This window comes from Mugil cephalus, chromosome 2 (genome assembly GCF_022458985.1).
Source record: "Mugil cephalus isolate CIBA_MC_2020 chromosome 2, CIBA_Mcephalus_1.1, whole genome shotgun sequence".
In the NCBI taxonomy this organism is placed as follows: domain Eukaryota; kingdom Metazoa; phylum Chordata; class Actinopteri; order Mugiliformes; family Mugilidae; genus Mugil; species Mugil cephalus.
Genome location: NC_061771.1, coordinates 14435791 through 14567653, shown reverse-complemented (window position 1 = coordinate 14567653; position 131863 = coordinate 14435791). Strand labels below are relative to the sequence as shown.

Sequence of the window (131863 nt, the reverse complement as noted above, 5' to 3'; positions counted from 1 at the left end):
TTTGCATATTTCTGACGAGTTTTGCTTCGTTTAGTTACCAGTTGTCATAGAACAAACATGTCAGAGGAGTCCAGAGTCCATTCAGAGTCTTTTTAGTTGATGTTTTTGTAGCTTCTCGGGTTTCCACATATTCCATTATGGTGCGGCAACGTTTGAAAGCGGAGGTTTGGAGTCGGGCCATTTCGAACTGGAGACATAGCGTTTGCCAAGAAAGATTAAAAGCTGAATTCTAAAACTAATATTTCTTTTTACAGTCCACTAAACACAAAACATACCATAACATCACACCATTAGACCAAATTTTATGTTTATAAATGGTCGCCCAAAGTGAGTTAATGAAACGTTCGAAGGAGTTTCTTTGCCTGGACGCTTAAACCTTTCCAGCACATTATTAAGGTAAATTCTTTGTAGGGTTTTACAAATCACTTATCTCTATTGTTACTGAATACTTTATTCTGAATATCAGTATGAAGAGAGCGTGGCATCATGTTTTGTGAGATTACAATTTCTTAACAATAGAGAAAATTGCATCAAAGATTATAGCATATTCTTGAGGTGTGAAAAGCGTGGCCAGGGAATTCAGACTGTCTCGCCGCGGTTCTCCATAGAGACCCAGCTTGATGCTGATTGAACTACATTCAAAAAACGTGAGTACAAACTTTCTTCAACCACTGACTGCTGGACTCGCACCGTAGCTGAATGGTAGAAGTGAGTCCAAGTCTTCCCGCCTTTGTGTGGTGTCTCAGCACTCACCACATCTGGCCCAGTTCCATGCGATATCGCCTCAGCTAAATGACTGACTTTAAGGTTAGTAAATCAAAGACAATCAAGAGGAGACAGCACAAAATGAACAAACTATGGATCTGGCTCATACCTCTCATTGGTAAACGCTGCTGGAGCTATGTCTTATGTAAGGCTGAGTATAAAACTACATGCAGTACTAGGGATGAAAAACAATCCTTCACCTTTTCTGTCTGTTTTCTTTTGAATTCATGGTTCAGATGTGAAACTCAGAATCACAAAGGTAGATCTCAAACATACACCACCAATAAAAGGAAAGAAAAGATAGCAAATTTGCCCCTCGATATTAGTATTACATGAAAAATTGCTAATAGCTTAATAACAAGAAGACACACTCAGTCTACTCTGTTATTTCTGTGCTAGTTGTTGTGAAATCTTGTACGTGAACACAATGAATGGAAAAACAGTGAAAGTGGTAGACATTTCAAAAAATAAATTCATGTTTAAGGTTACTGATGTGCTGCGCTGCACACTTGGACCCTTGGACATATGTATAAGTTTTAAAAAAAATAAAACAAAGACACACACACACACCTGGATGGTGGTTGGTGCCTGTTGTTTTATAGGGACAATGTAGTCAAAGGGACGTATAGTCCTCTCTGTTAAATGTCAGTTGAGGCGTCAGTAGAGGCCTGCAGATCGGTTTTGCCCTAGAGCTGAGTATGACTGGTGAAACAGTGTAGAAAGATATGTTGTAAACTCTCTGTGAGAACACGGCACAGCTGGGATTTGTGACTTCTTTTGATGGTGGAAACTGATCATTTGTCTATGTGATAGGCTGGTGACCTGTCCAGGGTGTACCCCACCTCTCGCCCTTTGTCAGCTGGGATAGGCTCCAGGAAGCCCCGCGACTCAAGTGAGGACAAGCGGTAGTAGAAGATGCGATGAGATGAGATATCAATAATGTCTAGGTGATCTAATGTAGATGGTAAAGGTTGTTATTTAATTTATTTTATAAATTTTCTATATATTCAAACTAATTCTAACTATATATATATGCATATGTGTGTGTGTGTGTGTGTGTGTGTACTTGTACAGCTATCTTTCCGAGGACCAGTTTAAATTTTCCAACATCAGATTGAGGACATTATTGCAAAGTGAGGACATTTTGGCCGGTTCTCACTTCACTTCTTTATGAGGCTGTTTGAGGGTTAAAACTCAGTTTTAGGGTAAAGGTTACAATAAGGTTATGGTTAGGTATTTAGTTTAGATGGTTAAGGTTAGGGTAAGGGGCTAGGGAATGCATTATGCCAAGTGTCCTCACAAAGATAGCCATACAAACATTTGTGTGTGTGTGTGTGTGTAATGTTGTGTGCATGGTTGGAGCATACCTTCATGTCAGGGCGTTTAATGCCCCCTAGTGAAGCCACACGGACATTACAAGAGGCCATATAGAGTATAGACTTAAGTCTGACATTTACATTCACTTGTTGTAGAGAAGTAAGTCAGTATTTATTCCTTTGGGTCAAACAAGTGTGTCGTCTATCTATCTATCTATCTATCTATCTATCTATCTATCTATCTATCTATCTATCTATCTATCTATCTATCTATCTATCTATCTATCTATGCACCAGTACACTGGGGACTCTCTGAATCAAAGGTCAGGCCATTTCAGCGACATGCATGAAGCTCAAGAGGAAAGATATGCAGGAGTAACTAGTAGAAGAATATAATGCCAACAGGAGCTGAAGTAGTTGTGCCAGAGTGACAGTGAAATCCTGGAGTTTGACAAACAAGGAGTAGGAGAGACTCTCCAAAACCCTTCAGAAAGATGAGCCCTCAAAATGCAGTGCCGCTGGAGAAACTGAGAAATCAAGTGGAAAAGGAGAAAGGATTTGAGGAAGATAGCTAGAAGAAAGCACCTGACAAGGCCAAGGAAACAGTGAAAGAGGCTATGACAAGGCTGACGGAAGCAAAAGAAACCAAGAAGGCAAAATAAGTAGAAGGAGTGTGAGACAGTTGGGAAAAAAGGCCCTGGAAGAAAATAATAATAATAAAAAGAAAGAAATGGAGAAGACAATGAATCAACAAACAAATAAAGTAAGAAAAAAATGGAAGACAGGGGAAAAGATCTGTGGGAGGATAATGAATCATTAAAACCAAAATCATAATTCTGCATCTGTTAATTTACAGCACATTACAAAATACTAATGCACCACAGTACGACTAAAAGTCTGGTTTAGTATTCTTGTCTGTCTTATTATTTTCTGCATGTTCTGTGATGAGAAGGGAGACTGCTGGGCAAACACTATAACAAAGTATCTGTTTGTTTGTTTGTTTAAATCATATGTTTAATGTACATAAATCTAGCAGTTGTAGTAGAGTAAAAGTAAAGTAAAAGTAGTAAAATACTACAATATTTCTCTTGGAAGTGTAGTGGAGTGTAAAAGTATAAGAGTACAAGAAGTACTATAAGTACAAAAACAGCATCTTTCTTTGCACTTGAGTAAATGTTATATCACATTAATGGCCCTGACATTGACATATTGAACCCCAAAGCAGAGAAAAATTTATCATATATACACACATATTTCATTCAGAGTACATGAGGCTCGACTTTTAACTCAACAGCTAAATGTCATAGAACTGTATAATCCAAACAACCAGATATACCACTGAATGAAGCCCACAAACAGTGGCATCTAGTGGCCAACGCTGTGTATTACTTCGGTCCTAAAATAATGTCCCACCTTGGTTTACATTAGTTTCATTATACTATAAACACACAACACATAACACTTTTCAAAAGATAAAAGCCAAAATGGAAGTGCAATCTCTCACATGGGACTAAGATGTGCAAATAAGTTCAAACTTATTAAAACCATTCTCATCAATGTGTCTCGAGTTTTGTTTTTAATACAAACATTTATTTATTTTTTTGTGTTATCTCTTTGTCTGCTTCTTTCTGGATCTCTGTAGCACAAAGACCCTCCCAAAGTTAGCTCTGGCATCCTGGACCCCCCCAAAAATCTTTGTGTGCGTGTGTGCGAGTGAGCAGCGTGCCATTTTTGTGTGGACAGTGTGTGCGCTGTCTTGAATACAAAAGGACGTCTTCACAGGTTCAAAACAGGCACGGACTGGTGTTTGTGCGTGATTTCCACTTTTCTCGCTGCAGCCGGACTCAGGTAAAACTCTAATTACTGACACATATTATTTAACCGTACAGTTTATTAATCACCAAAAAGAGTGTGTGTGTGATATCTTGTTTACTGATTAGTTTGCAATTATACTTGTTCTGTGGTGTACGAAATGTCGCGCTGATTTGATTATACTGCAGATTATACTTAGAAACTTTACTTTGATGAACTTACGATGGGCATTATTTCATTGTTGTTGAACATATTAAGTGCATGTGACTATTAACATACTGTCTATACTGTCATTTACTAAAATACTTTACATAGTATTAACTTATTTTAATGTTGCTTATTCAAATCTGTGGATACTCAATATATGTAGGCTACACATTTTACAGACATGAAGTGTTTTCAAAAAAAATTTTTGTATTAAACAATAATAATAACAGAGCTACGTTCACAGCGATAATAATAACATCATTTATATAAAAATAAATTTCCACCCTTTCTATAAGTGCTCTGTCATTTGCAAAGATCAGATAATATTGAATGATTTATTGCTTTTGGTTAATTTTCACACACACACACTTCCCTCCCTCCTGCACTATTTTCAGGTTTACTGTGCTGAACGGTGAATCTATTATTCCACGGGACAGACCCGGTGGTGTCTGTTGTGTTTCCGTGCAGAGGGACAAAAAGTTTGTGGACTTAGTCAACTCTTTCCAGTCTGGTAGCTTCTGATGTTTACTTTAGCTCTGAATGTGACTTTTGAGAGTGAGGCGCATCTCTGAGGCCTGTATCCTTGACAACGGGAGGAGGCCAGCCCCCATAGCTCTGCTCGTCATGAATGTGTTGGCAGCGCACAGAGGCATTCATCTGCTTCAGCTCTGAGTGATGTGCCAAGTTCACATCTTTGTTGTGAGCACTGAGTAGTCAGATTATAATGTATTGAGTGACTTGCTGTGTTTTGGCTGTTGTTAAATTTAGTTTGCTCAGATGTGCAATGGTTCACAATAAGTTGCAATAAACCTTTTTTATTTTTACAGTTATGCCCAACGTTTAAAGTATTATTTCGATGTTACAGATATGAGGGCCTGCTTTGTACTCCTGTGCTTAGTGGCAGCAACATTTGCCCTTTCCGTGAGTAGCAACACAGTTTTCTTAATTTAACAGATAAGATTAAAAAAATCAGAAATAACACGTGTTTGTATGATTATTCCCATTTGGTTTAGGTAAAAAGTAAAGTTCGTGGAAAACATGGATTGCATAAGGCTTCACACACAGCCGAAGAAAAGGTAAAGTAGCATATTCAAGAGTTACCATTTAACCTCCTGTACCTCCTGACTGTAAAAGCGCTTTGAGTACCTTTGAGTAGGTAGAAAAGCGCTATATAAGAGCAAGACCATTTACCATTTACCATTTACCATTCCACAGTCGATCACGTGACAAAAGTGAACGAGGTACAAAACCTCATCAGTAGTTAGCAAGTACTCGACTGAGGACGTTGAGACTTTCATTGCTTGCAATTCTGCTTTTGCACAGCAATGTTCAGACATGAAAATATTTTTTTTTAATATTTTGTTACATGTGTTGATTTGGCTATAATATTGAGTGAAATAATTCCCATGTCCACACATAAGGACATAATTTTTATTTATTTTTTTGAAAAAACACTTCCGGTTCAAAAATGATGCTTATTTTTTATACTTGTTAATCAACTGGAGAAATTGAAAATGCATACGACACAAAAGCTCAGGTCTCAGGAGGTTAAAGCAACTGATGAATACAACTACAACAAAATGAATGTTTTTTTCCTCTCCTCTGGTTAAGGATGTTTACAAAGAGGAGGCCAACAAAGCGCTAGTCTTACCCACTTTGGCTACATTTGCTGCAAACAGCCCTGAACCAGAAGATGAGGAACTGAGCTCAGTAGACAACAAGGACGATGGAGAAGTGACCGAAAAGAGAGAGAAGAGCACTGCTGTGCTGTTAAGTGAGGATGAATTGGTGGATCTCCTGAAGAAAGAGGCAGAAGAGGAAGAAGAAGAAGAAGAAAGAGAGCTGGAGGAGGAAGAAGAAGATGTGGAGACTGACAAAGGCAATGTGGAGTCTAGAGAGGATGAGGAGATCTCTGAGGGCGAGGAAGCTCTGGGGGAGGAGAAGATGTTGGATGACATCTCAGAAACAAGGGAAGAGGACGAAGTGAAGAAAGAAAGTGGAGGAGAGACAGAAGAGGTGGAGAAGGCATCCCATATTGAAGAGTCTGTTGGCAAAACGGCAGACAGAGGAGAACAAGTGCCACTGTTAGAAGAATCAGAAGGCAGCACCGAGTCCGAGATTCTCGCCGGTCTTGACTATGCCGCTGATAGCAGCGTCATTCTTCCTCTACACACTGATGATGCCCAGTCTATTCCAAAAACAGATGTTCCAGACGCTGAAGAGAAGGAAGCAACTGAGAAAGAACTGACGAATACTGTTGATGACTATGATCACGACATGCAGAACACTGAGGCGGCAGACAGTGAAGAGGATAAAGATTCATTGGTCGTCTCTAAAGAAACGAGTTCTGGGAAGAGAGAACCTGAAGCAAATTTGGACCTTCACGATCCAAAGAGCAGCGAAGAACTTGAATTGACTCGACCATCTGGAAGGGAGCAAGAGAAGAATAGGAACGACCGCCACACCAAAGGAAAGACAAGGAGGCAAAAGAAAAACAAGAGGGCAAGAAAGCACTCTCCACAGAGGGATGAAACACAACCTGTACAAGAAGAGAGCCAACAGGATCCTCAAGAGTCTGAGGACGCTGACAATACAGTCCAGAAGGCAAAGAGGAGAAGGGGAGGAAAATGGGTAACGCTTACACAATCTACACGTTTTCTGTCAATAACAATGGCTCAGATCATGAAGAGAGTTAGCAATGAAATGCTGTTAACTTCAGTTCTATGTACTTGTGTTCTTGCCAAGCTTGAAACAGCAGAGATGAAGAACATTTAGTAAGAGATAGTGGGGACCAACAACTCTAAATTAATGCTGAGGTTGTCCTGTGTCTAAATAAGTTATCACATGAACAAATGATGATATATATGTCAAAGTTATGTTTATAAAAAATAAACCAGATATTGTGATTGGGATTTGCCATAAGTAATGGAGTCATTTATATTTGTTCCATGTGTCATGAACTTGTCTTCACTTTTTTCTTATGCGCTTTTTTCCAGGGTCCTTTGGTAGGTATGAACCCAGTCCAGATAAGAGCTACAGCGGATCTGTACCCGAGTACCAGGGCCTCTCTTGGTGAAAGATCACATCTCTCAGAGGAACATGCTGGTTGGTTTTTTAATTGTTGGGCAGATCATTAGCCTTGTGTGACGTGGTTGCTGGCATTTTGTAAGTCCAGTAACACCTAAATACTTTTGGGAAACAATCTGTACTGTATCTGAATGTAAAATATCCAGAAATAAATTCATTTCAACCTTTAGACTGAAATGTTCTAAAGAGGGAAGCTGGATGTTTACAAGATGTCACTTTAACTAACATAGTTAACATATTGTCTTGCTTTTGAGTCTTTGTTATGCTCTTGATGTCATTTCCTTCCAAAACATTGTGCATAGCAAGGTGCTGACAGAAGTAAACCAATAACTCCAACGATATAGTTTAAGTAAAATAACAAATAACAAATGAAAATACAAGTGCAAAGACCTGAGAGTCTCTGTGGATGTTCTGCCTGTATCTTTTAAACGCTAATTTTAAATAATTTGAGGAGTATAGTCCATACTTTTGGACAGCAGCTGCAGTGACCTCCACCATATAACTAAAGCACTGTCCCAACAGTCTCACTGGGAAATCTGCTGACTGGATTATTTTGCTCAAACTTCCGCATGAATAGTGCCTCAGTCACTACAAAAACACAGCTCTGAAGGCTTAAGAAGTGAATACGAGAGATCAGGTTGAATTTAATCGCTCTACCAACTCTAATGACAGAGGAATGTAGAGGATAATGTGGAGAGGTCATGGCCCATGGGTTTCCACTATGAGATAAAACCAAACAAGTTGGGAAAATTTAACAATTTTTTTAAAAAATAATGAATTGTGGGGCGAAGATGATTGCAGTGTTTCTCCTTTTTTCTAGATCCATGTGACAATTTCCGTTGCAAGCGTGGAAAAACATGTAAACTTGATGCCAACAGTAAGCCACAGTGTGTGTGTCAAGAGCCGTCAGAATGTCCTCCCAGCGTGAATGAATTTGAACACGTAAGTACGCACAATCTGTTGAGTTTAGACTGTTATCTACTCGACCACAAAGCCTTAGCACTCATCTCCATTCATGGTTTTTGTTTCCTTGAAGGTTTGTGGGACCGACAACAACACATATGACACATCATGTGAACTTTTTGCCACTAAATGCAACCTGGAGGGCACTAAGAAAGGACACAGGCTTCACCTGGATTACACTGGTGCTTGCAAATGTGAGAGTGGACCCTTTAATCACCAACTTCTTAGTATGAAAGTACAATGGAAAAATAACTAGTTGACCCTGCTCTTCCTTCTCATCTGTTTCCCTCTCTCAGTGATACCTCCATGCGTTGACACTGAACTGGTCCAGTTCCCTCTACGTATGCGCGATTGGCTGAAAAACGTGCTCCTGCAGCTTTATGAGCATGACTCTGTGTCCCATGGATTCCTCACACCTAAACAGCGTTTTAGAGTAAGCTACACCTTTCATAGTCAAGCTCCTCATGTAGTTGGAAGCCTTGCCAAGTGATCAATTTATTCTCAATTTAAGTGTAAAATCTGCAATTAATGGTTAAAATTTATCTTTACCTAGGGTTAAAGAAAATGTTTTATGCAAATACTTTTTACATATTAAATGAGATGGGCTGAAAATTGATGAGAAAGAGTTGAGGGGTTGGGATGAAAAGAGTTGAGGGGATGGGATGAAAAGGGGTGATGATAGTAGAGGAACCCGAGAGGTGAGACTCAGGGTGAGGGGAAAACTCAGGAAGTTTCAGGTCCTTGTCCCCTGGTTACTGTAAAAAAAAAAAAAAAAAGTGAAAGGTGTAAAAAAGAAAAGAAAGGTATGGGGAGGGTGGGGGTTGAGAACTGAGATGAACAGAGAGGAGTGGGGGTTAGGTCACACTTTTTTTTAGATAAGACTGAAAGGAATTGTTAAACTGTATGTTGCCAATGGTTTAGTGTTTAGAGATCAAAACCAATAAAATTGATGTCTTCTGTATTTTCTAGGTGAGGAAAATCTTTGAGAGTGAGCGTCGCCTCCGTGCTGGTGATCACCCAGTTGAGCTGCTTGCACAGGACTTTGAGAAGAACTACAACATGTACATCTACCCAGTACACTGGCAGTTCGCTCAACTGGACCAGCACCCCTCTGATAGGTAAACAGTATTGTTTAATATTTAATATTCAATTGGGCCAATTATTATATTAAATTCCTTTGATTTCAGTTTGCAGTCAAACTTTTATCAACCAGTCAAACTTGACAGATTTTGGTTGCAAGTGGGACAAAAGGTCCATGTGGAGAGCAAAACCCCTTGTCGGCAAGCATATCTTACATTATTAGTCATAATTTAAGCAATGACTGAAGACATGGATATAATGATAACACGTGTATGTGCTCTGGATGCGGCCTTCCTCGTACCTGAACTACACAACAAAAAGGTCTAATCATGTATGTAATAGCCAATACTGGGCCAAGTGTAACCTCAGTCATGATGTGTGGATTTTGTTTCACTTATAAACTTAGTTCAAAATGAAATCTTTGTTCTTTCGATACAGGTTCTTGTCCCACTCAGAGCTGGCCCCCCTCAGGGTCCCTCTAGTGCCGATGGAGCACTGCACCTCTCTCTTCTTCCAGGAGTGTGATGCTGACAAAGACAAACAGGTGTCATTTAAAGAGTGGACCTCCTGTTTTGGCATCAGGAATGGTGAGAGCAACATCACACCAACTAAAACACTAGCACACAAATAGAAGGGAAGTGTAATGAATACAAAAATTAATCCTCATATTTGTGACGCCTTCCTGTTGTGGGAAATATATGTGCTAAATGTAACATTTAAAAGTATCTATTAACAGAAATAGAATTTTTAATTTATAATTATGTTTTTATCAGTGTATAATTACCTATTGATAAAAAATAGCTGTGTTTTCATCGGCTTACAATGAGCCCTGGATATCTACATTGGGAACCGGTCTACTAACATGGGCTGCCATGTTTCAGCATTTCCAGAACACACAAATCAACCACTAGCGCTAGAGTGGGTTTTGTGCATTTGGTTGAAATCTGGGATAATGTTGACAACACCATGGTGGCAGTAGATACTGGCACCTGTTTGGCCCTCCTTAATGCTTGGAAGGGTGGGATGTAATCTGCAGCTCACCACTAGATGTCCCTAAACCCTGCACACTGGTGCTTTAAGTGCCACCCTTTCTATAAGTTGCTTTAAAATACTTTTGGCATGTGAACAGTTCAGTGCACATTGTAAATATTTGGTTAATCGTTACACACAAAGAGAAAAATTGGACACTTTTTACGTGCAGTCTCAATGTTCTTTTCCATGGCTGAAAATATACATTAAATGCTATTCAACATTTTTCTCCACAGAGGATATGGACGTCAACCTGCTTTTCTGAGCCTTTTTATGCACCTCATCTACTACACAAGCTTGAGGAAGATGCTCCAACATTTGAACCAGTTGCCTCCTGATATTTTATCTGCTCAAAATGTTACAACACAGATTTTTACCTCCTGCTTTAAAAGACCCTTGGTAATCACTGATGTTATTATGTGTTAGGCTATGCTTGGATGTTTAAATTGTTAATTTGTGATTTAGTTAAGCTGTTAGAATTGCTTGTTAAAAAATAAGAAAGTAATTTTTGCCAGAATATCTGTTTTCTAATGCATTCCAAACGGGGGTAAAGTTTACAAGAGCTTATTAATACGCAAACAATGTACAACAGGTCGGAGGTTTCAAATAAATTTGGTTTGTATGTAAGAGTGATTTAGTGAAGAATTACCCATTAAATTATAAAGGTTAGTAGATCATTTCAACACCTTGGAAGATGTTAGTATTGTGTCCCTTGATTTAGTAGTAAATATTGTAAATGTTTGTCTTCTGATTTTATGCTTCATTAAGTTTTATGGACACCAAAATAACTTCACACTATTTCAGTGCACCCTGCTGTTAATGATGACTTGTATTTCCTGTCCTCAAATAAAGTGAAGAAGAAGAAGACCAGCTTATGATCCGTGGTGAATTTCTGAGTGCCTTCATGACTCGTGAATATGTGTCCTCTGCAACAATGCAAGTCACTGATACCTAGTTTGGTTTGCCACTTAATCCTGAATAATAGCCCTGTGTAAGGCAACAAAGCAAAAAATAGCCGGCAGCTTGGTCATGCTGATTACAGTGACTTGTTGTTTTGAGATAAAGCGTTGGACTCTGATTGGACCTCTCTCGGCAATCCCTGAATCTGGAGCTTCTTATAAAAGAAAGAAGCTGTTCTTCACCTGCCAGTTGTCTGCTTCCACTGAGATAAAACATGTTCTGCCTACTCTGGGTTATCTTTCAGACTCTGGCTCTTGTGGTGAAGGGTGATGTGTCGTCAGGGAGCGCTGAGGCACTTGCCAATGGAAGAGTGAATAACAATGGAGGAGCAGCAGCAGCAGCAGCAGCTGGTAACAATGGAAACACTGTGGCTCAAAATGCAGTTCCACCCAATGGTGATCCCATTTTGGGACGCTTAGTCCAGCTTGGTGGGTCATTTTTCTTCCAGCCAATTGGGAACCCTATAGGTCAGGGTCCTCTGCAGCAGCTCATTCCCATTACAGCTATCCAGCAAGGTGGGGCCTTTCTCATGGGGCAACCAGGTGGAGGCAACGTGAATCCACAGGTTCAAGTGGCTCAGCAAGCCGGGGGTACGCTGTTTGCAGTGCTGCCACAGAGGAATCCTGTGGGAAACCCTCAGAGTGCTGTGTTGACTCCTGGCCAAGTGCAGCTGATTTCCGGGTTGCCTGGTGGTGGAAATCGTGCTGGCATAGTGAGGTTTCAGCGTTCAGTTGCAGCTCGCCACAGGAGGACACAGTCTCCAGTCATAAAGGTTCTCAAAGCCGAAGAAGAGGAGGAAGAATGCTCTGGGATGGAGCCGGAGGACATACAAGTGAAATGAGATCCCGCAGCTCTCAAAAATATGTCTTCATGAATTATTCCCACATTCTGATTTAACTTTATATTATAACTAGTTGATCAGTGTTACAAACCATTGTCACAACAACCGATGACTAATAAATGATCAATGTTAACAGCTGAGTTGTGGTTGTTTCATTTATTTCAGTACATACGCCTAATATATGTTTGTATAAAAAGAAAGAAAGAAATAAAATCAACCATTGTTGTTTTTTGTTTAAGACATCGGTAAAAATATACGCTTACTTTTATTTACAGTACACCATCTGTAGCTATTGTTATTGTCCTGCAACATCATTTGTCATAACATAAAACTGAAAACAGGAAGAAACTGTTTCTTAACTGGAGATGGATGACAGTGTATAATTAGTACAGAGCACCAGACCAGACTTCCACAGACGGTGTTTACCTGGTCTGCTGTCAGCTGCCCAGTCAGCAACAGAAGAAAAAAAAAAGAAAACATTCCCAGACAGCCTCAGTATGTGACAAAACAACCATCTGACCACACTTGGAACAAATGTAATGATTCCAAACAAAGAAAAAATGTGTGGAAAATATGTTGTTGGTACATGACATATATTTCTCAATGTCTATCAGAAGCATGTGAGCAATTTATAAATATGAAGATGTTCTGAGAAATGTTTGTGGTGATTAGAGCTGAGTTGGTACAAAGACAAGTATCTCCACACGAGTATTTTAATTGTCCACTGTAAAACAGAAACATTTATACTTTGAATGCTATGCTATACTATGAATTAAGGTGTAAGAGGTAATTTAGCTCTCCTGCAGTCATGACTATCAGTCCGAGCCCTGCTGTGGTGAAATAGGGTTAAGGTCTGTCTCCAAAAATAAATATACATTCAGTTTCTAAAATGTTAAGTACACAGGTGAAAATTAATCCAGTGTAATACAACAATCCTGTATGGAGTCCACCTTCATGACTGTTACAACATTAAGTTTATGTTAAAACTGTGTCACAAAGGTGCTAATTTAACTGTACGATCATTGTGGAGGATGTAGTGTGTGGTGCTGTTGTTCTGTTATTTAGCATAGCTCACTGACTACAATGTGTGTCAACACAATACAAGTAAATACAACTACAAACACCAGCCTCCAAAATGGACACAAATGAACCAACAACTGTAAGTTATTTTCAACAAACCCTGAATACCATATCCTTAAGATTCACAGCAGGACTGTCATATTTGAACACATTAGTTTTCACCACTGTACCTAATATTTGAGCAAGTTTATGTAATTCTGTGGAGACTTAACCATAATCATAACAACTGCTTGCCTAATCCAATGGTAATTTACTCTTCTTTCCTTACAACAAGGTGAGAAGCCTTGTCTGGACCTCACTCAAGTAGCAAGATCCAATAACCAAACTGCTTTCAGACCTGATTAATATTACACATTTGACATAAAGGATTTAAAATCCAGACGATTATGTTGGTATATCACAATGCAGATGAAAGAAACAAGTCTGTACATACGTTTTAGCTAGATTACTACTGTCAAAAAACTGAGAAATACTTCACCTCAAGTTCTCACTGAAGAACAGACAACTCCCAACCATTTTCTTATCCATGATTATTTATCCATATGTTCTCTTTCTTCATCTTATTTTCTTCTTTTTTGGGGGGTTTGTTTGGGGGTTAGCTAACTAGCTTTCAGGTGCATAACCCCTATGTGCTGGCCTGGAGTGTAGACCAATAGTTTTTCACCATTTAAGGGTACAATAGGTTCCATTTTGTGTACATCAGCTTCCCTGTGTGATCATGTGAGGAGATGCACTGAATGCTTCCTGATCTGGCCCCATAATCTAAGTAATGTCCTGTAGTGTGTGTAGCACTAATTTTTTTAAAACACTGTATTTGCAAGTTTGAGATTGAACAAAATAATATCTATGAGTTCTCCTGTTCTGCTGAAGAGTGTGATGCAACCTGATTTCAAAAATCATAATGACTCAACCCATCTTACACAATTTTGTCAAAGTTGCGCCAGCAGTCCCAGCAGTCCCAACTGTACCAGCTGTACAAGCCGCCAGTCTGGTGTGGGTCCCCAAAAGTAGCATAAGTCAGACTCATGTGCACACACACACTTGTATGGCTGTCTTTGTGAGGACATTCATTGACATAATGCATTACCTACCTTCACTCTAAAACCAAGTCTTACCCCTTAAACAGCTTTGTAAGAATATGACGCCAAAATTTCCTCACTTTCCACAAATGTCCTCACTCTGGTTGTATAAAACTGGTCCTCAGAAAGATACAAGAACGAACACGCACCCACATACACACACACTTTTTTTATGATCTAATCTACAAAAGTGCTGCGTGATGATGTCAGTTGTTTGCCTCCTGTGACCACAACCCGCAACCCGCAAAATGGTTCATACCGGGTTTAAGGCAGTAGCTTCCAGAAACCTCCAGAAACCCGTCCCAAGAGACTGAACCACTCTGTTATTTCTTGTGGTCACTCAGCTGCACTGAGGACAATGTCAGATGGTCAAATAAGGTAAAGAGTCTTTGAAAACAAGTAGATTACTGCGTTAAATTTTCTTAAATCTTGCAGAAAATGTGTCACATCATATGTTCTCATGACACACAGGTGACAAATACAGTCCTCCATCTAATTGGTCAGTGATAATCTCTGGCCCTGATAAAAGGTGTTGTATATACAAAGTTACTGTTATCTGCCTGAGCATTTGCACATCGGAAGCAAAACGAACTAAAATATAATATCTCTCCTTTTTTACAGGTTCGAAGTTGCAAAATGAAGTTTTTCCTCCTCACAGCGTTCTTTGTAGCAACCATCTCTTGCGTGAGTACAGTTATCTATCTATCTATCTATCTATCTATCTATCTATCTATCTATCTATCTATCTATCTATCTATCTATCTATCTATCTATCTATCTATCTATCTATCTATCTATCTGACTGACATCTTTTCTATTTCTTACAGGTCAATGCAGGCAAGGTGAGATACTATACCATGATTCAAGCGTACTAACCTATAGGTATTTAGTACAATAACCAAAGTTAGCTCATTGTGACTTATTTTCTTGCTCCATGTAGACACAGAGGCTGTTGGCTGCTATGGCAGCTATGAACGGACAAATGATGAATCCAGCAAACCCTGGAGTTCTGGCTGGAGGTCTGAATGTACCTCTTGTAGCTGGTGGTGGAGCAGGGTTTATTGGACAGCCCCAGTTTGCTCAGGTCAGTCCATCATTTCATTAAAAAACTGATTTTAATATCATTACATCCACCGTAGATCATATTAGCAGCAATATGGTACCTAGAGATATCTGAACAATAATACCTTTATTTTCCAGTTCGTTCCTAGAATTCCTGCTTTCGCCGTCACAGCCCCCGTCCCCAACGCGTACCCTTTCCCTGCAGTCAACGCGGTTAGTGTAATCTTTTAGTTTTTCTTTTACAGCCCCACAAACAAAAAGATTAATCTGTTTTTTTTGATCGTCTACTACTAGTTTCCTTACATGGGAGCTCCCCAAATGCCTCAAGTGAATCCTCCTCAGCAGCCCATGATGGTAATCACAACACAAAATGAGTTTATTTCTGATTTCATATGCACAAATGTAAGGAATCACTGCTGTAACTGTTTTCTTATTGTTTTTGTTTAGATGGTCCCAGGAGGTGTCATGCAGCAGCAGCAGCAGCAGCTTCCCCCTCAGGCTGAGATTCAGAGATTCAGAGTAGGGAACAGTGAGACTTCACCTTACGTTATTATATGAATGTAAACTGTATTGGCTAAACATTGCTCTATGAATTTCCAGCGTCAGCTTAGGAAGCCAGGAAACACCTTGGAGGCTTCTGTGGACACTCAGGTAAGACCTATGTGGATATCAACATAGCTTAACAAGTAATTATTTTCATTCATTCATTCAATGTGTCCTTTTTTATCTCCTCAGATTCCAGCTCCTTCTGAGTCAACAACAACAACAGCTCCCTGTGAACAAGACGATCATCAAGAGACTTACTAAGTCATCAATGTTACTGTAACATTATAAAATGTGCAAGCGATATATGATATGCAGCACCAGAATCAAATATGACTTGAGTGATTTTGCTTTTCTCTGTGACACAATGTGACAGTGGTTTGTTTCAGGCTGGGTTTTTGATCAATAAACTCAACTTAAAATTAAAATTTAATTAAAATTAAAGTGTTTTATGATTTCAGACTATCACATTTTCACCCAGGAACTGAAAGAGAAACAGAATTCATTGTGGATCTCTGCTGCCATCTAAAGGAAAATAAGCAGAAGGACCATTATTATTATGGAGCATCATGTTGGCATAACTCAAACGAGCTTGGCTGGAAGTTTGATGCAGAATAAAATGTGAACTAAGAAAATTTTAAGAACTCTAACGAGATACAGTATGAGATAACATTTTGCCGTGAAAGTGTTCCTCATATAGAAATAAGTTTAGATCTACTTTTTGTTGATTGCCTTTTTAGCTGTGTATATTTGGACAATATATTCAACGGTAGAGCAATGACATGTGACGTGCACTGAAAGCAGAAAAATCACATTTGATCTTTCATGTAAAGTTACACAGTTGATTGCCAGGGATCTCCCCAAGAGCAGCATCCATTCTTCTCACTGAGCATGTTTCTGTTAATCAAGCTGTTGCTTCATGTTCATAAATGTTAGTGACAACATAGATATGCTGCCAAATTAGATTGGTTGATTGTGACTCCTATTTCCTTACAATTACCTGTTAAGCAATTTATCCCTGATAGTTCATGTCACAGATCTATCTAAATACGTGTATCTAAGATTTATTTATTTATTTCATATCTGAATGGGTCATTTTACACAATGACACAAGAACAGAATTTAAAAAAATGGGTTTCACTGGGAATCCACTCGTCAGTTTTGATTAACAAGCCACAAGCAAGTGGTTATTATGCAAACTGTGATGAACGTCTTATTCTTTTGCACATGTGCCAAAACATCTGCAAAACATGCCCTAAAAAGAATACAAACATCTAAACATAATTTTTTATTGATTTTTTTTTTTTTTTTTTTGACGTGACAGGCTAAAGTGCATCAGAAAAGCTGTCAGTGTCATTTCCAGCTTACTACTAAAAAAAACAAAACAAACTAACCAAAACATTGAATGTGTTTGAATCAAAAACAGATTATAGTTAAACGTTGTTTGCACATTTTACTGAACCAATGCACGGGTAGTCCATCTTCTCTGTGCAGACTCAAAGTGAGAAAAACACACAGTTCCTCAGTGTGTGTGTGTGTGTGTGCGTATTGGTGTCTTTTTAATCCATAAATCTCAACACAGTCCACTGTTAGTACTGATGATTTGCCAATTAGATGCCAACATCAGTCTGAGCACGATGAACAACCTCTGACAAATGTCTGATTATAAGCTCCCAGCTTTTTTTCCTCATGACAAGCCAAAATTCCTGTTGAACTTAAACCCCATGATTACACACTCAAGATTTCCACTTTAAAATATGCACATACTGTGAACGTAAGAGAATCCATAGCGACTGCATTTTGTAAAACGGACGTCTAACTCGAAGAAGAGTTCTGACCTGTATAAGCAAAACAGTGATTGTCTTAAAATCTGAGTGTGGGAAAGTGCGTTCGGCTTTGAATGGAGATTCCTTAGAGACTTGTTAGCTTGCATGTGACCGTGTCATGGGGTTTTAGAGACGTGACTTACACCTAATGACATAGTTACCTGTTCAGTGTTGTAAGTGTCTGAGTCTGATGCCATGAGAAATGTCTGTCACGCCGACCGCATATTGTCTGGACGGGTTGGTGGTGGAGAATTTAAAAGGGATGTGGACGAGGCAAGGAGCCAGACTCAGGAGCAGAAAGCAGAACCAGAGAAACGGTAAGACCAGGTAGATACTGCACATTTTCTCTCTGGAAAGTTTTCTTTGTATCTTGGTGAAATGCACGGAAAGGTTAACAACACATATAGGCTTGTTTTTGTATCCTGCAGGACACCATGAAGCTGCAAACCGTCCTTCTCTTAATCTGCCTGTTCAGATCAAGCTTTGCTTTGCCGGTAAGTTACATCTTTAGCTGTTGTATTATATACGCATCCACATAATGAGCCACTTTAAATGGTAGATTAACTGATTTTTTTTAATGTTGTATCTTTAGGTACAGATTGGCATCATTGCAAGTAACAGCAATGAGGTAAATAAATGTTAAAGTGTTTGTAAGTGTTGCGCGCCACATTTTGTGCCCATGTAATTCAAGCCTTTTGTGTCTTCAGATCCTGAGACTGAACGGGTTAACTCTTGCAGCTCTCGGACAAACACAGGTACAGACTGTGCCCGGGTAAAATTTAAGTAACTTCAAATGTCTGCTTTGCAAATGCAAACTGCTAAAAAAAAATATATCACCTCCTCTCCAGGCCTCGTCAATATTACCACAGTATGTGTTCCAGCAGCAGCAGCCTGACGTGTTACTCACCCCACAGTTGGTGAACTTTAACCCTCAGCTGGGAGGTCCTTTTGGAGCCCAGGGACCCCAGCTGTTGTTCCCCAACCAGGGCAACCAGCTCACACCTGTAGTCATCCCGAACGGCCAGCAAGAGCAGCAAGGGCCTCCACTGGACCCCAACAATCCTAATGTGCCTCAGCAGGCCCAAAACCACATGCAGGTACAGCACAGCAGTCTGGGAGCACAGCAACAGTAACAATGTGGTAGAATCTCAGCTAATAATTGTTTTAAATCTCTTAGATGTTCCCACAGTTTCACTATCCATCTTACGGATTTCCTCAGATACACAGACAGCAGGTATGAAATCACATACCATGTCCTGTGTGTTAATGTTGTCAGTATCTTTGTCCAAATGCTCACTGTCGTCTGAAATTCACTCCTCCCTCCACAGGGTTACCCATACTTTGTGCCACCTTACGGTTACCCCCAGCAGAGGAATACAGTCGTGCTGCAGCCCAACAACGGTCAGCAGAACCTGGAGAGAGCCACGCAGAGACCACAGCTCCCTCTGCAGGTTAGACTGAAAATAAATAAAAATCTGAAGCGATCAAAAGAACAAGACCTCACTTGTCTTTGAATTTCAAAGATTCATTTTTTTAAAATTATTTGTGGAATAAAAATCATTCTCTACAGATTAGTACAGAAATGTTCAATGGCCATTTTAGGGAAACACAAATATTCATAAGGTAAAAAAAAAAAATGGCTAAAATATCAGAAATATCATGTGCTCTCTCTGTGTCACCTCAAATTAACTTGTAGAAGTCCCAGAGTGACTCACAGACAAGATGTAACGATAATAACATAGCTGCAGATGGTGAGTCACGACTGTGTGGATGTGTTGCCTGTGATGCAATGACATCTGCCTGCCATGCTGACCACAACGTCGACGTGTCTTAACAGCGGGCTGCAAGAAGTACTGAGTGATTTGGGGTCTCATTTATCAGCTGGTGATTTGTGATGTATTTTCAAACGTGCATTTCTGACATATTTTTCCCCCGATAGATTTGTTGCAGCTGCTATTTATTTACTATTTCTATGTATTTGATATGTATATCAACTTAGTTTTGAATCTGATTTTGATGCCTATCATCCACTTCCAGCAGGCTTCCAAACCAAAGCTGCAGACTGAAAAAGTGAGTGTCCTCTGTAGCTTTCGTTTATTCTTTTTTCTAGTTCTAGTTGCGTCCGTGTAGTTTAACTAGCCTTTGTCTCTCATTCTGTCAGACTTGGCCACAGGGAACGCATAAACAGTCCACTACAGTTCCACCTGATCCTCGTGGTGACGCATCTGGCCCTGGGGTTGATGAGGTAGGATTTCCAACAAGGACCTTTACATATTCATGAACATTTATACACAGGTTATGAATAACAAAGCTTGTTTATTTTTACAGGGTAACGGCAACTTCCCCTTCCTGTTCGAGCCTTAGAAGTCACCTGGGAACTAACAACAAGGCAAACAAAACATTATAGTGTCTTTGGTTAGTAGCAGTTGCTTTCACAACATGTTAAATAAAGAACATTGCCCAACTGAATTGTGTGAGAACTTTTGATTGTGTTACATATTGGCTTTACAGGAGAATTGTGGATTACATAATTTCTTTGAAGATGCCTCAGGGAAACTTGTTGTTGAAGAACAAACTTGGAACTTTTATCCTGAGGAGCGTGAGAGAATAAGAAAATTATTAATATCAGACACAAAAGTTGTGTTTGGTTACTTAGATTTAATCAGTGGTAGATCTATTCACCCTTTATTGTTACCAGACAGCTTCTTCTGGATCGCTCTCTCCTCTGGCAGCGTCACTGAGGTTCATCTTTAAAACAAAAAATTTGTTCAAAACCTAATCTCAAGTTACAGAAATGCTGCACATGTTTTGAAAATTATTTAACATTTATTCCAATTAAACTTTATATATATATATATAGTCTGAGTTGATGACAAAAAAAAGTATTGGGTCTATAATTTAACAATAAAGAGCATGAGAACAAGAATGGGCAGCATGACATTCACATTTTCTGAATTTTATGCACAAAATATGTTTAATTACAGGTTTCAAAACTCCATACTCATTAAAGACTTTGTCCTTCAAAATGTGAGAGACAAATTATGGTAATAACAGTATTAAAAAAAAAAGGGGGAAATAAATCATCAAGGCATGGACTCCGCTAGTCCCCTAAAACTGTGGTATCTGGCACTAAGGTGTTAGCAGCAGATCTTTTAAGTCCTGCAAATTGCAACGTTGGCCTCCATAGATTGGACTTTGTTGTCCAGCACATGCCACAGATACTCGACTGGATTGAGATCTGGGGAATTCGGGGGCCATGCAAAACCTATAAAACCCTTTCGGTGGCGGACAGGAGTCAGCATGGGCGCCCTGACTGGTCTGCAGCTATGCAGCCACACATGCAATAAATGCAATACACCAAGTATTATGACACCGTTCTATCAGAACCAGCATTATGTTCTTCACCAATCTGAGCTACAATAGTTCGTCTGTCGGATCTTACTACAGTGTGACAGCCTTCACCCCCTGAGTGTTTCAGTGTTTCTTTCATGGGCCACTGTTGATAGATACTGACCACTTTAAACTGGGAACACCCCACAAGAGCTGCACTTCTGGAGATGCTCTCTGACCCATTTATCTTCCCATCACAATTTGGCTCTTGTTAAACTCACTCAAATCATAACACTTGCCCGTTTTTCCTTCCTCTAATGCATCAACTCTGAGGACAAAATGTTCACTTACTACCTGTCTTATTCAGCCCCGGAATGAATTCATGATGAAGAGATAATAAGTGTTATTCAGTTCACTTGTCAGTGGTGACAGTTGCCCAGTTGCTGTAAATAAAGGCTTTATCTTCGTTATGTGGTGAGCAAGGAGTTTACAGGCTGTGTGCTGTTGTAAGTGAGCTTCACATATTGCTGGTGAAAAAAAAAAACAAAAAAAAAACACAACTAAAGCCTAAACATTTAATTGAATTATTATTTTAACAGTCTTTTTTTGTATATTTAACTAAAATTAATGACACAGTTTATCCCATTCTCTGGAGATCTGTGTTTTCCTCTCTGTAAAAAAAAATAGAAGTAACAATAAAAAACTAAACTTTTGCAGTGTCTGATTTAATACTAATCAATGAATGGTAAATAATTTTCATACTTAATGATCGTGATGTCCTCTTCCACCATGCTATGGATGAATTACCATGATTTGGCGATGATGTAACTCAAATTGTATTTTCACCTACCTTTGGCATCAGAAACATGTTGTCCCCCTGCAAGAATTTCACACTAAGCATCACTGAGGTGCAGGTTACAAAATAAATTAGATAGATCCTCAATAACATTTCAATCAAATAAATGATGTTGTTTACCTCCTTCAAAGGCACAACAGTGATATATAGGGAGTTAGTTAAAAAATGTAAATCTTCAGTGAAGCCACGTCTTTGCAACACAATGCAATTTATATGTAGATATATTTTTTTTATTTCACCTGAAATGTCACGTTGTCAGTCTGAAATGAAATTTTGAAGTAGAAAATATGAGTCTTCTTTATTGCAATAGTCAGTTTTAATATAACAAAACCACATTACAGACCTACCTTGAACACAGGTGAAAACTCCACCTTTTCCTAAAACAAGAAAAAGTTCCAGCGTATCATACAGTATATGAACACAATGCAGAACAGACAACATGAGCTAGATTTCTGTCTTTTTCTGAAATAATGCTTCATGAAAATTAAAATAGTTTGTGTGTGTTTAATTAATTGTGGCTTTTATTCGGTGACAGATAGAAATATAACAGTCATACACATTATCTGTCCACACTTTGACTTTGTTTACAACAAATAATAACTTTAAAGGATGAACCGTTTACAATGATTAAGGCATTCGTTAGAACGTCTTGATGTCACATGTCACATGTGTTGTTGCCATGGTTGTAGGACTATGTAACTGAGGAATTTGTTTGACACACGCCCCATAATGAAATGATCCCAGTGTTACCAGACCCATATTACACCAGGATAGATTAGTGGTGCATTCATCTTATAATATTATTTCAGAGCAGCTGTAGAGTTACAGTACTTCATTGTGAGCTATCCTTGCACCAGGCCACTTGCACCTTGAAGGTCTTCTGGGGTTCCAAAACTGCCCAAGCCGAAGCAGTCTGGCCTCATCAGTCTTCAAGCCAGGAGCTTGTGATTAGCAGAGATAAAGCATTGTCTAATAAGCTGTTTTTGCAAATTACAATGCAAATGAAGTAAATTCTCTTTCCCTTTTGTTGATTTTAAATCCAAATCAGTTTGCTCCTCTATTATTTCTACCATAGTTATTATCATCATCTGTAGATGTTGCTCTGTACTTGGTTGCATTTACACTAAATCCAAAAACTATTTTCACTTTGATTAATTTCATAATAATTATTTAATAAAACACACATAAAGTAATTCTGATAGCACAGATCCTTGCCAGCCACAGCCATTGACTGTGCAGTACTGTACGAAAGTGGTCACTGTGGCAGCTCCTCAAAATTGAAGCCAAAGCATGTGAAGCTAATCATAAATACAAAGCCTGTGGCTTGGAACTCACGAGATGGTGCTGGAAATATCTGTGAAAATCTAGTCTGAGCATTGCCTATTTTTTTCCTAGACTCTGCATGAGAGACAAGAGCACAAGCACTGTATTAGAACGTACTGTTTTGGCTGCTGTGTAGCAAGGTCAGGTGACAAAGAACCGTGTTACAGTGAGCTAGGACATTATGTGTAGTGCTAGACTGAAAAGAAAAATATTAAATCGGTAATTTACTTTCCTGCAGACTCAACAAACTAAAAACTAAAGATTATTTCCACATAGGATATCTTTGAACACTGAATGAAGTTCTTGTAGGAGTGGGTCACTTGGAGGTTTAAGCTTTTCTCTACGTATCTTTCGCATTGTGTGGCTGACAGAGTGGACACACAATATATATACTTGACATTGTGTCATTGGCTCATGTAGACACTGCTCTTCTTGTGGTTTGTCTTTTTTGTCTTTTTTTTGTAGACTGCTGTTTTTACAATAGGCAGAGAAGATGTACAGGAGCTAAACAGCTAAACACTGCTAGCTTAACAGTACTAACCTGTTTCCTGCTTTGTCATTTACTGTGTGGGTGGGTATTTTTTCTTCTTTATTCTATTTCTATTAGACATGTATTACAGTCTGATCTGACATGTTTCTATACTTACTAGTGTGGCTGTAAGGCTATTTTTCGAGCCAAACCGTCTGTCTTAGTAAATAGCAGTATGCTAGCTATTAAAACAGTGGTGAGCCTTTTTTAATGCCCAACTCAGAGTTGCCATTAACTAGAATGACATGTACATTTGCCTTTATTACATTTGTGTATCTTTTAGGTGGTGGAATTTATACATATTAATTTGTGAACAAACACAATTTAACCATGTTGTTTTATACTATACTTACTAAAAATATGTAAAATCAGTGCCTTGGCTTTTAACAGCACCTATGCTAATAGATGTGTCTAATATTGGCCGATATCTGCTTTTAATAATTTAATTTGCATTCAGGTTGGTCTGTGTATCAAAATATCCTCTCTGACTCAAAGACCATCTCCCAGTGTACAAAAAATAAAACTTGGAAGAGCTAGTGCATTGATTTCACTGCCTGCTCCTCCCATAAGACCTCCTATAAGACCTGAAACATCACCTACCCTTACTGGATGTCCAGAGCCCTCCTCTGAGGGAATTCCTGCACCGGATACTTGATCAAACTTGACAAAACTTAAAGGTTACCAGGAATACATAACATGTCCCTGGATCTGTGCATTCACACATGTTTATGTTACCTTTAAGTCTGCGTCCAGGTTGGGTCTACCAGAAGATGAAAATTCATCGTCTTGCCATGGCCTCCCAGACTGTGTCTGAAAAGAAAAAGGCCCGACAACATTTTGAATGGCTGTTTTAAAAACACAAAATTTATGTATGTATGTATGTATGTATGTAGGATACATTTTTATCTTCAAAAGTGAGACCTGAGCAGCTGCTGCTGACAGACTATGGCTGTGATACACTTACACACTTCTGAAAAATCTGCAAGGAAAAGTTCAAATCTGATTCTAAAGTTGAGTCCAAAAACAATCTCACTCCACCCGCACTGTGCAAGTTATGTGTGTGACCAGTCTTGCGGCAATACTTATATCACATCTGAGATTGAGACACTCCACATTTCTGAGGGCAACACACCTTAGTTACGCTTAACTGTGTGCAACGCAACTGTTACTTAATACACCGTTTGCTAATATGCTCGTATTTGATGTTGACCACTTCGTTATTTCTAGCAACAACACATAATGACACATAGGAAGTAACAAAATAAAGCTTGTAAATGGTTTCTGATCATTATGTGATCTTACTGTACATGTGCCTTTGAATACAGATTAGCAGCTAATTTCTGAAACAAGAGAAGGCAGAGACAAATGCAAGCTCCACTGGGTGTTGCCCGTTACCCTCCTAACCCACTAATTTGCTGTGTAATCATAAATCCATAAAACTTGTGTGTCAGTTTACAAATTGCCAAATACTAAAGAGTGGAGGCTAGACCCATTTACCAATACCTACTTAGCAGTAATACACTTACTTATGAAATAGAATAGAATAGAATAGAATAGAATAGAATAGAATAGAATAGAATAGAATAGAATAGAATAATACTTTATTCGTCCACTGGGGGACATTCGAGTGTCCAGTAGCTTGTACACAAACATACAGACGTCAACATAACACACAAACAAAACTGGTAATATGCATAAGACTGTATTAACATGTGTGATATAGCAATACAATTAATTTTGTTTGTGCCAGAATAAGTTTTTACAACAAATCCAGTGAGAGACATCAATCTCATGTTGCCCAGGTGCAGCTACTGTTTCTAATAATTAGTTAATTAGTAGTAGTGGTGGTGGTAGGGGAAGATTTCTTAGCAATTTTGCAATTATGTTGCTCCTGTAATGATATATATAAGAGCAACAACGTCCTGTTCCATCTGTGAGATAATCTGTAACAATACAAATCTTCTGTTTCTGTTATTTCTGAGAGAGGATGTTTGAAGTTATTGGTTTTCATTGTTGATTTGATCAGGTTTTCATAATTAGTTTTGTTTCAACAGGTCTGATCACTTGAACCATGATGAAGGTGGTATTTTTGCTTGGCTGCCTCTCAATCATCTCTCTGGCTCATCCTGTTAAGTGTATCATTCTCAGTATCGTTATCAGTGATCACACATACTGTATATGTGGAGATCATTATCGGGATTAAGTATGATGTCAGATAATGTCTTGTTTTTCTTTTCTTTGTTCAGCTGGAGAAGGAGCACAAACGACTTCCTCGCTCATACTCTGGCTCTGTCTCTGACTCCAACTAAGATGAGGTGATTATCAGATTATTTTTCTGTCCTTCTGATGTCTATGCAAGTTTCTCTGAAATTCCAATTTCCTCTGTTTTTTGTTTTTTTTTTGTCTTTTTTTTTTGTATTTTTGACAAAAAATATGTCTGATTTCTCTGAAGGGTTCCAACGAGCAGCTCATGACCCTAATAATTCGGAGAATAATTGCTTCCCTCTTGACACCCACCACAACTTATACAACCGCTGCCCCGGCCTCTACTACTGCTGCTGTCACAAATGGAACAAAAATCAACAAGTGAACGGGCGTCAGTACTGAACCGATGTTTGACACCAGCTATGTTTCGTCTCACAAAATGTTTTGTTTTTCTTTTCTTTTTTTTTTTGTATATTAAAATCAAGTTATAATTATTTGTTCAATTCACCCCGTGGATAGAAACTCACTGCAGTCTGTAGTATCTGTCAAATAAACAAATCGACTGAAAACATGTCGACTTTGAATGTTTCCTCTTAAAATCCAGCATCAGATATCTGTTAGAAAGGTGTGGTGGTTAATGACTGTCCTTGGGCCCAGCTATTTATCATGGTTTTCCACACATATTCCTCGTCTAAGACAGACAGAATTCTTGCTATGTATTAAATAATTTATTAAAATATATGGATGTATGCATGATGAAAAACACCTGTGTTTTGTTTGGTTAATTATGTCAGAAAAATTAAAGCATTAAAATACATTTTAATCATAAATACAAAATAAAATACACAGTAATTTAATTTAATTGAATTTAATTGAGTTCAATTTAATTCTTTATTTGAAAAGGGACAAAGCACAAAGTCTAAATCTAAATTACTGTCCGCCACCCACACATCATATTTTGAACCGTTAACAGAAAAAACGAAAACTGTAACTTACAAAAATATTCTCCAAAAGAAGACTAAAAGAAGTTGATCCTGAAGCCCATTTTGATTTTGCATGAACTCAGTAGCTTACTGTATGAAAACAGTAGTTAAACCACATATTTTGATTTTATGTGTGTTATTTCATCCTGATCTCAAACCTACGATAAAGAACTATCTTCGGATGCGTCCGTGAGTCACAGGTCCTTTATTTCCCGTGGTGGGACCGAGGTTTTGCTTTCAGCACTTAATCCACTTCATTACACATTTAACATCAGGTTGTGAAGTGTTTGAGTGTTTGATGATGCCTGAAAGTCTCTGAGGTTATCAGTGTGGAATTTAGTTTTTAAATGGCTGAAGTCTTAAATAAATCAATTCAATTTGTTTCAACTCTTTTTATGTAGCGCCAATAACAATACAAATTGTCTCAAGACATTTTATACAAACTGGCCTAGAACCTCCAGAGCAAGTCTGAAGGCAACGGTGGCAGGAAAAACTCCCTTTTAACAGGAAGAAACCTTGAGCAGAACCCAGCTCATATGGAAGTACAACTCTATGTGGTCTCACTACAGCAGTGTTTCTCAATTCCACCTCAGGACCCACTGCCTGCATGTTTTCACTGTTTCCCTCCTCCCTCCACACCTGATTCAAATGATCAGCTCATCATCAAGTTCTGCAGGGACCTGATAAAGAGCCATTCATCTGAATCAGGTGTGTTGGGGGAGGTTAACATTGAAAACATGGAGGACAGTGGGTCCCGAGGACCAGAATTGAGAAACACTGAAACACAAATCTCTGAACACAAATTTCATCAGTTAATTTGATCTGATAGTCCACATTCTCCTGGTCTCGCTGTATTTAATACTACATTTTATCATGTCTTTGCCACTCAGGGGGGCATGACCCCGGGCAGCAGTGACGTCAATGCATACCCTCTGTTAGGTATACTCGTGAAAACTAATGCATTCTAGTGTAATAGTCCTGCATTAAATCTTGGCTTCACCAAGATTATTGAATTCAACTGTGATTCAACAGTGTTTTCATTGTGGAGGTTTGAGCTCTTGTTTTGTGGACTAAAATATGCGACACTAAATCTTAATTAAATCAGCACCACAAACCACATCCTCAAAAATAGTCATCCTGTTGAATTATCACCTTTATAACTTTAGGATCATAAACCATTGATTGTATATACAGTACTGGCATAAACGTGCAGTGTTACTATTGTAACAGCCAGGAAATGACTTAGTTCGGGTTTGTTGTATCAAAATGTATTCATTTTCACCTGTGTACCCAATGAACTAGTGAGACCTTTAATTTAAATAGTGAGTTATGGGACTCCAGGGTTTTAATTCCCATTACCCTTGTCTTTGGAGGTCACATTTTCATTTGTGCGGACAGTCTTTTTTTGTATTAACTGCCACTAAAAGGAAATGTACATTATGTGTGTTCATAATGAGATGTCAGCTTATTTTATTCAATAGTAAAGGAACTGCCCTGACAATTAAATATGGCAGTGAAAATTATTTAGCAAAATGGCAAAAGTGGCAAAGCTGTATATGTACTACGTGCTACAGTTTGGTATTTCTGTATGTCAGAGGATTCAACAAGCACAGCAGCATCAAATGCTTCTGAAGAAGAAAAAATAACAAAGAAGGAGCATGTCTGTGTTTCATGGTTTATTAAGTCTTTTCAGTTTCACAAAGGTTTAAGATGAACTGAACATGAATTGAATGCTGCAAACATCAAGCATAAATTCATCTTTGGTTGTCTCTCTATCCTATTAATGGTAGATTAACGCCTGCAACACGCGCCAACAGATACTGCACCAACAGTAACAGAGACTGGTTGGATTGAAAGCTGAAGCGTTGGTTCTGGAAAAGATTTGCAGAAGAAAATATTTATCATATAACATTTTAGTAATATGACAGAAGAGTTTTAGAACCATTATGTGTGTAGGTGTATCTGTTGTGTAGATACTGACCTCATAACTCCCAGAGCGTTTGACCCTGTCATTCTCCTCAGAGACCTTTAAGAGGGAAGATTTCTTATCAACAACTGTACCACAAACTATTCAAAAACCCACAGTGCATTTTTTTTGTCTGTCTTTTTTCTTTCATTTGGTTCATAGAGAAACTTACAGAGAGGACACTGGCAGGCATATGAATACTTACAGGAAAGGCACAACTCAGGGTGACAAAGCACACGATGACAAGGAGTAGCAGTTTCATGATCATTGTTAAAATAATCACAATTAAATAATCTGTTCCTGTAACAGAAAACACAAAAACTAAATTAACATACCAGTGCACGAGTTAACTGGGAAATATACTGATAAAAGTGTTACCTTCAAAAGACCAGAGCGATGATGACAACTAAGGTCAAATGTTGAATTTGTTGTGAGTTTACTGTTTGTCCATGTGAAGAAACACTTCACCCCCGCAGTCATCCAATCAGCTGTCAGCGCTGTGTTGATTTTGTTTTTGTCCCAGAGACGTGAAACATGGTGAAATGATGGGTTTGTGGGGAGATAATCCTTAAAACTTGTTGTCCATTATCTGTCTAAAACAAAGGGCTAATCTCATTACTGTTGGGAAACAATGGAGTGGTGTTAGCTCGAGATGATTCATGGTGCATGTCTTCATAGTACCACCATAAACGGTTTAGGAACGATTAAAAAAAGACATAAAAAACAACAAGTGGTTGACCTGGCCTCAAAACTCACTAGATCCCAAATTGATCAAGAATCTGTGGGATGATCCACAGAGGGCCCTCCACTCAACCCATCGAAACCAGTGTTTCTTTGAGAACAAAGTGTATCAAGGACAATTGGACTCGACAATAATTCATACGAATTAATATGGATTTGGAAAAGTGGATTATCTTCCGTGTCAGTTAGTTTAAGTTAGTTTTAGGTCATTTCAGTTATGATAAATGTAGCTCAATAAAAGATGCTAAGAGCTTTACTGAGAAGTAACATTAGCCATACAATATTGTAGCGTTAAAAGGATGAAGAGGAGTGATCACAAATATTCAGTTCATTGTTTTATTGTTATTTGTTGCTGGAACTGAAATAGTTATTGTCAGCCGTAACTACACCAAAACAACAACGTCGACAAACTCATCTGACAGCCCTCGAGAACTTTAGGTCTGACTCCATCAAAAAAATACAGCACAAATTAATATTACCTGACACTAAATGTGAACCACAACACCAGGTTTCAGTGTCTGGATTCCAGTTGTTTCTTAGTTATGCTACTTCTCTTTTCTTTTGGCAGTCAAAGTTATCTGTAGACGCTATTAAAGCCTATGATTCAAACTAATGCTGCTCCATGCTGACCTGTCACTTTCTGCCACTCAGTGGCCGTAACAACGGAGACTTCAGCTTCCGGTGACTGAGTGGCATGAGAGTGTACATTGGAACCTTGCTTTTCTGTCTTTCAAAGAAAAATGATGATGAAAAAAAAAATGTAACTTTCCTGAGCCTGAGTGAAATCAGGTGTGTTCCTAATTAGCTCCCTCTCCGTGGAAAGTGCAGAGGCTGAAGCAGAGTACAACAGTAAAACAAGTACAAGCGTACATGAAACACTTTTAGGTTGCAGTGCCGTTTGAAAATACTTTTTTTTTTGGTTTCACTAAAATATCGTTCTGAATCACTATTTGCACCGATGGTAAATCAGTCAGTTGAGCACTTTTTCGTGTGTTTGGTCTCCCTTGTATATATTCAAATATGTAACATGGCCTCGTGAAGCCACAACATACGTGAACACTTACAATGTGTTTACAGTGTTTAAATAGATCACATCAGGGTCTATTTGATTCTCTGTAAGAAGGAAGCAGGTGACAGTGGTGTGCTTTGCTGTGGGGGAAGCAATCTATTTTGGAGAAGAAAGAACATGGTTGTTGAGATTGCACTCTTTTTGGGCTGTTTTTAGAAATTTGACAGGTTAAGGCCACAGTTTCTGGAAAGGTGTTAAAATATTTGGGGAAAACTGTCATACGAGTGTCTATGAGAAAGACCTGGGAAAACTGGGACCTCTGAAATTGCCTAAAAGTGGTGGGCACTGACCAGCAGCAGTGGCTGCTCTGTAGGTATGAGGGCAGAGGTGACAGTTGCTGACAGCTAGACTGTTTATACAACAATAATTATTTTATTCATCCACAGCTCCATGAATAAGATGTACATAGACACATGTTTCAATAAAATACACTGAACCAAGCAGGCACATCCAGAGCGATTAGCGGTATATTTCAAAAGCTCAGGTAATTGTTTTCAGGAATCATACACAAACAGCATTAAGCTGTGTACGTGAGTCACGTACCACTGACTTACCTAATAGCAATGAGATTATCTCCCAGTTTGACACAGGCAGTAGGTAATAAACTTCGAGGATTATCCATCTAAAGACACAATTTCTTCACATTGCACACATCCTGGACAAAGAGAAATTCCATACATCTTCAGCAGCAAACAGCAGACTTCTTTAAAACGTTCCCCAGATGGACAATTTAAGCAAGTTATTATAAACAAATGCATTTATCCATTTAGGAAAATATAAAAATATAAATATGAAATATAAATAGAAGAAAATATTAAAAACAGTTAGAACTGAGCTAATAATACCTAAATAATTCCACACATTATCTATTAGATAAATCGTTCAGGTGTGTCTTTGTGCCTGTTTCCTCACCCTTGAAATGTGGCACATTTCCCAATAAGTGCAATTACCCAACAAGGTGCAATATGCAAATGAGAGCAATTCCTCTCCTGTAACTGTATATAAGAAAAGCTCAACCTCCTGAGCAACATTCCCACAATCCTCTTGACTATCTGACAGTCGGCTGAATTTGTGAAGACTTGACGGTAACTATGAAAATGATTTTGTCGTGTCTACTTGTGTCATTGTGCGTTGTACATATATATATTTTAGACTCCTATTCATCTAAATTATTGTTGTTTGTTTGACTAGTGTGATCACTGAAACCATGCTGAAGGTAGCTTTTGTGCTGGGATGCCTCTTGAGCCTCACTCTGGCCAGTCCTGTGAGTTTAACAGAAATGTGAATCTTAAATGTATCTTGTACTGTAGGATCTGAACGCCACATTTACAGCCTCTGTTTTCTCACAGCTTGAGCAGGGGGCCAAACGAGTTGCACGCTCTGACTCTGGTTCTGATTCCAATGAGGTGAGTGCGTTGTTTGTCTTCCAGATTTCAGCGTCCGATGCACCTGGCTCCCTTTTACTGTCACATAGCTGGAGAATCTGTCTCTACGCTGTGTACGCTAAACATTTTGGATTCTCTTGCAGATTACCAACGCCTTCAGTGTTAATCTTCAGGATCAGCTGCTCCAGTTGCTTATTCTCCTCCTTCAGCGCCAAACTACTAACAACGCTGCCACCACTCCTACTACTACTCCTGAATGCCTCAATGGCATGAAAAAGTGCTGAATGACTCTGAGAACACAATTCTTTAAACATGTAAACATGTTGATGAAAATCTCATTGTTCTCTGCACGATGTTCTAAATAAAAGCTTCAAATGGAAAATATGTTTGTCTTTCTTAAAACTAATATATGAGAAACATAATGTACGAATGAGACCTACTGTACATTAGAAATGAAGAAGACTTATTTGTTGTTATATAACTACATTTATGAGCTGTCAGGACGAGACACAAAACAGAATGAGATACGGCTGAAGCCAACTTTAATGAAAAAGCAAACAAACAACAAACAACAACAAAAAAAAAACACTCCTGATGCAGGAAAACCAACAAGGCAAAAGGACAAACAAAAGTACTCAGTGAAAAAGTTCAACAATGAAAAACCACTCCAACGGAGGGAAAAAAAATCTCTTGAGACAAAGAAAACAAACAGGCAAGATTTCAAGGTGCTATGCTGTGACAAACTGTGTGCGTTAAAAGGGTAAGTCAGTGGTACACGCACACGGGAAATGGGAAACAGGTGGAAGCAATCAGCAATCAGGCAAGATCATCGCTGTGCATTGCAATGAATGTGGAGAAGGCATCACAGAGGACCTCTCCTGGGGCCCGTTGCATAAAACCAGGATAAGGGATTAAGCCGGGATATGTTGGTTATCCTGGATTAATTTATCCATGATCCAGCTGCATGAAAGCAAGGATAGGGGAAAGTGGGATGTATTTTGACATAAGTTACCATGGAGATTTATCCTGTGGAGCTAGCCTGCTCCAGACCAGGCCAAGTTCCAGGATGTATTTAATCTCATCCCTTATCTCAGTCAGCAGTCACACAAATGGAAACAATATTTATTCCACTGACCACTACACATTCAACTAGAGCCACTGTCATTATTTAAACATTTGTGATCGTTAATTGCAATCATTGTAGATGATTTTGCAGTCAGTAGATAGTTTATTTTCCCATGGACTATATATATAATACACATTCCATAGAAATATAAATACACATCAAAGAGTAACATGATGTGTTTCTTTATTAATTAAGGACTTTTTTTTTTTTTTTTTTTTTTTTTTTTTTACAGCTATAAGTACAGACAATATCAGCATACACCTTCTGGATTCTTGTGAATAGTATATGTTGGGGTATTTACCATTCTGCAGGATGTTCTTATATTTGATTTTGACTTGCTGCCAAATTCGTTTTGGCCCAGTCTTATTTAATCTACACACACAGACACACACACATTGTATGTATGTAGATACAGAGGAAGCATGATCAATCAGCATACATACAAACACACACACACACATGCAAACACTTGCATAATTGCATACATGTAATGTATGCACTTAATTTCATTTGTAGTTTCAGCCGTTTCGTAATCAGAGTACACTACGTTTTCGGAGATGTTTGGATTCGTTGCGCCCAGGCTTAGTCACTTATCCCGGATATCTGAATCCTACTTTTATGCAACAGGCCCATGGACTACCAGCACCGTATCAAGGGCAAAGACAGCACCTCTACCACAATTGCAAACTGAGGAAAGCCAGAGCCGCAGGACATTTACCATACCAGTCTCACCTGCAAAACCCATCTGATCTCAACATCTGTCACATCGCTTCTAGCTTCCTCAGTCTGCTGCTATTAGAGAGGAGGCTGTGTCTTCAGGCCACAGAAATAGATAATCAGCCAATCACATGGCTGCAATTCAGTGCATTTAGGCATGTAGAGGTGATCAAGACAACTTGAAGTTCAAACCGAGCATCAAAATGGGGAAGAAAGGGGATTTAAGTGACTGACTGGTCTGAGTATTTCAGAAACTGATGATCTACTGGGATCATCACGCACACCCATCTCTAGGTTTTACAGAGAATGGTCTGAAAAAGAGAAAATATTCAGTGAGCTGCAGTTGTGTAAATGAAAATGCCTTGTTGATGTGAGAGGTCAGAGGAGAATGGGCAGACTGGTTGGAGATGATAGAAAGGCAACAATAACTCAAATAATGACTTGTTACAACCAAGGAATGCGGAATATCGTCTCTGAACACACAACACATCCAGCCTTGAAGAAGATGGGCTACAGCAGCAGAAGACCACACTGGTTGCCACTCCTGTCAGCTAAGAACAGGAAACTCAGACTACAGTTCACACAGGCTCAGAATAGACAATAAAACTGTCTTTGACCTTTTGTCTTTCAAATATATACACTATGAAATCTTTGACAGGTAAACAAATTAATATTTATATCATATATAAAAGTGACACCTTTTTGTACTTTTTTTGTACATCTCATAATAACCCAAATAAAACACAGCAGAGCCCAAGATCTTTCTGTGATCAACTGTACATGTTTCATGTAGAGCTCATGTCTTTGTAGGGACTGTGATGACCACAGCCGTGGCACAACAGTCCACACCTTTTCATTCCTTACTGCCTGTTGTCCTCATTGCCGACTGACTTGGTCCCTCACAGGGACCTTTGCAGGATCTTATTTTAACATAATAAACTTCTATTTGTCATAAAACAGAGTACAAACATTGACGGAGGTGCCCTGACATCATGTCTGGTTGAGTGACCTCCCCAAAAACTGAAGCTATTGTCCAGGTTCACTTTGCTGCTCGCCGTCCCCTCTCCCACGCCATCAATTTCTGTCTCTCAACTTCAGGTTGCACTGCAATGTCGGCTAATTGAAAATACTTCACTGTTTTCTTCCCTTTCACAAACACAAAACGTTCTTACACTTTGTCCTCTGAGAGACGACGGCCTTCAAAGTGCAACACGATTAGTCTCGCTCACGTTGCACTGATGGGAAATCAGTCAGTAGGACACTTCAATCATGTGCCAAGTGTTTCTGATGTAGTGCTGCTCATTGTACACACATACATGGGTGGAATTACTGAGTTGGGTGTATTTTCATATACTTGTATGTATTTGTATAATGGCCTTGTGAAGCCAAGGCCATTATCAGTGTTTGATCCCCTGTAAGAAAGAAGCGAATGGTAGTGGTGTGCTTTATTGTGGATGAAGTAATTTGTTTAGAGAAGGGAGAATTGAGTTTTGATGAAGCAGTTTACTCTGTTCAGGCTAAAAGGAAGGTATACACATCAGGGTACAGTCTCTGTTTTCATTATAGAGTCTCAGAGTCCCAAAATGTATTATCCACCACCAGATGAAGGGATTGCGAGCTTCCTCTGACTGCAGTCGGATGATTAAAAGAAAACTTTAGTATTAACAGAACTTGTCATCTACAAGGTGTCTGAGGTAGATCAACAACTCTCGTACATTTTGTTTTATTCATCCACAGCTCGATCAATAAGATGCACATAGACACATATTTCAATAAAATACACTGAACCAAGAAGGGGCATCCAGACTAGCTGTATATTTCAAAAGTGCAGGTAATTGTTTTCAGGACTCATGCACTAACAGCATTAAGCTGTGTACGTGAGTCACGTACCACTGACTTACCCAATAGCAATGAGATTATCTCCCAGTATTACACGGGCAGTAGATAATAAACTTCGAGGATTATCGCGCCAAACACACAATTTCTCCACATTGCACACATCCTGGACAAACAGCTCACAGTAGGCTTAGCTTTTTTGTAAAAAGTTCTTCAGATGGACGATTTAAGCAAGTAATTTTAAACAAATGAAACCTGTTTATGAGAAAATATTAAAAGCTCTTAGAACTGAACTAATAATGTTTTTTTTTTTTTGTTTTGTCTTTTGTACTACATGTTTGAAATGAAGCTAAATAATTCCACACATTATCTATTAGATAAATCGTTCAGGTGTGTCTTTGTGCCTGTTTCCTCACCCTTGAAATGTGGATGTGGCACATTTCCCAATAAGTGCAATTACCCAACAAGGTGCGATATGCAAATGAGAGCAATTCCTCTCCTGTAACTGTATATAAGAAAAGCTCAACCTCCTGAGCAACATTCCCACAATCCTCTTGACTATCTGACAGTCGGCTGAATTTGTGAAGACTTGACGGTAACTATGAAAATGATTTTGTCGTGTCTACTTGTGTCATTGTGCGTTGTACATATAATATTTTAGACTCCTATTCATCTAAATTATTGTTGTTTGTTTGACTAGTGTGATCACTGAAACCATGCTGAAGGTAGCTTTTGTGCTGGGATGCCTCTTGAGCCTCACTCTGGCCAGTCCTGTGAGTTTAACAGAAATGTGAATCTTAAATGTATCTTGTACTGTAGGATCTGAACGCCACATTTACAGCCTCTGTTTTCTCACAGCTTGAGCAGGGGGCCAAACGAGTTGCATGCTCTGACTCTGGTTCTGATTCCAATGAGGTGAGTGCGTTGTTTGTCTTCCAGATTTCAGCGTCCGATGCACCTGGCTCCCTTTTACTGTCACATAGCTGGAGAATCTGTCTCTACGCTGTGTACGCTAAACATTTTGGATTCTCTTGCAGATTACCAACGCCTTCAGTGTTAATCTTCAGGATCAGCTGCTCCAGTTGCTTACTCTCCTCCTTCAGCGCCAAACTACTACCACAGCTGCCACCACTACTACTGCTACTCAATGAAACCAGGGCATGAAAAAGTGCTGAATGACTCTGAGAACACAATTCTTTAAACATGTAAACATGTTGATGAAAATCTCATTGTTCTCTGCACGATGTTCTAAATAAAAGCTTCAAATGGAAAATATGTTTGTCTTTCTTAAAACTAATATATGAGAAACATAATGTACGAATGAGACCTACTGTACATTAGAAATGAAGAAGACTTATTTGTTGTTATATAACAACAACATTCATGAGCTTATTGATAAATTTTCAGATTCATAAGATCCAACAGAAACAAAGGAGGGTTACATACAGTGTTCAGGTATTTATGGATCTTTGAAAACATCAAGATTTAATTTGAACCTAGTAACAAAAAAAAGAATGTGCTTTTTCTAAGGTATGGGTAAATCACAAACAGAAATAGGAGCAGTAAAAATACACTTACAAGGTACAAACTAAAAGCAACACTGACAAAACACGTTATCGATGTCAAACTGTACCTTGGGCAGATCTCCAACTCTCCAACAAGAATAAGTCTCTCACATTCACATATAAAACCAAACTCCTCCCCAAAGTATCCCCAGTAGTAATAATGTCCCTAAAAGCCTGGCTACATCAGTCCATACAGCTGACCCATAATAACTCAAGTCACAAGCACTGGAGCACTAAATACTAAAATGTGTTAAGAGAGATTCTCACACCAAGACATGGTAATGCTGTATCAGTTAGCACACAACAGGCTAAATAGGTTAGCATACTGTTCAATGGTAGCACACACGGCCAACAGAAAACTAAACTAAAATGTAAATGACAACGCCACTATAGTTAAACACTGGTTGATTACATTACATAGTAAAATACAGACACACTGAAAATGTATGTTAGTCAAATAAAGTGTTAAACATGCTAACTTATCCCTGTGTTATTATTCCATATATATCCACCATATAGTAACCACCACGTTAGCCCTCATAGTCTCGTTATTCTGGTCTGTATTTAAACTGGAGAAAAGAGCAAGTTCATACAACGCACAAATAACATCATGTGAGCACACGTTCATTGTAAATCATTAACTCATATTAATATTAACATTAACCGTTCTACTTATATGAAACCACCCCAGATGGCGAGTGAACCAAAAGCCAGAACCAGTGGGTAAAACAGTCCGGGAAAAAATATTTGGAACACAACTGGAACTTTTTGTTTGTTTTGGCGAAAGGTAAAAACACATAATACTCGTAGCACATGGCCTGTAATCAAAAGAGTGATATTTAATTTATTGCAATGTCCACCCAAACCTCACATTCGTTTATTTTTTGAAGACCAATACACGTTCTCTGCAGCTTTCAGGCCCAAATGCACAGCTTTATGTTTTCTACTGCTGGAAATAGTCTTGTGATATTTAGCTGATTAACATTTAGTGCTTCGTAGTCTTAACTCAAGTCTTTTATGTGTCGTCTTTGACTTCCATGTTATATGTTTTCCTCTATTGTTCTCTTTCAAACTTAAAATAAATTTGCATGTTTCTGTGGCACTTTCAGGTCTGATAAATGGCAATGTTGTGTTCAACATTTACAAGTGAATCAGAATATCTGAGACAAAGAAAGCCCTGATTATAGACGAATTAAAGTGAACATGACTGGGCGGTGCATATCAGACTGACCGCATGTCTCCGATAATTGCCTTGCAAAAATGTTTCCTCACCTTGAAAGGCGGAGGTGGAAGATTTCCTAATACTTGCAATTTCCCAACAGTGCTGTATGCTAATGAGATTAATCTGCTCCAGTTACTGTATAAAAGAAAAGCCCATCATCTGGAGCAACATCACCACAACCCACTTGACTATCTGCAAGACAGTCGACTTAAGTTGTGAAGATCTGACAGTAACTGTAACATTCTCTAATAGTGTCTATGTTTTCAGCATGATGTTGTTGTGATGGTTATTTTACTTTTGTTTTAGATTCATATTCATCTGTATTTCCGTGTTTTTGTGTGTTTACCAGATTCCTGAAACCATGCTGAAGGTCGTAGTTCTGCTTGCGTGCCTGCTGAGCCTGGCTCTGGCTAACAATGTAAGTTTAACAGTTTCGCTATCTGTGAGAGTGTCCATGTTTTGTAAGTTCAAATGAACCTATTTTTTTTTTCTTCTTACATGGTGACTTTGCACCTAAACGAGTTGCACACTCTCACGTCCGTGGGGTGAGGGTCTTGTTTGTCTAGATATGTGCTTAGATTTAGACATTTAACATATGTGACTGCCATACCTCTGTCCATATTACAAGGGAATCACTCGCGTCCTCTACTGTATATGTGATCTCAAATGTTTCTCCAGCAGGGCAACTGTCAGTCTCATCACCATCGCCATTGCCACCATCCTCCACCTCCTGCTCTGAATAGACAGTTGCTCCAGTTGATTCTTAAGCACCTTCAGCAACATGCTGCGGCTACAACCACTACTACAGCAGCAACCACCGCCACCCCCACTGCAGCAGCTACTAATTCTTCCACCGTGGGATTGACATAAATCTGAAATCTAGATGTCAAGGAACAACACTGCTTTGAAGTGATTTCTGTTTGCTCATTATTTTAGTAAACATGTTAATCTTGTTCTCTGCAGTATCTCCTAAATAAATCAGAAATGGAAAGCATGTGGGGTATCCGTCTTTGTTTTTCTTGATATTCATATTTATGAGAAACATTATACAATATGAAATCTTTGATAGATGAACAAATGAACCAGTGACACCTGGAACAAAAGTAATTTGTTTGGTGAAACACAATAATAAGGCTTTTGTACTTGAGAAATCTCCTAATAACCCAATTAGACACGGGAGAACACACCTTTCAATGCTCAACTGTAAATGCTCTACACAGGGCTCACAGCTTTGTAGAGACCTTGCAGGATTTTATTTTAATATTATATGTATCATAAAGTAAAATACAAGCATAGATGGAGGTGCCTTGAAACATCTGGTTGAGAGACTTATTTTTTACCTGTATGTCCTCACCTTTCTAATGTGGCACACTGAGCTGCCCTGTGTGTGAAATGTGCTATAAAAATAAAGCTGCCTTGCCTTTCTGTCTGAAAGCATGAAAGGTCTAAAATAAAATAAAAACTACCCTCTATGATTTTATTACATCCCAAATTATTACATCCCAAAACAGAAATCCCTCTGAATGCTGGACAATTCAAAGAAAAGTTACACCTTTGCTGTGACTGAATGGCATTAAAGGGAAAACGTATCCTAGGTTAATAAAAAAAAAGTAAAAAAAAAGTAAAAAATAAATAAAATACAGAATAGTAGATGGAAAAAAATAATAACCAACTGGGGTATTTTTCCTTACTGCCATTGCCAAATTTGTACCCAATGTATAAATTACATATAATATCCAGTCATTGCACTAATCATTACCAGGTGTGTTTTATGCATATATTTATTCCAATTTGTGTATTCTATGTTACTTAATTATTTAATTGAGTTCTTGAACCCAGTCTTATGCCGTTGTTGCCTGCTCTGTGTGCCCTTAATTTTGGAGGCCAGGTCAATACCTTGTGCTGATCTGAGTTGTTCCTGTACTGTTTGTGTGTGTTTGTATGTGTGTCTGTGTCAGACTGCATCCTGCTGGATGTGCAAATATTTCCTCACCTTGAAATGTGGTTGTAGAAGATTTCCTAATACTTGCAATTTCCCAACAGTGCAGTGCTGCCATCAAGGAGTGCCATTGCTCTGAAAACTTATGTGTCATCTTTAATATGAAAAATGTGGAGTAACACTGACATTTTCAAGTTTATTTAAACTGAAAAGATGACAGAAAACCAGAGGGAGGCAATCAAGAGGCCAGTAGTGATATTAAAGAAAATGTAACTACTTCTGGTGAGTTCTAGTTGCTCTCCAAATATGATAACTCTATTCATTATTAAACTGTCTGGGTTATGAAGTAGGGTGGTAGGATGCACTATTTGTTTTTCTGATTAAATACACATCCAAGTCTTTCTAAAAATACATACCCCGTCTTCCAAAACTATGTGGAAAATGGTGGTCTGATTAGACCAGGATTTAGGACTCATTAAACAGAATGCTTAGTGTAAACACAACATAGCACATCAGCAAAATATCGTACCCGCAGTGAAGGAAAGGTCTTGCTGCACTGTGACAAAACGCTATGAGAGGCCTCCAGGTCTGGTCATACAAGTGATGATAGCAAAAGGTAGCAAAACAAAAGGGCTAAAACTCTAGGGGGTAGGAGACAGCTTAGATACTACTAAGTTATCATTGTTAGTCACATGGGGATGTGACCCTCTGGACAACAGCAAGAGCAGTGGCGATTCTGGTTAGGACATTCTTGGGGCCAAGCAAGAAAATCTTATGATGCAGTCCCGAAATAAAGTAATCAATGCCCTCGTAACAAAAACACAGTACATGGAGAAAACCCACTCTAAGAGCAAAGGCCCAAGTCAGACTCAAACCCAAACCTTCTCGCTGGAAGGCATTAGTGCTTACCACCGCACAACCTTGCCAATGACCACATATCATATCATATCATATCATATCATATCATATCATATCATATCATATCATATCATATCAATAGCACCACCAAATGGCAGTGCCAGCGGACTTCCCATACACAGCAATCAATATACAAAGTCAACACATATATTATACCACAGTCAAACAGCCATTTCAGTTCCACAAACAGGTAAACAACACCGGCCCTCGCTGAGAGCTACCTTGTTGATCTTTATTGAGTGGAGTGACCTTGTGTGGCAGGGAGGGCAGTGCAACACCTTAGTGAATAGAGGGGGAGAAAAAAGGACAGATACATTTTTAACAGCTCTGTGTTAACCAAGTTGTCTGCTTAAACCACTTGAAACACCTAATGTTGTCTTTTCCCTCTTGAGAAATGTGGTCGATGTCCCAAACCTTTTATCTGCTCAAGTGGTGAACCCCTAAATCACAGACTAGCCTGGTAGTCAACTTGATTTATCACTCAATTAATAAATTAAACTATGAAACTGAATTAGCTCCTGTTACCCTCTACTATATACAGTCAATGACGTTAGACCTGTGCAGTCCCCGCCCCTTGCTTCAAATCAATCAACTTACACCAAAAACTTATATAATCCTTCCTTGCACAGCAGCGCCATCTGGTGGGGTCATGCCCCACCGGCCCCTATTGGAAAGACGCCACATGTAATAAAGAAATGCCTCTTAATCAGAGACTGACGCGGATGGAGAGTAATGAGGTTGCATTGGTATTAGTCAACAATTACTCATACCAGGACACGATGTTAAAGGTGAGTGTAAGGAACAGATACATCAAGGAGGATAAGAGGCCAGACGACTGTCAAACCAGATGAAAACATGGTCATCATGTTTAGAGTAGGAAAGGCTGGCGGTATCCCACAAGAGGCAACCTGGGACATGTCATCTGCGTACTTCATGAGTGGCTACACAGGGCTGTTGAAATACCTCATTAGTCTGCATGATGAAAGGCAGATGATTAAAACAACCCCTAATTATTGAGTTTTTTCTTCTGTTTAATTGTTTTCTGGTTAAGACCGTGTTGCAGGTGAGATGACCCAATTAATTCCTTCTGAATGAGGCTAAGCCGGGTGGAGTGAACACACCCTGGCCATAGTCAGTAGACTACAGCAGTTAACACAATCCTGCTCACACATTTACACAGTCAAACCATCTGAAGCCCTGTGTGTGTTTGTTCATATTTTAACACTTGAAAATGAACCTGAGAAAGATTAATGAAGTAGTTTAACATGTTGAGATACACTGTTTTTAGCATTTAACTACATTGCTAAAATCAAAATTTTAAATAAAAAAAATTACAGTTACTGTCTTTTTTAATCCAAATGATTTTCTCAACACAAGTTGCGTGTATATTTAAAGTCACAGCTCAAATCTGTATCCGCACCGTTATGCCAGGCTTTACATGTTGCAATCTGTCCACACATGACACAAGAAGGTTAATCTGACACTAAATCAGCCATGCATTTCAGAAAATAAGATCTGGTTCCTACAGACACAGGGGAATTACAGAGGATGTAAATGTCAGAACTAAGTAAATATATTTCATCTTTATTCTTTTCATATAATATCGTCGCTTTAGGACCAACAACCTATCCTTAAACCATTTATACCATAACTCAGTGAAGATCTTCACTATGATCATACTCTGAATAAATCATAAAATAATTTGCTACTCGAATCCAAATGTAAGCAATAAAGAACCTTGAAAATGTAAATGTGGCTTGGTCTTTAATTGATGAGTCTAAAAATTGTCTAAAATCTCAGTGAACAATACAAGCAGTGAATATCTCATTCAAGTATGATTATTGATGTGGAAATGAATAATAATATATATTACAAAAATCAACTGGAGCCTATAATTTCACAAAAAGACACGTTTTATGGCACCATGAGCAAAAACTGGTTCCTCTGAAATCACTGGAATAAGTGGCCTCGATGGACATACCCATAATCGGTGAACAGAAGACACATAATTCAGATTTTACCCACAACAAAGAGAAGCAGCGCAACCTCCAGAAATTATGGTGCAAAAATAGCACTGTGTAATTATGAGTCACGTAATATCTTTGGCATCTTTCATTAAAAAGTAAGCGCTGTGAATTTTGGAAAACTTGGCTGCATATAGAGATTGTAAAGAAAATGTTTTATTATCATATGTTAGACATTACCATGATGTGATCACACTCTTAATACATGTAGAAGTATCTCATTTCTTCATGGTCCTTAATTAATAATTAGAGATTATATTATTTCATAAATACACAAATATGAATTATACAAACTTTATATGACATTAAACATTAAAACAGTTAAAAGAATTCATTAAAAAAATGGTCAAAGGATTCTTGTATTCTATAACAACGCGACAGAGTAAAATGATCGGATATCACCACAAAACAGCCACCACACTGATGAAAACTGCTATAACAACACAACTACAGGTTAATTGATATCATTTTAAATATGTAGACATATGTATAAAGTCCCTGAAAAGAGACGAAGAGATATTCCTCAATGCCAGAAGCAAGACTGGTTCCTTTGAATAGACACGGTGTGGGCAGTGGCTTGAACAAACATACATATTATCAGTGAATAGAAAGAGGAAAATTACCATTCAGATTTTAGCCACAAAGCGAAAAGAGAGAGGGAAAGAGACAGAGGAAAGAATGACATGTAATTGCAAACAATTTGACTGGAACATGATGTCTAGAAAATCCAGAGGAAAAGCGACGCCCTCTAATTACGAGTGTCTTCGGAATCTTTCATATGAAATCAAGCTGTGTTGGTGTCTGCAAGGCTCGAGTGCATCATCACTGTGAATACAAGAGGATTCACAGTTTTATCAACACAATGCGGGTGACCTTTGGCAATCACATGCACACCTTCGGTCAGGTTAGACTCACAGACTGAGTGACGTTTGGGGGACTGAGGACACTTGTGTGTAAGGGACATGATGACATTGGTACATTGCAACTCAGATGTGGGTCTGACTCTGGAAAGCATCTGTAAATTAATTTTATGATTCTTTTTTTTTTTTTTTGCTTCTTGTAGGAATATACTCGTCACCAGACTGGATTTCCTCAAGTGAAGCAAATTCTTGTTGACGATTGGACGATGTCATTTCACGGGTCTGACAAGAAAAAAAAAAAAAAAAGTTGCCTAGTGGCATGAACGGACATGTACCCATTATCTGTGAACTGAAAACGAAACTGTACAATTCCAATATTATCAACACAAAAGAGAGAAATTGACGAATCCTGCCTAAAATGGGCTGAGCTATTCTTTTGTTCCATCATCACTATGTGTCCTATCTTTGACTCGACTCCTCTAGTGGGACACCTTTACCTACCTAGACTCCCATCTACACCGAGAGATCGTGTTTGTTTTTTCTTGTTGGTGTTTTTCTTTTGTTGTGCTGCCTTATGAGAGATGAAACTAATAATGTGCAAAAAACAAAAACAAATGCACAAACAAGTGCACAAATTCTACAGCCTCAAAGTGCCGTGGGGGAGGTGTGCACCTAAATGCAGGCCAGGGTTGTTCCAAATAAATGTTTTAATAAAAAACACAAAATGAACAAACAGATAACGCTGGATGAAAAAATTATGTTACACAGGAAAAGACTTGAACACAGAGAAGAAACAAGACTAACAACGCAACAGGGAACAAAGGGAAATGCAGGGCTATTTATACACACAAGAGGGCCAGGGAAGAGGAGACACAGGTGAAACAAATCAGGGCAATCACACAGAACCAATAAGCAAAACACAAGGAGCCAGAATGGACAGGAAACCAAGGAACTTAACAAAATAAAACAGGAAACTCAAAACATGTCCAAGTATAAAAGACACAGAGCCATGACACGTTGCTGCCAAAATTATAGCCGAATACCCGAATGATGTATAACTTTGTGTATTCTGCCTGAAATGTTTTGAAAATAAATAAATGTTTTGTCAGAGATCTATACAGAAACCCCCTGGACCTGAGTGAGGTGACAGGAAAAGCACAGGAACCTTCACTCCACCAGTTCCACCGGTTTCTATTGAGGGCCGGCGAAGGCCACACACACTGAACACACTGAACTAAAAAAACCTTTAGCTGCAAGAACATATAACTGCATCAATCTCATATAATGTTGACACCATGTGGTGTTTAACTATGAGGACAAATGCAGACAACAAAAAAAGAGAGAGAAAACACACCACTGCATGTTTGACTGGAACATGATCTATTGAAAACACAATGCAAAAAAAAGGAGCACCCTCTAATTAAACGTGGCACGCTGTATCTTTGGAGTCTTTAATTTAGGAACCCAAGCTATATGTGTGTGTACAAAGCTTCTCTGTCCACCATAATACACAACCAAGCTAGAAGTTGTGTAAGGAGACGACGCAGACACACAAAGAGGATGTTAAAGTTGGCTTCCACCACACATAAATAAAACGTTACATCTCCACCGCTGGACACAGATACGAATATATAGTTAGAGTGATATATGTCCACAGAATGTTTGTTATCTCAGTTGTTCACCAAAATATATTTATGTTTCAGCTACTATGTTCAAAGTTTAGTGCAGACACTTCATTTGAATGTATAGACATCCAAACTGGTTTAGGAATTTCAATTCTCTTGACTGAAATAGGTTGTTTAATGGAATGATGTGGCCTTTTCCTTTATTATTACATCATCAATTATTCAGATTAAAGATCTGGAGTTAATTCCAAGTGGGGCATTTTATGTGAAAGATGTTGCAGGAGCGCTGGATGCAAATGGAAAAGTCAATCCTGCACCTACAATAAAAACCCACCTAAGACACAAGAAAAATATTAAGGGACTGGTGATTGGACAAATTATCAGTTTATTACATTCTGGGGAAAAAGACGTGACATTAAAATATGTACACGGGAGACAACAGTGGTGGATGATCTCAGGATCCATGGAAAAGAAAAATCACTTAGGGAGGTAGGTGTCTCCCTGTCCAAGCCAACCACAAAGAGAAGAGTGAGTATACATTGTTCCTCTCAAAATGCAAACCATTCATGAACTTCAAGAAGAGACAAAACATACAAATAAAGATACAGCGAGAAGGAAGGAGGGAGAAAATGTATGGAGAAAGCTTGGTCTAGATCCACAAACACAACCTGTGTGTGTGTGTGTGTGTGTGTGTGTGTGTGTGTGTGTGTGTGTGTGTGTGTGTGTGTGTGTGTGTTTGTGTGTGTGATCAGGCATGCTGTGTATTAATGATGTGTCAGAAGACATGAAGTGTTAATGGACATTCAAGCAGATCTGACGGTGAGGTTGTTTCACCTACACGTATTGTTTAATTTGGATGTGGATACTCTCTGCTCTTTAAGCTCATATTAACACTGTGCATTGATCAGGCATAACATTATGACCACCTTCCTAATATTGTGTAGGTCTCCCTTGTGGCTCCAAAACAGCTGTGACTCATCAGAGAATGGACATGGGGTCTTCTGAGGGTGTTTGGAAACACAGTGTTATTAGTGGGGATCTTTGGGTCCTATGCTTGAAATAGTCAGGCTTTCTCTTTCTTTACCTTGCGTCCCTAAATTTACAAGAAGGACCCAATCTTAACTGTTTTTGATTTAGCAGTTATAGTTTTGTTCGCGTTTCTAAAGACTAGTCCCGTCCATGTGATTGAGAAGCGCTCCATTGAGGAGGTCAGTGTTTAGGTTCGAGGTCGTAATGTAAATCACACGTTTTGTGACTTTAAACTACCAGATTTTAACCACCTCTAGCCTTTGCAGTTGGATAATTAAAATATTTTGACTTATTGTCCGTACGGTGTCGTCGTCCTGTGTCCAACAACCTACTCATGGACCAGCGGCACCACATCACCCAGTGGCTGCAGCTCCTGAACTTGTTCAGGGCCTTAGCTGCAACTCGTTTTTCTTTTGTCTAAAATACTCTGGATGTCTCCTCATTTTCTTGTTTCTTGGATAAACCAATGGGAGCTGACATTTAACATTTCCAGGTAGTAGTAGAAGACATGTTTTGGTATCCTATAACTGTGATCACCATTTAGCACAAGGGAACAATATCCAGCATAACCGTCCCACTAAAAAAAAAGAAATATATATATATGTATATATCTGATGTTTGACCTTTGTGATTTTGTTGAGTCGATTAAATGAATGCGCTCCCAATCTGAAAGTCATGTATGAACTCTATATCTGTCAGGAGATGCTACTCCTTGTATCTTAATCCAGTGATTAAGAGTGGCCCATCATGTCTTTGGGAATCTGAAATTAAACCGTGTTGTATGAGTTCACACAAAGCCCAGCCGTGTCAGAACGGTAACAAATCTAGTTTTATGATCACACGTCAGACCTCTGTTAACCGAACATGTTGCGTGTCGGGGGAAACTGCACATCATAAAACCTGCGATCACACTGTGATCTGTTTATGAGCCGCTTGTGTTGAGCGCGAAACTATGTAATCAGAGCAACATGTTATTTTGGATGTGTGACCCGTTTTGTTTGAGCTGATCAAATGTCGCATATGTGCTTTCTGTTGGTTTCTACTGAGGAGCTGACAAGGACGGCCGTCATACATAGAATCTGAAAGGAAATGATAACCCTCCATTGCTTCACTCGCAATGAAACGTTAGAATTTTTCATCATCAGTCACAAAAAAAAAGAAACTGAAAACGCATAATAGCTCATTGTTTGACTTGAACTCTATAAAATGTAGTGGAAACAACACCCCTGTGACTGAATGTGTGATGACAAATATATATTCGCAATCTTTTTACAAATCAAGCTGTGCTGTTGAAATTCATACAAAACTTTGCCGTGTCAAGACAGTAAAGTCAATAAAAAGCTGAGTTTTACTATCATATGTCAGACTTTGTGAAATTCTGTTACTAAACATGTTGCGTGTCACAAAACCACACATTATACCCACCTGTTTGCCACTGAGCCCTCTTTATGAACTGCTTGTCAGCGTTGTGTTGATTTCTTTTTGTGCTCCAGGGCGTGCTCATTATATCGTGTATGTGCTGTCCTGGTGGAAAGTAAGAGCTGCTGTTACATTGTTGAGGGTGTAGCCTGCAGGTCTTTGGAAACGTGATGCCGCTCAAGATATTATAAAAGTTAAAAACAGTCAAGAAGCCAGAGAAAAATAAAAAAACAAGGCGCACAATGATAGAAGCAGTGTTGCGTTCCAGTTTAAATTTGGACCAGCTAACTGTGAAGAATGCAGCCTGGATGGTGTTGAGCTGTAAAAAAAAGTCTCCAACGCTGCAGCCATAGCTTTTCTGTTTCAGCACAAGATTTATGTTTACCTCTTCTTTGTGTTCACGCGAAACCTTTTCATTCTCTAAAGTGTGACATAGAAAATCTCTGGAAGTCGCTTGCAAATGGCTGTAAAACTTAATGAGTGCGCCGGAGGAAATAAAAAGAAGTCCACCTTTCGCAAACAAGATGATTACAGTATGTGGGATGGATTGAGCAAGTATTGTTGTTGCAGGTGGAAATACACCTCTGGGCAATACATAGCTACTGCTGTTTCACAAGCACAAAGCCTCCCAGCAACACATCAACCTTCCACACATTTCAAATGAATTTCTAAACACATCTGTAATGTGTCAGATAATACTCTGCAGAGTAAAATAAATTAGTCTTCAAATAAATGGATTAAGTGGGCAGTTGTTTGTGTGTGTCTCTGTGTGTGTGATCAGCTGTACAAATTGGGCTGTGAGGTAATACCTGAAGTCTGTCAGGATTATGGACGGGATGTGGACCTGGAGTGTTGCAGCAACACCCGTCTTGTCTGGTAATGAAATCGCGCTCACGCCTGTTTTGGTTTTGTCTCCAGAGGCTGCCATGACAGCGACCACATCTGAGATGAAGTAACACCTTTGAAGTGCCAGAGCAACGCGGATGCGGTGAGGCTGTTTAAAAGCTAATGGGTCTTCCAGGAGGGAACATCTTGACGGTAGGGTACATGAGTTTGATATTTCGTGCCTTATTAAGCCGTTTATATGCACCGCGGCGTTCAGCTGGCTCCAGCCATCCGGGGATTTGAATTCCAGTTGCGAGATGAAGGTTTTTCTTGTATTGGTTTTCGTCTTGGTCAATTTCTCTGTAGCAGTAAGTACAAAACAAAACAAAAATATATAGAAAAGAGTTTGTGAAGCACTTGCAAACACTTCTCTTGTGTTCATTTGTGTGTTTTTCAGCACCATCATCATCATCATGGCCGTCTCTCTGACAGCGATGAGGTAAGAACGAACTGTTATCACTTCAGCAGCGAGTCTGACAGTGATGAGGTAAGAATCCAATTATTCCCTAATTATTTGTGCGCGATAGATGATGCAACGTGTTCCTTAAGGTGTTTTAAAATATTTTCCTACAGAGACATCATCGACCCAAACCTCACGGGCCTTTATTCCCTATCTGGCCTCTGTTTCCTGGTCTTTGGCCGAGACCACCTCCTCCACCTCAAACGGCAGCAACCACAACTACAACCACGAAGACAACAACAACAATAGCTACCACCACTAGGCCACGAGGAGACAACGACTGATCTGAGATCAAGACGAGCAGCTCTGAGGAGCGCGCTCCAATGACGCGACGAAGAAATGTATGCTGCACTTTGATACACTTAGTCGATTGTGTGTTCATTTTTGTGCTGAAGCTGCAGGTCAATCAGATTTTATTGGCTTTTATAAAAAATATTTGTGTAGGACTTTGCATATTTTCACGTTCAGTATTGGTTTTTGGAGACGTTCCATTTTCCCATGTGTGTTTTATCGACTCCACTCCCTTTAATCAGGGCGACCGCAGCTATGTAAAACATATGTGTTATGATTCGGTGTGTGAAAAATTGTGCACTTAGTCAGCATTTTGTCAGAGGTCGATCTTGCAGACACCAGCGGGAGGGTGCTGATGACGCGCCTGTGTAATATCCACTCTGTGGGCTCATGCATCACCATCTGTGGATCAGCACAGCTTAGGAAAGGGATGAGACCTAAGCTGGTAATACCAGACAACGTGCTTTACCACTGAAATCTGCAGTGCTGTATTATTTTATCATTATTATTTTATCTTGACTCACTCATCTTGACCAGTAGTTTTAATTCGTTGCACTGCACTGCTGTCACTCTGATATATATACAGAGTTTTTTTTTATTCATGTAGCCTACAGTATCATTGATGGAGTTTGCTGAAACAGTGAATGTAATTGAATTTCCACATTCTTAATAATATACTGTAAGTAAATTTTCCTTTTAAAAAACTATTTAAATGCACTGAATGAGGACTTTTACATGTTTTAAAATTTGATTTTGGTTTTAAAAAAATAAAGTTTGATTCAACTGAAGCTCCGTAACATTGTGTGGTAAATTAAACACATAGACACAAACGTAGACACATTTTAAATCTATATTGAGGCAACTTCTATTATGAAATGACAGAGAGGTGACGGCGCACTGCTGCAAATAAAGGAAATAAATAAATAATCGCAATTATACACAGCAATAATAATATACAATAATGATTCTAATAATAAATTTTATTTGTGGACGCCACTATGAGCCCTCAAGAAAAGATGAAGAATTATCCCCTTATTGATCTGTCATGGGGAAATTCCATCTGTACAGTTGGAGCAGTAGGCTGCAGCCTCAGGGAGCAACTTGGGGCTTAGGTGCTTCATTCAGGACACCACAGCCATGGACGGGGTGGGACCCCAAGCTGCACCTCTAGCCACTACTCCACGGCTCCCCCACAGTTGTTGTTTGACAACAACACATAAGACATCATAAGAATAAAACATACAATATATATCATGTTATCGCTGTCATGATATTTTTTGTCTTGTCAAATCAGACATTTATCATTCACTGAGCTGCCTCAAATTTGGGGACACATACCCAATCATTACCGTCATCATTCATTTTGTATAATCCCACTCACTGCATTGTCAAAGACGACCAAACGTCTGGTTGCTTCTCGTTAAGAAGAAATGTATGTTTCATTTTACGCAATGTTAAACGTTTGGCCCACCCTCGACGACTGCATACAGATACAGCTGTATGAAACAAGTGATTGTATAATTATATTTCTGTTATAATTATAAATTGATTTATTCCCATCCTAATACTGGACATTGGTGATTATAACCAAAGTAAGAAAGTAAAGTATAGGTGTGTGTTAAGCAGTTGTGGAGGAGGACTGTATGCACTGTTGGTATTTTCCTGACAGGGGAGACGGGGGCTCGACGAGTGCATTTTTAATATTTAACCGAGTTATTGGTGATGAAATATTAAAATATAAAACAAAACTAGAAAACCTGCAAAAGACTCGACATCTGGGATGGGGATGTGTTATATTATTCAGATATATGTTTTATTCACCGTTTTCCTCCAGACTGAGTCCACCCCGTCTGATTGGGTAGACCTGGACACGTTTGGCTCCGCAGTGAATGGATCACAACATCTTCAATCAAATGTGACAAAGATGCATTTCATCCGCTGCTTTCTTGAATCAGTCCCTTTGACTGTAGCTCGTACGTGTGGATCTGTTGCAGTATTTTTTGCACATCACACATATTTGGTTGGACCACAATTACCCCAGAGAGGTGGGGTAATTACAGGTGCTCTGAGTGAAAGGAAAACGTCGAGCACGGAGCTCCTCTGTGTTTGTTTGTTCATTTCTATAGACATTACAGCATCGTAATTGGAGGAAACCGGGCATTTCAGTAGGTTTTTCTTTGGTTCCCACCTCGTTGCTTCATTCACAGAAGATGATTAGGTTGAATTTGTCTGGTTCTCCCTGCAACGCGATTGGTTGTTCCACTCGGTGGGAAATGCATAAGTCAATGCTGCCTGCCATGGGCTTTCAGTGAATTTGCTCTCAGTGATCTTCTGGCACAGTTTTCATTGATTCTTGTGGAAAGCAACTAAAACCACTGGATATGATTGTCATAATTCTCCTGTCGTGTTTCTCCATGATGGCGTCTGTAAGTAGATTCAAACCAATGATATTTCAAACACAAGTCCTCTCTACCTGTCTGCTGTGGCTCTGACATGTTCCTGAAGGTTTTTCTTCTTTTTGTAGGTCACCCCACGCGTCCTTCCTCTCTCGCGGTCGCAAGGAGGAGCCACTCAAGGGGATCAGCCTGCTGAGGCCGCAAATCAGGATCTGGAAACTCAGACGCCGGCCTCTCTTCTTCCCGGTGCAGAGCAGCCGCAGCAGGGGGTTCCCCAGCAGCTGGATCCTCAGACAGACACTCAGCTCAATCCTTCACGGCAACAATACACCCGGTTTCCAAAAGAGGGCAGTCCACCGGTTTTCCCCCCGCAGCCGAGCACCAATGGAGCCCAGCTGACACTTCCACAGCAGCCTCTGGTAGGAGAAAGAAAAGCATGAAGAAACAACAGATTAGACTTAACTTTTTTGTCATTGTATGTAATAGAGGTATATACACAGTGCATCTAACCAAATGTGCAAAAAGCAAAACGTACAAATAACTGCAAACTACAACTAATGTGCAGGCTATTACTAATGTTTTAAGTAAGTAGAGTCAAATAAAACAAAGCACAACTCTATTTTTTTTTTACTTTTATACATTCTAATAAAAACACAGAGATCCCAGTTAATTAATTGTGTTTTGTTGCTGATTTCAGGTTTTTCCACCTTACGGATACTTCCCTCTGTTCTCATCCCCCTATAGGGATCAGCTGGTAAGATATTATAAGGAAACATACCGTCTGTGTGCCTGGGGCAGATCATACACACACACACACACACACACACACACACACACACACGCTGCAGAGAATTGTATTTGTATGCACTTCACTATGTTGTGCTCTTGACTCAAAAATATTTCCATCTGTAACTTTAATGAACTTGAACGATTCCATCTTCGGAGGTCTCAAACACATTTTTGCTCAGACAGTTGTTCTGTTATCTTTTACATGAGCTGTCAACGCGTGCCGTTTAAAACTGCAACGACCCCAATTACTTTCATAAGAGAAAATGTTGTGGAAATAAATCAATATTTTGGCATCATAAAATGGTTGATTTATGACCCTGAGATGGAAATGCTTGTGTTGTTGTGTCTTGCACAGTGCTGCAAAGTGTTAGACTGACTGTAAGGCCTCACAAATCTGAACCATAGTGAAAATAAAAATGTAAAAAATTGTTTTCTCGACCAGATCTACCCTTATGGATTTCCATCGATTCTTCAATCGGCTCTGCCGCAAACGCCAGCGTATCAAACCCCAAATAGTCCTGTGTTACCTGCAGTAAATGCTGCAGGAGCAGCGGCTCCCTCTGGACATACACCTCCCCTTTTGCAGCCGCAACAGGTGATTCTGCTGTTTATATCAAATGAGATGAACTGCACTTTGAACCACAATAAGGGAGTAAAATTATAATCAGACTTATTCATTCTTAGCCGCAGAATCCCCAGATTGTGTACATGCTACAGCAGCCTATGGTGAGTACACAATACTCTGTACACATATACACCGTTTTCTTTTTATTTCACAATTCCCTTAACTAAGACTTTGACATGTGTTGTCATTCTTCCCTAGAACCCTGCACTTGGCGCCCTCAGCTCGGAGGAACTCGAGGTAATACAGCCAAGATTAATATCTGTGCTTGTCCAAACAATCTGTTTAGCGAACTCAGTGATCCCACGGATCATCCAATTGTTCCCCCTCCCTTACCTCCCAAGTGTCTTTCTTCTCTACTGTTTCAGATGGCTGCTAAGATGAGCCAGTTGGGTGTGTACATACCCAATCTGCTCCCAAACCTGCCTGTAGGAGCCGTTCAGCCTCAGAGCCAGGCCACTGGGCTCACAAACCCGCAACAGCAAGGCGTGGCGCCGACCGTGGGGACCTCAGCAGCTGGAATCAAACAGATACGGGGGCCGAAATGCTCTGGATCACATCTGAACGCTAACCATGTCCCCGCGGGGTTGGAGGGAGCCGAGCAGGAGGTGGTCACCTTCCAAAAACCTGCTCAACCCAAACTCCAACCTACACAGAGAAACCTTAGTTAGGATGGAAACTTATAGCAGAGATAATCCATAACACATTGAGAGGAAACTAAAACAGTTAGACCAGTTATTTGTCAGTCAAGCACATTACTAACCATGAATATTTATTTCACTGATCATCTTTTTTGCTTAAATAAACATTATCTAATAAAAAGGAAACCAAAACAGATTGAACCTCTTGTCGATATTCTTTCATTTTGTTCTTCTGTTTGTTTCATGACATTAATTTAAATTCAGAACCTTCATCTTGGTGCTTTTGGTCTCTTGGGACCACTGCAGTCAAGTTAGGATCTGCACATCTGCACCTTTCAAGTTGACATCAGGAACAGCTATCCGTCTACACCAAGGAGACATGGAATAAGATCATCTTTCATCACAGGCCAATTCAGCTGTGCACTGTGAATCTCATGAGGGACATATTGATTGATGTACGCTTTGTTTGAGGTTTGCTTAATTAAATCCAGGTGGTGGGTGACTTTACACACACACACATATATATTTATGTATACATATATATCAGCTTTAGTACAATCCCCATATAACAGCATGCTATGAACATGTTCTTTGCTAGCCTATATGGCCCTGTGTGAAAAAGTGTTTGACCCCCGTTAAAACATAACTGTAGTTTATCCGACCTGAGTTCAATTTCTCTAGCCACACCCAGACCTGATTGCTGTCACACCTGTTCTCAATCAACAAATCACATCAGTAGTACCTGCCTGACATAGTGAAAAAGACTAAAAGATCCTCTAAAGCTAGACATCATGCTGAGATCCAAAGAAATTCAGGAACAAATGAAGAAGGAAGTAATTGAGATGTATCAGTTGGAAAATGTTATAAAGTCATTTCTAAAGCTTTGGGATTACAGGGAACCACAGTGGGAGTCATTATCCACAAATGATGGAAGCATGGAAACAGTGGTGAACCCTCCCAGGAGTGACCGGCCAACCAAAACTAAAAAGACACAAAAGACAAAATGCACAAAAGACTCCACCATCAGAAAGAGAAAAATGGCCTCATGACAGAGGTCCAAGACCAAAAACCCTGCTGAAAAAGAACATAAAGGCTCGTCTCAGTTTGGCCAGAAAACATCTTGATGAGGACTGACGAGACAAAAGTTGAATTCTTTGTAAGGTGTGTGTGTGTGTGTGTCACGTTACACCCGGAGTAAAAGTAACACAACATTTCAGAAAAAGAACATCATAGAAACAATAAACTCTGTTGGTGGTAGTGTGGTGGTCTGCGGCTGTTTTGCTGCTTCAGGACCTGGAAGACTTACTGTGATAAATGAAACCATGAATTCTGCCAAAGTCTATCAAAAAGTCCTGAAGAAGAATGTCTGGTCATCTGTTCATGACCTCTCAGGCCATGTTGGATTGTATTTAGTTTTCCTTTAAAAATGAAAACCTCAATTTATAAACTGCATTTGTTTACTAGTGTTATCTTTGTCTTATATTTAAATATATTTAAATTTGTTTCAGTAATCTGAAACATTCAAGTGTGACAAACATGAGAAACGATTACAATAACAGTTTTTCACACCACTGTAAATGATGCAAGGTTCTCTGAAAGACTCTCTATTCATAAACAAGCTCTCTGCTCTTTCTCACACTTGTAAGGGGGCTCCCTCATCACTTAGGGATCAAATGTGATTTATGTGCCTTTCAAGCCAAAAATGTGTTAAGAGATTTCTTACAGCTGCCAATTTTGTAATCGTAAAAAAGGAAAACCTTTGGCTGATTACCAATTCCTGTCAAACGTTTGCGTGTCCTTTGTTTTGTAAGCGAATAAATAGGAGTAGATCTCACCCCTTTAATCCCACCCCTCTGCTACAGTCCTTCAGTCCTCGCATGCTGACGGGAAGCAAAGGTAATGTAGACCACTAACATCATGAGAAAGTCTTAATTTCTTGATTTTTATAGTGATGCAATGTGAAATGTGATGACTTTTTTTGACAGCTGAACTCAAGATGAAATTTGTTCTGCTTGCCGCTTGCATCCTTGGGATTGCCTTCTGTGCACCTGTAAGGAAAACCTCACTCACCTATTTTTCTTATTTCTGTCACATATGCATGCATACATGCTTGCATGCCTTGATGAATCAGTGTCATTTTAGAGTCTGCAGTTGCTGTTCTGAAGTTTTTGATCATGGCTGAGTTTCATCATCAGACCATCAGTTTCCTTGAATTTCATGATCTTGTGAACGTTAAATTGACTTTAACTATTTCTTGACTCTGTCAGCTGTAAAATGATACAATCAATTTTACACCCACTTGCATTCCACTGAATCTGCTCTATTTTCCTCTTCTTTACAGCCACAGAAGTACATGGAGTTTGACATCCATTACGCTCCAGCTCAGGTCCAGTTAGAAACCACTAAGTTCATCTACTGCACTTTATGTTATTATTATATTACATGACAGACTCTAAAAACAAAAAAAAAAAAAAAAAAAAAACACAGTAAAAGGGACAGTCCAAACTGTGAACTGTTAGTTGTTCACCACTGATGGTGATGACTTCGTAGCTGAGATGCCTAAAGGGCTCTTTTGCCTTGACTCTTTAAACTTGTGGATCTTTTCATTTTATGGTAAATATCGATAATGATGTCTTTTCAGGCAGCTCAGGCCATTCCTGCCGGAGCACCGCATGGGTCTCTGGACGTGGTAAGAGATAAATATTGTCTTTTAACACACATTAACACTGATTTTTGATCTTCCACATCATCATCTTGGCCATTTCTTTTTTTTTTTTAATTTCCAGCTGCTGCCGGTTGACGAACTGGGTCGGCCTGTTGGAGGAGCTGTGAGTGTATTCACACAACTGTCTAATGTGTAATCTGTGAATTTTTGATCCACAAAATATGCATCCGCTCTGAGTGTAATATGAGCACCAAACACCAATCAGGCATAACATTATGACCACTTTCCTAATATTGTGTGGGTCTCTCCTGTGCCTCAAAAACAGTTGTGACAATGGACATGGGCCTTCTGAGGGTGTCCTGTGGTGGTTTTTGTGTCATTTCTTTGGTGTGGGGTTGTCTGATCTGGTACATACATAGGTAGGTGGTACATGTAAGAGATAATGTATAGTGAAAAAATAACTCCTGACAGGAGGAATGGAACCCAGCAGAACATTGTCACAAGATGCTCAATGTTATTTACCTCTCCTGTACGTGTTCACAATGTTGTGGCTGATCGGTGCATAGAGTGCGCGTAAATGCAACGGTGTTAAAGGTGTAGATGTGTTATTTATTGGAAGGCCCGCGGCTTCATCAAGCAGGAGATCCCCCTGGCAAGTGGAAGAGAATCCAAAGACGTGGTAGGTGTCTGTACCTTTCAGTATCTCTTTCTGAAGTGGCTGTGTGATTTTATTGAACTAATGATCTCTTTCCTTTCTCCTCCAGTACTACCCCTTTGGCTTTGATGTACCAGCGCCTGCAGCCCCCGCCCCTGTCGTCCCTGTCGTTCCCGTGGCTCCTGCAGCTCCTGCAGCCCCTGTAGCTCCTGTAGCTCCTGCAGCTCCTCTTGTCCCTATCGTTGCCGTTGCTGCTCCTGTAAGAATAACTGTAGATTTGCTCTGTGAGCTATTTAAATGTACTAAACAAACAGTAACGAAAGATGATAAACACAGGAAGGCAGGCAAAAGGGGTGTTGAGTGTAACGGGTTCATTCCAGTAAATCAATATTGCATCAGAGTAAGAGTCTTCCAACTATTTCTGCTGAGGCGTTGAGAAACACAAGCAAACATGTGAGAGACTCTGCTCGTTCCCTATTGGCTCATCAGGAGCATTTGTCATTTCAGGCTGCCAAACCCAGCGGGGATGATGATGAGGAAGAAGACGACTAAACGAGTCAGCTCGATGTGCGCACATTTGTGCACAAAAAGGTACACATATACACAGCGTACACCACATTCCTGCAGAATTCAGGCTTCGCTGAGGTCAAACTCATTCATGAAAACATCTGAAGATCATTATTTCTTCGGTGACCGAGTCTCTTGAAGGTTTTTCATTTGCTTCTCTTTTGTTTGTAGGTGACCGGTGGTGTAAGACCAGCAGCCAAACCCCAGTGAAAAATGACCAGTCAAATAATGCTGTTTTCTAAGCTATGACAAATTTGGTGCTGTGCCTTTTCAGGATGATATGGCACTCTCTTTTTTTTTTTTTTGTTATTTTGATTACAAAATTAAAATAAATCAGATGATTCTATACAGCAAAATGTGATTGTTTTCTGTCTTTTTTTTATTTTTAAAAAAACCTCAGTGTTAAGCTGCTGCATGGTGTGTCCTCATCAACTGCATGCAATAATGTGTTTCCTCATCTGACTTGCTGTTTCTGTGCTTCATAATAAATGAAAAGAAGTCAATGATTCACTGTTCTCCTCTGGTTCTTTGCTTTTTAAAAATCCCTGAATCCCATTTAACATTTTGTAGTTAATCACACATCCATGCGAAGTATTTCACATCTTGACTAATTCTCTGCAAGTAGTTGTGACTACACTTTATAGACAGACCTGACATGACATCACATATAAATAATGTTAAAATAAAGTTAAATTAATATGAAGGATTGATTGTATAATTTATGCATACTTTAGATGCAGTTTAGTTTTATTTACAGTCAATTTTATTCGGCTGTTTTCATGATTTGGAAACAATGAATGGATGGCTGGAGAAGATTCTACATGTTAATATATATCCACGGACCAGCCACAACATTATGACCACTGACAGAAGTGAATAAAGTCGACCACATTGTGACAATACAATGTCCTGCTGAGGAACTTTTGGACCTGGCATTCATGCGGATGTTACTTTGACAGGGAGGTGGTCATAATGTTATGCCTAATCAGTTTATGTAGATATACTTCTGTAGTTTCAGATATTTGTGCTACATGCTGCTGTTGTAAACTGTTGATGGTGTGCTCTGCTCTAGACAGTGTAATCAAACACAGTCTGCTATTACACAGAAAGTGGATTTGACCAGTAGTCATTTAGTAAAGCTGAGGACTAGACACTTGGACTGTAACCACTCATTGGATTACATCACTCCCTCCTCAATCGACGTTGATTGGCTGTCAGGTGAGCGGGCATCCCATAAAAGTCAAAGGTACTCTGTGGAAGGTACGAAACAATCTGCTGGAATCATCTGGTACCCCGTTTTCATAACTTTTTTTAAATCACAGAAGGTGAGTTATATAAGTTTCATTAATGCTTTTCTAAAAGAAAATATTCATTCAAGGTGAGTTTGACTTGGGGTTTTCATTGAGTTTGGAATTTCTTTTTTTTTTTTTTTTTTATTGTCTGCAGGACAAAAATGAGACTGGCCATCCTGTGCCTCTGTTTGGCTAGCACAGCTTATGGTGCACCAGTGAGTGTTTAATAACAGACACATTTACACAGCAGGGACCTTTATTTTATTTAAATTTCTAATGTTTACTTTCATTTGCTCTAACCCTTTTCTTTTGCTTCTGAATTTAGTTTCAGTACTTGCCTCATTTCACAGGTTCCAGGCAACAGGCACCATCCTCACAGGTAAAACTCCATCCTGTGTCCCATTTAGCTGCTTCTATTATTCCTCTGATATTCTATGCAAAAATTATATCCGATTTCGCAGAAATATTGCTGCATTCAGTTCACCGTCTGATGATGCTTTCCATAATTTTACATTCATTCAGGCGCGAAATCCCTTCACAGCTGGGTTCACTCAACCTGGAGCTCCTGGTGCTTACAGTGTGGAACTAGTATGTTTTATTTTTAAACCCATGGTTTCTTCGAAGTGATTTTATTATTAAATGCTTCTCTCACTGTGGTTATAAACTACGCTTATAATACCCATATTTATTTTTGTTTTTCTAAAGATTTATCCCCATAGAATTATTGGTGGTGTAGGTGGATCCAACCCCTCACAGGTAGCACGCATTGCACAGATTTCTATGTGTAAAATAAAATAAATAAATAAAATAAAGCTGTTTATATCCCATTTCCTCCTCCTGTCTTTTTACAGCCCTTTCCGTCATCTTATGGTTTCATCAAGTACTCCATCCCTCAGCCACCAGGCAGACAGAGTGTGGAAGTCGTAAGTGTCTCTCAAATCACAAACAATAATGGGACTGGAAGCAGCTCATCGACTGCTTACAGGGGTGTGTTTCATATAATAAATATCCTTCTTGTGCTTTTACGTTTGCAGTACTATCCCTTTGACTTCTCCAGGCAAACGGTAAACACACTATAAACTATCATTTAGTTTATAGAAATGTGAAAATATAATGAGTGAGAAAACACTGTACATGACTAAATAAGGGTATTTACTTTTGTTTCAGATAGTGCCAAACATCCCCCCCATGACAAATGGCCCAGTGCCAGACGTAAGAGAATATTCATTGTGCATTTTCATCATGTATTTTTGTTTCTTTGTAAAAAAACTGTTTTTCTTTTTCACAGGTTCTCCCCTTTGATTATCCTCCTCAAAATATTCCCCAGCAAACCCTGAATGTGAGAGAAAGAAATAGAAACATACTCACCCCATAGTGTTCATTAATTCATTTAGTTGAGTGTTTATCCTCTGTTTTCCCATAAAGTCTGTGTAATTCTTCTTTTTTTTTCCTTTTTTTTCTTTATTGCAGATTCCATCATTTGGTGCCAACGCTCTACCGTCCCAGATTCCCGTGCTGCCAGTTCTGCAGGACCAACCCACACAAGCAAGCCAGGTAACAATATGCTCTAAATGAATGTGTTTTTTTTTTTTTTTGATTTTTTTTTTTTTAAATGGGCCCTGTCAGAACTGTGAGTTTAAACATTTTAAATTTTGGCTTTGCAGGTGCCAGCAAAGGAATGAAGATGATACCCACAATGGAAGAAATGTTTGTTTCCAGAAGTGCTTCCTTAAGTTGAAATAAGATCCAGATATTTTCATATAATAACCACTTTCTAATTATGAGATAAGAACTAGTTAACTACAGTATGACAGTGTCGTCTGCATAGAATGAAGAGATATTTCTGAAGAGGTGTTTGCTTCCCTTGATCATCTTCATAGATTAATAAACACTTGTTTATCACACTTGTCATAGTACTTGTGAATCTTAACAATTAATTAATTCTAACTTTTCCTTAAATGCTGTTTACTTTTAAATAAAATATATTGAAGCAATATATTGTTGTCCTTATTGTCAATTCAAGGAGTTGTGATATATATTATAACATGTTTATATGGTGGCCTTTAATATCTTCACTTCATTCGGTCTAATCTTCTCTTTATGCTCATATGGAGCTATAAAACATAGGGTTTGGACACAATATTTAATAAATCAAACAAACCATAAATCCCACAAAAAAATAAATGAATAAAAAGATTTGATAATAAAACTTGTAAAGCCCTGGATGTTTAATACAAAAAAAAACAGAAGAAGTTTGGTTTTCATCATGGTGGGTTTTTTAGTGGCTGAGTAAGATCAGCATAACAGTAAGAAATACTAACAACTTCAATTTATAAATAATTTTCTGTATAAACAGAAGAGGACCTCTGGTTGACCCTTGTGGAACACCGCAGGGCAGAAAGGGGAATGTGAGGAGCCAAAGAAGGAAAATAAGAGACACAAAGACAGAAACATTGTCATATCAGCCTACACTAATCTCTGAACCTATTATATACAGTGCAGGCACAAAATATGCGCTACAGTAAATCACCCAGTGAACATAAATTACCACAGTGGTTAAGTAAGTTTCCCTAGAGAGAAATGTAACTGTCTTAGAAAAATAATGGGAATGATCCTTGCTCCCCCGGGGACAAAAGCCTGTCACAACAGAACTTAACACTTATCTCTCTTCAAAAGACACTTCATGATACTCAGGCGCCATCCTCTCACGCTATGACTGTCTCTCCTTCACAAGTTTCCTTGAGATCATATACTTTCATATCCTCTATAAACAAGAGGAGAGGAGATGTTGAAAGCAACGTTAAAAGGCTTCTTTTGAAGTGTTACAATGGCCTTCGTATTGTATGGTGCTAATGTGATAGGGTCACACACCCAAAAAAATTAAAAAATAAAAATAAATAAATAATACATATAAAGTAATTGAGGACTAGAAGTAGCTTCTACATGTCTGGATGGTTAAAGCAAACAATCAAATAAAGTGGCTTTAACACAGATAGGAAGATGATGATTAATTATTAAGACAGAGGCACTAAATGGACACATGGAAAAAAACATGAAAAAGCAAAAAAAAGTAAAATAAAAAATAAAAAAGGCTGCAAAAGCAGTATATATAAAGGACAGGCAGACAGACAGACAGTCATCTGACTTTGATGAGCAGATCCTCATGTGTTAACGTGAATGAGTGGAGAAATCTGACTGGTTTACTAGTAAACTTGCTAACTTGAAAACAAAGCACATTTTAAACAGAATCATTAACCTTCTTACTGTCAACTGTTTACCAAAATATAGAATTGTGATAGCAACCGTATAGTTGTGAAGGACTAATTAAGAAAGAGATTATTATCTAGTTTGAGTGAAACTCACCATCTCAGCAGACACGGGGCGAGATCGTCCGAGACGCCTTTTTCCAGACGCGAGTCCTTCATTATCTGATTTGGAACCTGAAAAGACGAACACAAGAAACCTTCAATGCTCCAAATCACTGTGATAAACGACCACGGCGCCTAAAACAAACACATGACACACAGTGAAAGCTCAGACACCACATGAGAGAAACTTTACATTAGCGTGTGTGTCTGTGTTTCTCCCACACACCTACCTACTGCAAATTTCTGTAATTACTTCAGATGGGTCATTGGAAATTACCGCATTCTTATTTAATTAACAACATTAAAAATCATTAACATGTACCGGACGTTTTGTTGAAGCAAAGAAAAAACATAAGACATTAGATTGCTCTTAGACTCATAATACATGTCTTTAAATAACATTTTGTTGTTTTATGATCTGGTTAAAGTGGGACTAGTTTTAATTACAGTTTAGTTGTGTAGTATTTCTATGAACAGATATCTGTATGTGAATGTGCAGAATATGTAGATAAGAAACAGGAAGTTTTCTGCTTTCTATTTGTAGTCTGAGTAGTACTGCTCAATCACATTTGAGTGGTCTTCAGTTCAATGTCGACACTATGGTGGGGCATTTGAGGGCTGTGCCGCCACTAGCAGTCATCGATGCCCCCCCCCACCACAGGCCATGGTGATGGCATAGACAAAAAATATCCCTTTTTAGTCTTTTAATATTAAATTTGCAAACTGTAACTTAAATTAATAACTTAAAACAAAATTAATGGGGAAAACACATTATTCTGGTTGTGCATGCATGCAGGTTTAGGCTACTAGGCTTGGTAAAGCCTTGTAAGTGACATGATATGGACTTTAACAACAACATAAAAATCAAAGATTGGCTAATAATAATGAATAAAATAATAAAGAAAGACATATTTCGTTTTTGCTAACTGCTGTGTTGGACCTTGACATCCGCACTGCATGAAACTATTAGAAACCTGTCCTCATAAACATGTCTCTCTAGACATATTCTGGTCTTGTTCCCTGTACCTGGTGAAAATCTTGTGTTTGTACCGCTTAAACTAGCTCATGCTTGGCCATTGCCTAGTTCCTCCGTCAGTTTCTTCCATAAATTTAAGTATAACATAAACTGTTTCCTGAGTTTGAAATCTCCCAGTTGCAAACAATGACTCGCGAAGTCACACCAGGAGGCCCCAGTTTCCCTCCAGACGCATCATCTGACAATAGCTGATGGGCTCCCAGACCTGGTAGTGGTTTCCAACATTGGGGTCAGGCCACGAACAAAGAAACAAAACATGTTAGGGGTTCATGAGACCACAGACAAGAAAAGACAAAGTTTGCTACAGAAATCTGCTTTAATTAGCCTTGTCGTCTTGTGTAACATTAAAACGTACATGTAACAGAAAACGTACTTTCCACCAGTCTATGTGTGACTTTCATGTACTAAAGTGTAACACTGCAGTGTTTGCCTTGTGGTCTGATGACTTTCCCGCTGATCTAATAAGGCCCTGCAGTATTTTAAGATTCATAATCACTGAGTAGCATCTTTCGCTGCTTAGTATTCACTTTGCCCACAACCTTTTTAATATAAGTCAAACTCAGCAGAGCCTCTCTGTCATATCATTACATGCTTGTGGCGGCTGCAAGTCGCCTTGTTCTTTTCCGACTTTGGTTTTAGGGCAATAAAGATGGGCATGTGCGCTAAGCATTCTTGCACAGCATGTAATTAACTATAACAGGGGCCTCAACCCTACATACCTCCTTTTTTCAGTTTTGACATGTAAGGATTTCTTCAAACACATAGCTCTGCTCATTTTACTGGGTGTGATTGGCTATTTGAGGATATACCAGTACGTATAAATACCGTCCACGGGAGACATGAAGTAGACCGAATTTCATCTCCGAGGAGACTCACGTTCATGTTTTCTCTGCGCCAGGGAAAATTGGTGAGACGGATTTTTTTTTTTTTTTTTTTTAATAGGACGCAACTCTACACTGTTAAAGACATAGCATGGCATTTTACAATGTTCTTATAGTTTAAAAAAAAAAAAACTTTTTCATCAAAAAAAAAAAAGGAAAGAAACATCTTTGTTGTTTATTATCTCATTGTTTCTTGTAGAATCAGTTACGATGAAGACCTTTGTGTTCTTGATGTGCCTGCTGGCCGCTGCCTTCGCTGCCCCTGTAAGTTTTTGCCTCCCGTGTTTTGTCATTGTGCCCTCTGATCCCGTTTTAAACACTGTTGTTCTAAACCTGTTGCTCACTTCCCTTTCTTAAACTCTAGGCTCCAGACAGTGAAAGTAATGAGGTAAGGGAGTGTTTTTTTCCCCCCTTTTCTGTGAAGTTTATGACCTGTTTGCAGTGGCTTGTCCTTTTTTTTTTTTCCGTCTTGTCATCAGTTGCTCAGTATGATAGGTGTCTGACAGCGGGGATAATTGGCTTAATCGCAGCTCATGCCTGGGGATGTCTGGTATTTATTTAGCAGGTTGCAGCACATGCTAATGAGGCCCTGAGGTGGATGGAGTTATACAGGCTGTACCAGCAGCAGGTAGTAGGGGTTCACTGATGTTTCACCTAAGCACAGAGATAACACTCACCTCCCCATACGCTCAGATTAACAGGCATCAGTTGTAATCATGAGTCTGCATTTTTTCAGGGAGTAGTTGGAAACCCCTTCCTTCCTGCTGCTGATGCTCCTGTAAGTTTATTCTTCTTAGATTCTGGCATGAATTTAGTTTTAAATGTAAATGAAAACAACAAAGCTGGTTATTGTAGCTCATGTGTTATACATAGATATGTTCAGGCTGACCAGTTGCGGCTGCAGTCGTAAATATACACAACAGGTGAAGAAGAGACACACAGAACCATAACCTAATCGGTCACAACATGTTTGATATATTCTTTTCTCTTTCTTTTTTACAATGCAGGTGGTTGCTGCACCAGCCCATCAAGCAGATGTCGCGGCTCCTGCCCCTGTGGGAGACGGCTCAGAAGAAGAGGCAGAGGTAAACAAACATTTTCATTTGATTACCAAATCAAAGCTGGTTGAAGACATATTGGAGCAAAATATAAGTTAAAAATTACACTGATGTTGCGACATCTAAAGAGCAAACAGTATGTTGCTGTGATTTTTGCCACATTAACGGCACACACTCCCCTGTTGTATTTAAGCTGAGTTAGTTGGGAACACATGGGGCTCTGGGAAAGTTGCAGTGAAACAGTGGTCGTCTCCAGCACTGGATTTCAGCTGGGAGCTCTGACTTAAAAAAAAAAAAAAAAAAAGACCTGCTGCGTGTTTATCTCCCCAAAACAATTCAGTCAGGATGTGCGATAAAAACACAGCCAAGGCATCACTTGTTGTGTTGATCATTTTATTTTCAACCAACAGAAATTTTTCGCATGCAAACATTTTGCCTTCAGAGTGTTACTAATTATTCTAATAAGGTCTCTAACCCAGTTACCACATGACAGCAAGCCAACGTGCCCAACATCTGGACCCTCGTAGTGCTGCTGCCTAATTAGATTCAGACTCCATTAGCCTCATTATTTACATATCAGCTCAGCTATGATTTTATTGCGCTTCTCTGACGCAGGATGGGAACCCTGCTCCCAAAGCTGCAGCGTCCGCCGGTGCCGCCCCCCTGAACTCTGATGAGGTAGAGGAGGCCGAGGAGGCTGAGGCGGCCGTGGTCGAGGAAGCACCGGCGGACCCCGCAGCGGACCCCGCAGCGGAGCCTGCAGCTGCTGACCCGGCTGTGGTTGACGTCCCCGTAGAGGCTGCGCCGGTGGATGCCGCTGCGCCGGTCGACGCTGCCGTCTCCGTGGATGTGCCTCCTGTTGACGTAGCCCCCGTCGACGTTGACCCAGCAGCGCCCGTCGATGCGGTCGTCCCCGCTGCAGTCGACGTCCCCGCTGTTGCTGACGTCCCGGCTGCTGTCGACGCCGGTGCCGCTGCTGATCCCGGTGCAGTCCCAGCTGCTGCTGAGCTTGACCCAGCAATTCCCGCTGCACCGTAGTGATCTTCCTCCTACTGCCAGCCCGAGAGAGCCTCTATTAAGCAGTTAGACCAGGAGCTGGAGCTGGAAACGGCCACGAGTGATGTAGTTGTAGTCGAGTAATAGAGACTTAGGGGCAAAAATGAATAAAATAAAATAAAAAAATGTGATCAAAATTGCAATACTGTAACATGTAATATGAAACAGAATGTTTTCAATGCAGAACGTGTTATTTTGATTATTTTTTTTCCTGCCTTTCATTTTACAATTCTGGACTTGAGTTGTGATTAACTAGTCATCAACTGTCTACAAGTGGTTGAGGGATAAAGACTCTGCCTCTGTGTTTCCTCGTTTTGTTGCATTTTCTTGGTGTAGACTATTAAAATATCAAATGTCCTTATTGTACAGCTTGTGCACAAAATTCACATTTTCTTGTGTACAACATTAAAATGGTATGGTTTCTCACAGGAGACATTAAAACACGTGTCTCTAATAACGTTAACCGTGGCTCCATTCTATTCGAGTACATTTGTTCCCAAACTATTCAATGTTAAATTCAGTTGCCATTAGCTCCCAGTCGCTTCATCCAGTTCAAATACAAGAGGTGAAATTTGTAGCCGGAAAACTGGAGATACCACATCAGCCAACAGGGAGAGCCACTGAACCACAGGATGTCTACAGTGCGCTCAAGGGAGTGGGATCTGGACGCACCGCTCAACACTGATAGAGGTTCAGCTTTAATTCCACTCTCATTTAAAGGGAACCAGATCCACCAGATCTGAAATCTGCTCTACTGGGTATGGTCTAATAGGATCAGAGCAGGATATGGCTGAGAGTGCTGACTGTGCAGGAGAGTGTGACTAAATCCTCTGCTGTTCCGCAGCCGGTCAGGAAAATTATATTCTGTAGCAGACAAATAAAAGCATCAACACAAAAGTGGTTTTCGTAGATGAGGATGTGTACTAATAAGAGCTGTGAGAGTTGTCCAGACTTTACTTGATTGTGTCCCACTTGACCATACAAACAAGGAGGACAAGTGACTTTGCCTCTCCTCTTCTCAGCCGAATCTAATCCACAAATCCCTGTCAGGGTCACCGAGACTCTTTGACACAGTTAGTTAGACTCCATGTTCACAGGTGTCAGTTGCCTAGTTACACTTAGATTTTTTAATTTTTTTTCCATTCAGTGATTGATAGACATATCTGTGAGTGGAGGTCGGCAAAAAAAAAACATGTGGATTAAATGAAATGGACTTGCATTAGAGAGAAAAAGGAAAAGGTAAGGCTAGTCACGCAAAACTATCATTGATTCGTCATCACATCACTAGAGCATGTTGTGTTTGCGGCACTTTTTGCTTGTTTCATAATAATAATAATAATAATAATAATACCTCAGCTGATTTGTTTCACCTGCTAATATGCAGCAATGCAACAACTAGAATTTCAATCACATTTGCTTATTTCAATTACTTTCTATACAGCTGGACGTGCCACGCGAACGATTCCAATTATTTAAAATGTGAGCGTTAGGAGAGTGTTACATGTTCAGGTAATATGTGTGCAGATGACAGGGCAGCTGGAATAATGAACGTACAAACTCTGTTGTTATTTTGTGCTTGTTGCCATGCAACATTGGTAATAATTTAGTATCTACGAATTCACCCGAGCACTAAAGAATGACTTTAAATGCTTTATTAGAGTAAAATCAATATAGTCATATCAAGTAGTGAACTGCTTTGTTTTCTGCTAATGAAGCACCATCGGGGAAGTGCATGTTTCTGTTTTGAGCTACTTAACAGTCTTATATGCTGGGACGGCGAATACATCTAAAGGGGTTTTGTATTTTGTATTTCATGTGCTTGATATTTTATCCGCTGTGCAAAATGTTCGTCTTAAACGTCTAAACACCCACATGACTGAAGGACAAAAGGCAGTGATTATATTTGGCCTATGAAGACTGACACTAAGACGATGGTTTCATCAGCAGTTAATTTAAAACAGAAAATATATATAAAGAAAATACAGTTTTGTGATATAATTTGATTCAAAACTGACTCAAACCTGCAAACATTTATTTAAACAGTGTCCCTTTCAGCTCTAGTTGTATATTTGAGGGTTCATTTTACCCATCTATTGTGCAGCATTATCCCACAAATTCACAATAGGACCCTTTAGTGGAACCTCAAATCTATTCTAAATCTCCACCCTTGATTTATTTTTGCAGATCCGCTGCCATGGCCACTTCTACCGCCCTCCCCCTCCTCACCGTGCCACCTCACAGTGCAGGGCAACTCGCCACAGACAGTGACGAGCTCAGTGAGGACGAACCGTAAGCAACAGAGTAATTCAATGAGAGGACTCACGGTACATAAAGTAACAAGAGTTTAATTAACCCGGTGTGTTGTGCCTGTTGCAGAAGTGCACCTCAATTACATCCGCATCATCTCGGCAACATGAATAACAGCAATAACAGCGAGGAAGAGTAAGTACAATGTGGAGTCACAAAGAGATAAGTGAAGCCGGTTTAAATTAGGTTCTTTTATTTTATTTTTAAAAATTTTTTATCATTTATTTTTCTTTTTTTAGTTAGTCCTAAGCCTGTTAATTGTGGCAATCTTTTTGCAGAGAGAAAAAGAAAAAGCGAAAAAAAAGAGAAGAAGGAGAAAAAAGAGTAATTAGTTTATATCAAAGCCTTTTTAGCGATTGTTGTTGTGAAATAATGTTTCATGCTCGGTATCCTCAAATGTATTAATCCTCATTACAGAAAGAAAGAGAAGGAACGGAAAGAAAAGGAAGAAAAAGAAGCAAAGGAAAAAGAAGAAAAGGAGAAAGAGAAAGAAAAGGAGAAGGAAAAAGAGAAGGAAAAACAAAAGGAGAAGGAAAAGGAAAAAGATAAGTAAGTAAAATGATTTCGAGGAACTTCAAGGACATATTTCTGCATCCTCTCAGCAATTTTACTTTCATTCTGTCTTTTTATAGGCCCAAAGAATTATTGGTTATTAATCCGGCTGGGAACCTGTACTACAACTGGCTGTTCATCATCACACTACCAGTCATGTACAACTGGACCATGATCATAGCCAGGTGAGTATTTCACTGCTGCACTTTCCCTTCAGGTCAAATGTTCACATTCTTCCATTCAGCTGCTATTCATTTTTTATTCCACACTGAAATGCTACAAAGTCATTTTAACTGCTTGGCTTTCTGCAGTGGAATAGACATGGTCTTTCAGAAGCTGAGTGGCAAGTTCTTTGATTTAGTTTGAATGCAAAACAGTAATGAATGTAAAATATTGTGCTAGTGGAGACCAGTGGAGTGTGGCTTCATCAGCCTGAGCAGCAGCAGCAGCAGCAGCAGCACAATATGACACAAAGGAGCCTGCACTCAATATTATTCCTTCATAAAAACACACTCAACGCTCGTGGTCATCTTTTGCAGGGCTTGCTTTGAGGAGCTGCAGCATAACTACATCATTTACTGGGTTATTTTGGACTACACCTCAGACATCATCTACCTGGCTGACATGGCCTTCAAGTCCAGAACAGGTAAAAAATAAATGAATAAATAAAAATGATCATCCCAAATTGCAGGAAAATTGATAGTTTTCCTCAAATGACCCACCTGTAGACACAAGCCCAGGCAATTTATTTATTTATTTTCTTAAAAAATCAAGAGGTGGAATCTTAAGGCAGCAGATGGCAGGTGAGTCTGGAGAGAGTTGGACTGAACACAGAGGTTGATTAAATCTCCCCCAAGCAAACTGTGGACAAAGAAAAGTAATGTAAATGTAATATCATGTCAATTTTAGAATCAGCGTGGGTTTTCTCCAGTTTCCTCCCACCGTCCAAAGACATGAGACATAGGTTCACTGGTGATTCAGCACCCCGCCTCTTGCCCAGTGACAGCTGGGAAAGGCTCTGTTTTGTTTGTTTGTTCTTCAAATCTGTGTCACATTTGTTGCTAGACTAGTTTGCACACACAGTCACAGATTTGAGAAGCCACCTCTTCAACTCTAAAAGGTTCCTTGCTGTTTCAGTTTGATATCCTACTCCATGCAATCAAGATGTGGTAGTTCACATTGTGCCCGTCGACTTTGTGCGTCTTTCAACGCAGGTTACCTCGAACAAGGCCTGTTGGTGAAGGATGAGAAGCTGCTTCGGGATAAGTACATCAGCAGCTTCCAGTTTCGTCTCGATGTTATCTCCATGCTGCCCACTGACCTCCTCTATTTCTTCCTCGGCCTCAACTACCCAGAGATCCGCATCAACAAGCTGCTGAGAATTGGCCGCATGATGGAGTTCTTCACGAGGACAGAGACTAAAACCAACTACCCCAACATCTTCCGCATTGGAAACCTTATTATGTACATCCTCATTATTATCCACTGGAATGCCTGCATGTTCTTCTCTTTCTCTAAATATATTGGTTTTGGTGCTGATGACTGGGTTTACCCAGCTCTGGATGATCCAGAAGAGCCTGACTTTGGGCTACCTATGAGGAAGTATGCGTTCAGCCTCTACTGGTCCACACTGACACTAACCACCATTGGAGAAACCCCACCACCAGCTCTGGACTCTGAATTTTTATTTCATGTAGTGGACTTCTTAGTTGGCGTCTTGATCTTTGCTACCATCGTGGGAAACATCGCCACCATGATTTCCAATATGAATGCTGCCCAAGCCCAGTTCCAGTCCCGCATTGACAACATCAAGCAGTACATGCAGGTCATTAAACCTCCACATAAAAATCTGGTTTAAGAGTTATACTCGCAGCACAGTTATTCTAACACTCTTCTTTTCCTTTACAGGTTCGAAAGGTGAGCAAGGAGCTTGAGTTGCGAGTCATCAAGTGGTTCGATTATCTGTGGAACAACGGCAAGGCGCAGGATGAAAGAGAAGTGCTGCGGTATCTTCCCGACAAACTGAAAGCAGAAATAGCCATCCAAGTCCACATGGACACACTGAAGAAAGTCCGCATTTTTGCAGACTGCGAGGCGGGCCTGCTGATCGAGCTGGTGCTCAAACTGAGGCCGCAGGTGTTCAGCCCCGGAGACTACATCTGCAAAAAGGGAGACATCGGCCGTGAGATGTATATTATCAAAGACGGAAAACTTGCAGTCGTTGCTGATGATGGTGTCACACAGTTTGTTGTACTAGGAAGCGGCAGCTACTTTGGCGAGATCAGCATCCTTAATATTAAAGGCAGCAAAGCGGGAAACAGGCGGACAGCCAACATTCGCAGCATCGGATACTCAGATCTCTTTTGCCTGTCCAAGGATGACCTCATGGAATCACTGCAAGAGTATCCAGATGCCAAAGGCATGCTAGAGGAGAAGGGTCGGCAGATCCTGATGAAAGATGGTCTGATAGATTTGGACCCAGCTAACATCAAGCCCGAAGTCAAAGAGCTGGAGGATAAGGTCAATAAATTATACAGCACAATGGAGCTGATGCAAATGAAGCTCAAGAAAATCCTGGGAAATTACAAGAAAGTTGACAAAGATCTGAGGCATCGTATCAAAGACCTGGAGCACTTAACAGGCGAGGAAGTAGAAGAAGATGAGGAGGAGGAGGAAGAAGTGAAAAAGCCAGAGGTAGTTGAGACAAAGGAAGATGAAAAAGCAGAAGAGGGAGAAGGAGGTGGAGAGAAAACTGATGAAACTAAAGATGAAGAAGGAAAGGAGGCAGAAGAAGAGGAGAAGAAAGACGAGGAAATGACAGAGGAAGAGAAAAAATAAACCCCTTCCTTTGTTTTTTATGTAGCTATAGTTGAATCTTTGTCACAAAGAATTCTTTCTCACTGGACTTAAAATTACTCAATAATAATTAGATAGATGAAGAATAAGATATGCTTAAGAGGGACTGAAGCACCCACTGTAACTCATTTTAAAATGTGTTCATCATGTATATATATATATTTATGTACAGTACTGTGCAAAAGTTTTAGGCAGGTGTGTGGGGGGGGAATAAGAATACTTTCAAAAATGGAAGTGTTCATAGTTTCTTTTGATCAATTAACAAAACGCAGTGAATGAACAGAAGAGAAATTTAAATCAAATCAATATTTGGTGTGACCACCCTTTGCCTTCAAGACCACATTGATTCTTCTAGGTTCACTTACACACAGTTTTTGAAGACACTTGGCTTGTAGATTGTTCCGAACATCTTGGAAAACTAACCACAGATCTTCTGTGGATGTAGGCTTCCTCAAATCCTTCGGTCTCTTTGTGTAATTCATGTTTGGGCTCTTTGTCCTGCTGCAGAATAAATTTGTGTGTTTATTAAACACCTTTAACAGTTTCAAAAAATCTACTTGAAACTTAACAAATTTTTGTCTCTTTTTCTTTTTTAAACAATCATGCCTGAAACTGAGAACAGTCTCTCCCATGGAACAGTGGTTGCAGGAGTGAAGAGATATTTGTTAGCCAGCATTGCCAGCTTGTCTTTGTCCTGGTTTGAATCAAGCTAAGCGACGTGTTAGCAGAATCCCTGACTAACGTATACTTTGTGTTAATGTGGTATTTTAAGATGGAAGTGCTTCGGTGCTTCCTGCAGAGAGTGCATACTACTTTATGTCGGTCGACTGCTCTGTCTAGTTTTTATTTTTATTCAAATTTCCCATATAGATGTTTAGCGTCTTCTATCTTTATGGGTTGGTTCTGCTTCCTGTGACTACTGGATTAACTGCCCATTTGTGCATGCATGGCGGTAACTCTACTTGACTAAATTTTTTAATCAGATTAATCATAATACATTCATCTGTGTTAATGCATCAATTTGATCATTCATTTAATCCCTTAACATGGGTTGAAATAAGTCAAATTAAAAAGGTAAGGCAGAATAACAGAATAAACACTGAAATCCATATTTGTGTCTTTTAGTTTGCACTCATATAATATAGAGTGCTCTCTTAATGAAGTCTGAGGAAGGGACATCATAATAGTCACACCCTGCAGTTTCCAAACATTTTGGTCTACTTGTTGCTCATCATCATAGATTATGGTCATATGGACGACAGCAACTGTGAGTAGTTCCACCAAAGATTCAGTTATGCTCCTGGGACCAAGCTCTAGCTAACTAGGGGTCACAAAAGGAGAAATGGTGAGCTGGTTAATACGAACAGGACAAAGAAGAAACCAGGGCTGTTAAAAATAGACTCCGATTTTATATTCTGCTTTGAAAAAAAAAAAAAAAGATTTTTGAGACTGTACAACCAAAAAAAAAATATTATGGCAGTATTCTCCCAATGACTATTTTCATTGGGATCAAAATAGGAACGGGTGATGCAGTTTAAACACGGTCAGCTGGGGGAGGAGGTCCGGTTGAAAGGTTGGGTGAGCAAACTGTTGGAAGGATGCTGTTTGATTCTTGTTTCCAGTTGATATTCAACATTGGTTTAAATAAATAAATTAAGCCAATGTGTAAACGACAAGAATTCTGCTTGAAAAGTGAGTCCAGAGGAGAAATAAGCTCATGTTTACAGTCTGGTCAAAAATAGTTCTGGTCTCTACAGCTAATTTTTCACCTCAGTAAATGGTATTAAGTATTGTTGTTTGCGCAAATATACGCATGGCCGTAGCGCTACAGCTTGCTAGCTGTCAAACTTGATGTCATCCTATGTAAAGGTCACTTTTGAAGACATTTGGAACTACATCTACCTTCTCAGAAGGTATGACAGGAAAAGACGAAGAGGAGAATCCTGGCGAAGCCATTGATGAGACAACCAACGATTATGTTTGCACCTTCTATAATTGTGACAAATCTCTGCTGAAAAACAAAGCAGGTTTGCGATAATAATGCACCACTACGGTTAAGGTTTGATTTGGCACAGAGACACCCTGTGTTTGAATTACAAGTACTGTTTCATCATGGTTAGAGGCAGCTCTTCCCAGCTCCACCTTCTGTATCTCCAGGCTAATCAAAATAAAATGGTCAAATTTCTGGCGCATGAGTGGAGCTCCGGCATCCACTGGGCTCATTTCCCATTTTAAACTGTGCCCACACCAGACTAAATTACTGCTGCTGTGAAAATGAAACAATAAAAAAAAAAAAAAAAAAACTCACACGTTGCTGCTTGAATGATTTTGTTAGCAGCATATGTTTCTAGCATGAGCGTCTGTGTGTGGGCGTGTGTTGCATCACTGAAAATGCCAGATTTTGCTCAGGGAGGATGTTTTAAAAGTTTATTTTCACACCAGAAGCACATCTCAGGGTAACAAAAAGAAACGCCGCACAGCTACTCTCACCTCTAAATAACACCATGAAGGCAGCCGAGAATTGGACTATTGATCAGCTTTTGTGTTGGACTCCCTGCGCTGATGACTACATCACAGCGGTACAGGCCTTAATGTTTAAATGTAGTCACTGATGAAGCAAACTGAGAAGAAAAGCAACTCATTTCAGAAAACTGGCAGGGCTGAATGAGAAAGACTAAGGTCCTGTAATTTGTTGACTGTCTTATAATCGAAACTGGTACATTCCAGGAGCAGAAATAACATCTCAGAGGTGATTAATGAGGAGGCAGTGACAATCAGTTTGTTATACAGCACCACCATCGGTAGTGCTTTAGCAGTTAAGGAGTGATGTCATTTGTAACTACTGTCTCGTTTGTAACTACTGTCTCGTTTGTAACTACTGAGAGGGTTTTAAGTCGTGTATATCTTTGTAAATACTGCAAATTCTACTTGGGATGTGATAATATCTCAAAAGTACAACAGAAAACAAAAAGCTCCACAATCCTGCATCCACTGCATGTCAGTTCACATCCATCTAACCTGCTACCAGCTCCCCAATCAATCCACCTGTTTCCACTCTGCTAATAAACACCCTTGGTATAGACATACCAAGGGTATATACCGCTCTGTGTTGCTTTGTGCCACTTGTTCTCACAAGTCTCTTACTCAGCTTTTGTTTTGATTAATCTTCTGTCTCTCCTATCTGCATTAGCAAACGCTCCGTTTATTTGTTTGCCTCTAGTTTTCGTTTTATTTGTTCTGGCTTGTTCTGAGCAAAAGCTTGGGTTTTGTTTTTCTTCAGTCTGCTTCATGTGTTAGGATTTGGTTTCTTTCTAAACCAGCAGTCTTCAACGTTTCTCAGGCCAAAGGACCCCAAACTGATGGAGAGATTAAGTAGAGACCCCCTACCTACTATATGTGTTCTATATTAACTTGGCTTAGTGCTATTTATAAAAATACATTATTATTATAATTTTGTATGCAATATTAAACTATTCAAATAATACATAGGTTCAAATTTCAAACATGTGCAAAAGTGGGGTGGCTGTGCAACTGCCATAAACATACATACCTTAACCTTTAAACATAGTTAAATATAGTAGGGACAGTGACATCACCAAAACATTTTGTCCTCAGTACTTGGCTGATGGGAGCGAGCAGCACTGTTAGCTTCTTTTCTGCTAATACTACAGCGTGCCTCTGGGATTTCACCTGGGCACTGAATAGACCCTCAGCCAATTGCCCGAGAACCTGACAGAGTCAGAGTGTAACAGGCTTAGACTGACAGGTCTCGGCTAGTGTGTAGCGCTCCGTTTGAAACGGTATCACTAAATGAGTGCTGACTGATAACGTTGATTTATCCCTTTACCCCATTTGTGTTAATGGGCATTTAATTTTGGGGGGAAAATTGAAAAATATATGAAAAATGTCTAATCAACCAAAGATTTAGGGACCCCCTCTGCAGAACCCCTAGGGGTCACTCTGGCAAATCAGAATTACTTATTCCAAGGAAATTTATTTTTTGTCACTGAAAAGTATATCAGTGTTCAGAACCAAGGGCAATGTAGGCAATAAGAATAAGAAGACACACATCAATGTAAAAGATATAAAAAAAAAATATGTACAAGCACAGTGAACATTCTTGGAAAGCTTGGCAGCTGGAGCCTAACTTAGCTGAAAGTGGGCAGGAAGCAACTTGCTCCCGGGATAGGTTGCCAGTTTATCACAGAGACAAAACCCTTGCAACACTTGCATGCACACTTAATGGCCAATTCAGAGTTGTCACCAGATGATTTGCTAGCTGCATGTGGCTTTTGCAGAAGTCTATTGAACGCGTATGTGAAACAGAAAGGGTCTCGCTGTCACATGCTGTGTCAGTGATTAAAAGCAATTTTGAAAACTTTGTCACTGGATAACACAAATCTAACAAGCCTGTAATTTTCAGTGTTTAGATTGCTAGTTGAGATATTGTTTTCCCAGTTGTAACGGGGGGTGTAAATGCTACCCTGCAGACAGTGATAGCAGGAAGAGAGTACCGTGTGAAAAATGCATCCAATGACAGGCTTTGTCCGTGGAGTTTTTATAAGAGGAGAATCGCTGCGTGAAGTCGTCCGTAGGTTTCCTGAAGAGCAGTTCTGAAGCTCATCGTGGTTGCTGCAAGCGAGTGAAGTGACATGACAACTGCGATGATTAAAAATAATACGAATTCAATTTACCTCGAGGTTGAACTGAATGAATCTGTAGTTGCATAAGTGAGGATAAGCGGTAATAGAAGATGAGATGTAGTATGTTTGACCCCATTAGCTAACATAACATTCATATTTAAAGCTACTTTGGTGCATGTAACGTCTAATGGCTTTCAACCAAATCTCAGAAGTCAGAGTCTGCTCAGTTGCTGCAAGATTTAATATGTTTCGTGAAACCGTACGTGTAGATTTTTGCGTTAGGACTGAGACAGATTGTTTCTATTTGTGGGTACTGGTTTCCTCCCTATAACCAGGTCTGATCTTTTATCTGGTACTGGGAACAAACACTATACGGTCTAGAAGTATTAATGACTCAATACTGTATTGATGGGGCAATGTTGTTCAAAAGTCTATAGCCATTGAGCTTGATGGTGATGGTCAGTGAAAATGTCTTGGCATATGGTGGAGTGATGGACTGCATGTCATTAACCCCAGGAAATTGCTGCCTGTAAGGCTGATTTCCCAAAGGAAATATTTCTCAGAAGCATTCAGAGCTCGAGGGGCTTTGCTCCTGTCTTAGCACAACCATCAAACATGCAACAAAAGACTTCTGTTTCACATTAGCTATAGCTAATCACCGGTAGCTGAGTGATAAAGCTGTTTACATCACTTCAACTTAAATGTATTCACATTCAGTTTGAATGAAATGAAACCCCCGAATGGATGGTCATTGTAAACGTGTGTGCATGTTTTAAAATACTGGAGGTCTCCAGTATAAGTGGATGAGCTAAATGGATTAATCAAATATTAGATTTGACTTCAAACGAAAAATAGAATATTACCAAATCACTCTCCCTGAACATTTTAAGGCTGACATGGTTGTTGTTGTTTTTTTGATCGATTGATAAAATGCATTTCATGATCAGAAATTTCATATGTAACAGTTTTTTTCAGTGGATTTAATAATATAAATATATAAATTAATAATTTAATTAAAAAAACATGTAAATCAAATGTTTTGTTGTTGCTCTATCACTTTCAACTAGAAGCAAAGGGGAGAAAAAACTGGAGAATGACTGGTTTAAAAAAAAAAACAATAACATGAGAGACGACAGTAGCTGGGTACAAAGTCAGAGCTTTTTAAAAGTCAATAAACAGAACAACCAGATTCTGCCTTCTGGCAGCCACTTTGCCATTAATGTGGGGGTCTAACGACACTTCCTTCACTAGAACAGACGGTTTATTCTATTTCTTTTAAGTCATAAGAGAATTTTTACCTGAAAAGTTTCATTACAGTTTTACTGTCTCTGCATTTGACTTGAAGATTATGGCATATTTGAGTCATGAGATCCATCAGTCTTCTGAATAAACTCAATTTTACTCGCTAAACGCACTATAAAATGGATAAAAGCCTTTTATTTTTATTTTGGATCTCATCTGGATACCTGTTGTTGGAATAAGCCCCTCCACCTCATTTGTATATGTTTTATGTATCCTATTTCTTATGTTTTCTTTTATTTGGTCTATTATCTGGACCTTACTGCCCTGAGAGTTCTGCACTTCTTGTTACTGGTTTTGACGTCTAAAGTGCTTTAGTTTCCTGCTCCTGCCTCCCCTGTTGTCTTCGTTTGTGTCGTACACAAAAACATAGCAATAAACAAAAGGAAAGTTGGAGTCCATTACAGGTCATCTCCTATCCAGGTCATGGGATGTCAAGGCAAATCCTACAGTGCATTCATCTTTCTATGATTCTACTGTCTTACACCAATCAGGCACAACATTATGACCACCTTCCTAATGTTGTGTATGTCTCCCTTGTGCCCCTGAAAACAGTTGTGACTTATCAGAGAACAGACATGGACATCAAGGAGTGTCATTGCTATGGGGTCTGGTCTAGGTGGGTTGTACATGTCTGAGTAACATCCGCACTGGTGCCAAAAGTTTCCCAGTAGAACATTGTTACAAGATGGTCAATGTTATTCACTTCTCCTGTCAGTGGTTTCAATGTTTTGGCTGATTGGTACATTTCTCCACCTTGTTGGTAAAATGCAGGGATTCCTGGCTCTAGCAGCTGGACTCATCAGTTAGTTAATTTCTAAACGACATTGCAGAGATTTCAATAACAGTAACTTTTCAACATTTATTAGCTCCAACATAATCTGCTCAGTGCCAGTTGCCATCATCTGCGAAAGACTGCACGTCAAGTCAACGCATCGAAGTCACACTGCCAGCATTTTGACAGCATAATTACAGGGCGGTGCGGGAACACCAGCCAGGCTATAAATGCTCACAATGGTTTAGGCCGCTCATGTAGGCTGAGACTTGGTGTCTCTGCGTGTGAACATTTGACGTATAAAGATAAAAGGTGCAGGTGTAAGCAGTGAAGGGTACAGTTTGATGTGAGAATTACATAGACTTGTGCATTGGGGGAAACAAAACCGCGTCACCATCGCGTGACTGACAGATGGATGAGAGATGGATGAAACGAGCAAGAAATCTATGTATAACTGGAGCAGCCATCACTAAATATAAGCAGCGGTCTCAAAAAGCACAGTCCAAGTTCCCTTCCCCTCATATCATCACCACTGAACTCTGCTTTACAATCAAAAATCTAATTGTGTCTGCAGTCATCTCCCTGGTCTGCTCAAATCAGTGAGCAGGACACAACATTGCCTCTAATAATGACAAGAGGTTGTCAGTCCCACTCCAGCTAAAGTTTCTCCTGCATACAATTTATGCATCCATGTCAAAAACTCCACCGTGACCTCATGATCCAGGTGGAAGGCGTTAAGGAAACTTGTGAAGTCAAAAGACAGTTGTGTTGCTGGGTCATTTCTGACTGTCCCACTAGGCTGCAAAGAAGACCGCCCTATCAGAATGATTTATTTTTATTTTTAAAGCGACTACAGTGGGTCACTCAATACGCTCTTACAAGGCTGGATATTCCTCAGTCAACTGGGAACATTCCCTAAAAGCAACAAAAAATACTACCCATCACTTCTCACTGCACAATTAGCTTTTTCATTTCCATGTGCAGAAGCTGTAGTCCTCTGTAACCTCGCGCTAAACCTTGTTTCACACAATATTACCATCTTATTCATCTTAATTAATTTGCTTCTCACTGATCTTAACTCAATTGTTCCAGTTGTAAATCTCATGCCAAGATAATAAGCTTGAGAAGATTTGGAAATGGAGTCGCATTTCCGAATATGTTTGCAATTTATTTGGCAATAAGACTTATACAACAAATGAAATGCACTATAGATTTATTGTTTTTTTGTTTCAGTCAGACAGCTTCATGTCAGAAATGTGTGTATTCGAAGTGGCATTATGTTTGCATGTGACAACTTGAATAAATCTTTATTCTCATTTATACACAGTGCAGGGAAATTATGCTTGGCTGCACATAGTCATCCAATAAAAAACACACAGCATAAATACATGAGAACCAGATGAACGTCAGAAGAGGGAAAAAAAGAAAGAGTGAACAATAGCTCTTAGTCTCCGGAACCATTTGCCAAACAGCAGTGACTCACACATTGAGTGGTCAGGTTGGCATATCAGATGTCCAGATTGGGGAGATCAAGGATCAAGGGAAAAGTTATGCTTGTTTCAGCTTTCTGAGGAAGAACAATATTTGTTGGGCCCTTTTTTCCCCAGAATTTCCACAAGATAGAGTCCATTACAACAGCCCAGCATACAAACCAGGGTCTGCAACAATCACAAAGTATAGATGTGGTCTGAGGGAGCCACATCAATGCTGAGTAGGGATGGGCATCGATCAGATTTCATTGATACAGTTGCCATGCATTCTGCTTATCAATCCGACTCGTTATCAATTCCCTTATCAATTTCTTGCATAAGCAAACAAATAGGAAATTGCTCACTGGATTCTCGCTAGCACTGCTCTGCTGAGACCTGAGACCCAACATATATCGTAGCTTCATTTCATCTGGACAGGCAGAAAGGTTTTCTCTGCCTAAAGTGTCTGATGCACTCGCTCACAAGACTGACTAACATAATCAAGGACACAATAAAAATTCCTCTTTCAACACCACGAAGAGTGTGTCTGAACACCAACTCTTCTGGACTAAACCCTAGAGCACAGGCCTTCAATGTTTTTCAGTTCAAGGACCCCTAAAATGACGGCGAGATTAAGTAGGGACCCCCTACCTACTATATGTGTTCTATACTAAACACAGTCTAGTGTAAATTGTGAATATAAATTATTATCACTCTGAATTCAATATCAAGCTACTCAAATAATACACAGTTTCAAATATTCATTTTTTATTTAAATTTTTTGTTCAAGTGACAAAGCAATCCACTTTAGCCTCAGTAGTAGGTTGACGAGAGTGAACAGAACAACTTCTGTTCGTGCTTCTTAGATTTTACCAAGGGACTGAATAGGCTCTCAGAATGTGATACAGTCTATGTGACTGCCGATAGAGGCAGGTCCTGTTATGTACAGGAGGCTTAGATTAGCAGATCTAGTTTGGCGCTCTGTGAAACTGCGAAATTGAGGCAGCCCCCCTTCGGTACCCCTCTGCTCCGTGACACCCCCTGTTGAAGACCCCTGCCCTAGAGATTCCTGCGTAGCATATCTGGCTGCAAACAAAACAAACAGAATACCTTCATCCCAACTTTTTTCAGTTCCCATGTAATATTTTCGCCATTAGCGTCCAACGCTCCAAAGCACTTTGTGAGCCGGGATGGTACACACTGGAAACTGCATGCTTTATTTACAAAGTTTTGAGGACTTGCTTGATCTGTTTGGATCACCTGTGGTAATACAAATGTTGGGTAGAACCTTGTTAATGCCTTAACTGTCCTTGAAGTGATCTTTTGCAATGGAATGGCTTCCAGATAGCGAGTAGCAGAGCACACAAAGGTAAGTAAAAACTGATTATCACTTTTTGTACAAGACAAAGGACCAACCCAGTCAATAATCACATAGTCAAAAGGCTCCCGTATGGCAGGAATGGGATGGAGTGGAACAGGAAGGACAGTTTGATCAGGCCTGCCAACCTCCTGGCACGTGTGACAACTACGACAGCAGTTCACAACATCCCTTTTTAATCCAGTGCTTCAGGATCAACTGGTAGGTTTTCCTTATGCCTAGGTGTCCGGACCACTGGCTCTCATGAGCTAAGCGTGTGATAAACGGAAGGAACCACGATTTAGAAAACAGTGCCCCGATCAGAGTTATCAGACACAGCTGATTGCCATTTACACATAAGCACATTGTTTTCAATGAAAAATGCATTAGGCGCATTTCTCTGTATCCGCACTGGCAAAACACTTTTGTAATGTTGAGTATGCTCTTAGCGCAGCACCCAACTTTTCTCAGCCAACTGGTAGAGAAAAATTCTCAGCAGATGGGGCAACTAAGCTCGTGAGATGTTCAGGCTCTTCATGCTTCTGTTCCTTCACCGACTATGTGTCCTCTGCGAGAATGGGACCAAATAAGGTATCAGACAAAACAACCCTGTCACTTTTGTTACAACCCGGCTCAGTGGTTGCAACATAAGACAGGGAGGGACAAGAGCGGGAGTTTACCAGTAATTTATTTAACAGAAAATAATCGAATACCAAAACATAGCGGGTTAAACTGGTGGGATGTGAAAGTCAGTGGGATCAGTAGTGTGCGAGTGTTGTAATGGGAAACAAAAGACAAACGCATAGTAGCTGGCTGTGAGCTGGGTCGGAGCAGGAAGAGAATGACACCCTCAGAGGCCGGGCTTAAGTAGCTGCAGAACACCGGGCCCAGGTGCTCCACATCAGGTGTCAATCAGTCACTCGGGTTCCATGGCAACCTCAGAGAAACACAGGTATTGAGATACACCCAGCCTACTTCATTTTCACTATTCAGACGCCCACTACAGGGGTCGTCACACTTTCATGTTTGTGGACTTGTGCACAAGTGACAATAGACAAAGGGAGCACTTCAGACTGTTCATCAACCTGGACAGTTGGTGAAGGATCTACCACCTCAAACACAGGAGTTACTTTTCCACCTGCAATATCGTTCCCCATCACAAATGCTACACCTTTAATTGGCAATGCAGGGCAGACAGCAACAGGAAACAGGCCGGAAATGAAATATACGACATGACCGGGTCTAGCAACACAACCCATCTCAACACCTTGTATAACGGAGCTATACCCAGCAGAAGATTGTCCAGATAATGGCAAACTGTCAATTATGATGACACACGGGATGCAGGTCTTCATGCGCCCCTGTGAGTGACAGACCAATCTAGGATAAAAGGCTTGAAGCATAGGCCTGGTTTATCAACACTTTCACAGAGAATCACCTTGTTTTTAATGAGCTCCACCCTGTGGGCAGCGGGTGAGCAGACCAAAAGAAGACAGGCGGCAACGACATGACCAGTTTGATGGCAACAACAACATTCACTTTCCTCCTTCATTGGAACAGACTTAACTACGTCTTTTACTGCTTGGGAACATTAGGTTACTTCGGAAGCCAAAAAGGTTGACTTGTGCATGAGCACGTACTCATCAGCAGCACAGCAGCTCTGCTTAAGGTGTTCACCATCTGGTCATTCAAATATACTACTAACCTCTCTAAGAGACTCCTCTTGAACTCCTCCAATATGAGTAGCTCTTGAGGGGGACTATATTCAGTTGTTTTGCAGGAAGCACACCACCTGTCAACCGAATTCCTCTTCTCCCTAGCAACTCAACATGGATCTGATTAGGACTCTTTTATGGCCCCTAAACCTTTGTCTGTATACCTCTGGAACTAGCTCATAAGCTTTAACAATGGCATTGTTCACCATGTCATAACCCATACTATCCTCTAAAGGAAGTGTAGCAACAGCCTCGTGTGCTTATGTAAAGCTATACTATACTATACTACTATACGATACTATGCATTCAAAGGTTGCAAAGTAAGAGTCTATTTCAGCCACACAAAAATTTGGTACCAATGAAAAATACTTAGTAACATCAAATGAGGTGTAAGGTAGAAAGTGGGAAGAAGACGTATCCGTAGCCTTGGCTGCAGAAACAGACTCTCTAAGCTCTAACAGCTTTTCAACCTTCTCACCTTGAGTTGGAGCAGTCTGTGCTGCTCTTTCTCCTGAACCTTTACCTGCATTTGGGCTAAGTTTACCTTGAGTTGAGCCTCAACTCTGGAACCAGCAGTACTATCAGAGGAAAAAGGGTCAAAACGCGGGAGAGTGACAGAGAGTCTTAGACCCACCAGCAACTCTGTCATCCACTTTAGATTCCACCAGAGCATTGGTTGCTTCAGGCAGATCAGCAGCCACAAACTCACACTGCATCTGCAACAGAGTGTCAGAGTCTGTTTTTGTTTTTTTGTACACTTCCTGTTTTATTTTGAAAATATTTGTCTTCCTAGTGTTTGTTAGTTTTGCTTCCCCTCTTTGTTCCGTTTCCCGCCTTAGTTGATTAGTGATGTGTTTCATCTGTGTCTTGTTCCCTTATGTATTTAAGCCCACACCACTCTGGGTTCTCTGCCAGATTGCCTTAGATCCCTGTGTCTCTGCTTTCCAGCCGACTTAATGATTCCGTTTTTGGATTTTTGCCAGCTCCTTACCTGCTTTTTTGCCTGATTCTGCCTGCCCTGCCGTGTATGACCAGCTGCCTTCATCTGATTAAAGATTTTTGGACTGTGGCCTCTGTACTGTTGCTTACTCTTCCTCTGCTACTGGGTTTACGCTCACCAGCCCCTTTTCACACAAGTATCCATAATTCCACTGCTCAGAACTAAGGTTTTTAAACTCCTTTTTCACAATTTCCTTATCATGTGAGATACCAAAATAATATGCTACTTGCAACAAATCAACTTTTCTACTCAGATCCAGTTGATCAAGAGAGGGATTGGCCAAAAACTGCTGAAGATCAAACTGAGTATGGCGTTTAAAAAGGAACCTTGACCAATCAGTCCTTCCTGGGGAGTGGCAATCAGTCTCCAGGAGATAATCTACTGCAAGTGGGAGCTCACGAATCGGGAATCCCAGTGGCCATAACGTCAACAAATACTTCCCCATGTTGGTGGTGTTGCCGTCCTTGCTTGAAATTGTAGTGCTGCATGTTGCACATCATGCTGCTATAATCCCTTCTGGTGAAGTGAAACCACACTTTGGACTGTTTCAGTCTCTCCACTATCGTCACGTGATGTGAACGATGATTTAATTTTATGGTGGTTGGCAAACAACTTTCAGGTGCATTACCGCCACCATCTGGGGCGGCAGTAGCTCAGGAGGTAGGGCAGTCGTCCAATAACCGAAAGGTTGGTGGGTCGATTCTGCCATATCCCTAGTCTGTCCATTTTGCCCTTGGCACAATTGTCCCACCTTGCCTCCAGATGTATGCTCCGTGGTGTGTGATGGTGGTCAGAGGCCGTAGGCACAAACTGGCCACCATCACTTTACCACCACGAATGAGCGAACGAATAATGCATATAATACAACTGAGCATGCTTTGAGCATCTGGAAAAGCGCAATATAAAACCAATGCATTATCTGGACTGGGATGTAAAGAGGTAAAGAGACTTTTGAATATTCTGTGTTAATCTTGTGTTTCCGGTACCTCTGTTGCAAACTTGTTCGGTTTCTTTTTCATTTTCTGTTTTTATTTTGTAATATTCTTCCTTCCTTCTTCCTTTTGTAATCTTCCTTATTTACTTCCTGTGATTACCACCTTTGTTTGTTTGGTATCTCCTTGTTTGCTTCCTCCTCATTAGTTTCACTGAACACAGACTATTTAATGGACACCACCCCACTGTAAATGTTCCATTGTTGTACGCACTATATACATATATATATATATTATATATATATATATATATATATTATATTATATATATATATATACATATATATATATATTGTGTGTGTGTGTGTTTATCTCATCTCATCTTCCATACCACTTAATCCTTCACTAGGGTCACGGGGGGTTGCTGGAGCGTATCCCAGCTGACAGGTCGCCAGCCTATCACAGGGCTAACACAGAGACAAATAACCATTCACTCTCACACTCACACCTAGGGTCAATTTAGAGTCACCGATCAGCCTAACGAGCATGTCTGTGGAGGTGGGAAGAAGCCACGCAGACACAGGGAGAACATGCAAACTGCTGGACTCGAACCCGGAGATATATATATATATACATTAGTGCGTACAACAATGGATATATTTGAGAGTGTATATATTTTTATTTTATTTCTTCTGTGCAACAAAACACCAAGGCAAATTCCTTGTATGTACAAACAGACTTGGCAAGAAAGTCGAGTCTGATTGTGATTCTGTGTCTAGTCAATCCCTCTGTCCATGTGTGTCCTGTCTTTCCCTTTGCTCTCTGTCAATCTACCCGCTATATTTTCCCCGCTGGGGATTTTCCTTGTGTAGTTATATCTGTTGTTGTCCTTGCATTTCACTTCAGTGAGTTTTTGTCTAGCCTTTGGTTTTTTGGTCTTCACCATTTTTATTTTTTGATTACCCTGCATCCCTGCAGCACCTCTTGTTCCTGTTTTTGTAAGTTCTCATTAACTTTAGTTTGAGTTGCTCGGTCTGCCTCTCAGGGCTGTGTGTGTTGCACTTGGGTCCTCCCTCCATCGTTGCTTAACATGACATAATAACAAAACAACAATATTTTCATTTCATAAGCCTTCTGATATTGATGTTTAACTCTATATTCAGATAATTCAAAGGAAAAATGGAAAAATACAGGATAATAACACATTCACATACAAAAGATCCAAATAATGAAGGAGAAATTCAGAAACACGACTTCAGATGTTTTCAAATAGAATATAAAATCTAGTTATGACCTGTCAAAATATCAAATGAGGGAATTTCAGAATAATGGTGCTCATCCCTTCATTGCACCGTTCTAGCGAGGTCTTGACATAAATATTCTTTCTTTTTGGTTTCCCAGTATTACAGACATGAAATGTATTCACAATCTGTTTTTTTTTTCGAGGTAATTTATCTTTTGATTTGTTTATCAGGTTAATTATTTCTGTTTCTCTGAGTAATTTATTTCTTGGATTTGTTTTTCTGAGAAATATTTTTCCTGTTTTTCTGACTAATTTATTTGTTTGGTTTGATGGTTTGGTTTAGTTTGTTGGAGTTTTTCCGGTTCATTCAGAACTGTGCATGTTGCCTCCTTTAAAAAGCCCCACCATCTCTCTATTCTTTGGTTGTGATTGCTTGATCCCTACAGATAACATCTGGGCGAAAATTTGTCCAGATGATAGGGCCTCAAGAACATTTGCATTTGCTCAACGTAACTGTTCTCAGTTCCCAGGTCCGAACGAATTCAGGCAGCAGCTCCATTACTTGATGACACCTCATCAAAGAAATATTGCGCGATTATCTTGGTATCACTATTTGTAGAGTAGGCATGTAGCCATATCACCACCTGTTGCACCATTGATGAAGATCCCGTACAGTTTAAGTTTATCTTAAGAGTCAACATGCCACAAAAACAGCTGCACATCCAGTATTCTCAGCAGTCTCCTGATCGACTCTTGACTCACCACGCAGCGAGCATGAATACATTTTAAATGCATCACTTCATATCCATGGAGCATGCCGTATCCGTCCAACTGATCCTGGAGAAACATTGCTACGTTTAGGAGATATGAATGGGCTTTCCCTCTGAACAACCACAAAGCCATTCGGTGACTGCGTGAAGTCAACAAACTAATTGTAATACCATGTATATGATTTAAAGACACGACTATTTCCCAGTGTCTCAAACCCAGATGGAAGTAAAACTTGAATAAAATAAACAAGCCAGTAATGTTTGCTTCCATTAAATCGCACTCTCAATAAAGGAATTAATTAATTCATTGTAAACTCAGAAAAAAACTAAGCAGAAAATAACTCTGTAAAAAAAATACTCAGAAAAACAAAATAATTTGCCAGAAAAACAAACCAAAAAATAAATTACTAAGAAAACCCAATTTATTTTTTCTGTCAAGTGAATGAAATATGCTTCCGTACAATATAATATGAAGAATATGTCCTTAACATTCTTTTGTCGATTAAAGGGGAATCATACGCTCTCCACAAGCCCAAAGGTGTAAATTAATTAATTTTTTTTTTTTGTTACTGGAGATTTTGGCCTTTTTACTTGCATCCATGACACATTACAACGTATCATTTGACTGTCGGGGCCAAAAGATGAAAAAACGTCTGACTTTACTTGGAGATGGTTTTCCAATTGAAGATGCTTTGTGCTATATTTTGCATTGTACACCTCAGTGGATATCCCCAAACAAAACTCCATCCTCCTCCAGATATTAAGCCTCAGCTTCACAATGAGGCACTAATGCTGGACAAGATTTAAAACATGTGTCATGCTGACTGTTGAAATGTAAATGATTCAAAAGGCTGCTATAATATTTCTATACTTAGCACAAAAAGTTTGGTGTGAAGAGTATGTTTCTGACACAGTTAATCAAAAAATCTGGTGTTGAATAAAATATTGTGTCTCGGTGTAAACATGCTGCCTTCATAAAAAGATGACCAGAAAGTTACGTCATGTGTCTGTGGCTGCAACAAAACAAAGAGAAAGACCATACTTTTGAAAGAGAGGAACAATAAATACCAGTTCTGAAGTCAAGTCCACCCTCCTCTCAATTTATTCCTCCGCAATTTATTCATTCATTTTTTATATTGTGAAACAAATTAATGCAGTGATATGAACAGGCAAACAAGGTGTGAACAAAATGTCTGTGTGTGTGTGTGTGTGTGTGTATTATTTGGGAGTATATATGGTGGTATTAAGTACATAATTACAAAGCTAATTATGATTATAGTGATAGTAGTGACAATTATAACTGCAAAAATAATAACTTCTACCTCTCTCGCCCTAGACATCCCAAAACACATGTAGTACAACCCACTGGTGTGTGTGTGTGTGTGTGTGTGTGTGTGTACATATATATATATATATATATATATATATATATATATATATATATATTTATACATATATATATATACACACGTATAAAGCAAGTTTAACAAACTCTGAGTCAAAACCTGAGCTCTAGGTTGTCCAGCTCTGAGCTGTCAAACACAGAGTTTTCAGTTTCAGAGCAGGTGTTAAGAGTTCGATCAATCCACTCACGCATGAGGTTTTAAAAAGTCCTCATTAATGGAACGCAGATAGCATGATTCACCATGGCAACAGGTGAGAAAAGGCCTCGATCTTTCAACTCCTCCCGAGCGGAGCTGGAAATATTAATGACGGCGTATGCAGAGGAAAGCAAACATATACTGTGGCAGCAGCAAAAGAGCGAGAGTTTGTGTGGCAGAAAATTGCTGAGTATTAATTGGAGAAAATAAGGAAAGTCTTGCGTGTTCCACTCATTCAACATTTATATTCTGTATCTGTGTTTGAGCAAACAGGTGCAGTCCTACAGCCACGAAACACACTACACAAATATAGTCTCAACAGGTAAGGTATCATTTTATTACAAGCAATTGTAGTGTTATTTAGCCCGGCCTCATTAAAAAAACATTCAGTGGTTGCATTTAACCTGTGATAGTGATTATCCCATCACTGCCAGGGTTTAATATTGTCTATATGAGAGTGTGGATATGTTCACATTTGACCTCCATCATAGTCAACACAAAAAAAGACAGAATCAGATAAGTGGGTGACCTGTTATTGAAGGCATCTCTGGGAGGAGCTCATCAGACCCAGCAACGCCCCCGGACACAAGGGCCTACATATGAGATAAATTATTCAACTGAATGTCATACGTATATTCATCCTTTTCCTAGTGTCACTAATGGCCATCCATTCATCACAGACGCAACTTGGCACATTGATTTTTCTTGTAGCACTGCTGTCGCTCTCAGATATCAGTCTATTTTAAGGCGACTCAGAGTCTGGAAAACTGTTACACCTCTGCACAAAAAAGAAAAGAAATGTACACTAGATGGGGCACTTTTCTGGGTAATCATCTTCTACCACCTTTTAAAATAACTTTGGTTTCAGTTAATGGTAGTGTTGTTCAACAGTACAAGTTGCAGCTTCTTTCTCTCTAACAAAGCGATGATGGAAACGAGGAAGACGGTCCATCCACCTCCACACACAGCACAGCTGACCCCAGTAATACTGTGGAAAGGTCTCCTTTATATAATGTCCTTCATTTATTGAAGGACAGTTTCATGCAAGCACACCTGGAAACCAGAAAATATATCAGACTGACTGGTTAGTGCTTCGAGTGTCAAAGCTTTATGACGTCAACGCAAGTGAAGTCGCCGTGGTTACGGCCACCGAGTGGCAAAAAGTGACAGCTGAACATGGAGATTAGCAGCATTAGATTGAATCATAGGCTTTACTGTAAAATTGATTGAAAAAAAAAAAAGGTGTAGAGCTTTTGTCTGATTGACTGCACCAACAGATTTGAAACGCAGCCAGAGATATATTTTTACAGATATCTCCTACTGTCAAAGAAATGGATTGCTGCATTAGAAGAAACAACTGGAATCCAAACACAGAAACCAGGTGTTGTGGTTCTCATTCAGAGTCAGGTATCATTAATTTATGCTGTATTTTTTGATGAAGTCATACCTTAAGTTACTTCTTAGTGGATGTTGTGTTTCTGGCGTATTTACGGCCGACATCAACTATTTCAGTTCCAACAATAAATGATTAAAACAATAAACAGAATATTTGCGATCACTACTCGTCATCCTTTTAACACCCAGTCAGACGCTACAGTATTGTACGGCTAACATTTAGCTACATTTATTGTAGCTGAAATGACCTAAAACTAACTGAAACCAACTGAAACTGAGGCTAATCCACTTCTAATCCATTGTAGAGTCTTGATCTGATAGTCCACATTTTCACTGGTCTCGCTGTATTTAATACTACATTTATGAACTTAAGTGACACCCATTCTTAAATAGGGTTAAGTGTTTTTTTTATTTTTTTTTTTATGTGAGGCCTGAGAATATTGTTTAGATGTTGGGCTTCTACTTAAGAGCAGGAGAAAGTCAGGGTTAGTTGAAGCTAACGTAACGTAGTGCGTTGCCTAGGTAAATGAGCTGCACTGAACTGGCTTTGTGAAACCGAAAAACCGGAGTTTCTTTCATCCCAGTGTTAACTCACTCAGGGTTTTCCCTTAAAGCTGATTTCTGAAACGGAGCCCAGGTCTGGGTGATTTGTTGTTGGGTGTGAGATAATTCTTCTGTGGGTAATGTTTCTTCAAATATGGCAATTTGGTCAGTGGAAAGTTGTGGTATAGTGATATTATTAAACAAAAAGAGTTGATCTTGGTATGGAGTTATTTTTATTTTATTTACTTTAAAGTGGTTGTGTCGATTTCCCTGAGTCGTTGATGACAGGGATGGATGAGTTTCCCCTTGTTTTATTTGATTAGATTTGCCGGGTATTTTCCAGATTAAGTGGAGAATGAAATGGTAATACGTCTTAAAATGTCGTTACTTGTTTCTCTCAGAAGTGACGGAGATGACTTTGGGGAGTCATTTATTTCTAGGAAGGAGGCCCACTCCTTTTTTGATGAGCTTGTCGAAGTCTGGATTACTGAGGAGGGAGGTGTTAAAGTGCCATTTGGAGCTGGATTTGAGTAGACTGATTGATTTTATGTGAATGTTACTGGTGCGTGGTCACCGATGGTTATAGGGTGAATTTTTGAATCTAAACTGTTTTATTGTATGTGTCATTTGCGAGATGCATTTATGCCTGAGAACTAATTCACTGGATATTCCAAGTTAGTGATCATTGATTATGTACAATTATGTTATTGTATATGAAATTTACTTTTTCGTGTTATTTATATATTTTAAACTATCGCTCTCTATTTGAATTCATTATTTTTCTTCTTCCTGGTCTTTAAAACCCAAATAGCTACGAAATGAATCTTTGCTCTTGTCAATCATTTAAATGAGCCGTATTGACCAAAGCTGCCCTCCCTGTGAAGCTCATTCCCCTTTTAGGCTATGAAATACTGATGTTGCATATAATAAATGAAAGCAGGGGTGCACCCTCATGACAGACAAACCAAGTCATTGTCTGGGGCCCTGTGAAAATGCATGAACATAATCTCCACATGGCTCCTTCTTGGCATCTTTTGCAATCACAATCATAAACACCCTTAAATCAAAGTCCTGCAGTGGGGATGTGCGTATTGATCCAGAAATATCAATTCTTCCGATCTAGACGTGTTTGGTCAAAATATCGATACCAAGTCCGTTTTCACAAGAAACGCTGATACTTTTATGACACCAAATCTGTAATCAATCCCAAAAAAGTAAAAAGTGTGAGAGAGAGGGAGCGCAGGGAAATGCCCCCACACCTCGGACAGACCTCTATCTATGATGGAAGCCCTTAAATTCAGAGAGAGGCAGGACATATCCAGGAATATACAAGTAGATCATGTCAACATGATGTTCTTTCTGAACAAAAACACATAAATGGGAAATGATGAAGAGTGTAGAATGAGACCTGAAGTTCTAACCTGAAGACCACTCTGTCTGGTCCAAAAAGAGTTATATCTAAGTCACAGTGACTGTTCTTATTTTCAGTCTTGTTTGTGTGTTTGCTCAAATTTTCAGTTGATTTGCCCAGATTGTCTTTAACTGCTCTGATTAAAGAGAAGTCTGGTGTTTGGTAGCTTGTTTAATTCTTATACAGAGATATAAAAGTCGTCATTTCCATATACAGAAGTAGACATCTAAAAGTATCAGATATCGGTATCAGGATATTAGCCTTGGTATTACTTGGTATCGGATAGAAAGGATAAATGGTGGTATAGCACATCCCTATCCTGCAGTGTATCAACTATAATCTACAGCTTGCTCTATGGGCTCCCGTTTAACTACAGATGTCACTGGTTTGGTTAAAAACCGTGTTGTTATGTGATCGCCACTGAATCCTGGTATGTATGAGCCTTGCAGAAGGACAGACGTAAAGAAACCCTGAAGAACTAGAAGTCGAGAGAAGCACGTTTGTTCGTTCTAACATTAATACACAGAACAAGCCTTAATGTATCATTGCCATTCTGTGAGATGCAAGACTGCTTTATTCTCATCAGTGTAGTTACAGTGTTGGATAACTGCTCTGCAGCTGTCAAATAGTGCTGGGGACGGATAAAAAAAAAAAGTTTCTTTTCCATTTTTCAGACGGAACAGGAAACGTAAGTATTTTACAAAAAAATCTGACAAATGTGCCAGTCAGAAAAAACATCACGAAACCGTCACAACTACAATACGCTGGTCTGATCTGGCAGCAGTTTTCAGCTGGATTGAGAAGGGCTGGTGTATTATATAATCTGATCAATGGGAAAATATTACTATGTAAGACTATGCCTGACGCGATCGCTCGTCTCTGACTCGTCTCTGGCTGGAGTCAATACATAATTTCTGCACATGGCAAACAGACAGTTCAGGGAAGGAAATAACTCAAATTACTACTTATCTATTTATCTGTCTAGAAAACAACCAAAAAAAATAATATATATTATATATAGTAGATAAGGAGAAGTTAGAAATAAAGAATTTCATTGTACAGGGAAACATGTTTCTATAATGTGAGAATAAACTCTTTGAACATTGAAAATCATCTACAGCCATGATTCATATTCATTCACACGCCTCCTATGTTTTATAGATGTCTTGTACTAACTGTTTTCTCCTTGTGGGAAAAAAGGAAAAAAATAAAAGAAACCTGGTCGTAGCAAAACAATAAGTTGTTCAAACAAGCGTTGCACTAAGAGGAATTGATGTGAGCGGCACCGTTTAAACTGTGGGTCTGTCTTGGTTTGTGTCTTTGTTAAACTCAACGTTCAGAGCAACGTTTTGAATGTTAATTTTAAGTGAGGCCGCGCTCGCAAAACTGTTCTTAGTGAAAATGTGTCAGCAGACAGACAGACAGACTGTTGTTGGTCATATCAACAGTCAACCTCAGTTTGCACACACACGATAAAGCACATGTGATATTCTACTTGGGTGCGTAAGTTTCATCTGTTAATGTCTGAAGTACAGACTAATTAGGAGATAATGGAGAAGCAAGGCTCCTTCATTAGCACATAAATTACAGTCCCTGGTTACATTTTGGATGGATCAAAGCAAACAGCCCAGAGCCCTGACACGTATGTGTTCTGACACGCCACAGAGGCAGCTGTGAAAAGGGCTGACGACAATGCTGCAGCTGTATCAGCTGCCTGGACGTTTTCACGAGAAATATGCTGTGAGAAATGTGCATAAAGTGACATTTCATGTCAGAAAATGTAATTAGCCAACGTCAGTCTGGCCTTGGCCATACAACACATACATAACGAGCCTCAGCCTCACAATCAAGGGTCAAGACTGGTCTTATTATTATGCATCACCCATGAAGTAGTTTATTTTCAGCCTTGATTGCTGCCAGATATTAATATGAACCATATGCTGCTTTAGATCATATAACGCAGGCCCTATTTTTAAAACGTCAAAGCAGGGTTCTGAAGGAAGTAGCTGTTATAAGGATTTGCATGCAACTCAAGTATGCATGGGTTCTGCATACATGTGGCCATATGCCTCCTTTCAATTACTATGTCAATAACAAGATTTGCCCATACCGCTCTTTAATAATGGCTGCTGAGATGAAACCCTCTGGGTTATAATAGTGATCAAAGGCTGAAGCAGAAGCTACAGCAAGGACACCCAGTCTCAGTGTATTAGGCTACATACTGTAGTTGCAGGTTGTTTTTTTTCTGTGAGGGTTTCAAAGGACAATACACCTTATTCTAAAATACTTTATTTGAGACATTTATTTCAAATGACTTAGATCTGCTGCATCTAATACGCAGACGCAAATTAAAATGCACGTCTTCAAATCTTCATACTGACATGAATTCATATAAACCAAATCCCTGAATACTTATCCTCGGTTTTCATTAATAAACTTCTCGAAAAGCATTTGTAAGTCCTGGAGGACAAAACTTCATAATTGTGAGTGTCTCATATGAATTTCAGTCAGCACTGACATCCAGATTCCAAAACAGATTCTGTGATTTTACTTAAGCTTTACTTAAAATCCCCCGTTTTAAACCACTGCACCGTCGAACACCTCATAATGATCCGACGGCTAATTTAGATTTTGTTCCTGCGCCACACAGTCATCTTAATTACTCATGCATAATCTATGACTTTGTGCAAGAAAGGCTATATGGGAGTAAGTCTGTAATTGGTTTTTAATATATGTATGAAATAGTAAAAGTCATTTTCAGCTTTACGTGCACCTGTGCCTCTGTGTGATCCCTATACGTAAAAATCAGCTCAAAGGGGGCGATAAAAAAACTGGATTCAAAGTCACAGCTCGAGTTAAATCCACTTGTTAGTTGAAAAAAATAAATCCACTCCAGGCAGCTGCCAGTGAGAGACCGAGTGTCCTATTGAAAAGCTTTAGTGGGCTGGTTGGATTTGATCAGCCGTGGACGACATGTAACCAGTGTAGTGGTTACACAGCGCTAACAGCCATAAGCAGATGAAGGAGGTTTATCTGAACAGTTGGATGTCTGGAGGGAACTTCATCCTGCTGCTTTTGAATGTGGGACTGGCACAAAGGGAGGATAGTCACAGCCACTGGAGAAAGCCGATTTACTTGAGACTATTACACAATAAACACTATTACACAAGAAAGATCTGAGTTGAAATGATGGGTTACACTGAATTTAGAGGCAATGCAAAACTCAGCACAGATAGATAACGAGGGGCTGTTAAGACTCAGACGTGGACTGAGGATGATCTAAGAGAGCCAGAGACTCTGCCTGCAGTATTTCAATATCCTGCCTGTGGCTCATTTGAAATGCTGCTGTCAACAGATCATCTGACGGGTTGGGGAAGATAAAGGTGCTCATTTTGAGCTAACTGATTATTTGCCGCGGAGAGAGGGAGCGCGCGTCCCATCCGTTATTCGTGAAGTTTAAAACAGCAGCCACAAGTATCGATCAATCTTTTTCACGGCGTGCGCCACTTGTGCGTCACCGAGTGCGCGTGGCATGGCGCCCTGCCTGTTGCTGCTGGAGGAGAGTCTCTGCGTTCACACCCACATTTAACAAGCGCTGGGGGACAGAGCACTTGGCACACGCACACTTTCACCGCGTTTTAATCGGTTTATACGCGAAAGTGCTGCGCGGTAGCGGAGACAGCTCCTGGAGGGGTGTGTGTGTTCTTTAGAGGTGTTTTAACCGGCGCGCTATGGCGCACATACTCAAACCTTCTCCCCACACTCCAACACTTTTCTCTCCCTCAGGTGTACCACACCAGTGACATAACCGAAACCTTCACTGCATCTGTGGATCAGGAGGAGGAGGATGGCAGCCACACACAACGGATCCAATGTAACGACAAACTTCACCAACCCGTTTGTACAGCCGCCGTGGCGCATCGCTCTCTGGTCGGTTGCCTACAGCTCCGTGCTGACGGTGGCGGTGTTTGGAAACCTCATCGTGATATGGATCATCCTCGCACACAAACGCATGAGGACAGTGACGAATTACTTTCTGCTAAACTTGGCGTTTTCGGACGCGTCAATGGCCGCGTTCAACACTTTGATAAACTTTATCTACGCTGCTCACGGGGAGTGGTACTTCGGGGAAGCCTACTGTAAATTCCACAACTTCTTCCCGGTCACATCCGTGTTCGCGAGCATCTACTCCATGACTGCGATAGCTGTGGACAGGTGGGTTTTATGAAATGCTGCAAGATTAACATGATGCCAAATCCTTCCCACTCATCCTCTTCCTAACTCTGTCTGCCTCTCTTTGTGTTAATCATCACTTCTACCTGGGTGAATTAACGACCTTATTAACGCGGTAACAAAATATTATTATGTGCGTTTTAATGGATAAACACTCACACATTTTTGTAAACCTTTTTTTTCTTTACCTCCATCCATGAGGGTAGAATGTTAATCCAGACTATCTCCAACAAACCTGAAATATCTGCAAGCACACAGAGAACAGGAATAGTTGAAATGGCACAGAATGTAAAACTGTCCTTGTCATCCAAATACTGTATCATTATTTATTTATTTTACATATTGGCCCTGGTTATTCTCTCTGCCTAGTTCTCCGCCAGCAGTGGTGGAAAGATGTAATCTCGTGCTTTAGAAATTCTCATGCCTGCGTTACGCCATCACACCATTATGTCTCGTTTGAAGATGAACTGCACTCCCTTTGGAAAGGCTTGCATAATTTTAGTCACTTAACTCGCTAAGCTGGAACTAGGAGCTCATGTATATGCAGACCCTATTTATATTCCTCTTTTGGTGCATCTTTGGTTTTGTCCCCACGGGATAAATAAAGTATCTATCAGTAATCATGCCCCCCCTCCATCCCCCGCTGTTTTTTATAATATACATTTATTCCATTTGTCAGTGGAGCAGTTAGTAATCACTTGCTTGTGCATTTCTGGAAAGGCAGTCACTCAGCAGGGTGACGGCCATCTCACACACCATGGGCCTTTTCCACAGATTTCTTCATTTCACTGCGAATACTAGACTAAAGCTGCTGTTTTGCAAAATAGCCTTTGCTGCAGTGACTCCATGCGCCAGCACCCTCTGCTCTGTGCCTTTGCACGCCCTGACTCCCTTGCTCTCTGTCACATGCACTCATCCCGCCTGTTGTCTTTACTCTTCCCCACATCCTCCTTCTCCTCCTCTCGCTCCTTCATCTCTTTGTCTTTGCCCGTGGTTTCCAGTAATTCGGGTCGCGTTCGGCTTTGATGCTGATCAGTGGGCCGTCACACGTCATAATGTTTGAATAAAGGGATTAAACTGAGGGGGGAAGCAGCCACGGGGCGGACACAATGATAACAAAAAGCGGGCAGAAGCTGCAGCCAGTGCACATGTGTCACAGTGTGTTCTGATATGGCGTGAGGTGTTTTCCTCCTCCTCCTCCTCCTCCTCCTCCTCCTCCTCCTCAAGTACGTCTCCTTAACGCGCAAATGGAACAATGCATTTCCTCGGGCCGTGCTCATTTTGGCTCTGCCACAGCAACTTTCATGCGTTTGTATTTTTGGTCTGCAGTGTCCATTCAATTCTGTCAAGCGTGTACCGAGAAAGAGAACATCAGCGTGACCTGCATGATGTAGATGTAACCTCCGGTCATGCTTTTTGTAACCCCAGTATGGTGCTGTCTCCGCTCTGATGTCTTGAAATGGCATGAGGCCACAGTTCGCGATCATCTGTGAATTTGTCCTTCCTGCTGCCTCTATCAGCTACAAAGTGTATTTCCTTGGGCAGTGTTGCAAAGGAAACTCAAGAGTTTGTGTGAAAGGTAACAGCAGGTCGCACTTTGTGATATCGCAGCTTTTGGTTTTTACCATTTCAAATGACTAGTATTCACCGCAGGTTTTCATTCGAGTTTTGTTGTTGTGTGAATGGCAATAAAAGAAGCAACTTGTTCTCACTAACTGACTATGATGGCCGCAGTTCACATCATAACGGGAATAATAAAGAAATAGAACTTTCCACTGGACTAAGCATCGGTGGTTCCAATCTTTTAATTGCATTGTGAACAGGAAAACATCGGCCCAAATAACCCTGTGAATACTTTTTCTCTAAGGGTGGTATGTGCAAACATGCACAGAAAAAAAAACATCAGGTGACTTGATGAATTTCTGTGAAGGACAGAAACATCATAGGCAGAAACCATGGCCCTGTCTACTTTTATTAAATGACTTTGTCCTAATGGAGAATTTTTTTATTTTCTGGTAGTTCTTGAGAGTATCGATGGATGATTTGGGGCATATCAATATTTTTTAAAGGTCTTCAACATTTCTCAGGCCAAGGACCCCAAAACTGATGGAGAGATTAAGTTATTACCCCCTACCTACTATATGGGTTCTATATTAAATTTGGCCTAGTGCTATATATGAATATACATTATTATTTCAATATACGTTATAAAAGTCAATATGAAGCTGTCCCCTATCTCTTTACTAAAATATGTTGGATTCATGTTAATGTGTTTTTAAAGAAATTTAAATTTGTGGGGGGAAATTAAAAAAAATATGTAAAAAAATGTCTAATCAACCAAAGATTTTGCGACCCCCGTGCAGTACCTCCACGGACCCCCAAGGGGATGCGGACCCGCTGTTGAAGATGTTTTAAAGCATTAAGTCTCAGATCACAGTGGTTTCAGTCGGGTAAAAGATATAAATGTTTCGCGTCCTAAACACGAAGGATCGACAAAGCGACAAACTAAATTTTATCAACCACCACCAGCATTAAGTTTATTCCTTGTGATAATGTGAATTGAGCTCAGCTGAAACAGTTCCCTGTCCCCTGATGACATTTGAGCGAGCGCATGACATTTAGCGGCACACATAATGTTTGGCTACTTGCACACAAAGTGTCATCTGACGTAGTCTGTGCTAAACAACGGGCGGTGATGAAGTGAGTATTTACTTGGTAATGTCACGTGGTTCGGACATGGATTCAAAACACTGTGCTGTCCAAAAGCTCTTCTGTGCAGCATAAACCATGACAGCTTCCTGGGATAAGTTAAATAAAAAAATAAAAATAAAATAAAAAAACATGAAAAGATTTTATTATTCTGCTGCTGCAATGCTTCTATGATAATATTGCTCTGGAAATGTGCTCTGTAGTGTGTGTGATCCTGTTTAGCTTATTCAAATGTAGCTGGTGTTGCATTTTAGTTATTGTTCCAGGGGCTACAAGTCTGTTAGATCAGCCTGCAACGCGCCAGCTTGTTGGATTTCTAAATAACTCTGGTGCCCTGGCACATACTTGATTGAATAGCTAATACAGGGCAGAGATATAATGTGAGTTCCAAGCAATTACTTGTGAAAAGACGGGACATCTTTGTTCTCGTCGCCCCCAGAGAGAGTTCCAGTGAAGTGGCACGGCCCATTCTTTGCCATCTCGTGGAGATTGAATTAGCAGCGCTAACCCCTGTGTGAACGGCAATTGAACGTCATTCATGCCTGCAGTTAATGTGGGCGGCCTGAGTGTTTCAGTGTGCTGTGCAAAGACTCTTTAAAAAAAAAAAAAAAAAAATATAGATATATATATATATATATATATATATATATATATATATATATATATATATATTAGATTTCCCTGAAGATCAAACACCATTATTTAATTGGACTTGTGCACACTGCTTTGCAGTAAATTGGGTATGATTTAAGTTTAGAAATGTCACTGAATCATAAGTTGGGCGACTGTTTGAGGTTATTAGATGAAATCAGTTTTGTTAAACCAGTGCACATTTTATAAAACTTTACCCTTTTGAGGCTTTTTTTTTCTCTAATGTTTGTCTTTATCTGATTAAGAAGTTAAATTGCTCCACTATAGCAACTAGAAATCTTACAACTTATTTAATTTAAGAGCGTTAAATGACAAGCTCACGATAAAAAATAGCAATAAAGGATTATTTTATCTTATGTATAAGTCGACAGGACTTCAGTGCAAAAGGTTGTAGGTGGTGAACTTGGCAACTGTCTTTGAATTAATTTTTAACAGTGACAGGCCCTTTAATCACTGATTTATTGTTTCAAACGTACATGTTTTATGCGTCTGGGTTTATGTCGGGTCAGTTTTCATCTCTATTTCCTGCTTCACTTTCAGCGACTGCAACTGAAACGGCCGCAAAAGTTTCAGTCGTGAAGACGTGTCATACAAATGTTTGTATCTCCGAACCTCCTCAGTTAATCTTTCCTTCACGTGTTCATTCCATCTGGATCCAAAACAATCAATTTGAAAATTGAGATGGAGGTGGAGAAGCAGCCTGAAACACTAGCAGAATCATGCTACTACCAAGCGAACCAATCACAGCTTTATTGGGGAGGTGCACACGAGGCTATGGCATCAGGATCTGGGCTGTCGCTGTAATTACTGTAGTAGATATTATAGGACATATGAAGTCAATTTTTAATTTTGTGATTTTTTTTTCATATTTATGGAGAAAATCAAGCTCTGTATACCATATATGGTTCCTTGCCCTTACGTGGTAAACAAATGTAAACATGTATTTAGACCATTAGAACTTAAGAGCAGATTCATATTCTTGTCAACATACACATTAGACAACATTAGGCCACTTCTTAATGATACATAATAAAGCAGTTATGCTCAGTGTTCATACAGAGGTGGACCTTGTACACAACATTAGACCTGAGAATGTTTCCTTCATCTTCTCTGACTGGCTGAATGCAAACCATGTGCTTCTAAACCTCACCAAGAGGCACAATTTAAAATGTGTGCTGCAGCCAGCAAATATGGTCACTTATCCCATTAAGGGTTAACCTACCAGCCTCTCTCCCGCAGGTACATGGCCATCATTCACCCGCTGAAGCCTCGTCTGTCGGCGAAGGCCACGATGGGGGTCATCATATGCATCTGGAGTCTGGCCGTGGTTCTGGCTTTCCCCCTCTGCTACTTCTCCACAATCCGAATCATGCCCCGCCGGACCCTGTGCTACGTCGCCTGGCCTCGCATGGCAGACGACACTTTCATGTGAGAAATGTTTCACTTACTTCGATCACAGGCTGCATGTCTTAGGCAGTAAATAAATAAAGTATCCCATGGGTACATGGCAGGAATCAGAATCGGAAGAATCTGAATCAGCTTTATTGGCCAAGTATGAGTGCACATACAAGGAATTTGACTTGAGACAAAGCACTTAAATAAGCATAAGAATAAAAGCGTAAAAAAACTGTGAGACTTTCAGTCTAGTGAAACTATTAAAATATTAATAGAAGCAGATATATACAATGAACTTGAGCAGTAGTAGGAAGAAGCTGGACAAGGTCTGTCCTGGGCTGCTCCCTGGACTCAGTGAGGGAGGTGGCTGACAGGAGAGTCGTCCACGCTGGACAATGAGCACCACCCCCTGCAGGGTGACCTGACAGCACTGAGGAGCAGCGTCAGTCACAGACAGTCTGCTCCACCCTCGCTGTGTGGAAGAAAATATAGAAGGTCTTTCCTTCCTGCTGCTGTTAGGCTCCACATTGAACACTATTAATATGTGCAATGTTATTACACCTCAAGGCTCAAAACTTTCACCATTCACTACTTATTATGTATCGTGTACAACTCTGTACAACAACAGTCATCTGTGCAATTCAGTACTTTTTGTACATATGCCCAACTAATTTACTATTTTTTTAATCTATTTTATTTCATTCATCTTGCCTCTTTGTATGCTGCTGCAAACTGCGATTTCCCCATTGTGGGACAAATAAAATATTTATAATTCTAATTCTAAGATGCTGATGGATATATTATTAATCTGCTTTTTTTTCCTTTTTTTTTTTTTTGCATTTGGATCTCTGTGCTGTTCAGTTTTCCATTGTATCCTCACTCTAATCAAACAACTGCAGATTTCCTTTAGGATGCTATGCCAGGTCCACTAATTCACTCCTTCAGCCGTTGCTTCTCCTCTCTCCTGCCCAGTGTGCCATCGCTGTAGCAATAACAGTACAGTATTTGTAATAAATGCAGCATTTGGTCCGTGCTGGACATGATTCTTACTGAATTTCTCCACACCATGGAAAACAAACCATTAGCTGGTCAGGCCCGAGCAGCCGGTGCGCATATAAATGCAGGTGCACACATAGACCGATCAGCCTCAATATTTCAACCACCGACAGGAGAAGACCTAGACCAGACCAGACACCCCCACCCCATCGCAATGACACTACTTGATGGCAGAAAAACGGTTTAGGAACAACTCAAAAAACATGAAAAACAGCACAAGGTGTTGACCTGGCCTCCAGATTCACTAGATCCCAAACTGATCAAGTATCTGATCCACAGAGGCCTCTCCCCTCAACAGATAGGACCCAAAGTCCCCGACTAACAACATCCTGTTGCAAGACAGAATGTTGTTAGTGGGGGCCATTAAGAATGTGAAATAGGTGTAATATAATTGGACTTTGTCAGACTTGTCATTCTTTGTTTTTCCTCTGAACGGTTGATTAACTTAAGTTGGATTAATCTGTAACGTTGCATGTGAACAAAAGGGCAAGTTTGAAAGCAATTAGTAGGTGTCAGTGATAACTTTACACTCAGGATTCAGGATCCTGCATTAATCATTTGCAGAAGGACCAGGAGTAAGCATGAAGTGTAACATGCACTGAAAAAAAGTAGATCTGTCTCGCATAAAATAATAGGCACAAATCTTTCATCACTCAGGTTATTTCTCTGCTGCTTTCATAGGTATCATATCATCGTCACGGTGCTGGTGTACGTGCTGCCCTTGGTGGTGATGGGCATCACTTACACCATCATAGGGGTGACGCTGTGGGGAGGTGAGATCCCCGGGGACTCGTCTGATAACTATCACGGACAGCTGCGGGCTAAGAGGAAGGTAAGAACACCAGAAGGAGGGAAGGAGGTGGTGCACCAGTCGCTCTGGATCCAAGCTATGGCTCAGGGTAGACCAGACTGACTGAAGTGACGATGTGATGATTGTTGAACGCTAATAGGATAGAATAAAACCGCAAACAATCTGTCATTTTCAGCCTATAGCTGCAGGTAAGTGTTACCTCGCCAACAATGATAATTAAGTGGAAGGACATTTGAGAATGTTTTGTGTTCATGTCAGAAATGACTTGTTTCCGTCATGGCAGGACAGCTGTGCAGGATGCTGTGAGAATTCCTGTAGGATTTCCATTGTAAGGTCTTTGTTAAATGAATTACTTACAGTTATTGTCTAATGGGAGTACAGTTGGTGGCACAAAATCTAATTAAGTGTTCCCTGGCTTCTTTTGTGCGCTCTCTATGAACTTGTTAAGTGTATCCTGCTGATATTCGTCCTGGTGAAAACACAACATCCTTGGTGGTGATGAAATTGAGGTAACAAGGTAACAAAGCTTCACAACTCCCTCTTTGTATTTTCTACTCAGTTCTTAAATGTGGATATTGATCATTTGAAAATGGAAATTATGAAGCTGCGTTCCCCTTCAAGAACTTTGCACTCTTTTTAAATGTTAGAAGTAAATGAATTGTAGAAATATCACCTGTAATGCCCACAGGTGAAACTGACAAGAACAATAGTGCAGACTAAGTGAAAAACTTAATAATGTAAGCTGCAGAAGGTTTAAAGACAATGATAAATGTTTCACTTAAAAAGTGGAAACTTTAGCTCCAGCATATTGCAGTAATGACTTTTATCTTCAGTATGTGTGTGTGTGTGTGCAGCAGGTTTGCTCCGTGAACATTTCAGGGAGGAAAACCTTAATTCAACAAAACACAACCTTTTGTGTTTGTCAATTATTGTCAGTGAACTTCTTTGTCCATGCAACCCCGACAGGGACAGGCCCTGGAAACCAACAGTGTCTCCAGGCGACGTGTTTTTTTTTTTTTTTCCCCACTTCGGAAGACGCCTCTGTTGCATTAAACAGTCGCATCCTAGATGTGTCTCCTCAGTGCAAGTGTTTACTGCTGCCTTGAAGAATGGTCAAAAATGAGACAGCGCATCTTGAAGCAGGTCATAAACGGGTTCTGCCGATTTATTGGCGAATAAAGTTGCATCATCCTTGGATAAAACCGAGTTGGTTAATTCCGCCTAATGTTTCATCTCGTTACGAATCCTAGTATACCACTGTCTTATGGATACATTTTTTTTTTACTCTTCGGCTCATTCTCAGCTAATAGATTCACTGTCATTGTGTCAGTTTAAGTTATTAACATTGCCAATTTACTCGTAAAACTCGGCAGCGTTAAAATGTGTTTACTGACTAAAGCCAGAGACTCTGAATATCATTAAAAAGAAAAGCTGTCAGTCAACAGTCAACATTAGTCTGCATGAAAGAAAATAAGGATCAGCCTCAGTATTATACGTTAAGTTAGTTATCAAAGTATTGGGGTTTTCCACACTTGTTATTATTATTATTATTATAATGGTGCATATTTGAGTGAAATGCTGTAATACAATTATGGGCTTACTCTCCACAGGTGTCAGGTCAGCGGTGTCGCTGCGTACTGATCACTGTGAGGTGCCTTGGCTTCAACCTGGTATACGGTCATTAAAATTGTTTCCATTTTTCAAAAGGTCTCGTTACTAATGGGTAGAATGTGTTAATGATTAATACCCTCTGCGGCAGTCCCAGATTCCTGGCTGTGGCCTACAGCGTGCCGCTAAACAATGCTCTTCATATCACTGCATTGAAATGCGAGGTCAAAATCCATGCGGTGCCGTCAGACGACACTAAGAATGGCAACTATTGGAGCAGACACAGGCTGGGCTCAGAGAAAAAAACAACAAAAAAAAAACAACTTTCCTTTACATTTCTTAAATGGAAAGCATTGCTGTACATCCCATTTTTCTGCGGTTTCTTTTGCATTGTGGCAGTGGCTCATAGTCTCGGTCACTTGCAGTAGAGGTGCCGGTAAATACAGCGTCCAAGTCATTGACTTTCCACGGCTTCACCACAGTCTTCATTATTTTCTGAGTCATCGCGACAGAAAATGGCTCTTTGCAGAGTGCTTCTTGAACGGCTGTGCAGATCAATAGCTGAAATAGAATCGTCGTATGTGTTTCGTTGTGTGTGAGTGTATGTGCTGTTATGTGTATCCAGGTTTCCTACATTTCCAGAGAAACGGCTTTCTGTTGTTTTTACTCCGTCTTTGTAGTTTTTTTTTTTTATCTACATGGTTTGATCATTCAATCTTTCAATAACTCGTCCTCTGTTGTGTCGCCGTCATGTCCTCGTCGCTGCTTTATGTTGCACAGTGCATGTTTCTGAGCAGGTAAATGTCAGGCAGGTTGAGAGTTTTGTGCTCAAAGGCTCTGGTCACTATAGGTTACACAAAGGAGGTTGAAGCTTGGGGCAACAATGTGCAGTCTGACAGAACTAGCCCATACAAATGCTAGTCTTTTTCATTCTAGACTACAGATAAAACATGGTAAATAAACAGAAACATCCATCTTGATGAGGGAAACCAGTAAAGGAAATAATTCATCTTGGTGCACAGGAATTTAAACTAGAACCACTTGTTCAGACAGCACAGAGCAATAATGAGTTTTTCACATAATAATGCTTTTCCTATTTTTATTTCCTTTTCTTCCAGTTAGCATTGTTTGTGCAGATAAACCCAGTCTCACCTATATATATATCTTACCTATATTGACATTTATTTCATTACAAACATTTGCCCTAGCATCCTCAGACTATATTCTAACCAAAGAACAACAGCTGAGCATGAAGCAGACATTTCATTTTCTTAACTGTTCTCGCTGTTACTGGCCAAAACTCAGTTTAATAGTACACATGGTGTCCACACTGGAAGAACGTGCTCAGAAATGATAGTATGCATTACACATCTGATCAGCTGTGCACTTGCGATGTCAGGACATCAATTAGATTTTACATCTGGAGGAAAAATTAAGAATTAAATATGTGGGATAAAATTTAATTTCCCAAAATAAAAAGTATCACTTGCCTGCCAACATTGTCTTACATACTGCAGAATACTAATATGAAAGCCAGCCTGAAGTGTTCTTTGTGAAAAGGTGTTCTTTTTGTCTGTGTTTAAACCGTGCCCCATTAAAAACAAAACTCAAAGCATGTGTTACCAGACTCACATCTAGATAAGAATGCTCACCAAATCCGTCCGTGTTAAATTGTATTACAAGCTTCATTTCACTTCTGAGATTTTATTAAAGTGGCTTTTAAATCTCAAGATGTAATGAACAGCATCAAACAGCACATTTGGAAACTCAACTGCCAGTGCTGTAACTCCACTCATAGCTAATAAAAATGTAATGATGGACATTTTATTGATTAATGTTGTGGTAAGTTAACCAAGGGATCCATCTTTTCATGATTCATTGTACCATTAAAAGGAGAAGAAAAACTAAATAAAAAATAATAATAATAATAAAAAAAACATTGTTTATTGTTTATAGAAGCACCATTACAATTCATCCTGGCAGTAACTTTTTTTTTTAATAAAGGAAGTGAAAACTTCAAAATATCAAAGCATCACAAAGGCCAGTAGGATTCCTCTGAGGACTTTTTATTGAACTAATCAATTAAATGAATATTAATGGTTATAGAGAACTGTTATCAACTCTATACAGTCAGTGGCTTAGCTGTGGTTGGTGCCATTTCATTTCATATAAGGTAAGTATAGATCTTAACCCTTAAACCTTCCACTGGGTGGTATATGGGACAGCAGTAGCTTTTTGAACCAATCAGACCGTGTTTGAGTAAATGATGCATGCAATATGTAACTTTCTTCTGCAATATGTAACTAGAAGTAATTAAAAGTCAAACAAATCATGCAAACCCAATAAGTTCTTATTTTTTAACTGCATACCAACTTTAATTACTCAAGAACAATACCATTTAGAGTGATTTTATTTTTTGTGATGGAAACTTCATGGTCTCGGCTTTCAAAAGAGACCAAGCCCGTGCATGGGCTCCAAAATGTGCATGAACACCATCCAGTTTACTTTGAGTTTGTCCTAATTAGGCATTTTTTTTGCAAAAAGACTGGAATGATGAGAGGTAGTAGCCTGTTGACTGTGTGGCATTGCTGTCCAGAGGTTTAATTGGATTTTGATATTTAATGTCTGTAATGTCAACAGCAGCGTCGCAAGATTATTCTGACTATTGGTAGCCATTGCTTAAATTTAAAATAGAATAGCTATTCTTCTGCTGTCCATCATGGTGCTGTCTCCTTCGTCATGTGTTAATTGTGACGACGGTCAATACACTCAGGGGACTGTAAGTAATCGATGAATGCAGAGATTGGTGCTGTCCCGCAGTTTAATGAACGTGAAGAGGACAGCTATTTCTAACAGTTTTATGATTTTCATCGACACCTCCATGGCCATCATATGTTTGTGAGGGAAGCAATGAAAACCTGTATCGCCTCCCACAATCTTTATTGAAAGAAAGATTTGCAGTCAATTGTTTTGTGTCAATCCGTTCTGCTGCAATCTCAACGTCACAGGTGCTCTATTCTAAGATCACGTCTGGGCATGTGTGTTCAAAATGTCAGTCTGACATGCGTCTCCAATGACCTGTCATAAGGCCACCTGGGTTTTACTCATGCTGTAAGCGCCGCCGATGGTACTTCATGTGTGTGGGAATGTAAGGATTGAAATGGATTACCTCCACAAAATCCGATTTCTTTTCTCAGAAACTAAAACAGTGCTAAGCTGCAGTGTATCTGGGTGTTACACTAACATCCAGTAATAATGGGACAGCTCTAATCCCCCCTACAGGTGTCAACGGATCAAACTGTGCCCAGGCTTGTTCTGCATCGAAAATCACTGTAGAAGTCGTTTTAAGGGCTATTGTCAAACCAAGCCGCACTATATGCTGGCTGCCTTCTTTTGTGAGTGGGTCCAAGAATAATGACACAGTCACATAACTTCCTGTACTCTTTATTCACACCATTGATTGACTACGACAAAGCTGACTGTCCACCTTTTCACACCATGATAAAGGTCTTTGCTGAGGCACTTACTGCAGGTCATGACCAATTGAAACGTTGTAAATATTAACACCAAAGATACCAAAGAATGTCTGACCATTTTTTCCAATGAGGTTGCTTTCTTGTACGGAAGTATCAGTAAGGTCACTATAACGAGTTAAAGAATGGCCTTTTCATGCACGGACAGGGTTGCGCTTTTTTAAATAGGTTTGTTTGATGTGTTCTCCTTATTTCCCCGTTCACCTTTCGGTTTGACTTGTTTCGCCTAACCACTCAGTTGCAGCGAGACACAGAATTTACTACTGTGTGTCCTTATCTCATCCCAAACTATTGGCAGGTCTCATTCTGGTTTCAAGCTAACTAATGGGCAGTAATTTACTGGATTAATGAAGGAACATCAATCTAGGGGCTGGGGCAAGCCCCGGGACTGTTTCATGTGCTTACAGTCTAACTCAATATCCAATTTCTGCATTACAAATATCATTAGTGTGCGAGTGTCATTCCCTTTTTTTGTTTTTCAAAAGCAAATCAGCACCAGACTAATACATTTATATACGTCATCTCTCCAAATTAGTTTCCCACTCAGATGTGACTAAATACTAAATAGACTCAGATTTGAACAGCCGCGTACAGTAAGTTAGTGCAATTGTCATTGTTAAATTGTGTATCTACAATGCCTGTCATTTTCTGGAGACAGGATTGTTTGTGTGAGTGTGGTTTTAATGTTGATGCTGTGTGATAGAGCTGATTCCCACTTACTGCTCCTCAGGTGCCATACTCTGCTGTCAGGCGGATTTCCAGATGTCTCTGTGAAATAATTCCTGCCTTTCTCCTCCCACAAACTTCACATCAACAACGGTGCGCAGTTGATTTTACTCAGCCCACTATAAAATACCACTCAGCTTTCTGACACCCTTTTCCAAGAAGAAGCGATGTGAAATCGTCTTTAGATTACACAGACATGTTTCTATAGGCTACTTGAGTGTAGATTGACCCTTTGTATTTTTTACGAAGTGGGACTGAACACAAACACTTGAGATTCTACTCTCGCACAAAAAGGCTTTAGATGATAGTTGATGGTTGCTGGTTGACAGCCAATTGCTTGCGGTTGTCTCTTCTGGTTAATGGTTGGTGGGTACCTTCTACCAAGATATGTATGTCCTGTTTTAAGACGCTGATAAAATTATGGTATTTTCCAGTCATCTTCCACGTTAGGCATGTCCCATCTGCTTGCATCAGAAAATTGCTGTGGTCGTTAAAATCATTGTGATTAAATACACATAACTGGCAAATTATTTACGCACGAGGCAGATAGACTGCAATGAGCCCCTGTTAGCTTCAGTGAGACAATTTGTTTTTAATTATTTATATTCATTATTAGCTTTGCCCTGGGCTACTAGCATATAGATGTTTGGTCCCTCATGAAAAAACATAACCTTGTATGTGTTATGCTGTAAGGGCTAAAAAGGTGTTTATATTCAAGAAGTGGGAGACAGAGACAGAGGCTAAGTAGCTGTAAAGCTGCTGTGGACTATTGAGTCGTTGGTACGTTGTAAGTGCGAGACAGAGGTTCCTCATGGCAGATTCCTGGTGTTTTTTCATTTGTGTCAGTTATTCTGTACAGTGTGCTGTGAAGATATTTTTAGCTAGGAATTAACTGACTGAATTCCTTCCCACTGGAAAACATCAATTCATCATATGAAGGATTGATCATAAAGGTGTATTGCCAGCAACTCTACAGCTCACAATCAACACCTTATATCTGGTATTCAGTCACTAAAATAGGAGGCTAGAGCTTCTCGTTGAGCGGTAACTTACTTCAGAGAGGTTACCGGGCAGCGTAACTCGATATGCCAGATGGTTTGCTATACACAACCATCTGGAGAGTTGGAAATGGTTTGAAAAAGGCCAGGCCCTTTGGAGAACAACACTTGCCAGGTGATTGCATGAACCATCTGTCTATCACAATTATAACGTGCCAAACACAAACAAGTACAGTCTCGGGAGCTTTGTAAGGGTATAGTAAGTGTTCAGTGTAGCTAGCCAAGTAGTCTGCAAGTTAGTAGTAGTTCCTCAAATGGTGCAGATTGGTCTGTGTACCAGTCGTTAGATGTCGTAATCTATGCACGTAGCCTACATCGATGTGAGTCATTTATACAATGCCTATCCAAAAAAATAAATAAATAAAATATACCACCTGGATTTAATTAAGGAACTTGCTACAGTTAGTTAGTACTGTTGCTCAGGTCTAGGTTCAGTAATATTATATTCAATGGACTTTTTCTTCTCCAGTGGCATATTCCAAGATAAGAATTCAGGATTCATTGGGCTCAAATTGTGTTCAGGAGTGGTTCAGGGAGCATAATTTTCACACATGGATTGGCCACCACAGAGTCCAGACTTTAATCCCATTGAGAATCTTTGGGATGCGCAATAAAAAGACTGGGTGGAAATAAATCTTGTGACACTGCAGAAGCTTACGGTCCAATGAAATATTAGAGTGAGCGACTTTTATTTTGTTTTGGCCAGGCAGTGTACTTTGCTCTTTAAAGACGGCACCCACTGTGTCCTTTTTGCAATCAGGTTAATTTTTGTTTCTACTTCCTGCTTAATTTCCAACAGTGGTGAAGCAGCCAGAAATAGTGAAGAGGAAATACGTTACTACCAAGTGGACCAATCACAGGTCTTTCAGTCTGCGTTGCCAGGGTACGTTGTTCCATTTCTGGTGAGGCGCCATGTCAGGCTACGGTGCTAGGGTCTGTAGCTGTAGCTACAGCGTCAAAACGACGCAAAGCATAAACCAAAGATTATAGTTTGAAAAGTTTCAAAAGATGGGCTGTGGTATCTCATGAAACCTTGTGAGAGTCCACTTGCCTCTTGAGAGAACAGGCCAGCTGAACAAAACACATGTCAATTTTATAAAACCAAAGAGGTGCACCTTGTTTTTCCACTCAGATTCAGTCTATATGCTAAACTAAGCCAAGCTAAACCACTATTAGCTGTGAATTCCTAGGTAGAGTGGTATGAGCTTCTCATCAAATTCACAGAAAATAGATGTCCTAAAAGGTTTCAACTATGCAATCATGCTTAGTGTATGGGTTAGCTTGTTGGCTGCTCAGCTGGATAGAGGAAGATTGTTTTCTATCACAAATATATTGATGGTTATATAACACATTCTATTGTGGCGAGTGTCTCAGTGCTGTAGCACCAGTAGCTCTGCTCTGCCAAATCTCTAGTACAGAACTATTATAATTATTATTATTGCAATATGCTGTTTTTTTCCTCAATGTGTCCTTTCCCCATGGTCTTTGTAGTATAGCAATCGTGAAACATCAAAGTGGTAAAAAAAAAGAGAGATATGACATCCGTCCTTTGAGGTCTGCTCGGCCGTATGTAAATTTCCTGTTCTCCTTGCAGACTGATCCATTTACGTTGTCTTTTCAAGACCAGCCTCATACCAAGACCTGCATACAGATAAATCTGACAACAAGGAACTAGCACTTCCTGGATGTGGCTGAATTTACCTTAGTGGATTTATTTATTTGAACAAAACAATATATTTTTTTAAATCTATTTTAATCTTCATTTGAGACACACATCTTTTTTTTTATCTTCCCTCACTAATTGAACAGTTTGCAGCATGAAACGTATCTGGACCATTTCCAGAGACGTTTCTCAGTCGTGAGATGAAATACAATTTTTGAACCTTAGTACGCAGAGACTTTAACCTCGGTGACCCAGCATTGTGCAGCAACTGCATAAAGAGAAAGTTGCTTTTTTAGTCTCTGTTGCTTATTTTTGTTTGTGAAACCAGGCCAGAATCGCTTCTCTTTTCGCAAGGAAACAAAAGGAAGATGTTGGACGAGAAGCTTTTGTCTGTAGAAAACTACTTTGGTGTAAGAAACAGCTTGTCGGGATAGTCAACTCATCTCAATCTTCTGTATAACCTTGTTTAGTTAGAGCCTTTGCTGGTGATCACGTAATAATAAAGTGGTCTGACCAGGAGAAATATAGGAGCCTCCACTTGGAAATCTTTTTAAAATAGACAATTTTTATCCTTTTCAGTCATTGTTATGCAGATGTGTCCAAAGGCCTGAGCTATTATCCATCTGGTTGTTGTTTCAAATGCCAGATGAAGACTCTTGTTTATTATATGACGTAACAGATCAACTGGAAAGGGGGCCATATTAACATGGTATTAACCCACTGAAAAGACACCTATCGCCACCTAGTGTGAAGGAGGAGGACATGTTCCCGTCAGTTATTCGATTTTCTCCGATGCATGTGATATGGGACAATGGCTACATCCACATCGACTAAGCTGTGCATGTAAACGACCTGATTGTTTCATCACGAAGCAGATTTTCTGTCAACTAATATTTTTAATAATGTCCAACTGCTGATAAGAGGTGTCAAACACCAACATATTAAAGTAGTTGGTGATCTAAACCATGGGCCGACAACATATTTTTTTGTTTAAAGCGGAGAACTCGTTTAACTCTCTCAAAAAAAGTCTTGAAACAAGTCATTCCCAATACTTAGTTTTACAGTTTTGAGTTTATTCTTTTTACTACCCTCACCCCTTCACTTATTCCTCAACTTGAAATTGCAAGCTTCACCCAGCTCGCCATTGTATTGGAAGTGAATGCCCCTCAAATCAGTGGTGGCATGAAAACTTGCAGCATACTGATTGCTCGTATTATTGAGGTCATTTTTATTGTTCACAGGGTGAGTCATTCTCCAAGGTGGCTTTACTAGACAGTAGATAATCAATTGGGGAAAAAAAGAAGAAAAAAAGGGTTTCTTCAACTCAGAAACCTTGGGTTGAATTTTCCCTTAACTTTAATTCACTTCCACTTCTTTTATTAAATTGAGATGTCACATATAGAAATACCACCTTCATAATTTCATAGTAAATTTTAATTACTCAGGATCGACCGAGACGGGATAATAAAGCATATCTGAAAACACACAGGCCCAAAAGATATTAATGCAGAAATGACAGGCATTTGTTGTAGCTAGGAGACAAATATTTTTGTGTGTGTGTGTTCAGTTTCAAAGGAATTGACCCATCACATTTCAGACGTTCTGGAAAACTGTTCCAGCTGGAGCATGAAAACAAGAAGGTGCTTGCCCGGTTTAGGGAGTTGACTCTTGATATTTTTAAAAGGCCGATGCTTGATGACCTGGGTTGTCTGAAAGCCTTGACTGATCACTACTTTGGAAACACAGAATATTCTGCCAGAATATTCAGGTTTATTAAAAAAATGGAGGCATTTTGCATCTGTATTTTGTATTTTGCAGTCAAGAAAAACATTTAGATTTCACCACAACCCTAATAACCACATTCCAAGATTTTTAGTTTAAGTCTCCCAATCAATTCATAAACAAGATTAAGGGGATAAGGCTTCAAAACTCTGCAGATCTTCAGTGATCAACCGTCAACATGTTTCATACTCATTTAACAAAAAAAATATTTGAAGACCATATGGTATTTCCCACAGAGGTCAGTTCTTTTTTTTTTTTTTAATTGCATATTCCCAACCAATTTTAAGCAAGTTATTCTAAAAACAAATATTGATTCTCTCATTAGTTATCATGCCTTATGATAAAGCATTTTAGGAATAATTCAAATAACTACATATGGAGCTTCTTATATACAACAGTTGTATTTTTTGGAAACCTAAATGCATTTTCATTTAAATGAATTGTTCTTGTCTGTCTTTCGCCCGTTTACAGTGACAGCTTGGTTACTTTGCCGTTTGTCTTATCCAAAATGAAATAATGAATTGATATCAGTTTGTGACTTTTCTTTAATGAAGCACTTTTGTTCTGTTTTCTTTCGTTCACACTGTGGACTGCTCTTATCACTTTTTTTTCTGTAATTGCCTAGAGGCAGGCTACTTCGGGACATCAAAATATTGTTTTTCAACCAACACACTACATTACTATTATTCTTTGCCTATTTCCATGGCTCCCTTTTGAAAACAGATAAATACAACCAAGCCTGATATTTTACATATAAGGGTCCCTTATTTTATTTTTTACCGCCTGGTAATCTTATTCCGACTTAAAACCTATTTTTACCATTTTACCAAGTTCAAAAGAGGTTTCAAACATTAAAAGACATATTTTTTGGGGGAGAAAACTGCTGTTGTGTGCAAAAGAGGTGAACGAGTGCACTGTTAGCATTTCCCAAAGAGCCACAACAAGCCAGGTTCAAATGCGCCAGAATTGTCTTTTAACCCTCCTGCCTTTGTTTTTTATCCTCTTGTTACCTCTCAAATACACCTCAATCTCCTGGGCTTCACAGGATATCCTTTCAAAGTTGTTTATGTAGCTGCGTGATCAAGAGGCTGCCTTTGCATCACACACAGAAGGGCTGGTCACCACGGACTGCCCTTATCTACAAACACTGGGGGAATGATGCATGTTCTCGCATATACGTGCATGCTTACATGCTCTGTGTGTCAAAATACAGACACTTGCCGTAGTTTGGTTTAGTTGAGTTACTGGAATTTGCACAGGTGCACTTAAATACGCCAAGACGATAAGTCTAAGGATCTGGTGGGGAAGCAGATGGATTTCTTAAATGTTTTGGAGAGCAGCCTCGTATAAAATACCTAGCCTGGAAGTCGGCCCGAGCTTCCCTCACGAAAACATTTTTGTGGGGGAAAGCTGGTCTGTAGTCACTCTGATCTGACGGCTCATTCAAATCATTCAGGTTTGGCTTAAGAACAGAAGAATAAGAACAGAATAAGAGTATCGTCGACTGAACATGCAGTCATCTAAGCGCTTCTGAGTTGAATTTGTTCTCAACAAAGAGGCTTTGATTGATATCACACATATTGTAGTTTTCTCTCTAGTGCTCGAGACATGCCTCATATTGTAATCCCAGCAGCTTGTTACTGCACTCACATTCTGGCAAGAACTCAGTCTGGCTACACCCTGAGTGTATTAAGTTATCTCTGAGTCTAAATATGGATTCTTTTAAAACATGTTCAGGCTATTGCCAATGCAGTCACATTTCATGATGGTGGGACAGAGTTACCCTTTAAAAGAGTTCATAGACACGAAAGCAACAACATTTCCAGCAGTTCTTGTCATATAAATTGATCTTACGACTATACTGCGTTCCTCTGGGTCATAGGCCCCATTGTTGCCTACTGTCCACACCGTCAGGCTGTATGAGATGTGTTCTCACTACCACAGGTCTGAAGTTTATTTTGAGTCGAGCCCACGTACACCATCCTGCTGCTCAGGAGAGCACCAAGTGTGCATTAATATGCTACTGAAAATAGTCCCCACCAAACGGTGCAGGGTTGTTGTTTTTCTTCCATGTTTGAGTGACATTTCATGCAAAGTGCACCTCCTATTTAAATATCCTCATCTCTTTTTGTGTCCTCTGTGAAGATCTAAATGTCCACTGGAATCAAATAAGCTGGGGGACGGAGTCGATGCCACAGGCGGTGCAGGGAAGTGAATAAAAATATTTATGAGATGCGTCTCATTAAGATCTGTTGAATAAGAATTAAATATTGGTATACGGTATCATCTTTTCAAAATAAAACTGTCAGAAACAAGCAACTACCAATGTAGTGTAGACTTTACCAGAATTATACTAGTAAATTATATTTTCAATCTGTGGCCTGTCTGTTACGTCTGTCTGTTCCATGTTTTTGTGTTTCCCGTTTTATTTTGTTAAGTTTCTTGGTTTCCTGCTTGTCGTTTCTCCTTGTCCGTGTTTTCATTGATTGCTTATTGGTTTCTCCTTGTGTGCTCCTCATTAGTTTCGCCTGTGTGTCGTTATCCCTCTGCCCATGTGTGCATATATATAGCCCTGTCTTCCCTTTGCTCCCTGTCATGTCATTATTGTACCCAAGTCCCCATGTTTAGTCCCCATGTTCCAGTTGTCTTGCTTTTTTTTTCGTCTTCATGTCTGTGCTTGTGTCTCCATGCTTTTGCACCATGCTTTGATTTTTTTGATTATCCTGCCATCTCAGCAGCACTTTTTGTTTAAGTCTTATTTTTATTAAATACCACCGACCTCATCTCCCTCTCGTCTCTTCATTTGAGTCCCTCTTCAAAACCCCTTCAACGTGACGGGGTCCTACGCTACGAAAGGCAGAAATAAAGCAAAGCAAAACACCACCAGTTTCAATTAAACCATATGAGCTAAATTAGATGTGTTTAAACCGCATCCTCATTAACACACATATAAAGATAAAATTAATCTGTTTGAGTCATTTGTCCAAACGTAAACATTCTCACAGTACATCCCGTCAGATCCGCACTATAGTGTCAAAATAACCAGCTCTACATTTATGGACGGGGACGAGAAAAATATTCTTACTTTCCAACTTTCGAAAGGAAATCTTAAAAATGCTGTGTGACCGTGTTTATCTGAGACGTTTGTGTGTCCCCGTCAACTGAGGCTGTCCAGCTGCGATCTGTTCAGTTCAGTCTGTTCCGTTCATGGGTGTAAATGTGGGTGAGGAGGCCTTTATGTTGAGGAAAGGCAGATGAATGGGAGTTGTGTGAGAAGCCTGGAGAGTTTGTGTAACTTATCTGCACCAGAAGTGCAGGGATTTCTTCCGCACGTCGCTTTCTGCAACCATATTTCAGTATATCTAGCTGATTTTGGTTACGGTTGTTTTTTTACTTTTTATTTTGTAAAACATAATTGGTTCCCTCGTGAATGCATTGTTATCTTTTCTGTTACTCTCACTCCTCTTCCATGTTGCTTTGGTTGGTTGACTTTTCTTTCCTCCTCGTTTCTCCCCTTCCTTTTCTGTCTGGCTGGAAAAGAACTGGTCTGTAGTCCTCTGTCTCCGCTACACCAACTGTCTGGTGCAGTGCATCACAGCTTACTCTGAAACAGTTGTTGGGCTTCAGATCACAGTTGGAGGATTATTTAGCAGCAGAAGACACAATCACCATGAGAATATTTACAATGCATGCATAGCGTAGAGGTAAAACTGTCACGTTTTTGGACTGTGTCTCCGTGAGAACATCAGCATCTCCGCTGTCATCAGACAGAAATTTGGACTGAATGACTCGCCTATAGCAGCCACCTAGCACGGTTTACAGCACGACTCGCGTAAAGTCATAAACTCTGAAACATTCACTCAAAACAACGGGTGCCAAGACCTCTGTTTGGATTACAGGAGGGACTCGATGATGTCTGTTTTGTCTCCGGTGGCGTCACTGCTAGGTTTTCCTGTCCAGCCGGCCTCCGGGAGCTCACAACATAACGGTGGACTGTGGTCCCAGTTATCACCCTGAGCCGAAAGGGAGCGATTCCTTGAAACGCTGCCGGACGGATAGATTTTTCATCCTATACCAAAGTTGGCTCAGGACTTTAGGCTCTGATGTTTCATTACCAAGGAATAATATTTACGTGTAGGTTTATCTAACACCGGCAGTGCACATTAATAAAGATTACACCAAAGTTTCCAGGTGTTAAGAAGCTATTTTTCATTGGGAGTTGCAACGGAACTCAACCTAAAAAAAAATTTAAAAAACTTGGTGCAAAGCAAGTGAAAGCATGTATAACCTGGCGAGTCAACCGCAAACTACTTATTATATTTTAAATTAAATTGAAAGTAAATATGTCAGATGAACTAATGTTCTCAGGTGCTGGTCGTCTTTATTGTCACTTTTACAATAATGAAAACATACAGAGCTATGAAATAGAGTTTAGAGACCGACATGACTCAGGCACAGTTATAGTAATTGTGTCAGTCCCCATTTCTTCTGCTACAATAAATAATTTTACACAAAGAAATAAATAATAACTAAAGACATACAAGTGGAATTTATCAGCAGAAAATTTTCCTGTATAATGAATCAATACAGTTATAAAAGGCTGTGGTTTGGTAAAGTGCCAAGTTCTGTAATATTATAATCCTTTTTTCACATTATGTCTCATAATAAAAGATTAAACCCTTCAATTTACTCTAACTAGAAATGAAGTGTTTAATCCGTTTCAAATGAAAGGCCGACTAGAATTTCATGTTGCGTCGAGTAACTTCAATAGCGCAAAACGGAGGGGATTAAAAAAGAGGCTTCGCACTAACAAATTACGCTGCGTCAAACAGAGGGAGCTAGAAATAGAGAGCGGCTTCTGCTGCAAATCTGCCTCCAATAAAAGGCCTGTTAAAACATTCATCTGCAGTAATGTGAGGAACGGCGTTGACATGTGCATTGACAAATTCACAGGTGAGGAATTGCTTTTGTTTCGGGCCAGTCCCAAGATGCTAACGCAGGATGACACCCTGATACTGCCTGTAACCAGGGAATAGGTTTAACCGGTTATTACGAGAATATCTCCCGTCTGGTTGCACTCGGCTGGGATTTCATTACGGGGCCTGTTATCGATACACACAAAAAAACTGCCTGTGCACCCAACTGGATTGTCCTACCACCAGTCAGAGCAGCGAAGTATGTGACAATGCACGAAATTAAGGCATTCTTGACAAATACCAACGGAGCAATTCCAGACCAGCTTTCCACCACAAAACAACTGCAGTCATTTCACTGACAAGCACACAAAGAGTTTGAATCAGATGTGTACCGTCACCATCCTGCTTCCCATAACGGTATTGCAGTAACGGCTCTGTCTATTACCTGCACTGCCGCGTCCCATCACAATGCTGCACTTCAGAAATGGACTGAAGCTGCGTGCGTCACCAAATACACTCTGATAAATATTCATCTTTTTTCAGAATCAGTAATTGTAGGTCAGCAGTGATTTACACGCTGTTCACTCTATGCGTTGCAGGTGGTGAAGATGATGATCATTGTAGTGGTGACCTTTGCCCTCTGCTGGCTGCCGTTCCACATCTACTTCATTGTGATGGGGATCCACGCGCGCCTGACCAAGTGGAAGTACATCCAGCAGGTTTACTTGTCGGTGCTGTGGCTGGCGATGAGCTCCACCATGTACAATCCCATCATCTACTGCTGCCTCAACAGCAGGTGAGAAATATACAGTATAGCAAGATATTAGATATTATTGTCAGTTTTAACCAATACGTTACTTCTAATACACCCATTTATGCATTTATACTCCAATGTGTGTTTTAAATACAGAGATTGTTGCTACAGAAAGTTAATTGAATTTACTGAGCGGATATATAAAGCTGAATACGGGTACTGATTCAGTATCAGCTGATTTAGAGAGATTTAATTTTTAAGCAAGCTTTCTTATTCTGAATGAGATTTAAACAAAACCAATATCTCTGGCTTGAGATTTGTGTCATTTCCACAATATTCTACCTCTAGTTGACACATGGTGTCATTCTGCTCTTTAAATACAAAATGCTGCCACACATCAGCAGAGTTAATTTAGTTTTCATGAATCCATATCAGATGTTTCAGATGATTCTGATCAAATCATTTGAACAAATCAGGGAAGTGAAGGAACACAGCCAGGATCTAAAGTGCCGTTGTTTCGCCACAAGGAAATAAAAGTAGTCCTTGCACAACAATGCTTCTTATCTGTATATTTACGATTGGAATGACCCATTCTCTGTAGAGTTACTTATTTACTTTTACTTCTATTACATCTATATTGTTACTGTCTGGAAATAATAATGTTCATCCTCACCACGTGACTCCTTTAGAAGTCCACTGTATATGTGCATCACTTGGTGTTGAATGGTATAGAGTGTACGTCAAGTAGAAAAAAAACGATCAGAAATAAAACATTATAAAATACCCATTAGATACTATTCTGCATATCGTTAGCCTAATAGCATAATTGCATAAGTCATATTTGGCAAGTTTTAGCTACTATATTATTATTTTTATTGATATTGTAACAATTAGTCAAAAAGATCACGCAGCTTAAAGTTTTTTTTTAAACTTCTCCCCTCTGGACCTGCCACTAGGTTTCGAGCTGGCTTCAAGCGAGCGTTTCGCTGGTGCCCGTTCATCAAGGTTTCCAGCTACGACGAGCTGGAGTTACGCTCTACTCGCCTGCACCCGACCCGCCAGAGCAGCACGTACATGCTGTCCAGAATGGACACCACCATGGTGGTGGTTTACGACCCTGCCGATGGAGACGGCGGCGCCGGCTCGGCCAGGAAGCACTCGAGGAAGAGAAGCTACATGACTTCTCGTCACACGGAGATCCCTGGATGCATCGACGGCAGCGCCAAAAAAACCCAGAATGGAGTCGCTCCGAGCGCACAGCCTGAAGAGTTTTCCTGAAGAGCCTGTTCGCAGGCGCACAAACAGCAAAACACTTGCATGAGATTTGTTTTACACAAATGCATGATACCCTTCTTATCAGATTACGGCTCTGGTGGCGGCCCACATGTTTCAGCCAATACAGAGAAACAGAATACCTCTCCACATAACTGGATATTCCTACAACCAATCAGAGCCTTTTTGTTCCAAACAAATTCAACTCCGTGACGCTCAGAGGACTTGGATGACTATGTCACTGTTACTCTTCTACAGTTCGGTTGTCCCGGCAGATCTTAGCCAGAGCATAATCAATTTCAAACAGAGCGGCTCTCTGCCACGTCCTGGCTTTCACACTAAATACGCTGTACATACCAAATTTGCACATGATGTTTGCGTAGCTTTGACACAGGCACACTGTAAAAATGAAGACGCGGTTATTAAAACATGCAGACATTACAGCCTCCATTAACGAAACAAGCCATTAACTCTTCAGCCAAACACTCACTGAGATTGTTGAGTTAACATCGGCGCATTAAACACAGCCTGTGTGTGTCTGTTAAAGTCCTGGCCCTGCAGGTCAATTAATGGACAAGGAATGGACGTATACAACTGTTTGGAGATTAAAGCACACGTCAGAGTGGTGAAACCCTCTCACAGTAGCGATAATCTAAGAATACATGATTGTAATTATATAGGTACGTCACAGCTTTCGTTTCCATCTGTAATAACCGGGAACTTTATTTGCTCCAAAGGATGGACTCTGAATCCATTTTCCCCCGGAGCCATGGACGAGCGGCTGCAGAGTCATCAATGGAATAACTACTGATTGAATTGTGGGTGCTCCATGTGTGGCTCTCAATTTGACTTTCGGTTATATAACTGTTGTAAGGAACATTTCCTGGCGACTGGCAAACAGCCAGCGGTGAAATCCAGTGTAAACTGGCAGCGCGTCAATACACAGGCGGCTAAATAAGCTCACCGAAAGCACACCGACCACCTAGGGGCCAGTGTGTCTCTTTCATTTTTACATTTTCAACTAAGTGAGGGAATAAAAAGTAAAGGAGGTCACACAGCGATGTCCGGTCGCTTGCGTTAAATGCCTTTTAAACATTGGATAATGAGAACGCAGGACAGTTCGGGCCTGCTGCTGCTGCTCCTGCTGCTGCTGCTGCTGCTGCTGCTGCTTCTGTGGGAGTTTCAGTGCCGTTTCCCCGTGTTGCATCTTAATTTAACTCGCAGCTTGTGTGCACAGCATGTGTGGATGTTGCACTTAGCAGTACTCTAACCTGTGCCATACTGAGTTTCTAAATTGATAAGTGGAGCCATGCTGTGACAAGTGGGATTATATAAACTATACTGCAGGAACAGTGTGCCCCCTCCGACTCATGCCATGCACAGCGCGGCACTGACATGACCGGCAGTAATGGTGAGGAAAAAAAAAAAAAAAAAAAATCTATGTATTTAGAAGTATTGTTGTAATTTGCTTTAGGCAATGGAGTAGTCAACATGTTTCTGGTTTTAGTTTTACTGTTTTGTCTGTCACCAAACGGACCTCATTTTGAGATAAGGCAAATAAATAGTAATGTTTTTACCATCTGTAAATAGTAGCTGCAGTGAAAACGCCAAACGCTTTCAACATTAGGTGATCACATTGTCAGAAGGTTCCCAGATGTCCAGTTTGTCACACAAGAGAACAAATATTCAAAATCAGCCGTAAGACGCAGACATGAAAACACAATGTAATTATCCTCGATGCTTTCAGCCAACTGTTTTGAATGTTAGGAGACTTCATGAAAGTATTTACTTAAGAATGTGACGAAATACATGTTGTGCATTTCCGTGTAATGTATTTTAAATATTTGTATGTGGTGAAGAAGCCATGTCAGTGTTTTCTCTGTATACGTGTGTTTGAATGTACAGCGCAATGTGTGCCTCTCTCTCTCCGTCAAGTGATCGCTGTGGTGTTTCGTTGTTTCTTTTAAGGAATAAGTGGATCATTTCAGCCCGAGCCTTGTTTCATTTTCTCTTTTTTTCCACCATGCAATAACGTCTCAACTTCACCACATATGTTTGTACCTTTTTACTTTTTAAGGAGCACTTGTTTGCTTTCAATCAAAAAAGACTCGGGCTGAAAACGACTATTTTATCCCATAAAACTCTTATTATGAAGTTATAATTGCTGGCAAACCATACATATTTTGGTCATTTGATTTGAAGAAATGTAAGAACTTTGTTCGCTGATGATACTGATGACGTAACGTCTATATCATATATCATGTAGTAAAACCTCCAAAATGGTTTTTATTGCTCTGCATTGGTCAGTAATGATGTATTTGCTTAATGTAGCTTTATTACAATGCTCTTCTTTACACTATCATGCGTGTTTACAAGTGACATGACATGCTTAAGACGAAATGTAGATGTGAGTCGTTGCAAATCTTTTGAAGGACGGTGTTTTATGTTAGTTGTCAGAAACAGTGCAGGCTGTCGCAGTACTCTGCAAACTGGTGGGAAGAAGATCACTACGTGTGTTAGTCCTATTTAATCTACCTGGTTTTGTATTACGTGAGATAGTTTTCTCTTAATTCTAAAATGTTGTTACTGAGTTGTAGCACATGCTGCTGTAAATACCTGTGAACAGGAAGCCGAAGAGATGGAAGATCACCATTATCAGCTGATAGAAAACAAGAAGACAGCTGGCAAACTGCATTCATGAGATTAAAAACCCAGCGAGATAAAACGTGACCGCTGAGATGTGACAGAAATTGCTCTTTTTCATCCCTTCAGCTACTGTTCACTTTATTCTGTAGTGACTTGGATGAAGTTGTCACCAGTGACGCCGCCTGAACTTGGATCAAGACAAATGCGGATTATAGCATTGATTTGAACTTTGATAAAGTGCCAATATGTGCTGTCTTCTCTGTCTTGCGTTACAGAATTGTTTAATAAACCACCGCAAATCCACGGTGTCCCTGTGTAAACATCGAAGAACCGAGGACTCATCTGTCACAATGAAATTGTCTGGGGACCATGTGAGGATGTGCTCCTTGGAGCAATTTTTCAAAAAAAATATGTCAGGCTATCGATGCATCATCTCTTTATTGAAAATTACACATGGGAGTAAGAGTGATTCAGTGTGTGGACACTGGGCTAAATAAACACAAGCATGAACAAGGAGAAAATTAACAGCAGAAAGTAACTGGAGCACGATGCCATGTCCCACCCCGCCCCACCCCAGCCCCGGCAGAAGTGAGAGTAATTACAAAAACACTGTCAGTGCGTGTGATGAAAACCTCCAGTCACTTCTCTTCTTTTAGATTGCTCTGGCAAGGGAAAAGTCACATCAGTGATAAATTTGTGTCCCCATCATTGATCATTTTCTTGACCGCTAGAGACAGTGAATTCTTAGGTTACGTTTGTACCTCTCATCTCTCTACCACACTCCGAGGCTCTGTAGGCCACTTAGTCAAGTCTTAAATCCTTTATTAGCACTTTACGGTATGAACCCCTCCAGAAGCGGTATGAACCCCTCCAGCCCCGGCCTATTATGTTTCTGTTCCTCATTAGTGGAGCCCACCCGAGGGACGTCCTGAGTTCATAGTTGAATGACAACACACACACACACACATATATATATTATTTATTTATTTATTTTGAAAGTAATTCTGGGTCTCTGATTTTCCATATTTTTTGTACTTTGTGTAGGCCTTTAATTTAACCCATAATGGTCTTAAAAGGGTCTTTAAAAGTCTTGAATTTCACTTGTTGAAACTGGCAGAAACCCTGAAAGTGAAGCCAAAGCAAGTAGAGCTCCCCCTGGTGACTGACTGAAGGTCATAAGCTCCACCTTCTTCATGTCAGTGGATGGGACTTGGGTCAACTAACACTAAAAAAAATCCTTAACATATTTATGTATTTTTTATTTATTTATTTATTTTTTTTGGATAAGTTTAGTTTTAGTTTAATTTACGCTATAGAAACAGGATGTGCCATGCCAAAGCAGTCCCGTAGGACTGTGAAAGTTGTTCAATAAATAAATAAGTACGGTGTATAATTCATCAAATCCTTGTAAAGTCCTTGTCCAGTATTAATTAAACGAAACACGATTGAGTCTGGCAGAAGTGTGGGTGGGTCATCAATATCATGGCTACGCAAGGCTCCACTCTCTCATACTGCACAGCCTCTGCAAGATAGCATCAATTTGGCCAGTGCAAGAAGCGGGGACACATTGTCAATATTTATACAGTCTATAGTCAGAGCAAGCAAACCAAGCAATTGTCATGCGCCTTGAGATGGATTCTTTTTTTTGCATATTTTGCCTCCACAATCACAAATCCCTGTAAACTTTTGATGCCGACAGCAAATCAACAATACTACACAAGCTCCTCTCAAGGCCATCTTCTATACACCAACAGATTATTGAGCGTGGTGGATGGGGGATCTGATTGTGATGTGCATGCTGAGGCATAGACTTGGTAGGCATTTTGTGAACACATTTGGCAAGAGCTCAAATCTAATGAACATCCACTTACAGGTAAAAGTGCTGCACTTTAACTTAAAAAAACAAAAACACAAAGTGGTTTCTAAAGCCAGATTGGTCTGCCACGCTGACAGCAGTTAAGTTTGGTTGCACATCTGTGTTTTCCCTTGTGACCAGAATATCCCAGTTTAATGACAGAAGGTTGTTTATTCAGTTGGCAGGCAAATGCAAAAAAAGCAAAGTAAAATAAAAAACACATGGACCAGCCAGGAAGGCAAGAAAAGCCCACCTTAAGAATCACAACCATCTATTTTTATTATTCGATAAGATTCTATTTGTTAAACCTACAGTGGAGTCAGTAAAAAAGGATTTAGCAGAAAATTTCCGACATGTGACACAATGGCCGCCCACATGTCCGAAGGAGATGAGCTTATTTTTTAACTGTGAACAAACACGGACCTGCACCGCTTAATAAGGTAATTGTTCCGTAGCAATCTGTGGTCTTACTGCATGCAGCTCAGGAGAACTCGTCTGCTGGTCTGTGTCAAAACACTTGGCAGGACAGTCATTTTTAGCACAGTGTCTTACCCACCACAGTGGTTAGTGGCATAAACCTGACAATTTCCTTAGCGCTTACCAAAAATACACACTTTGTGGCAGCTTTTCCGTGGTTGTGGCCACTTATTTTTATTGTTAAGAAAACACTGAAAACATGAATCGGTTTCAATGATTTTTATGTAAAATATATTTCTCCTCATTGCCATCTTTGGACCAGATAGCGTACGGTATCTTGGCATCTGCAAACCATCAGGAATCCACAGCTTCTCGGGCGAAATAACATGATGAATATTTTCACCTGCTTCCAACATTTGCATGCATACCTCTCTGGGGACTGAAAACTTGTTCCTTAAGCTTCCAATTTGAAAGGATTGCCTTGACTTTGGGCTTTCTTCAAGAATCTGGGGAGATGAAATTCTGACACAACTTTTACATCAAGAACTTTGGATTCTCTGTAAATTACATTTCCTCAAGAGCTGATTAGTATCTGTTTTATGCTGAAACCCCACAGAGGAGGGTAACTCCTTAGCTCTGGAATGAAATTTAACAGAGATTTGTATGTGTACACCAGATTGATGTGTGTGTTTAAGGTGTAAAACTTATAATTGATTTATGGCGAGGACTCTCACTGCTGACAGAGATGATAAGTTTTGAAATTCTGAACGAGTCTCTGCACATTGAAGGCTCTTGTCTCGCACCCAAACACAGAACCTCACAGCGATATTCACCAACACCACATACAAATAAATAAATAAATAACATACAAAGCACTTCTCATTTCCTCCACATCATTATCATCTTCTGTGAATTCACAGCCAGGGTTCATGCTGCATTCACAAACAAATTATACAGAAGGCATAATTCAAAGTTCCCTGCTGTTCATTAAATTCTTCATGCACTTGCCAGATGTGCCAGACTCCCTATTGCTCTTCCTCAAGCTGAATAAATATTTTTGCACATCGTTCCTGTTAAATCATGTAATACAGAGGGAAGCTCGCTAGGCAGTGCCCACAGACATTAAGCAAAAATAATGTTTGCGCAGAGAAGCGCTGTCGTGGAAGATTGTGACGTACAGCGATCAGCCACAACATTACAACCACTGACAGGAGAAGTAAACAGCATTGATCATCTTGTGACATTTCAGTGTTCTGCTAGGAAACTTTTGTACCACCCACCCAGACCAGACCAGGCCCCCCAAACCTGTACCACTCCTTGATGACAGCGGCCACCCCCAACAGGATGGTAACATCCTGTTACCAGAGACCACAGGACACCTTCAGAAGGCCCATGTAAATTCTCCGATAAGAGACTGTCAAAGACAAAACATCTGGGGCCTCATTTATCAAACCGTGCGTAGAAAAGGTTCTAAATTCTGACGTAAGAGTGAAATTTAGAATGTGTGTAAGTAAACCGGTCCTACGCACACTAATAAGTAATCGGTGAAGATAAATCCCACCTGTATCTCAATATAAAATCTCACCCTCGCCATATATGGTAGAAACAATCCCTTTAAGAATGCGTGAAGGGATTATTTATTTATTTATTTTTTAACCGACACCGAAATCATGACAGAGAGCAAGAGCCTGTGTGCGCCGGAGCCGGAAGCGATGGGAGAAAATCATTGTTGCAAAATCAACAAGACCCCACCAAATTCATAAATGGAATAAAGGATCATCTGACCAACATCGCAAATACTTTACTGCAAATAAACGAGTCGCCGAAACAGATTGATGCATGCGCATCCAAATGTTAAATAAATTTAATTAGAGCAAGAAATGAAATTTATCACATTGTAAGTAACACCAGCTAACAGGCTGACTGACCTAAAATCTTTGTGTGTTCCTCTCTCTAGTTTGAAATAGTTTTTGAGATGTACAGTGAAGTGCGTTTCTACAGCAACGTTTAATAGAGACGCATTTGTGTATTGATTGAATAAAATCCTTCCCCGGTCACGTAACTGGAATTCATTGTGTGGTTTATTGCGATGTGGGTGCAATCTGGCTCCAAATTATGTTTGGGAATCCGGAAATGGCCCGAAATCCTCGTTTAATTTGGGCGTGTTGGTGATGTCTTTATGGGAACTGGATGTGAACTGAGGCCAGAGAAATTATTTCATCTAACACTGGCGGCTGTGAAATGCCGCATATCTCTAAACTCTAGCTGAAATGTTCCAGTGCCCAAGCATCCTAGGGTGGACAGGGGATGTGCACAGTGTTGGCTTTGATTTAAAACAAGAGTTCAGTATGTTTTTGGGGAAGCGGTGTTGAACAGCTCACATAATTAACGCTCTTGGGAACGGTTCTCAAAATCCTCCAATAATAAAAGATAACAATAGTCGTGTACTTCAACTTTTATTTTCAGGTTGTCTTTTATAGCTTGTCATGTCAATTATTCAAAGTGTCCGCTAATTACTGACTGAGCATGTTTATAAGAGACCAGCAATATGTGGTAATGTGTGAAGTTTGAGATGCCGCTGAACACTGAGACTGTATTAATGGGTTCTATGTGTAGTTCCACTATTCAACCACTAGATTTAGTGTGTACGCACGGTCAGAGTTGTGCGTAAATTTACACACTTTTCTAAGCACAAGTACAAATTGATAAATGCCATATTTTGCGTCGGAATGACGCATTCATTGCGCACAGATCTATGTGTATGCACGGCTGATAAATGAGGCCCTGGTGATCAAGGGAGCAAATGTGATAAAAAAAAAAAAAAAAAAAAAACGCGGGTGTTCATCTTCAGTGTCAAAAATAGAAAGGATCAGACAGGCTTATAAAGAATTAGCGGCCCCATGCTTTATTACTTTTTCACAGCAACAATTTCCATATTAAGACCAATTCAAATCACCATGAAGACACTTCACTCTAAAATACTATCCTAATATATATAATCATTCAAGCCACTTTTTTCAAACTCAGACTGTTTTGAGCGAGGTCTACATAAATCATCACTCACCACACATCTGCCTCCATCTCTGAACTCATTAGTCATCATTACTTGTAAAATACAGAACATGAAACAAAAACTCGAAACTCATCTTGACAGGTGATTCAGGTTTTTATGTGAAGAACCTCTGCAAACAGCAGCAGCAGTGACAGAGGTAAATAGCTCTGGGTTCTGAGAGGAAGTGAGTGAGTGTGACATCAGACATTTCAGAGGGAAAAGGCCAAGTTTCAAAAAGGTAGATACAAACTCAATCTCCGTCACTTGAAAGTCACATCAGTCGAAGCTAATCAGGGCCCTATTATTTAGCTTGATGGGGAACAGCAAGGGGAAAGAGACCATTTTTCAGCCTGACCGTTGTTGTCTTTTTAAGCTTTTATTCCCAAAACAAAGCAACACTGAGCTTGGCCCACTATTCGGTTCAGTTCAGTTCAGTCCACTTCACACTACCTGCAGTAATCCTCTTTAAGAGATGCATGCCCAGAAGAAAAGCCCACACACCTTGTCAGAAGATGGCTGTTGCCATCTTGAGAGTGCCTGACTTCGCCTTATTTCCAACTAATTGAAAGCAACGAGGCAGAGTTTCAGTGGCGACAAGTTGTGAGGACACATAACTCTGTCAAACCTCCCAGGTCGGTGGTAGGCCTGAGGGTGGCCTCGCGGTTAGCTGACCTGTGGAAAGATAGATCTGATGAATGAGACTGTCTGTGCTTCGTAACTCCACGTCCTCCATGTGGTTTGGCATGAAATGTTTATAATGTCAGCGCAGTGAGTGTTGTTGAGACGTTCTGACTTGTCAAACACAGATAGAATTAATGGGACAAATATTGGCTCCGTTCCACTGTAATGTTCCAGTGCCAGGAAAACGCATTGACGCTTCTTATGCGACCACAGGCATCAAGAGAAGCCAAGGTAAAATGTCTGCAGGAAGAAGTAGGCTACTATCAGAGACCTTATATGTGTATATGTGTATCTACTTGTATGTGTGTGTAACAAAAGGGCCGAGCCACAAGTTAAACTTGTCAGTCTGTGGAATATTGTTTGGAAGACGTACAGCACTTGAGGATCTATTCATGAGTTACGGCCCCAAAAAGACTGCTGCTTAACCTCAGCAGTTGAGGAGTCCCATGAACACATGATCTGAGTGCAGGAATGTAAAAGGAAGAGTTAGGTGGCAGTTAAATCTGCCGTGGCATACCAGGAGCCTCCAACAGTGGTGACTCCAGAGGTCAGTGATCAACACATTTAATCATTCTGACTGAACAAATGTTTGAACACACATATTATGTGATTAGGTGTAGACAGTCGGAGTATTTACTATTCATATTTGTATTGGGAATTCAGTTGTAAAAGCAGAAAATTACAACTGTGATCAGTATGTTGAATGAACTGATCAGGCATAATATTATGATAATATTGTGTAAGTCTCCGTGAATGGATGTGAACCTTCTGAGGGTGTCCTGTGGTGTCTGGTAACAGGATGTTGTTAGTGGGGGTCTTTGGGTCCTATGGGTTGATGGAAGAGGCCTCTGTGGATTGTTTGTTCCAGTGCATCCCACAGATACTTGATCAGTTCGGGATCTAGAGAATGTGGAGGCCAGGTCAGCACCTTGGGCTGTTCTTCATTTTTTTTGTTTTTTTTTATTTAGTTGTTCCTACACCATTTTCTGTGTGTATCTGTGTCAGGCTGCATCCTGCTGGGGATGGCTGCTGCCATCAAGGAGTGTCATTACTATGGGGTGGAGGTGTCTGGTCTGGTCTAGGTGGGTGGTTCATGTCTAAGTAACATCCACATGAATGCCAGGTTCAGGTTTCCCAGCAGAACATCGAATTGTCACACATTATTTAATTCTTCTGTTAGTGGTTTTAATGTTGTGGCTGATTGGTGCATGAGAGCCGTGTTCAAGGATATGTCAGTGCATATTCGACTGGCAGTATCAACATAGTATTCTCCATTTGTTTGCCAACATTAACCATCTCCAGGATATGGATATATGACAGGATATGTACAAATACCTCCATCTCATCTCATCTCATCTTCCGTACCGCTTAGCTGGACAGGTCGCCAGCCTATCGCAGGGCCATACCTCCATCTGTATTCTTGAAATACATTCAGTCATAAATCTAATGTCCTGTTTATTCTAGTGTATGTACAAACAAGGGCCTAGCACAAACAGTTTATTTCAATAGATACTGGCTAACCTGTTTGTTTAGAGATGAGTCTTATCTTATGAATTTCTCTTATCACCAGAGTCTAAACACTCTGGTGGAGCAGTCACACTGTGGACAAGAACCCAAACAGAAAGACAGGCTAAATCAATGTCCACATTTACAGAATCACTGATTTGGAAGGTGCACGGTGGGAGGTCTGCAGGCTCGCACACTGGGACTTGATTTTGATTGAAGTCACCAAGTCAATCTGACCTGTGAATTGCACAGTTCCTAGACTGCATGAAAGACACCCACGCAGTCACATGTCGAACCTCGCACACGTCAGACTAGATTTGCTGGCACTAACGGTATCATTCGACCTCCCACCTCTCAAAAAAAATCACATTATCAAGGTTAGACTTTTTTCATTTACGTAAAGAATCAGTATCTTTTTTCAGACATACTATAGAGTACAGTGAGCATCAAAGAAAAAAATCAAGTCATTCATATCCTGTTCATGTACATTCATGACAGGATTCTTGAATAACATCAGTCGGTGAAATACAAACTGTATGTATTTCCACCATGTCGAAGGCAGAACAATGGGGGGTAAACAGGATTTTTCTAATTATGCGATTTCTAATGTCAAAGCAATCAACCTCAACGGCACAGATTTCTTCTTCATTAAATGTTTAATGCACCCGCTTGAGAGGCTAAATGTCTATCCC

At 39.8% G+C, this 131863-nt stretch overlaps 10 protein-coding genes and 1 long non-coding RNA gene across 18 annotated transcripts; all 11 read left to right on the top strand.

Annotated features, from left to right (window-relative positions):
- The first annotated feature begins 3788 nt into the window (after nucleotides 1–3788).
- On the top strand, nucleotides 3789–11129 carry sparcl1 (SPARC-like 1). The gene is made up of 11 exons (XM_047578548.1): nucleotides 3789–3929; nucleotides 4966–5021; nucleotides 5114–5176; nucleotides 5712–6731; nucleotides 7097–7205; nucleotides 8008–8129; nucleotides 8224–8344; nucleotides 8447–8583; nucleotides 9120–9268; nucleotides 9669–9817; nucleotides 10496–11129. The coding sequence occupies exons 2-11, from the start codon at nucleotides 4968–4970 to the stop codon at nucleotides 10522–10524; spliced, it is 1953 nt and encodes a 650-aa protein (XP_047434504.1). The 5' UTR covers nucleotides 3789–3929; nucleotides 4966–4967; the 3' UTR covers nucleotides 10525–11129.
- A 3657-nt stretch (nucleotides 11130–14786) lies between these two features.
- scpp9 (secretory calcium-binding phosphoprotein 9) lies at nucleotides 14787–16246 on the top strand. 2 transcript variants are annotated; one of them, XM_047579112.1, is made up of 8 exons: nucleotides 14787–14903; nucleotides 15047–15061; nucleotides 15160–15303; nucleotides 15420–15494; nucleotides 15576–15635; nucleotides 15729–15800; nucleotides 15882–15932; nucleotides 16017–16246. In XM_047579112.1, exons 1-8 carry the CDS (start codon nucleotides 14856–14858, stop codon nucleotides 16086–16088), a joined length of 537 nt encoding a protein of 178 aa, XP_047435068.1. In that variant the 5' UTR covers nucleotides 14787–14855; the 3' UTR covers nucleotides 16089–16246. The 2 variants fall into 2 exon arrangements, with proteins under 2 accessions (XP_047435068.1, XP_047435069.1); XM_047579113.1 differs by lacking the exon at nucleotides 15047–15061.
- Nucleotides 16247–17908: 1662 nt separating this feature from the next.
- On the top strand, nucleotides 17909–20119 carry odam (odontogenic, ameloblast associated). 5 transcript variants are annotated; one of them, XM_047578988.1, is made up of 10 exons: nucleotides 17909–17977; nucleotides 18079–18144; nucleotides 18243–18278; nucleotides 18358–18405; nucleotides 18499–18747; nucleotides 18828–18884; nucleotides 18979–19101; nucleotides 19688–19720; nucleotides 19812–19895; nucleotides 19979–20119. In XM_047578988.1, the coding sequence occupies exons 2-10, from the start codon at nucleotides 18085–18087 to the stop codon at nucleotides 20012–20014; spliced, it is 726 nt and encodes a 241-aa protein (XP_047434944.1). In that variant the 5' UTR covers nucleotides 17909–17977; nucleotides 18079–18084; the 3' UTR covers nucleotides 20015–20119. The 5 variants fall into 5 exon arrangements, with proteins under 5 accessions (XP_047434944.1, XP_047434947.1, XP_047434946.1 ...); XM_047578991.1 differs by having other exon boundaries at nucleotides 17921–17977; nucleotides 18058–18144; nucleotides 18565–18747; XM_047578990.1 differs by having other exon boundaries at nucleotides 17921–17977; nucleotides 18058–18144; nucleotides 19691–19720.
- An 18567-nt stretch (nucleotides 20120–38686) lies between these two features.
- LOC125004668 lies at nucleotides 38687–39456 on the top strand. Its single transcript, XR_007112373.1, has 3 exons — nucleotides 38687–38738; nucleotides 38853–38921; nucleotides 39182–39456. It is a non-coding gene; the product is annotated as an uncharacterized LOC125004668 (long non-coding RNA).
- A 9881-nt stretch (nucleotides 39457–49337) lies between these two features.
- On the top strand, nucleotides 49338–50741 carry LOC125004468 (protein ALTERED PHOSPHATE STARVATION RESPONSE 1-like). 2 transcript variants are annotated; one of them, XM_047579090.1, is made up of 3 exons: nucleotides 49338–49510; nucleotides 49600–49641; nucleotides 49776–50741. In XM_047579090.1, the coding sequence occupies exons 1-3, from the start codon at nucleotides 49460–49462 to the stop codon at nucleotides 49944–49946; spliced, it is 264 nt and encodes an 87-aa protein (XP_047435046.1). In that variant the 5' UTR covers nucleotides 49338–49459; the 3' UTR covers nucleotides 49947–50741. The 2 variants fall into 2 exon arrangements, with proteins under 2 accessions (XP_047435046.1, XP_047435045.1); XM_047579089.1 differs by having other exon boundaries at nucleotides 49600–49689.
- Nucleotides 50742–52164: 1423 nt separating this feature from the next.
- Nucleotides 52165–54540, top strand: LOC125004493 (DNA translocase FtsK-like). The gene is made up of 7 exons (XM_047579118.1): nucleotides 52165–52379; nucleotides 52478–52768; nucleotides 53047–53103; nucleotides 53581–53733; nucleotides 53823–53864; nucleotides 53962–54000; nucleotides 54129–54540. Exons 1-7 carry the CDS (start codon nucleotides 52335–52337, stop codon nucleotides 54429–54431), a joined length of 930 nt encoding a protein of 309 aa, XP_047435074.1. The 5' UTR covers nucleotides 52165–52334; the 3' UTR covers nucleotides 54432–54540.
- A 1677-nt stretch (nucleotides 54541–56217) lies between these two features.
- On the top strand, nucleotides 56218–58794 carry scpp7 (secretory calcium-binding phosphoprotein 7). The gene is made up of 9 exons (XM_047578769.1): nucleotides 56218–56297; nucleotides 56387–56451; nucleotides 56743–56787; nucleotides 57043–57090; nucleotides 57188–57229; nucleotides 57686–57745; nucleotides 57831–57980; nucleotides 58229–58312; nucleotides 58460–58794. The coding sequence occupies exons 1-8, from the start codon at nucleotides 56279–56281 to the stop codon at nucleotides 58271–58273; spliced, it is 474 nt and encodes a 157-aa protein (XP_047434725.1). The 5' UTR covers nucleotides 56218–56278; the 3' UTR covers nucleotides 58274–58312; nucleotides 58460–58794.
- A 762-nt stretch (nucleotides 58795–59556) lies between these two features.
- On the top strand, nucleotides 59557–61537 carry scpp5 (secretory calcium-binding phosphoprotein 5). The gene is made up of 11 exons (XM_047579017.1): nucleotides 59557–59613; nucleotides 59735–59795; nucleotides 59906–59959; nucleotides 60103–60168; nucleotides 60286–60336; nucleotides 60432–60503; nucleotides 60615–60644; nucleotides 60748–60792; nucleotides 60869–60919; nucleotides 61051–61134; nucleotides 61245–61537. The coding sequence occupies exons 2-11, from the start codon at nucleotides 59742–59744 to the stop codon at nucleotides 61260–61262; spliced, it is 525 nt and encodes a 174-aa protein (XP_047434973.1). The 5' UTR covers nucleotides 59557–59613; nucleotides 59735–59741; the 3' UTR covers nucleotides 61263–61537.
- A 3273-nt stretch (nucleotides 61538–64810) lies between these two features.
- On the top strand, nucleotides 64811–67345 carry enam (enamelin). 2 transcript variants are annotated; one of them, XM_047578455.1, is made up of 7 exons: nucleotides 64813–64891; nucleotides 65065–65129; nucleotides 65230–65253; nucleotides 65428–65493; nucleotides 65602–65643; nucleotides 65873–65950; nucleotides 66539–67345. In XM_047578455.1, the coding sequence occupies exons 2-7, from the start codon at nucleotides 65076–65078 to the stop codon at nucleotides 66959–66961; spliced, it is 687 nt and encodes a 228-aa protein (XP_047434411.1). In that variant the 5' UTR covers nucleotides 64813–64891; nucleotides 65065–65075; the 3' UTR covers nucleotides 66962–67345. The 2 variants fall into 2 exon arrangements, with proteins under 2 accessions (XP_047434412.1, XP_047434411.1); XM_047578456.1 differs by lacking the exons at nucleotides 65428–65493; nucleotides 65602–65643 and having other exon boundaries at nucleotides 64811–64891.
- A 726-nt stretch (nucleotides 67346–68071) lies between these two features.
- cnga1a (cyclic nucleotide gated channel subunit alpha 1a) lies at nucleotides 68072–72899 on the top strand. The gene is made up of 8 exons (XM_047578808.1): nucleotides 68072–68218; nucleotides 69164–69268; nucleotides 69356–69421; nucleotides 69704–69835; nucleotides 69919–70023; nucleotides 70378–70484; nucleotides 71053–71663; nucleotides 71747–72899. The coding sequence occupies exons 2-8, from the start codon at nucleotides 69174–69176 to the stop codon at nucleotides 72674–72676; spliced, it is 2046 nt and encodes a 681-aa protein (XP_047434764.1). The 5' UTR covers nucleotides 68072–68218; nucleotides 69164–69173; the 3' UTR covers nucleotides 72677–72899.
- A 23370-nt stretch (nucleotides 72900–96269) lies between these two features.
- tacr3a (tachykinin receptor 3a) lies at nucleotides 96270–122595 on the top strand. Its single transcript, XM_047575775.1, has 5 exons — nucleotides 96270–97062; nucleotides 101680–101868; nucleotides 103573–103723; nucleotides 119588–119784; nucleotides 120699–122595. Exons 1-5 carry the CDS (start codon nucleotides 96695–96697, stop codon nucleotides 121018–121020), a joined length of 1227 nt encoding a protein of 408 aa, XP_047431731.1. The 5' UTR covers nucleotides 96270–96694; the 3' UTR covers nucleotides 121021–122595.
- The last annotated feature ends 9268 nt before the right edge of the window (nucleotides 122596–131863 follow it).

Bases quoted from the DNA above. Each gene is read 5' to 3' on its own strand.
- sparcl1 (XM_047578548.1), top strand. From the start codon at position 4,968: ATGAGGGCCTGCTTTGTACTCCTGTGCTTAGTGGCAGCAACATTTGCC. The intron at 5,177-5,711 runs GTAAAGTAGCAT...CCTCTGGTTAAG, and splicing joins CACACACAGCCGAAGAAAAG to GATGTTTACAAAGAGGAGGC. The intron at 6,732-7,096 runs GTAACGCTTACA...GCTTTTTTCCAG, and splicing joins GGAGAAGGGGAGGAAAATGG to GGTCCTTTGGTAGGTATGAA.
- scpp9 (XM_047579112.1), top strand. From the start codon at position 14,856: ATGAAGTTTTTCCTCCTCACAGCGTTCTTTGTAGCAACCATCTCTTGC. The intron at 15,636-15,728 runs GTAATCACAACA...GTTTTTGTTTAG, and splicing joins CTCCTCAGCAGCCCATGATG to ATGGTCCCAGGAGGTGTCAT. The intron at 15,801-15,881 runs GTAGGGAACAGT...ATGAATTTCCAG, and splicing joins CTGAGATTCAGAGATTCAGA to CGTCAGCTTAGGAAGCCAGG.
- odam (XM_047578988.1), top strand. From the start codon at position 18,085: ATGAAGCTGCAAACCGTCCTTCTCTTAATCTGCCTGTTCAGATCAAGC. The intron at 18,145-18,242 runs GTAAGTTACATC...TTGTATCTTTAG, and splicing joins GATCAAGCTTTGCTTTGCCG to GTACAGATTGGCATCATTGC. The intron at 18,885-18,978 runs GTATGAAATCAC...CTCCCTCCACAG, and splicing joins CTCAGATACACAGACAGCAG to GGTTACCCATACTTTGTGCC.
- LOC125004468 (XM_047579089.1), top strand. From the start codon at position 49,460: ATGAAGGTTTTTCTTGTATTGGTTTTCGTCTTGGTCAATTTCTCTGTA. The intron at 49,511-49,599 runs GTAAGTACAAAA...TGTGTTTTTCAG, and splicing joins TGGTCAATTTCTCTGTAGCA to CACCATCATCATCATCATGG. The intron at 49,690-49,775 runs GTAAGAATCCAA...ATTTTCCTACAG, and splicing joins GCGAGTCTGACAGTGATGAG to AGACATCATCGACCCAAACC.
- LOC125004493 (XM_047579118.1), top strand. From the start codon at position 52,335: ATGATTGTCATAATTCTCCTGTCGTGTTTCTCCATGATGGCGTCT. The intron at 52,380-52,477 runs GTAAGTAGATTC...TTCTTTTTGTAG, and splicing joins GTTTCTCCATGATGGCGTCT to GTCACCCCACGCGTCCTTCC. The intron at 52,769-53,046 runs GTAGGAGAAAGA...TGCTGATTTCAG, and splicing joins CACTTCCACAGCAGCCTCTG to GTTTTTCCACCTTACGGATA.
- scpp7 (XM_047578769.1), top strand. The intron at 56,452-56,742 runs GTAAGGAAAACC...TCTTCTTTACAG, and splicing joins GGATTGCCTTCTGTGCACCT to CCACAGAAGTACATGGAGTT. The intron at 57,981-58,228 runs GTAAGAATAACT...TTGTCATTTCAG, and splicing joins TCGTTGCCGTTGCTGCTCCT to GCTGCCAAACCCAGCGGGGA.
- scpp5 (XM_047579017.1), top strand. From the start codon at position 59,742: ATGAGACTGGCCATCCTGTGCCTCTGTTTGGCTAGCACAGCTTATGGT. The intron at 59,796-59,905 runs GTGAGTGTTTAA...TTCTGAATTTAG, and splicing joins GCACAGCTTATGGTGCACCA to TTTCAGTACTTGCCTCATTT. The intron at 60,920-61,050 runs GTGAGAGAAAGA...TCTTTATTGCAG, and splicing joins TTCCCCAGCAAACCCTGAAT to ATTCCATCATTTGGTGCCAA.
- enam (XM_047578455.1), top strand. From the start codon at position 65,076: ATGAAGACCTTTGTGTTCTTGATGTGCCTGCTGGCCGCTGCCTTCGCT. The intron at 65,254-65,427 runs GTAAGGGAGTGT...GTATTTATTTAG, and splicing joins CAGACAGTGAAAGTAATGAG to CAGGTTGCAGCACATGCTAA. The intron at 65,951-66,538 runs GTAAACAAACAT...TCTCTGACGCAG, and splicing joins GCTCAGAAGAAGAGGCAGAG to GATGGGAACCCTGCTCCCAA.
- cnga1a (XM_047578808.1), top strand. From the start codon at position 69,174: ATGGCCACTTCTACCGCCCTCCCCCTCCTCACCGTGCCACCTCACAGT. The intron at 69,422-69,703 runs GTAAGTACAATG...TCCTCATTACAG, and splicing joins AGCAATAACAGCGAGGAAGA to AAAGAAAGAGAAGGAACGGA. The intron at 71,664-71,746 runs GTCATTAAACCT...TTTCCTTTACAG, and splicing joins ACATCAAGCAGTACATGCAG to GTTCGAAAGGTGAGCAAGGA.
- tacr3a (XM_047575775.1), top strand. From the start codon at position 96,695: ATGGCAGCCACACACAACGGATCCAATGTAACGACAAACTTCACCAAC. The intron at 101,869-103,572 runs GTGAGAAATGTT...CTGCTTTCATAG, and splicing joins ATGGCAGACGACACTTTCAT to GTATCATATCATCGTCACGG. The intron at 103,724-119,587 runs GTAAGAACACCA...TATGCGTTGCAG, and splicing joins AGCTGCGGGCTAAGAGGAAG to GTGGTGAAGATGATGATCAT.